The sequence below is a fragment of the Pongo abelii genome, chromosome 9 (genome assembly GCF_028885655.2).
Source record: "Pongo abelii isolate AG06213 chromosome 9, NHGRI_mPonAbe1-v2.0_pri, whole genome shotgun sequence".
Classification (NCBI taxonomy): Eukaryota; Metazoa; Chordata; class Mammalia; order Primates; family Hominidae; genus Pongo; species Pongo abelii.
The window spans coordinates 63,503,105-63,647,283 of NC_071994.2; the positions used below are offsets into that span (position 1 = coordinate 63,503,105).

The 144,179-nt window shown below is 38.1% G+C and overlaps 1 protein-coding gene and 1 long non-coding RNA gene across 6 annotated transcripts; one reads left to right on the forward strand and one right to left on the reverse strand.

Moving 5' to 3' along the window:
• Positions 1 to 10,122: 10,122 nt before the first annotated feature.
• FAR1 (fatty acyl-CoA reductase 1) lies at positions 10,123 to 73,459 on the reverse strand. 4 transcript variants are annotated; one of them, NM_001132738.1, is given in 12 exon segments: positions 10,123 to 12,999; positions 14,317 to 14,444; positions 20,328 to 20,457; positions 27,492 to 27,663; positions 29,135 to 29,202; positions 30,088 to 30,206; positions 30,323 to 30,367; positions 31,261 to 31,438; positions 34,028 to 34,207; positions 41,643 to 41,818; positions 47,184 to 47,379; positions 73,373 to 73,459. In NM_001132738.1, coding segments are annotated over 11 exon segments (1,548 nt in total). In that variant the 5' UTR covers positions 47,373 to 47,379; positions 73,373 to 73,459; the 3' UTR covers positions 10,123 to 12,836.
• Positions 32,743 to 56,172, forward strand: LOC129048925 (uncharacterized). 2 transcript variants are annotated; one of them, XR_008511624.1, is made up of 6 exons: positions 32,743 to 32,858; positions 47,085 to 49,290; positions 50,956 to 51,087; positions 53,144 to 53,397; positions 54,594 to 54,810; positions 55,115 to 55,356. It is a non-coding gene; the product is annotated as an uncharacterized LOC129048925 (long non-coding RNA). The 2 variants fall into 2 exon arrangements; XR_008511625.2 differs by having other exon boundaries at positions 54,594 to 56,172.
• Positions 73,460 to 144,179: the final 70,720 nt, after the last annotated feature.

Below are 144,179 nucleotides of genomic sequence, written 5' to 3' on the forward strand. Positions count from 1 at the left end.
AGTGTCCTTATGGTACATCAGGTATTGACAGGGAAAGTACTCGCCAATTTGAAAAACAGAAAAAGGCAGTGACAATTTTTGTCAAGACTGGTCAACAGGCTTTATTCCGTCATATTTGGTGTCTTGAACCAGCACTACCAAAATGTATATGAGGAGCTGTACCTGAGTCCAGCAGGAAGCAGCATCCTCAGAAAAGTAACAGAGTTTAAGGAAATGACTATTTACAAACATGTGAGCAGGGTCATGGCACCCAACAAGAGATGGTGAAACACAATGAGGAGAATGTCAGGGCAAAGGAAGGTGGCAGTTATTGAAACTCTGAGAAATGTGTAGCCTTGAGAGTAGGGCCACCCTATGGAAGCACTGGCATTTGGTAGAGGAAGGCAACCACTGCTAAGCCAGAGCCCATAGGGAGTGACAGGAATAACCCCTCAGTCCTCTCTCTGGTCCTCTACTTCTGCCAATGCTCCTCATTGGCTGAACCCCACCAGAAGCCAGAAGGCAAGGGAACCCAAATGTGTCATCCACAAAGGTCAGCTTGCCGTGGCAAAGAGCAGTGTGGAAAAGAGAGAAGAGGGCTCTGCAGGGGTGAAGGAGGAACACTGAGCATAGGAACCCCCATTTAGGGGAAGGAGGTTAGGGCGGGGATTGAATCAGAATTAGAAACTCACCTCAGTTGAAATAACTAGGAAGTTCTAGCCAAGGAAAAAAGATAAAAGATAACCAGGTTTATTTTGTGAATGTATTCATTTAAACTGTAATGGAAAAAAAGAGTAAATTAGCCTAGAAAAAAACCCTGGCAACTGACTGTGGAAACATCATACACACTCCTTTGAAAATGAGAATGGCTGAGAAAGCTGATGGAATGCCTGGAGCAACAAGACCCAAATCGTAACCACGCCAGGTGTGCTGGCTCACACCTGTAATCCCAGCACTTTGGGAGGCCAAGACAGGCGGATCACTTCAGGTCAGGAGTTAAAGACCAGCCTGGGCAACATGGCGAAACCCCCCCATCTCTACTAAAAATACAAAAATTAGCTGGGCATGGTGGCAGGCACCTATAGTCCCAGCTACTCAGGAGACTGAGGCACGAGAATTGCTTGAACCTGGAGGCCAAGGTTGCAGTGAGCCAAGATCATGCCATTGCACTCTAGCCTGGGCAACAAAGTGAGACTCTGTCTCAAAGAAAAAGAAAGACCCAAAACTAGAGCTAAGAACCTGTGATTTAACCATTTCTAAACACATGTGTTTTCCAATTTCTAGTTGTAAGTGAAATTATTCTGGCATAGATTTTTGTCCTGAGGAAGGAACCTAGCTCAATTTCAAGATTTTAAATGCATACGCAGCTAAGTGGATGATTTCCTTCCTGTTTCAGTTAACTGGGAGCTTGTTTCCAAGACAGTTTAAAGTTTTTATGAATTATAAGCCACTGCTCATCCTGTGCCTAGAATTTTTCAGCATGGAGGACTGTAAGGCTAGTGCAATGTGAAATGTTCTTGGGAGCCAAGTTACACAATTAGAAAAATCAAATTATTTTGTGTTTCAGGTTTATCTCTTTTAAATACATGCAAAAGGAGGGAAACTCCCAAAATGTTCTTGGGAAACAAATAGGGCCCAAGTTACATGCTGTAAATTTCTCAAACCCAGAAGGGAAGACAAACCCTTGTTTGCTTGAAAACTGGCTGCCTACAGACCACTGGAGGTGGGAAAGAGGGTGAGTTGTCTCGAGGTCTGGCTAACAAAAACAAAACCATGGGATGGATTATTTGGAAACTGCAACCTGAGGAATTCTTCTGCCTGTGGGAGAAGTAAGTAGGAATTGTGTCGTTGGGTGGGAAAGATTGGAAGGATCTTCTCTATCTCTGAGGCCAAGAACTGCTGCCTGCAGAAAAGCCACAGTAGGGGAGGTGCTCAAGGAAAGAGATATTATTACTAACACCACAAACAGAAAAGGGAACTAATGTTTTCTATTTTTTCTCAAAATTTTAGAATCTGTAATCCTTAAAAATAGTTTTAAAAAAGAAAACGTGATAGAAATAAAATGTTAGAAATCAGAAAACCATAGCGTAAAAGTGGAAAATATAAATTAGGTTGCATTAAATGTAATTCTAATATAATTCCTTTTATAGTTTGGGACTTTTTTTGGTGATTCTGAGGGAAGAGTTACTGAATACTTACTATGTACCACACACTTTCTATTCATTGTACCATTTAAATGCTTACAACCACCTTCCCAGGTAGGTATTTTACAGATGTGGAAACTGAAGCTGAGAGGCTAAATGACTCATTCATGACCACACAGCTGGTAAGTGGCAGTGAATTTATACCTAGTCAGTCTCTCTCTTTCCACAATACAGTTCTGCTTCTCTATCCTTATGGAAGAGTTTTGTTATCACAGTTTTTCATTTGTTCTTTTAGACAGGGTTTCTCTCTGTCACCCAGGCCAGAGTGCAGTGGTGTGATCACGCCTTGATTTCCTGTGTTCAGCTCCCCAGCCCTACCCACCCCCGCCTCTAGTAACTGGGACAACTGGCACATACCACCATGCCAGGCTAATTCTTTATTTTTTTGTAGAGACAGGGTCTCACTATATTGCCCAGGCTGGTATTATATTATTATTTTTTAAATTTTAGAAGTGACCAGGTACTTCTGCTCTGGAGTTACTATGGAATAGTATGTTAGAGATGCAGATAAGGTATATTTATTTACAAAAACAACAATGTTTATACCAAAATGGCAGTGGAATTTGCTGAAAAAATGCTAAAGAACTGAAATTGTGTACATTGTTGTCATCTACTTTTGTCTTATTTGGAAAAAATGCTGGAATTTTTTTCCCAAGAGTGGCAAAACATATTTCTTGAAAAGGTTTGGGTGGCTCTTAAATACCCTAAGTATGTCAAATCACCCACAAGGATTATTATAAATGTCTAGTCCGCGTCCCAGTTGTCTGGGATACGTGGCTCCTAGACACTCTATGTATATGGAGCTCTTCAGATGATCCTGCTGCATACCACTGGCTTAGGGCAGAGAAAATCAAATCTGGATCATCAGAGTCACTGCGAGAGAATTTTAAAATTCAGATCCCTGGGCTTTTCTCTAATCACAAACTCTAGGGGTCAGGCCGGGCATGGTGGCTCACACCTGTAATCCCAGCACTTTGGGAGGCCAAGGTGGGTGGATCACTTGAGGTAAGGCATTCGAGACCATCGTGGTCAAAGTGGTGAAACCCCGTCTCTAGAAAAAATACAATTGGCTAGGTGCAGGGGTGCTAGCCTGTAGTCTCAGCTACTTGGGAGGCAGAGGCAGGAGAATTGCTTGAACCCAGGAGGCAGAGGTTGCAGTGAGCTGAGATCGAGCCACTGCCCTCCAGCCTGGGCAATAGAGTGAGACTCTGTTTCCAAAAAAAAAAAAAAGAAAGAAAGAAACTCCAGGGGTCAGTCCAGGGAACCTCTATGTTTAAAAAGCCAGTAATTTTGACCTGGCCAGATATGAGATCCTTGTTTGGGGGTTAGCTAGAATGAACTCTGAGCTTGTGGATTGCAAAGTGATTGGCATCATCCAATGAGATGGCATTTTCAGTTTGGGGCTTTATAAAGTTATGATCTGATTCTTCAAGAACCCTAGCAATAATGTGAAGAGTGTGAGCTCAGAGAAATCATCTGAATTAAAGAAGAATTAAATAAGCATAATGTTTGACAAATCTTTTCTGCTTTTTAAAAACTATTATGTTTCAGAAAAGGTCTCCCCCCACAAACCAATATTCTCTGACAGCACCTTTTATTTGCTGAGTTATGTGACATAAAAGGAATAGGATATATATATTAACATTATATATATAATATATATATATTTGCTGAGTTATGTGACATAAAAGGAATAGGATATATATATTAACATTATATATATAATATATATATATTTGCTGAGTTATGTGACATAAAAGGAATAGGATATATATATTAACATTATATATATAATATATATATATTTATATATATTAACATTATATATATAATATATATATATTTATATATATTATATAAATTTTACCACTGACCCTTGGGTCAGTGGTAAAATTGGAGTCAGTTTAGCAAGTTAGCAATATTCAATGCTCTTTAAGAATCCCTTTCAACACTAATCTTTAACTGCTTGGTTATTTCCAAAAGTGTCATTCTTCTTGTATGTGGACCTTATAGGAGCCCAGTCCCCTGGAAGAAGAATGCCAGCTGATCCTGGGAGGCTCATTACAGCTGGCAAGGGAGCTTTCAAATGGGAGATGGGGAAGGCACGAGCAGACAGGATCAGTCAAGGAACTATGTGACAAAAAGAAGAATAGCAAATGAGACCAGGGTAGGCAAACAAGCATAAGTGGCTTTCAAAGAGATGAAGCTAGGTTTATACAATATACTCAGGCTTTGTAAAAAAGCCTGTGAACTGGAGTTTTAGAATGCCTTAAAGTCAACATTTTCCCCTTGCATTTTTCTCCACTAAGTGAAAAAAAGATTTCCTTTCTGCTCTAAGGGGCTCTTCCATTTTCCTCCTACAGGATGGTTTTTGTGTGTGTTTTTGATGCTAATATGTCTACCTAGTGCCAAGGAGGATTTCTGGGTACTCCAGGACCCAAGTACTGACATTTATTTAAGAACTATCCATTTACTCTGTGATAACCCAGAATCTAGTGGTCTAGTAAAACTAACAGAGTATGGATATATACAATGTACTTGTAGGTGAAGTATATCTGACAATACATGAGAGGCAGAAGGGTGTTTATAATGCGGTATGAGTTAGAACAATATTGAATACTGAGGGAACTAAGGCTTGAAGTCTGGTGAATCTCAGAGCAAGGTAGGCAGTTCTTACAGTGCACTGCGTACTATCTCTTGTACCACATGGAGGAAAAATAAAAAAATCAATGCAGGTCTATAAGATGCATTCTGGCATATTGCAGAAGGCAGATCACATAGGCAAGACAGTGTTCCATCTTCTGTGCTCTGTCAGGTGTCACATGCACAGCCCACCCTCCTAACCACTTCAGCACTACTGAGCTCAGTGGAGTCACCAAACCTACCCATAAACCAGAAATCAAGTTGCCCCTCAATCTAGACAACTAGATCTCTTTGGAAAAATGTCTTCAAAGAAAAACCCTGGAGGTGTAAAGGCATGTTAGTACTTTGATTATGATCTGTTAACAATTTAGAAAAGAGCACTTAGCATGATTTTACATTAATGGACCACAAACAGCTAATCAATGCTTATTGAATAAAAGACAGTAAAGTTTGTCAACTGTGGAGTTTCTAACATGGGGTATTTGCATTACATGTTGCGTTAACATCTCTAGGTGACCAACAACAAAAGAGTTAGTGGTGGTAACTTTTATACCCTTCTTGGCAAAGTCTTGATTGCAAAATCTTATATATAAGCAGGAAGCTTAAGAATCCTGTGACTGATGGAAGGAAGGACAAACTTCATTCTACAGTTAAGATGAAATATTCATTGAGTAACTTCTATGTGCCAGGTACCTTAAAAAATAGGCCCTGCCCTGTAAGAATGCTCATACATCAAACAGAGGAAACAATGTAAATTGGCGTTTTTAATGTAATGGGGTAGGTTAGGCCGTTTTCATAGAGGTTAAGGCAAAAGAATCTTGATTATTTCAGATTTCTTCTAATAAGACATTTGAAAATTAGCAATACTTTCAACGGTTGGTGCCATGCTATGGTAGTTAGATGTTCCTATAGTACAGGCTCTAGAACTCAGCTTTATGGACCAGAAATACCATCTCAGTCTACTATGAGTTGAGCAGTCTCTGTGAGAGCTGATTCTCTATAAACTCAGTTACTTGATTTATAAATGAGAATGCCAACATAGCATTATAATGGGAATCACAAAGGAAAACTAAGCTAGCTGGAGGAGTGATTACTTATTATATGGACAGGATGTATACTCGGGGGTTGGCAAGGTCATCAGAGAAAGACCAAGTTAGAAACTGGTAAGGGTGGAAGTATTTACCAAGTCAACCAAACACACAACAAAAAAAACCCTGGACAATTTCAAGGGCCATAGCAGCCTAGTAAATTGTTGTTCCCTACTCACAAGAAAAATTGTCTCAAGCTAAAAATTCAGAATGAATGAACCCTCACCTTTTATTGGAAATAAGACATTTTTTACACTTTTTGTTATTTTTCTAGATCCAAGCATCCTCATCCTTACATTACTTTAAAATAAAAACTTTGCTTTGGTTAAAAAATCATTCAGGGTCACTGCAGAAAACTAATATAAAAGAACAAGGGGCTCATAACCACCACATAGCGCTAACTTCTTTAATATTTTGGCCTTATTCTTGCCAGTTGACCTTTTTCTATGTACACACGTTTTGTTTTTTTTTTTTTTTTTTTTTTTGAGATGGAGTCTTGCTCTGTCACCCAGGCTAAAGTGCAGTTGTGCTGTCTCAGCTCACTGCAACCTCTGCCTCCCGGATTCAAGCAATTCTCCTGCCTCAGCCTCCTAAGTAGCTAGGATTCCAGGTGTGTGCCACTATACCTGGCTATCTTTTTTGTATTTTTAGTAGAGATGGGGTTTCAACATGTTGGCCAGGCTGGTCTAACTCCTGACCTCATGATTCGCCCACCTCGGCCTCCCAAAGTGCTGGGATTACAGGCTTGAGCCACCGCGCCTGGCATTAAACATTGATTTTTAAATGGTGCTTACTTCACCCTGTCCCAAAATCCCAGGAAAGCATTACACCTAGTTCGTGTTGGTATGGCATGAAGACTGACTCTTAGACCAGTGGTTCTCCAATCTTACTGTGCAACAGAAATACCTGGAGGACTTGTTAAAATAGATTGCTGAGCTCCACCCCAGTTTCTGACTCAATAGATCTGGGGTGGGGTCCAAAATTTGCATTTCCGGTGAATTCCCATGTGATGCCCACGCTGACTTCTCTGGTCTGGGGACTGTACTTTGAGAATCATAGAAAACTGAAAAACAAAGAGACTGGTTGTTTAAACACTGGTATGGTCTGTATTCTCAAAAAACAAGTGACACTATACCAGTATTTTTTTTCTCTTAAATTTTCATTTAGAAAATATATTTAAAAGTCTGTTCATTTAAAGTACAAAATCTACTCATATTTAAGAGAAATTGGATATGTCAGAGACATCTGAACCAGAGCAACTCCATCTTGAATAGGGACTGGGTAAAATAAGGCTGAGACCTGCTGGGCTGCATTCCCAAATTAGGCATTCTAAGTCACAGGATGAGACAGGAGGTCAGAACAAGATACAGGTCATAAAGACCTTGCTGATAAAACTGGTTGCAGTAAAGAAGTCAGCTAAAACCTACCAAAACCAAGACGGTGATGCGAGTGACCTCTGGTCATCCTCACTGCTACACTCCCACCAGGGCCATGACAGTTTACGAATGTCATGGCAAAATCAGGAAAGTTAACCTATATGGTCTAGAAAGGGAGGCATGGATAATCCATTCCCTGTTTAGCATATAATCAAGAAATAACCATAAAAATGGGTAACCAGCAGCCCTCGGGGCTGCTCTACCTATGGAGTAACCATTCTTCATTCCTTTCTTAATAAACTTGCTTTCACTTTATGGATTCACCAAGAATTCTTTCTTGTACGAGACTCAAGAACCCTCTCTTGGCGTCTGGATTGGGACCCCTTTTCCAGTAACACATGTGCTTTGGCTAGGAAAACCTTCTTAGTGTTTTTGTAATAGCCATTCCACAGCCTATAGTGCATTCTGAGCGTCTGAAGGCCCTCAGATGGCCCAGCAATCTCTACAGCCTCATCTTTCTTTAGCCATCCTCTCCTTTAGCACCAAAACATTTCCTCTCGGTTCCTTACACCTCCCAGCCTTTGCAAATGCTCTTCCTGAAACCTGGATGCTTCCCTACCCCAGCATTCCACCAACCTGACATAAAACCACAATTCAAAAGTACTGTTTGTATGAGCTTTCTTGAAATAAGCAAGAAATCGCTCCTCTGTGCTTAGTATTTTGTTCTTACCTGTCATTACATATTAAAATTATCTGCTTATTTATATCAAATCACAAAATCCTAAGGGAAGGCAGTGTGTCATATTCAGGACTGGGCCACTGAGCAGCTTAGTTTGGTATGTGATACAGATAACTGCAATATAAGACACAGTGCCTCAATCATAACAGGCACTCAAAATTTGTTGAAGGGATGAATGCTGGGTTTTTGAAATGAAGTCAACAAAGACATTTAGTACAAGTCAGGTAACCTCTGAATAGTCCAGAAATATCTGTATTCCTATGGTGAAAGACAGTACAGTATAATGGACTGGAGTGTGGGCTTTGGAACTAGTCTGAGTTCAAGTCTCGGCTCTGCTACTAGCAGTGTAACCTGGGGTACTTTATTAACATCATATACCTTAGTTATCACATGTACAAACACAGAAGGCATAAGTGGGTTATTACATGTAAAATGCTTATAGTAGTGCTTGGCACATTTTAAGAACTTAACAAATGTTATTAGTGTTGTTTTTATAACATAAAATGTGCAATGCTGGTTTCGCTCTCAAGAAACCAACAACCAACTTGGGAGAAGTTAGGGGAAATGACAAGAACCTGTTAAAGATGTGACATAAAGCAGAAAGTTAGGTATTAAATGTCAAACAACTAAATACTGATAAACAATCTGGATGACTACTTTAATAAAACTACACCCATCTGTTTAGGTTCAGGTGTGTTTGTTAGAAAACAAAAGAAAAAAAGGCAGCTATAATACTAGACTGAGCCATATGAAATTTCTTACAGGTCAAAGACATATTAGCATTTTTATATGGCTCAACCTAACACTTTCTAGTTACACCTTGCTCAAAACAAGTGAAAGGAAGCTCTCTAGATTTATATGAGAGAGAAAGAATTAGGTTTACTGTACAACAGCAGAAAATAAAGAATTCTGCCTCCAAAGCATCTTTGGAAGACACCTAATTCAACTTCATGGAACTTTAAAAATGAAAATCAAATGTCTAGAAAAGTATTTTGAAGACAATAACTAGGAATGTTAACTTTGTTTTAAATAAATGAATTCAGAAAAATCTTGATTGTCTCTCTTCCCCCTTGTATAAAATTACAGGTATCATAGCTATCATCTGTGATCTCTGGCCAAAAAACAATTATATCCTTATTTCTCTGAGTTCAGGCCCACGGTAAAGACATTAAACTTATGCTTACCATTTCATGTTTTTCTAAATAAATGAATTTTAGAGACATCAACTTGCAAAGGAGCACATCAAACTTAATGTTACTCAAATTTTTCTTTAATAAAGACAAAGGATTTAACAATTTTTGCGCAACTATACTTAACTGACAAAGATGATTTGTTTAGGATCTTAAGGATAGCAAAGATATATGCTAAGAGGGTACCACCAGGAAAAAGACAAATACATTCTATCACTAGAAAATGCTTCAAGACAAAAATATTAATTCAATAAGAAAATATTTCTTTTTTTTTTTATCACAGAGACTATTAACTCATTTCTGTAATCCAGTTACGTGGCATACATTCCTTTTTCTAGTTTCTCATGCAGAAGTTTGGAAAGTTTTTCTCAAAACAGAGCAAGTTAGCGCTAATGGTTTCAAGTCAGGGCTGGGAGTCAGCCTAGAAGAGCATGCTCAGAAGGCCATTTACACTTACCTGACCCCAGCCTGATGCTCTCCCCCGTCCAAAAGGGGTCAGTTAATTCCTATTACTAATGAATTAGCTCTTATACTTACTCAATAGACATATAAATTACTATAAATGTGCCTATAAATTAACAAGATATCATTCAACGTGGAGGAGAGCAGCTGGAACCTAATGATACCCTGGAGGTATCTTGCTTACTCTTTTTAGAAAACAGAAAAAAACCTGCCTCATTCCAGGTAATACATAAAAATAACACTTTAATACAAAGTGTTCATCCTGCCTGTATGCTTTCCCTAAAATGCTGTATGAGCAACTCAGAATTAAATAAAATTAGGACATAAGAATTAACAAGTACACCTGAAACAGACAGGAAGTGTAAGTAAGGACTGCTTCCTGTAATCCTAACCATACTGTTCCATGGGTAATTTTCAGAACATAAAAATACAATAAATACTATAATGGAAATATAGGGATTCATTTATTACTTTTTGGTTTACAAACAAAGGCACCCAATAATGCTTTTATTTACTTCTTATAAAAGATTCTCAATTTACATTTAAAACAAAAAACCCACAAAACAAAAAATCCCAAGTTAATTCCTACAGACAACACAAAAAAGGGGGAAAAGGAAATTCTTTTCCCTGCTTTCAAGCTTTATTACACAGGTTCAAAAATGATTATTTTATGCCATCCTTAAGTCAAAGAACATACTGCCAAGCTTCTCTGCACTAAGTCTTAGGACATGTTAATGTTGCCAAGTCAAATATAAATATAGTCTCAATGACATCACAATTTACAAATGCATATTCCAAGATTAAAACTGAATAGGGGAAAAAACCCCAAATGTTTTAGAATACAGTTTAATCAAATGAGTTAAATGAAATAAGAAACATTTAATTTAGTAGGCTATCCTGTTAAATAAGAAGTTTGTGTAGGAAATATCAAACAGAAGTAAAAATCACGTCTAGTAAATGACACAAATAATTTCTCAAATCTTTAAGTCTGACTTAAGTTCAAAGTCTAGTTGGTGGGGATTAACAATCTATATACTCTTTATACTAATCTTAGAACTTTAAATTCTAGAATGACAAACTAATTTATTCATTAGTTTTCTTTTGACAACAGAACTCTAAACACACAAAATTAATGCAGTGGCCTCAGCACCCTCCCAGTTAACATTTCTTTAAGCTAGATTACAAGAACAATAAAACCGTTCAGAAGACATACACTCCCTATGCACTTCATAGGCCTGCCCAAGTTGTCCCCAACTGTTTTGCAAGACACACAGACAATTCATCTGATTCTAAGTCTATTCGGCAGAAGTATAAAAATCATACAAATGTTAGCATGTTTTCAACACATTATGGAAATACATTTGGAGAGATGGAGTACTCAATGGATATTATGTGGGCCACTTTAAATAAAAGGCATCATTATCTATTCCATTTTCAGACATTGTCATGGTCTCTTATACCTTTATATAAGGTATAGTCCTAGACCACAGACTTTAGTATCACTCCGAAGAATATAGAGATATTTATATACATATTTCTTTTAAAATAATATTTAAAAGTTTTACTACAGAAAATCTGGCTTCAACATGGAAGCATTTTTCCTTTTCAAGATTATACACCTGCATGAAAGTAGGTGATTTCCTTTACATTTAGTTTTTCATAATAGCAAAATAAACTTTTTATACATTGCATTTAAATTGACAAAGTTAAGATGTAAAGCTCCATGTAACTTTTTGTATTGCGAACTGTTCTCTTTAAACATACTCCAGATACACTGCTGATTATTTAATACAGTACAACTTGATAAACTTAATTAGAAGTGTTATGCTGAACAATTTGTTAAATCAAATGTATGTTAAAACAGTAAGTAAACTATTATGATTAAAAGGGAATTTTAATGTATCATTAAACTATACATCAATTTTCTTGCTATTACTTGTTTCTATAATGCATTTCTTTCTAAAGCTAAAACCACATGCATAAAAAATAAATGATACCTTCAAACTCATTCAACAGTTTGCTACCTTATGTGGTATGTAAATAAAGTCCTTTATTTAATTTCATACACATTATCTTAAGCATTATTTTATTTTTCTTGAAGGAATTCATCTTTCAAGGTCAAAATTAGTATGTGTTTACACACGAGTACATTTTTTTAATGTTATTACTACCTGCAAATACATTCTTCCATAATAATGCACTTTCAGTTTTCATTGGAAAGATAGCACAAGCCTTTTAAAAGTCCTAGGAATAAAATTTATAAAGGGAGGAGAACACAAGTATGGTGAATCCCTCCCAACTCCCACTTCCATCAAAGTCTCAAGAAATCCTCCTGCTTCAAAACATAAACAATCTCACAAGATTTTTATCTGATCATAATGTGGACAAGAAAACTGTATTCCTATTCTTTTTGATACTAACAGTTTTACTGAATTTGTTTTCACTTTCTGTCAAAAAACACATATGTTGCTGATATGGATTCTCAAACCCATTTAGATTGAATAGGGTCATTAGAATAATATAGCCTTCTGATTTTAAAAGCAACTGATTGCTTATAGAAAAATGATATGCATCAGACATTTAATCAGAAAAAGAAAAATGAGAACATGTCTTTCATGTTTGATATAATTTAACTTACAGAATGAAGTGAAAATAGGTTGGTTATAATTTTAACAAAAATAAAACACACTTCAACTAATGAAAAAAACAAACGCTGAAGAATCAAATATCTACCAACTTAGCTAGTATTACTGTCCAAATAAATGTCTTCCATTGCACTGAACATTAGAATTAGAAATTCACCATATGTTAAGGCATATTTTAATTAATATGTTCCAGAATTGCACAGTTATACTGGTCAGTGTTCCTATTTCCCCACTGTTGTCCTTAGCACACCCCTTTCTTCTAGGGCTCAAAATATTAAGTCATGGTTTTGGTGGCTACTGTAGATTTGAGCTGGCATAACACAGTGTGTTCACTAAGTTTTATGAGCATAAACATTAAAATGTTACATAAAATATACCATAATTTACTTCACACTCCGATCTAAGATCGTTTAATGTCTTGACAAAAAGTGAGATGACTTAAGTGCATTTTACATTTTGTACATTTAGATCACCGTATGTATAGATGTTCTAATGCTGAATTCTTGGTCTTCAGTATCTCATAGTGCTGGATGCTCGGAAGTATGACAGAAACTTGTAACACAGACTAACCACAAAGTACCAGATATTTCTTGCCATTTGTGATCTTGCAATAAAAATGCGCCAGATGAGGATCACAAGGATAGTATTAAAACCATAACGTATATTCCGCAACCTGGAAAGCAAATCAAGAGATGTTAGACGGTACTTTCTAGAATAAAATATTGTTAGATGGCAGCTAATTAATACTGAGTTTTTAATCAAAGCTCAAATCCATATTAATTTGAAACTTATGATAGGCATTAAGTATACTGTAGGTAAAACAGATATGTACCTTGAATTACTAGAGCTTCCCATCTAATCTAAAAAGGTTCATTCATTACATACATCACAGTACAGAAAAAATACAGCAAACTTTTTTTTTGACATCTGTAGTTGCTTACAAGTTGTCAGACAAGTAACTTACTCTTTCAGTTACAGCTGACAGTCACAAGATCAAAGGCTAAGTGGACAAGCCCTCATCCAAGCATAAAACATGGCATTAACTTGATAAAGGAGGATCTTCCCTTTTCTCAAAGAGTAACAATATGTTACTCTCATGTTTCAGCTCATGTTTCAAAAAATTTTGATGTTTCTGATGGTGTTTGAAAGAAATACAAACCTTTAGATATGTAATAATTATACTGACTTCAGCAGGCAGTGCAAGATAGGACTGCAATGTAAGAAAAATGATGTAGAGAAAAGAGCTTCGAATATGGAGTCAAAGATCAATATTCTAGTTTGCTTTTCCACTCAATACAATATGGCTTAGGCAAATACAACTTTCCTAAGCCTCAATTTCCTCATCTATAGAACTGGCTGCCCTGCAAAATCTCATAGAGTTATGAGGCATGAGAGGGATAATAATGTGAAAGTCTTAAAAAGTGTCATAAAAATCATATTAAAAAGCACTACAAATATAAAAGATTACCATTAAAAATTATCTGCATCTTTGAATGATAGATTACCAGCGATTTTTCCTCTATTTTCTGAGTATTCAACCAGTGTGTTACTTGTATAAAGAGATAAAGATATAGCTCTATTTTATATAAGAAAAAATATTCTACGCCGAATAATGTATTCTCTTCTCTTCCTCCAAAGATTATTGAGGATTAAAATAAAAACACAAACCTTTAAAATAGATCATCTGAACTATCTTTCTTCTAATATCTTTATTTTAAGTAGCAATATAAAGAAAGATAATAGTAATTTCTGAAACTCAATTCCACCTGAACTTCATACTAAGAAAGATATAAACTGATGAAGACAGTTAAGTTTCAACAATCTTAGGCTAAAGTAATACTACCATAGTTCCAGTCCAAAGGTAAGTACTTTTCCTAAATATAACAGATTATTAGCAATATCTTTTATTCAATATACCAGTTTACCAAAAAAATTGTGGAGTATTTCATAAGGAAGACAAGAAGCAATCAAATCCATGCATCAAACTCACTTGTTCAGATGTTTTCTGGCTGCAGGGAGGCCAGACATTTCTTCGTTCAATACGTACTTCTTAGTTCCCAAGCAGTAGTTCTCTATATATTCTGCCCAATGTAACTGCCGTACATCAATATTGAAGGTCTACGTTAACAAAAAGATTACTGATTATTTTCTTGACTAATTTTTCTCACAACCAGTCAGAAATTCACACTTTTTCTAAAGGCCAGTTCCAAGTGACAAAATTACAAAATTCTTAAATACAGAATTAACTTCTGAAATCTTACTGCTAGTCACAGAAAAGTTTGTATTCCTAGTTCATACCATCCATTAAACATGGAAACATTTGAGAAGATAATCTGGAAACTAATGTCAGCATTTAAAGAGTAGGTTAAATATAAGAAGAAAAAAGCCTGTACCATTTTGCTAAACAAAGAAAAAAAAGACAAAATTATATTGTCCAAATAGATCTATGTATTCCTCACTACTTTATGCATGTACTGATACATTTCCAGTTCCTTTCTATCTGCAGTCTCTTCTCTCTTCCTGTACATCATGCCTACTGAACAGACTAATTTTCCTAGAGAATATTTCTGACATCAAGAGGCATTATGAAAACATCTCTGACATCAAGATATGTTATGAAAGCTGGCTAAGGAGTTTGGATAACAGTAATTGGATTATTTGATGAAAAGGATAGGTAAATCCAGAAAAGAAAGCCTTCAGAAATGTTATGGCAAAGTAAGAGGGCTATGCATTGCTCAGTGCTCCTTAGCATATAATAAGATAACTTTTTGGAGTTACAAAGATATTATTCAGTATATACCATCACTTATCTAAAAATAGCCAATTGTAGGAAGGGAAAGCTACTATAAAAAATTCAGTAAAATATAAAAATGCAGTAACTCTGCATTAAAATGAAGACTTATGAAACATTTTGAGAAGGTATATGTGTATGTTATTGGGAATCCCATAAGAACAGTTATTAAAAAAAAAAATGGAAGAGAAGCAGTATCTGAGAAGACAATGCCTGGAAATTTTCCAAAAATAAGAAACCAAGTCACGAATTCAAAACACAAATACAACTCCCACTCCCCCCATCCCTGCCCCCACACACATCTAGGCATATGAGAGTCAGAAAAAGGTCCTATAGATTACCTCCAAAAGAACAACTATTAGACTGTAAGTTGACTTCTCAACAGAAACAGTGAAAGCCAAAAGACAGAGATGTTTTCCAAGTACTCAATGAAAATAACTCTATGCCAGTGTAAATATCCTTGAAAAACAAAGGGTGAAATAAAGATATTTCCAGAGAATAAAACCTGAGACAATCTGACATCAGCAGAAAACCCATGTTAGAGAAAGTAAACTTAAGGATATTCTTTAGGCAGAAGGAGAATGATTCTAGATTTATGTCTGGGGATGGAGGAAGAAATAAAGAGCAATAAAAGGACAGTTTACGCTGGTAAATCTGTATGAATATTTATTGCATAAGCCGCAATAAAAATACTGGCTTGTGTGGCTTGATATATATATAGAATTAAAACATGCATTATGGCCAAAACCGCAATTACTTTTGCACCAACCTAATAACAATAACATAACAATAACATAACATAACAATAACATAATAACATAACAATAACAATAACATAATAACAATAACATAACATAACAACATAACAACATAATAACAATAACATAACATAATAACATAACATAACATAATAACAATAACATAATAATAACATAATAACATAATAACAATAACATCCTTTACTATCAGAGAAGGATAAAGTATCAATTTATATTAGACCTTGCTAAATTAAAGGACATTGTAATCTCTAGAGTAACCTACTAAACCAAAAAGGAACATAATTCTATGCAACACATATAGATGGGAAAATATTAAATTATTCAAAATATAATCTAAAGGGCGGCAAAAAAAAAAGAAAAAACTTAAAACCAGAGTGACAAATACAAAGCACTACTAGTCAGACTAAATCTAAAATGACAGGAATTACATAGGGGTTAAGTTCTCCAATTAAAGGTCAAAAATTGTCAGACTGAAAATAAAAACTAACAACTATATGCTGCTTAGAACTAACTATATGCTGCTTACAAAAGACATATCTAAAAGGTAAGATACAAAATGATTGAAAATAAAAGAATGGAGAAACATACACCATATAGTTCTACCAGCAATATGTAAGGATGCTGATTTGTCCAGGGACTCACCAGAGTACATTGTCCAAGTCTGCATTTTTGTAAATTTGATAAATAGTAAATAATATCCCAGTCTAACTTTAGTCTGCATTTCCACTGAGTAAAGCCAAGTATCTTTTCAAATACTTGGGAATCATTTTCTGTAAACTGTTCATCTCTCTAATCTACTTTCCAATAGGATTAATTACTTTTCTTTTTTACTATTTTAAAATAAGCATTTTATGTACTAGGGAATATATACTAAAATCATTTTGTTATACCACTATATATCACCTATGTGGCTAAAATTAAAAATCAAAATTAAAAGGCCAAGTGTTATGGAGGACGTGGATTAACAGGAACTCTCATACACTGTCCTTTGGAATGTAAACTGATACAACCACTTTCGAAAACTGCCATTACCTGCTAAACTGAACATATGAATGCCCTATGCTATCCTATTTCTAGGTATATACCCTACACAAATGTGTACATATAGACATAAAGAATGTTCATAGGATAATTATTCCTAATAGCCAGAAACTGGAAATAACTCAAATGTCTTATCAACGGAAGAATGAAAAAATACCGTATAATACATTTATGTAAAGTCAAAAACAGGTAAAACTAATATTTAGTGCTAGAATTCAAGAGTTGTTCCCTCTGGGAAGACAGAGGAGGTAGTGATTAGGTGCATTAGTCTATTCTCGCAACCCTACAAAGAACTACCTGAGAATGGGTAATTTGTAAAGATAAAAAGGTTTAATTGGCTCACGGTTCTGCAGGCAGTACAGGCTTCTGCTTCTGTACCCACCTGTGCCTCTTGGGCACTTTTAATATGGCTAGTCCAAACTGAGACATGCAGTGGAGTATAAAATACACTCTGGGTTTTGAAGGCTTAGTATGAAAAAATAGAAAGTAAAATATCCTTTAAATAATTTTTAGGTTTTTGATATGTTCAAACAATATTTTTTATTATATATTAGGTTAAATAAAACATTATGAAAATTAAAAAGTAAGTGGGAAGAGAAAGGAAGCTGGCACTGGATGAAAAAAGAAACTCTTGAGAAACTGTAATGAACCAAATCTACAGTCTTTTTTTTTTTATTGAGGCAGAGTCTCGTTCTGTTGCCCAGGCTGGAGTGCAGTGACACAATCTCGGCTCCCTGCAACCTCTGCCTCCTAGGCTCAATCCATCCTCCCACCTCAGCCTCCCAAGTAGTTGGGACTACAGGCATGCGCCACCACGCCTGGCTAATTTTTTTTTTTTTTTTCTTGTAGAGAGAGGGTCTCACTTTGTTGCCCAGCCTGGTCTTGAACTACTGAGCTCAAGTTATCCGCTGGCCTCCCAAAGTGCTGGGATTACAGGTGTGAGCCACCACGCCTGGCCCCTACTGTCTATTTAAGGCCTACATTAATCTGAGTTGTGCTAAAAACCTAATCAGATATTTTAAAGGGGCCCTGGCTTATAAATGCCAGCTAGCTAATTAACTAGGCTACTGGTAGAAGCAAAGGCAAATCCTTATCAGAAAACTGCAATTTCAATCCTGGCCTCAAATTCTCACAGAAATCCTCAAAGAATATAAATTTATAGTCAAACAAATTTTTTTTTTAAAATTAGGTGCCATGGGTGAGACCTAGCTCAAGCAACAGATGGCAGAATCAGATGCTGCAAATCATCTGGAAGTTTAAATTATCAGAAGCAGAATGTAAAACAATTATATTTAATATGTTTCAAGAAAAAATTCTAGAGACTGTTTAAGAAACATTTATAAGATCTGAAAAATAAATTATACTTTCTAAAACTGAAAATAAAACAACTAAAACTCTAAATTCAATTGCATAGTTTAGACACAGCTGGCAGACTGTCACAGAATCTTAAATTATCTAGAGTTTAGCCCAGAAACACAGAGATACAAAATATGAAATTAAGATTAAAAGATTTGGAGGACAGAATAATCTAACATACACTAGGAATTTTGGAAGACGATATAAGAATAGTGAAGAGGCAATATTTGAAGAAACACTGGCTAAGTATTTCTCTGAATTGCTTAGACACCAAACCTCAGATTCAGAAAGCCCAATCCACTCTAGGTAAATTTTTCAAAATTACACCCACTTTCATAGTGATACTGCCAAGCAGCAAACATAAAGAGAAAATGGAAGACGAGCCAGGAATAACAGATCACCTATAAAGCAAGAGCCAACTACCGACTTTTCAACAGCAAAAACGTAGACAGAATATAAATAAAAAAGTGGTTTTTTTTTTTTGAGAGACTCTCACTCTATTGTTCAAGCTGGAGTGCAATGACGTGATCACATCTCACTGCAGCCTTGACCTCCTGGGCTCAAGTGATCCTCCCACCTCAGCCTCCTGAGTAGCTGGGACTACAGGCACATACCACCATGCCTGTCTCATTTTTTTTTTAATTTTTGTGGAGATGGGTCTTGCTATGTTGCCCAGGCTGGTCTCGAACTCCTGGCCTCAAGCCATCCTTCCACCTCAGCCTCCAAAGTATTGGGATACAGGCATGAGCTACTATGCCCAGCAAAAAAGTTCTTTAACGTGCTGAAATCATGTTCCAAAACCAAGGGTGAAACAACACACATATCAGACAATCAAAAACTCAGAATTCACTACAGAACGGATTCCCTAGTAAAATATATTCTAGGTATGCTGAATATATTTCAGGCAGAAAGAAGATCATAAGGAGAAAATCTGAAAGCACAGACACTGGCATACATATATACATTTTATATACATATATACATATATGTGTGTGTGTGTGTGTGTGTGTGTGTGTGTGTATATATATAGAGAGAGAGAGAGAGAGGGAGAAATCTAAATAAAAACTAAATGAACAAAAGAGTATCTCAACATGGGGTTTAAATAGAGAACTGCGCCAGGTGTGGTGGCTCATGCCTGTAATCCCAGCACTTGGGGAGGCTGAGGAGAGCAGATCACCTGAGGTCAGGAGTTCCAGACCAGCCTGGCTAACATGGTGAAACCCCGTCTCTACTAAAAATACAAAAATTAGCTGGGTGTGGTGGCATGTGCCTGTAATCCCAGCCCTTGGGAGGCTGAGGCAGGAGAATCGCTTGAACCTGGGAGGCAGAGGTTGCAGTGAGCCAAGATTGTGCCATTGCACTCTAGCCTGGGCACAGAATGAAACTCCATCTCAAAAAAAAAAAAAAAAAAAAAAGGAAAAAGGAAAAAGAAAAAAAATTAGAGAACTGAAGTAATGTATTAATACAACCATTTTAAGTGAGTGGGAGTGGTAATCACAACTAAAACATTTTAAGGTTCTAAATATTATTAAGAAGGAGGCTATAAATATTGCTTAACTTAGTCTGTGTTAGATATACATGTTAAAACATCTAGAGTAAGCTCAAAAAGAACATACGCAAAGAATTTAAGTTCCAAATCAACAAAGGGCAAAATGTGGAATAACAAAAAGTAAAAGAGTTTATAAAAAACAATTTCTTAAAGAAGCTTTTTCTCAAAACTCAAGAGAAAACAAAGTGTTTGAAAGAAAAACACATAAAGATAAAATTCTCTCTGAAACCAACATTAAGGGAAAAAAAGAAATTTCAATCATGCTTTGAAAATACCTTTGCCACTCTAAAATACTTACACTAGAAATGTTAAGATACAGCAATTTTATTTCACCACTAACAATTATGACTAAAGCTTTATGAGAGACTATAAATAATGGCTTACTTGTTGCATAACAGCTGTGGAAAATATTTCTCAGGTTGCCAATAGTTCTGTAATTAGTATGCTACGTATTTTCTAATATGAAACAGAAAATACTTGCTTGCCTTTTTATCTTCAGGGTTTAGTTGATTCATTAACATATTGACATTGTCAGTATTCCAAACCCAAGAATTACTTGTGAAATATTCAAGAAACACCATAGCTTTGTGAAGACGAGTTATTGTTTTCATCATCCTGTATTGTAAGAAAAATTGACAGATTCATATTTTGTATAGATTAGGAAAAATCCTATCACCACCCAGGGTGCAAGTTTCCCCCTATAATATAGACATTAGTATTAAAATTATAACATTTAATCATTAAGTGTACCAAATCAGCAGAGAATAAGACTATTTCTGCATCTTGGATGAACAATTTATAAATCCAAAAGGAAAACAAATTTTTTTTGAAAGCAGCAGCAAATGCATTTAATACCACCTAAACAGAGTTCTGCTGATATACAGAACTAATTCTCAAAGGGTATACAATACTCTTAAATTTTCTACATAAAATACTAAACAAATGAATGGATTCAATTAATATTTCCTTGCTTTCTATTCCTTAAACTACATTTTAATTCACAGCTGCATTTACTAAGATTTCCTGTGAATTCATAACATACTGTTATATTTATATTCCAACTCTTCACTGCTGAAGCAAAGAATACACACATATTCGTTTGCCACATAGTCAACTCTATTCATTTAAAAAAACAAAACAACTTTTCTTTAACAATGATTGGCGCCACTCTTTATCATCTGGATGTGCTGTGAAATCAATGCCTCATGCTGAAAACTATCTGAAATAGATATCCACTCACCTCTCCATACCCCACCAATACTCATCCTTACAGAAATAAAGGAGTGTGACACTCTTTTTAATGTGTCTTTAAAGAAAGAGTGTGATTCTTTGCTTTTAAAAGTACAAGGAGCTTTAATCTTTAAATCTGTCATTTTATATATCATGGCTCACTGTAAGTCATTGATATCATACACTAACTTGAGCAGTAACATCTATACAATAATATTTATGATAAGTAGGGAAAGGGAAGAAAGAACTTTTTGAAACAAAACAAACACCAAAAAAATCCCAACTTCTGTGAACAGAAAAATAATTTGTGGAGAAGTACTTTTTAAAGATTTCATTTATATTATAATAATGATTAGGATTATATGTATCATATAGTTTAGACAGTCTCAAAATTAGGGGTTTTAGAAATGGGAGGGGCATGGAGGGAAATTACATTAGAAATAAGGAGAAAAAAATCAAAAAGTATCATTAGCTAAGCAATTCTGATAACACATTCAATACATTTAGAAATATACTCTGAATCCAGAATACTGGAAGAAAATGAAGCAATATAAACTATGTAAACAAAAACTATATTTCATCCAATAAAGTAATTTCAAAATAAAATCTCAAACACAAAACCAATTATCAAGCATCGAAGACAATTTCTGGACAGGGATAGTTCTGTAGATAAAAAGCATCTGAGGGGGAAAAACACATGCTGCTCTTAGAAAAGATTAGGTGATTAGTTTTTTCTAAACAAAAAGATACAACAAGTTTGTCACTAAATCAATACATACTATCACGCCATTTTAGCATACTTAAGTCTCTCACACATACACAGCTAACACGGTTTTCCTATATATATACCTTGTTAAAAAGTTTTTCTTAACTCTTGTTCACTGATAATTCTCTTACCTAATCTTATCTTCAGATTCATTCGAGTAACACAATCACCCTAACATCAATCAGTAATTCAGCCATTCAAAAAACAATTGCAATAAAAAATTGGGGAGGGGGAAGAAATTTGAAAGGCCATATATTTGTGTGTGAAATTTATAGAATATTTATCATGCAACAAAAATACTGGATTGAAAACTATTGGGGAATAAGAAATGTAAAACTTTTGCACCATCACTCCTTGGTTAAACACACCTTAGAACAGATGTTTATGACTACATTGCCAGGTATGTTCTGAATATGTTTTTATTCTTTATTATGGCAACTTAAAAAAAATAATCACAATCCTTTAGAGTAAGGCAAGATCTTAATGATTATCTAGTCCAGGGTTTCTCAACCTTGGCAATATAAATATTGTGGGTCTGATCATTCTCTCATGTGGAGGGTTATCTTGCATGCTATAAGATGCTTGTCACCATCCCTGGCCTCTAGGTGCTGGTAGCAGCCCTCCCCCAGTTGTGATAACTAAAAATACCTGCAAACGTTGTCAAATGTCTCCAGTTGAGAAGCACACAGATTAAAAATAGATATCTGGTTTAGAGAAGTTAAGCTAGATAAAGTTATGCTAGTTAACCAAAACATAGATCATGGAGCCATTTTTAAAAAAATGTCAGGTCAGATGCTTATCTAGCTCACATTCAGAATTATTACATAAACGAGTAAACTGGATGAAATGAATGACATCACTGACATCAGTTTAATGTAGAATTAGACATCATAGTAAGGCCCCAATATAAGGCGTAAAGTCTATTACTGTGCTCAATACATTTCTGAACAAATGAAATAATATAAATTATAAGACTTTGTATTTAACATTTATAAAATTGTCTAAGTAAAAAAACCTTTATATTCCTTGTTGCATTCAGATTATAAGCTCCCGGAGGTCAAGAATCTGTCCTGCTTTGATACTTAGAAAGCCTCACACGGCACAAACCTCAGGTAAGAAGACTGTTTCCTTAACGTTTCCTATTTAGGAAAGATATTAATTTCCAAAGGTGCCTATGATATTATCTCCCATCCTACGTGCCCACCTACAATACAATGTCACCTTGACTGTCTTCTCAATGAGAGTTGAAAATAACTTAGAAACAACAGAATAGGTGGAAGTGACACGATGTGACTTCCGAGGCTAGGTCAGAAAAGGTGTAGAGGTTTGTCTTGCTCACTGAATACTCACCCTTGAAGCCTTCAGTCACTGTGTACGCTGTCCAACTCCCCCTGAGGCTGCCATACTGCGAGGAAGCTCAAACTAGTCCATATGGAGAGGCCACATGGAGAGGGTCTGACACTACTGGAGAGAGAGAGATGCCCAGCCACCCCAGCTACTCTGTCCCCTTCCCCCCTTTACCACTCCCTCCACAGCAAAGCTGCTCCAGTCCCTGTCTGACTAAAATCATTTGAAAGATCCTGAGCCATTACCATCAAGCTAACCCTTCTAGAATTCCTGACCCACAGATATTGTGACACACAAATAAAATGATTGCTTTATGACACTAAGTTTGAGGTGACTTGTTATGTAAAACAGATTAACAAATCTCAACACAGATCTCAACACTGGGAGGGGCTGCTATAATAAAAACCTAAAACGTGGTATTGGCTTCAGGGTCAAGTGGCAAACAAAATCTGTAAGGCCTGTGAGGTGATCAGTAGTGAAATGTGAAAGGACCAGGAAAACATTATTAATGGAAGCCTTAAAGGGTTTTAAGAAAGCTGTTGGTGAGGGCTTGAAGTGAGGACAACAAACTGTCACCTCTGGTTATATGGAATATAGAAAGAGTACTAATGAACTCAATGATCTAGCTGAAATTTGCTGAAAGAGGGCAAAAGAGGACAAAGATGATCTTAAAAAAATGAACTATTTGAGTGGAATTTGGAGGAAATGTAAAATGTCAGCCAGGAATTCTTTAAGAAACAGTTTCTGAGCATAGCAGGGTAGGGGAAGATGAATCCTTTGCTAAGACTTTAGAAAGACCTAGGCAGTGCCTTCTAGAACTTTCAGACAGACAAAAGGCACTCTCCAGATCTTAAAGAAATGTGTAACAGAAACTCTTATTGTTCAAAAGGCAGGATCTAAGAGGCAAGCATCTAAGATCTAAAAGTGTTATCCCATAGCAACCTCACAGGGGACCCAAGATAGAGAAGGGCTTGTGTCAAAGAGACTTATGGGTATGGCTTTCATCTAATAGGCTGGATTCCTTGAAAACAGATACACCGGAAACTCACACAATTTTTAAGCAATCATGTCAGATTACATGTAAAGGGAGAGACAAAAAAAAAAAAAAGAAGAGACTGCTATATCAAGGGTCAGCAAACCAGGGCCTATATACCAAATCCAGCCCACTACCTGTTTTTGTAAATAAAGTTTTACTGGAACACAGTCATGTTCATTCATTTGCCTATTGTCTACGTGGCTGCTTTCATTTTTAACAGCAAAGATGAGTAGCTTCAACAAAAACCGCATGTCCTGCTAAACCTAAAATATTTACTATATCGCCCTAATTTATAAGAAAAGCTTGCCAGTTCCTGCCCCGATCCCCTAACCTTTCACGGGCACGAAGCAGGATAAGAAGGCTACTTGGTTGCACACAGAGCCCACAGGCCAGTTTTTACACATAAGGAAGGATGACTCAGAGGGCAGAGCCAAGAACCTCAGAGAACTCCCAGAGAATAAGACTGAGCTCCTAATCAAGAAATCATCAACACTATCTGACTGGAATTCAGAAATGTTATAGACCAGTGTTTGCTGGGTGCCTCCCAATTTCTCTCTTTTTGAATAAAACTGTCTAAAGCCATTATCCTATGCTTACCATCATTTATGATGGGCGTATGGGCAGTCAGTAACTCATTGCTTTAGTTCACAGATCAATTATTGAGGAACTATACTTGAGGAGCTATACTGACAAAATCACTCCTAAAGAGCCTCATCCGCCAATTGACCAGATTTAGATGACAAAACCCTGGCTTCCAGCTGATGCCACAGGGATCTGGGGCGGTGGCGGGGGTGGGGAGGCGTGAGGGGGAAGGCAGGATGAGGGGGGAAGAAGCAACTGTCCTTTCCATGTAGAAGAAATATGAATTGTTTTGGCCAGAAGGTTGACTATAGCAGATTGTCCTTTCCAAAAATGATGGCAACAATACCCTTCATTTTGACCACTTTCTAAATCCCCTTACTTGGACACAGGGTGGGGAATATCACACACTGGGGGCCTGTCGTGGGGTGGGAGGAGGGGGGAGGGATACCATTAGGAGAAATACCTAATGTAAATGACAAGTTAATGGGTGCAGCACACCAACATGGCACAAGTATACATATGTAACAAATCTGCACGTTGTGCACACGTACCCTAGAACTTAAAGTATTTAAAAAAAATTGTGCTATGTCAGGCACCAAAATAAAATTATGAACATATGAAAAAAAATTTAAGATTTGTGACTCGTGACTAGAAGAATGAGGCAAAAGTGATGCTGCATGACTTCTATGGGTAGCTCAGAAAAGGCAACGCAGCTTCCACCTTACTTGCTAAAAGACTTCCCCCTTGAAGCCATCAGCTGCTATATAAGAAGTCTAATTCCCCTAAGGCTATCATTAATCCTTGCAAAGAACTATATGAAGAGATCCTTATGACACGACAAAGAGTAACATCACTCCCCTTGCTGTTCCATTGCCTCTCTGCCCACCTGCCTCTTTCATCTGATCACAAACACATGAAAGACTCCAAGCCAAAACTGCCCAGTGGATTCTTTCTCAAATTCCTGATCCTGACAGAAATAATTGAAAGAAATAATAAAATGACTGTTGCTGTTTTAGCTTCTAAGTTTGAGATGATTTGTTATGCAGCAACATCTCCTCTGAAGCATTTAGTAAACCAGCTATTCACTTATTTTTTAAAAATTTTACTAAGTCCCCTTTCTTTGGGTAAGGCAATGTGATATATTTAACCTGTTTTTTTTTTTTGACCCAGTTTTTACTTTTCTGCCCTAAATTATAACAATCTTATTAATATAAAGAAAGCATGCACTGCCACCATTCATGAATTTACATCTGCTTTTTAGCCATGAAAGAATGCTTCCAATGACAAGTATTGCATTTTGCAAATCATTCTAGAAAAGCCTGAAAATATTTCTTTACCTGCTCTAAAGTTGTTCAACACCTCTCACATATTTCAATTAGCTAACATATAGGGTTAGAAACATCATGGAAAAGTGAATCCACAGACAATACCTACAAGGAACTCAGATCCTGATACACTGTAACTGGCAGATACCTCACTTTTATTTTTTGAGCAGTTGATGGAAGTTCTGGGATCAGCATCTTCTTTATACAAAAATACTCAAATCCTGAACTCTCCAATCAACGACTCCACTGTAATGCCAATGTAGTTTAAAAAAATTAAGTATTTTAATAGTATATTCCACTGTAATTGTGTGGTAAAGACAGTAGGAGATCTTTAAGTTTGTGGGATTTCACCAAAACCAAAAAGAAAGGCTATAACAACTATAAGAAAACAAAGTTTTCCATTTATTATTAACTTTTTTTTCATAACTATGCCATTCCCAACCTGGAAAATTAGTCAAAAACTGAAATAACCATATTATAAGCTGAATGGGCAGCTGAGATATTTCAAGTAATTTCCTAGAAGCATCCTATATTTTTCACATAAAACTGCACCATCCATTTAAAGCAAAACTTTTGCCCTTAATCCCCTATACAAACTCATCCCTAGGTTTTTAAGAGGGAGAGAAGGGCTCAATTTCAGCTTATAATAACAATGACAACCATGATGTAAGACATTTCCTATATTATGGAATTTTGGAGGATGAACGACCAATACGATGTGATCCATAGTTAGTGTCCCCAAAGATCTCCAACTTCTAAGAAATGTTCTAGCATTCTGATTGTGATTAATCAGGTGAGTAAATCTAAAGGTAAAGCTCATGCTAGTGATTTTTTCATCTCTCCAGCAAGCTTCCACCACCTTACCAATACATAGTGTATTTACTGCTATTCTTCTTACCGCGGTTTCTGACCTGTCAACATGAGTGCAATCGAGCAATAATGCAGACACTCTATGGCTGACACCCTTCCGATAATGATGCGATAGGCTGCTGGAATTAAACTTAAAACTGGGGCACCTGAATACTTGGTTTAAAGGATTCATCTTGAAGGAATGACTTACATAATATCCTGTAGGAAAAATAAGCGTCAAAGCAATTTAAATATTGTTATTCAGAAAGAAACCTAAAGTAAGACCTAGAATTCAATACATGACAATAACTTATCCAAACTTTAAACAAATTAGAGTGACTTACAACACTACCTTTGCTTTTCTGACAAAGTCTTAAATTCAAGAGTCTTCTCATTCACAAAAGGCTACTAAGCCTTATCATAAGCATAAACAAATACAGAGTTAATATGCATTTTAGTGTAAGCATGGGTTGTTTAACAGAGGAACAGATAAGACAGAGCTAGTCACCATTACCTTGGGCTTCTTCCAGTCATCCTGAGGTAGATATCATACAGGAATGCTGGGGCCTTATGGCTTACAGCAATCCAGTAATGATATAAAAGATGATTGGAGGTTAGATTTACATTGGGCCGTCTGAAGGCCTGTTCGAGAGGATTCCTCTTGAAAGTGGAAATTACATGGTACTCTGAAGAAGAAAAGTTGTGTAACAGCTTTGATAATAACCATGTAATGAAGTTTTGAAAAAAAAAATCATGTTTTTACAATGCAAAATATTTTACCAAAGATGTCAGAGTTCGTACATTTAAAAAACAAACTTTTCTACTCTCTAGTAGCTAACAGAATATGGTTATTAGACTGCTAAACTCAAGTGGTTTTAAAACTGCCGCTATTTATGAATTTTAGATGAATGAATTTTTGCTAAAATTTGCTCTTAAAATCCTTTTAATGGTTTACCTATGTCAGTTTACAGTGTCACTTTCTATATTTCACCTCTCATGATAGCTTCTTCCTTTCTGTTCCTCTTTCCAGACTCTTATTACTGTACTTACTTAAAAAAGAAAAGGAAAATAATCATCCTTTGCTTAAGATGCTCAAATTAACATACATTAACAGGCTTAAAACAACCCAAAATTAACTTCTGTTGTAATTTATATAGGCTATGTAATGTCAACACAATCAAACCTAGTATCATCTATATTAATACTTTACTGGAAATGTATATTGAGATAGTCACTAAAATATAATGCTCAATTTCAGCTTTTACTAAACTTTACAACACAATAAAAGATTACAAAAAAACCTAACTCATTAAAAATGTTCAAATATTCTTAAAAGAATACTGAAAATAATTATCATAAAGTTAAAATCACCTTAGATTTTATCTTTTTCTTATATGCTCTAATGGTCAATTTTACACTGAAATAAAAATGCCACAGAAAAATCCTAGGACAAATGTCATAAAAAATTTACATTGAAATCAAAATTGTTCTGCAGGGGTAATTAATCAATTAGAGGTTAAATAAGACCTATCACTAAATCAATGCCAAAAAAATTTTACTTTAAATTTGAACTCATCAACCAATAATTTAAAAATGATTCAATTTCAATGGGTTTTAACTATTCCTATTTAAGTTATACTATTCCTATAGAACTAGGAACATGTATATCTGCTGTGAATCTGTGAATTTAAATAGATTAAAGGTTAATAGAAAATATTTTGGCAAACTGTATCCTACTTCCTAACTCCTTCATTTATTACTCTGGGTACCACTTGATATACCACCTCTTGTAAGAAGTGATACTGCCTATGGATAGGCAACATCAAGACCGAGGGTGCTCACAAGGGAGAAAAAAAGCACTGTTCCCATGCCATAGGTATCTATGAGGGCTACTGCAGATGGCAGCAGAAAAACAGCAAGGCTTAGACAAGGGTAGGGTGGGTGGGTAAGAATAGACAGCAGGATATTTTTAAATTTGTGAAACATTATTAAGGACCACAAGGTAGTACTGGTAGATAATACTTCTAAGATGACAATTAAGAACAAATTGGTAACTCAGTGGCCTTAATGCCTCACAGGTATTCTAACATTAAAACTTCAGGGAACTTGGTTCTTTAAGATTTATTCTAACATTCAAAAACACAGGTAAAATCATACCAACTTCACCCCAGTGGAAAGGATTAGTGCTGCCTGTTGTACAATTATACACCATGATGTTTCTTGGTCTGCAAAGACAAAGATGAAACCAATTAATCATAATAAGAGGCCAAACATATCCAATATAAATCCTACAAAGTATTCAAGAAGACATGAGGATGATGGGCACCTTTTCTATACTAATTATTTTTTTTAAATTATCCTTAAAGGATTAGTTTTTACTTTAATGACTATTTACAACTACCCTTTCTTCTTCCACTACCAAAAATAATTACTTATTTTAAAAAATACAGACTTTTTTTTCTTTCACATTTTTCCTCCTTATATTAGCAGGAATGTCTATTTTTAAACACGAGGAGAACAACAACCTCATCTCTTCTTGTCTCATTTTCAGGGGTAGCTGAAAAAAAATTATGAACTAAGTTTCCTTTTGCCAGAAACAACATATTCATATAATCCTATCTCTCTTTTTTTTAGGACAGAAAATACTGATTATCAAAAATTAGGGTAGTTTACTACCTAGTAAAAAAAAGTTATTGGGAAGTTTAAAGTTTAACTGTTACCTGTAAATGCTACTATTATCTTTTAAAGGAAAGATGTTCACGAGCTGATTAAAGCTGCTCTGGTGTACCATGTTTAATATATGTAAACCATATTCTGTGAATTTCAGGTCTTTATATATACACCAAGTTTTTTTTTTTCATTTTTAACCTCTAGTGAACTTGTCTATCCTGTAAGTAATACATGAGCATTAACATTAATTCTTCATTACTACTGATGGGAGCACTTGCTATTATTGTCTGTGATAATACCAACTTGCAGTTGGCAGTGATATTGCCTAAATATTGGTTTGGCAATATCTGGATAGAGGGATTAATTAACATTACTCAATAGCTATGTCTTCCCTTTTCAGTTACTATATATTTAATAAGCGACATTGTCACCTCATATACCTATTAACTCCGGAATACCAGGCTGCCGCAAGACTCATGTTGACAACTACATCTACAGGAACAAGATCTGCAAGGGCATTGTTGGAGGCACGTATTGTTCGAAGAATTCCTTTCCCTGCCTTTGTTGAAATTAAAAACAACACCTTAAGATATATAAGCCATTGTGTATATATATTTAAAGATATACAAAAAGAAAAATGTATAGAATATTAAATAAATCAAAAGGTTTACTTACCGCAATAAAGAGACCACTTGGTCCATTAAAGTTATCAATCCATCCCTAATACCAAAAATTTTAAAAGGGGGAGAAGCTTAGAAACATTATGAAGCTAGAGATTTATTATTTGAACTCTACAACCCCAAATATATACTTGGTAGCTGTCTTCTAAAAACTAAAAAACAGACTAGATTCAGGCCAGACTATTTCTACCAGTCCCAAACAGAAACAGTCTTCCTCTGAGATCAGAAATGATTGAGTAAAATCATTTTCAAAGGGCTACCTACTACTCTTCCATTAACTCTCTGCAAAGAGAAATTTATAGAAGAGGGTTTATATTGTTGAATATTTTCGCAAAATTAAGCTTGTTCAAGTTTGATTTTATGCTATTTACTAATTCAGTATCCTGAGATTAGGGAAAATGGTAAATCCTCCTCAAAATTATGAATAAAACAGAGAAAAATAGAATAATTGTCAAAGCAACAAGAGATGCTATCACTTATTACCATTACACAGACCTAGGTTTTGCCTAAATCAATTGACCCAACTGGTTTATATTTCTGCTTTCTCTCATTCCAGGCATTCACAAATACCCTAACACCCTGTCCCTTTTTTACTTTGTGATCTACAGAGGAAGGGGTCTACCTCTTGGAAGGTCTGCCTCTTTTTGGTACTAAGAAACAAACCAAATCTCCTCTGACTTGAGAAAATGTCACAGCTTTTAATTTCCAATTAGGATTTTTAAAATGTTGATCTACATTTCTATATACCCAGCATCACATTATAGAAATGAAAGTAACAATAAAATTAACTCTATGAACACAAAACAGCTTTGCTATGGTAATTCACCTTTAGTAAATAATACCTGTTCTTAAAGAACTGCCAGCTCTTTTTATATAGACTTACAACTTAAAATTCTCAACTCCAGTTATTTATAAAGGTTTCTAACAACTTACCGGAAAAGGTTCTTTCCAACTGGCACCAACAATCGATGGCCTTACAATTGCCACATTTAGTTTTGCTCCTTCTTGTTGTACAACATATTCTGCCAATGCTTTTGTGTATATGTATGTATTAGGTCTGTCTCCTATCAATTTTGGCGTGATATCATTTACTAGGCCATCATCCATCCACCTGGTAAAGAAATTGCATACAAATATATTTCCAGATATTTTACTATAAAATAAAAAGCTACTTAATTGAACTTTGCACATTCAAACATATCTGTTGTTCTGACTCAAATCATTTGACAACTTTTACTGAAAAATGGAACTTCGTCTTATTTTTCTTAAACATCAACTACAGGTCCACAATCCCTTATCTGCAATTTCTGTATCCAAAAAGATCTGAAAACTAAGAGTTCTTTCATAAATCATACAGGGGATAGCAAAATCTGATCTACACTGACTTATGGTCTATTTTTGATACAACTTAGTTTAAACATTCATATATTTTATATGTATTTGATCAGGTATACTAACCCAGATCAAGTTGAAGTTTTTTCTTATTACACAGTACGTAAATTATATTCCCTCTCTAAAGTCCGAATAAATTCCAAAATATATCTGAAACCTTCTGGAAGTTTGAAGGTTAGGAAATACGGATCTGTATATAACCCAATGAAGTAACATGTTAATTATATACAGTTACAATTAACATACATTTATAATGAACATAAAAGGCATAAAAGGCCTAGTATTTAAGGTGCAGCACTGCAAATCATATGCTCTAATGAGATAAACAAATACTATGATGAACAATAAAAATAAATTGAAGCATGCTATAAAAATTCAATTAGCCACCTACTATGAAATAAAAAAATTACTCCCATCCTCTTTGAAGAAATGGTCTACTCTGTTCATCTGTAAAAGGAGGGCGATATACTAGGTGGTGTCCATGGTTTTTCCTAAACTTCTGATTCTAATACGTTATGTACTTGTTTTTCCCTCTTGTCGATAATGCTGTGTATGCAAGTAGACTCAGTATATTGTCATACTCTAATGATACCCATACTAATTGATAAGAAAGCATAAAACGGAGATTATCAAGATAAAATTTTCTTCTGTATATGGAAGTACTTTTTGTATATGAAAGGAAAAGAACATTAATTAAATTGAAGAGAAATTGCTACCCAACTTAGGAAAAATTCCACCATGGAGATGAGATTTGAAAAATGAAAGGGATAGTCGATACATGAGGAAAAAAAAAAACCTGCCTAAACTCAGGAGAAACTTTAGCCAGTATGCCTTATTACTAGAACGAGTTTACAGAACAAACCCATGAGTTATCTTAAAATTATCTGTTAGCTAGATCTCTTTGCAGCAAGGAAAGGGGATACAGCATTAGCTTACAAGTTCTTTTTCAGTTTCTCAAATGTTTGTATATATTGTTAGTAAAAGTAAAATGCTCCATTAACTTCCACACTCAACTTTTCCCACAGATATTAAAACACTTCTGTTTATTGACCTATGAAGAAAATGAAGTAGATATTTGGGACCATCTAAGAAAATGAGTGAGAAAATAGAAATTAGGGAATTACAATGAAAATGTCTTGGTAATTTCTCATACTTTTTTTTTTTTTTACAATCTATCTGTTTCCTCATATTAGCAGGAAAGCCTTAAAGAAAAGACTGCTTATTTTAGGAGAAAGCAGCAGATGTTAACTAAGTAGTCAAAGTGGATAGAATCTCTGGAAAGAAAGGAGACTAAAAGAGGGAAGAATAAAGGAGGAAAAAATTCAAAGATATTATATAAGGATTAACAAACATGAAAATATGGTGGATACTGGAATGTTTATATAAATTGTAAAAGTAAAAAAGATCTCTTTTTCTTGTCTGAACCTTGTCTGTTTGATGAGAAAGCCTGAGCTGCAGCAAATGAGAACAAGGTCATGGTATATACTCCCTCATTTAATCCCTATCTATCAATACTCACAAATAATTTTCATGTAACAATTGCTGACAGGATCTCAGTCCTCAGAAAGATGATAAAAAGTAAGGGTATGAATTAAAAGACTATGATTCCTCTGATTCTCTAATAATTAAAGGCCCCTCTATATATATACACTCCATGGGTGGGGGGTGGTGAGGGCAATCCTTTGATAAATTAGAGCCTTGCTATTAAACAGGCAGTCATGGGTCTCCATTGGTACTTCTTGGTTGCTAAGATTGATTCCCTGAAAAAGAGAGCCCCTAATATTACTAATAAGATGTTCAGGAGCCTTCCTCCAAATATTACCATTATACTTTGTCAAAAGTGAAAACTATACATTGACTTCATTAACATTTATTTAGATATTAATCTATACAATAAGAATATAGGAGATATGCAAAAATTTTTGAAGAGATAAATGTGTGTGTGTGTGTGTGTGTGTGTGCATGTGTGTATGGGGTGGGGTGAGGAGAAGCGGGAGGGACTTGAATTCAAAGGTTGTTTTTTTGTTTTTTTGAGACAGTTTCACTGTGTTGCCCAGGTTGGAGTGCAGTGGCACCATCTCGGCTCACTGCAACCTCCCGGATTCAAGCAACTCTCCTGCCTCAGCCTCCTAAGTAGCTGGGACTACAGGCGCCTGCCACCATGCCTGGCTAGTTTTTTTCATATTTTTAGTGAGATGGGGTTTCACTATGTTGGCCAGGCTGCTCTTGAACTCCTGACCTCATGATCCGCCCACCTTGGCCTCTTTTGGTATCAAAGTAAATGTATATAAATTTCAAACAAACATACTCTAAAGAATCAATCAGCTTCTTGGGATCCACAGGTGGTGGATAGACTACTTCATCAATATGCTTTCGATTACAGTAGGCATATGCTGTTGATACATGCATGAACACTTCCAGATTCTTCATTTGTTGTGCAAGGAGAATAAGCTGTCGCGTTGCAATCACATTTAACTGAACAGCATCTCTGTTTAAAAAGAAAAAGTGACAATAGAAAATTGGGAAGCTATGTTATTTTACCTGTTAAAAAATATTATTTTCATTAGAGAAGTAGAGAGATAGAGAAATTTTTGTTTCTTTACAACTTATCCTTTAGCTGTGATTTTGTGTATTTTATTTCCATACTATATGTTTATCAGCTGTGTTAAAAAAATTTGATTATAAAATAACCTGCATTGTAGCCCTTAAAAACTAAAGTAGAAATTTAAAAATTATATAATTGTCCTGGAACAAACAGATAATTTCAGTCTTTAGCTTCTATGCATACATTTTTAAGTCATGCTAGACTTATTTTGCATCTTGATTTTTTAAAGTATAATCTTGCATAATATGGATGTGCCACAGGGAGGAAAAAAATAGAATGGTTAAGTAATTTTAAAATGTTAAGGTAGAGTGTCACTAATAAGGGTGATACAGCCAGAGAAAACTCAGAAACATTAAATTATATTAACATACAATGAAGAAAGAATATGTTTATTTCCCTCTTTGTAGCAATCAATCCAAACACTTTTCTAAGGCTACCCTACAAAATTCAAAGGGATATTATAATAAAACTGGTACATTTGTTACAAGGCATATGCAAGACCCCAAAATAATCTATATATTCCCTTCTTGGAATTTACTTGAAGTAAATAATTCCACAAAAGCAGAAGTATATGTGCAGAAAAGTTATCAATGAAGCATCATGTAATTAATAAAAACCTAGACAGCCCAAATATTCACTATGGAATATGGAATGACTCAAAGTATTTTATCACAATGAAAGAATATAGCTACTAAAATAATTATGTGAAATCTATAAAAACATGAAACATTTGTATGAATAATACCAAAAAAATACACACAATTTTTTTGAAGCAGGATTAAAAACAAGGCTCTGGAATCAGACCCGTGTTCAAATCCTGACTTGGCCTACCTATCAGGACATAAACTGAAGCACTCAGGCCTCAGTTTTCTTACCTGGAAATGGGAACAATAATGAAACCTACCTACTAAGACTGGTATAAAATTAAACAAATAGCTTGCAAGCATTTAGCAGTATTTCTAACATAGTCACCAAACAGGCAGTCAACAAATATTCCTTAAGGTAATGAGATGGTGGATAGATTTGCTATTAAAACTTCTGTTTACAGCTTTTAAAAAACTGACCAAGAGATCTATTGTACAACATAGAGACTACCGTTAATATCAATATATTGTTATTTTTAAAAATTACAAAAAGAGTGGATTTTAGGTATTCTCACCACAAAAAGTATGTGAGATAATGAATATGCTAATTAGCTCATTTGACCATTACAATGTATACATATTTCAAAACATGTTGTAAATGAAAAATATATCTTTGTCAATTAAAAAAATAAAAACAAACAAACAAAAAGATTTAAATACTCAATACCAGTGACAAAAATGGCAAAGTAATACACTGTTGTTGATACTACAAACTGACACAAATGATTTGAAGGAAATTAGGACAAAGCACCAGGAATTACAGAAATGGTATATTTATTAATCTAGTTAACCTGTTGAAATTAACTCAGAGGAAAAACTTGTTCTAATCCTCATTTTTCAAATAAAAAGAAACTAAAATTCCTTAAAGTTTATTCTAAGTGAATAATAACATAAACTGTGGTATGTCAACATGATGGAATATCATCAAATCACTGAAATTATAACTATGGAAGAAATCAGAAATACAGAAATTTTCTATATTAAGTTTTAAAAGTAAAATTAGAAAGTCTATGTTTATAATAATGAAAAATAATGTTCAAAGGAAATTTTTTTAAAAAAACAGTTTTCAGTACTATCTAAAATTCTTATATTTTCAGTATTTAAGAAAAAAATCCAACTATTGTTTTAAAAGACCAGGAGATGTCATAGATAGAATCCAGTCTACTTCACTGTAAAGCAGTGCTTTGATGTCTATCACATTTGCAAAACAATGGGGATAGGGAGGGTACTGTTTGGGAGAGGAATACAGAGAATATTCTGTTACAGGTTCCTGAGGACAGGGCAAGTTCTGGGTCACCAGGAACAAGGAATAACTCCAGGAGAGAAAAAAAGTCCTGTGCCATAGTTTTTCTTTTAATAGTATCCAAGACCCTATGAAAACACATTAGAAATAATTTTTTTAATGAAATAATTGGGTTGAGTTCTTAAAATCATGGATGCATTTTTTTTTCTTCCTTATCTCAACTGAGGGAGAAAATCTGTTCAAGTGAAAATCCGACAAGAAAGACATTTCACATAGAGGATACTGTCCACTAGACTATAAGGGAATGCACTATTTTCTTTTGCATTTGCAAAACAATGGGGGCAGGAAGAGCCATGTTTTGGGAAAAGTATACAAAGGATATTCTGTTACATGTCCCTGAGGATGGTGACAGAGTTTCTAGGTCACCAAAAATAAGGGATAATTTGAGAGGAACACTTCTATGCCTTGCCTTTTTCCCTTTGCATCTGTACCTGAGAGCCCAAACCTGAAGCCATTCTGCGCCCACATGAGTAACGTCTAGTATCTCTCTGCCAGGCTAGTTAACCTAACTCTGTTTTACCTCAATCCAATTTCTACTCCACTGACCTTCAGACTGAGACTCTGACATGTTATATCAGAAGTCATTTTGTACTAAACAAAAATAATGTTCTCGTTGTTTTGGTTATATGGAGTCATAAATGTATCTTCAATAAGACAGGCTTTTGGGAGAGGGGTACAAAATGAGAAAGTCTTTGTAATTAAAATCCTTCACTAAATGAAGACATGGAAATCACTTCAAAGAAAAATTTAAAAAGAAAAAAAAGCTCAACGACCTGAAGTGCCAATACATTTTCTTGTTCGTCTTTCTTCTACAGGCATCTTAGGTTTTTCAAAGAAATCTATGTTGATAATACTTCTAAAGACCTTAAACCAGGGTTCTCATACCTGGCATAACATATACCTAGCAGTTTATTAAAAATGCAGACTCCTGGACCTCATCGTCAGATACTTTTAACACATGAAATGAGGTCTGGAAGACTATATTTTAAATAAGTTCTCCAGGCCATTTTGACACAAGTCTCTTTTCCACCCTACTGCCCCTGAGAAAATACTGTCTAGATGAGATCTCATCACTACTACCGCCATTTTTTTTTAAATCTTAATGAAAATATAGACACAGATATTTAGGGAACAATGAGTCAATCTAGGGTAGGGGGCTCAGTCATCTGTAATTTAAAAAATGTCTCCAAAGCTGATTCTGACAGCAATGGTTCTAAAGGGGCAAAACAAGGTCCAACAGTGACTAACACCTAAGGCTCTTGCTAAAAAGAACAACTCTGGAGTATGATTCCAAAATTAAAAAGTCAAAATTTGGCAAGTGCAGTCTAGGAATATGCATTTTTAACACACTTTCCAGTAATTCTTAAAATTCTTAATACATTCTAAAGTTTGATAATCAATGCCCAACAAACTCAACAGTTTCTTGATCTTTTCTAAGCATCAATCTTAACTTCCATTCCTCTCTGAAAATCTTTCATATTCATACCTTGGGTTTTATCACTGAGAATTGCTCTATTTCTAAAATTTTGTACTATGAATTTTCCGCAAACCACATCATTTGTCCATCCATCTCTCCCTTCAGCCTGGTTTTTGTTCTCACATTCTCCAGTTTCTTGCCTCTCCATCACTCTCAACTCTAGTGACCCTGTCTTATTTGCACTTTCTTTACTAGTACCTTCCCTTATACCAGCTAGTACCTTCCCTTATGCCAGACCCCATGATGAACTACTTAAGTTACTCCATTTATTATCTTCACTTCTCCTGTCACTTTTTTTTTTTTTTTTTTTGAGACGGAGTTTCGCTCTTGTCGCCCAGGCTGGAGTGCAATGGCATGATCTCGGCTCACTGCAACCTCCACGTCCCAGGTTCAAGTGATTCTTCTGTCTCAACCTCCCAAGTAGCTGAGATTATAGGCGTGAGCCACCATGCCTGGCTCATTTTTGTATTATTAGTAGAGATGAGGTTTCACCATGTTGGCCAGGCTGGTCTTGAACTCCTGACCTCAGGTGATCCACCTGTCTCAGCCTCCCAAAGTGCTAGGATTACAGGCGTGAGCCACCAGGCCCAGCCCTCCCCACACTTTTTGTCAGTATTTCCTTATGAATCCTAAGCCTATCTATTTTTCTCCCGTCTCAAGATTTAGGAACCACCACATCTGAAAACAAGTGAGCTCCATCTACCTTCTCTCAACTCTTAATAGCATTTCATGTGTGCTCCTTAATAAATTCTTATTTTCTATCCTACATTATGGTTATTTTGCATATCCTATCTCCTCTAGATGACATGCACTTTGCAAATAAGATCTGTGTGCAATTTGGTTTCTCTCCCAAGGTATTGGGCTTAATGTTGGTTTCTCTCCCAAGGTACTGGGCTTAATGTTGGTTTCTCTCCCAAGGTATTGGGCTTAATGTTGTAGTAACATCTGAAAACTTCCCCCCAACAGTAAAAGCTTCATGCCATTTTTTATTTGTGGGTTAACTTAACAAGTAGTTATAAAGAGTAACTGTTAGTGAAACCCTGTCTCTACAAAAAATACAAAAATTAGGCGTGTTGGCATATGCCTCTAGTACCAGCTACTAGGGAGGCTGAGGTGGGAGGATCACTTGAGCCCAGGAGGTCGAGGCTGCAGTGAGCCGTGATTGTGTCACTGCACTCTCAGCCTGGGCAATAAAGGTGAGACCCTATCTCAAACAAAAACAAAAACAAAAACCAACAGTAACTCTTTCATACGAAGTTGTTATATGCCTGCCTGGAGTATTAGAGTGTCTGACTCAAACCTAATGTCCTATCCCCACTTGGAAGTCAACATCCATTAAAATTGCTTCCCAGAAATAATTTCAATGTAATGACAAGGGCTAGGTCAGTGAACATACATGCTTTGACAAAGGAAAAGAAAAACAATGTAATACATGAGATGCCTTCTGCTATGGCATCTCTAGTAAAGGAAGAAAATAATAACGAGAAGATGTCCTTTTCATTAATGGTAGCCTTGCTTACCCTAGGGGAACAGAAAGAAAGTTCCCTGAAAGTGCTGTACTTTGGTCCTCCTTGTAAAGCTTCCCTTTATGAGTTTTACCCTAATCAATGTTTCCTGTTCACCTTTCAAAGCATATAACTTTCCCCGTTAAGTCAATGAGGACTATTAGCCAATATCTACATACGTTTTTCATGAAAACATGCTAAGCTTCATAAAGCTGTGTGAACTCTTTCTTTTGTCTATGAAGGAAATAATAAAAGCCAGAACTATGGGGGAAAAAATCTACTTTACTGACCGTTTCACACTAATGAATTTTAGGAAAAGATAAATCACTAAAAATTAGAGACCACATTCACAATCTTGGAAATGCTAGTTAAAAACAAATAGTTAGACCTATATGCAAAAATATACACACACAACGAAAATTTTAAATGTAAAAAATAAGGAGATTTGTTAGTTGATGAGGGTATCAGTCCCTTTAAGATTTCTTATAGGTGTTACTTTTAAAAATAATTTTTAAAAGTCATTTGTATACACCTTTATTTGAAGACTAATACATGTTCATAGTAGAAAAAATAATATACACGTAAGACTAAAAACCTACCTGTAACTGCAACATTCAAAGATAAATATATTATCAGCAAATATAGAAAGACGTGTACATAAATACATCTACATATATTTTATGAAAATAAGATCATATTATAATCCTAATAACATACTTTTGTCACCTTTGAATCATTAACACATAATGGCTGCACAATATTTTACCTGTCAGCTGCATAGAAAGAGCTAAAAAATAAATAAAGCAACTGCTACAGATTCAGATTTCCTGCCATGGACAGTCAAACTGAGACATCACTTAAATTTCCTGAAGGAAAAAAAAATAATCTTTTGAGAAATGTTACTTCAATTTTATAAATCAGGAAGCTGAGGCTTAAGGAGGTTAATAACTTACACAAACTCACCAGTAAATGAATGATATGGTCAAGATTAGAACTAATGTATGTAATTCCAAAGCTCATAGCCCTTCCATTACAATGCTGCCTCAGCTTCCTCAAGCGTACAATGGATTTGCCTATAATATTACAGTAGGTAAGGTGACCATGGAATAAAATAATTAATGAGAAAATACACTGAAAACCCATAAAGGACTACTGCAGAGATCTAAGGGACTATTACAGTGCCCTCACCTGGAATACAGGCAGAACACACTGTAATGCTTTGGCACTGAACTGTCACCTTATATAATGTTGACTGACGTTTATACTTCCATATCAGATAAAGACAATATGGGAATAATATCAAACCTTTTGTAATCAGAACTTAATTTTTAATTTCTTTAATTCTTAATTAAAATATTTTGTTTGTAGAGACAGGGTCTCATTATGTTGCTGACGCTGGCTTCAAGCGATCCTCCCACCTCAGCCTCAGAACTCAATTTTTTAAACTTTTAAAAATGTATTTTATTTTTTAAATTGACATATCATAACTGTACATATTTATGAGATACATAGCGGTGTTTTGATGCATACAATGTATAGTAATTAGATCAGGGTGACTGGCACATCTATCATCTTAAACACTTATCATTTCTTTGTTACAGCATTCAATATCCTCCTTTTAATTATTTATCTTTAAAACATTTTAAAGACAACATTTTACATTTCAAGTAGCTTTGAAACCTATACCAAGTCTACACCATTTTAATTGGCATGAGACTATACAATTAGATTAACACTATAAAAACTGTATTTTTAGCTACACTGTCAGAAAGAATGCTCTGAATTCAGAACCATTATTTGAAATGCATACTCATTAGATTTTTTAAGAATAGTGGACATTTAGAGTCTTTTTCTTGCAACAGGAATCTTGAAAGAAGTCTAAATTATTTTTTAAATTAAATTTATGTCCAACATACCTTGCCCCTAGCACTACCACAAAAGTTTGAAAATAAAAAGGTGTGATTTAAATTTATAAGCAATTTTTCCTTATCCTGTAAAACCTGAGTCTAATTTTGTTTATTTTCACATGGATATGATGTGGATTAGAAGAATAAAGCTGCTGGGGTATAGGCTTCTGAAGAAAGAGAAGACAAACACTATTAGTTGTTAAGACTAAGTTTTCTTCTACTCCACTTTTTGCCTCTTCCCTGTTGCATGTTTAAATTCATGGCAACTTCTTCCAATAAACATGTATTAGTTATCCAAGGTTTTTAAACTGAGAAGAAGAAGAAAATTCTTTTAACACTCTGTAAGACACTGAAAGCCACAGTTAACATATGGCAAATAGTTTCAAATCACATTCAAAACAACTTGAGTAAAAAGTAGAATTAAAATGAGATTTTTAATAACTATACTTAAGTTCAAATATTATATAACTACCTGTACTTACCTTAAATTTTCATTAAACCTTACTGTAGCTGCACAGTGGAATATAATATTGGTAGACTCTATGATCACCTCTTTATCTTCTTCACTGAGAGCCAATTTAGGTTGGGTGAGTTCGCTGTTGATTGCTATAATTTTCTCTCTAAAATCTGGATTTTCATCTCTCAATCTGTCAAAGAGCTATCAAGGGGGAAAAATATTTATTTTAGGGCAGTATTTTTCCACTTTCTAAAACTCATTATCACCATTTTTTCCCACCAAGGATGACTATTTTTTTTAGAAACTTAAACTATACAATTCCTAAAGTTGCTATTCTTAATTGCTATTATTCTGTATAGAAAACACCCTATGAGGCCCATGCTATTATCCTCATTTCACAGATAAGGAATCTGAGACTCAGAGCAGTTAAGGAGTTTGCTAAGCACACAAAGCTGGTAGTTCACAAAGTTGAATTTGAATTGTCCATGCCTTGGCTGATTAGATTGTATCACCCCTCAGAATAGACTTCAGCAATACAGACATTAGGACAATGTTTAAAATGATCATTCAGATTTCTAAAATCTAGATCTTAATTTTTCACTTCACTTAATTTTTATTTTATTCCCTTTCAGTAGATTAGAAAAAAACACGATTTACATTCTACCTAAAATCTTAGAACAAATTTTTAAAAAGGAAAACGAAGTCAATATGTTAAAGGAAAAAGTTGGTAAGCAAATGCAAACTAGAAACTGAACAAACTTCAGAAGTATTACATATATAGGATTTAAGCTGAAAATTCAACATTCTTTAAGTGTACCCAAAGGAATTTTGCTAGACAATCAGATCACAAAATGATTACAGTTTAAAGGCATATTCAATTGTGAGTCAAGTTTAACTTTTTATCCCCGATTGGACAGAGAAACGCTGATGCTACCTCTAGGTCACTGCTCTATCACACTTTGACTCTCCATTTGAAGTTCAAACTTGCAGTTTAAGCAGGGTTCTTAACCTAAGAAGAAAGTCTATATAACATATTAGTGCTCACTTCCACCTTCCTGGATGACTTTAGTATATAACAGTCTTCCCGCTCCTACTGATAGCTCCTACTGCTACTTCCATTCCTAGCACATGACTTGAATATTAATGTTTTCTTATATTAATAAAAACTTACTGAGTATTTCATATGAGCCAGGCAGGCACCTTCTAGATTCTAAAGACACAAGGAAACGGCCTTTGGTCCAAGTAAATGTACAATTAAAATATAGTGTTAGTACAACAGGTAAGTGTTATGGGCCTGCATAGGAGAAACAACCCAGCTTTGAAAGACCACACACAAGCTAGCTTCTCAGAGAAAATGACATTTAACAGAACGTGTGTGTGTGTGTGGTGTGTGTGTGTGTGTGTGTTAGGGACAAAAGTGAGGGAGGAAGGCCCTGAAATTACAAAGTAGAATAATAGTGTTTCCAGGCAGAGGAAGTAGCATGTATAACCCCTTAGAAATCAGAAGCCATTAATATGCTTGGGAAATTAAAAATAATTCAGTCAGCCTGGAACATAGAGTATGCAGGAAAAGCAGCTAGAGTTGTATGGAGATAAGAAAGGCCAGATAACTGCATCTTTTAAGCCACATTAAAAAGATGAATTTTATCTGGGAGTCATGGTGAACTACTGATAAAGATTTTTTTTTTTTTTTTGAGACAGAGTCTTGCTCTGTTGCCCAGGCTGGAGTGCAGTGGTGCGATCTCGGCTCACTGCAAGCTCCGCCTCACGGGTTCACACCATTCTCCTGCCTCTGCCTCCAGAGTAGCTGGGACTACAGGCGCCCGCCACCACGCCCGGCTAATTTTTCTGTATTTTTAGTAAAGACGGGGTTTCACCATGTTAGCCAGGATGGTGTCGATCTCCTGACCTCATGATCCCCCCGCCTTGGCCTCCCAAAGCGCTGGGATTACAGGCGTGAGCCACCACAGCCGGTCGCTGTTGACAGATTTTAAGCAGAGAGGTGATACAAGCATGTTCATAATTTTTAAAAAGTCCTTTGGCAGTAATGAGTTTTAGGACACTCCTGTGGTTGCCCATATCAAGATATTTACTGGTCTGAATCAAAAAAACGGCAATGAGATTCAGGATGTAACATTCAGGATGTAGTCATTTTGGCTTATGACTGAATTTGAGAGATAAGGAATGCAAACTTCATTAGGGTAGGGTCCATACCTATTTTGCTCAGCATACAAGTCCAAGAGAGCAGATCTTGCCTGGCAAGATAAAGACTTTAAACATTTGTTAAGTGAATAAATTCAGTAGACTAAGGAACACAGGGAGAGAAAGAAGTACTGTTTTGGAGATACAAATTCAGTCTTGTGAATGTCGAGTGTAAAGTGCCTACATGACACCCCAGAAGACAGGTCTAGTAGAGGTGACTGGCTTTGTGGGTCTAAGTTCAGGGAGAGAGCTAGACTATCAACATAGATTTTATTAACCACAAACGGGTAGTAACTGAAGCCCTGGGAGTAGAAAAGAGTTTATCCAGGTAAAAGCAATAATAAGTACCCAAGATCCTAACTATATGAAACTAAATCCAAATCTAATTTAAAGGACATCCATTCATCTCACATAAACAGAGGGAGGCTGAGTAACCATCTCACTGGACCTAGTAAGATATCAAGGCCTAAGCCTGAAACTTGAAGAATATCAATCCTTATGGGTCAAGCAGAGGAAAAGGAACCTAAGGAATGACTAAAAAAGTACTTTTTAACACCCTGAATTCATACTTCTTCATTCTCCTAATTGCTGATGACCTTTAATTCCCTTTAATATCAGTTATCTATACCACTACCACCAGGACATGATCATGCTGCTCTTAAATTTGCTATATCTTAAATGTGACACTCTTCCCTTCTCTAGCCAACATCTCTTTACTCAATACCATCTTTTCTGGTGCTTTTAACCCACTAGTACCCAATTAGTTCCTACTTTACTACGTTTACTAATGCCTTTTTAATATCCTTGATTCTCTTTCCTGAATTTACTTCAAGATCAACTACTTCATTTTATTTTTTTTTTGAGACAGGGTCTTACTCATCACCCATGCTGGAGTGCAGTGGCGCAATCTCAGCTCACTGCAACCTCCGCCTCCCAGGTTCCAGCGATCCTCCCACCTCAGCCTCCTGAGTAGCTGGGACCACAGCATGCACCACCACGCCCGGCCAACTTTTGTATTTTTCAGTAGAGATGGGGTTTCTCCATTATTGGTCAGGCTGGTCTCGAACTCCTGGCCTCAAGTGACCCACCAGCCTTGGCCTCCCAAAGTGCTGGGATTATAGGCATGAGCCACCGTGACAGGCCATGATCAATTATTTTAATTCAATCTTCATCACCCAATGGAGTTTCTGTTACCTGAGACATTCCCGTAAGTCATGGTACTTGACCAGGGGTGATTTTGGTCCCCAACAGACATTTGGTGATGTCTAAAAACATTTTTGGTTGTCACAAGAGTGAGTGAGGCCAGGAATGCTGCTGATAACCCTACCATGCATAGAACAGGCCTCCAGAATAAAGAACTAGCCAGCCCAAAATGTCAATGGTGCTGAAGCTGAGAAACCCTGCTATAAGTCCATGTCCCATATGGTGGTATGTGCTTTTGGCCTTATGTTCTTTATACCTATTTCAAAATCAGAGTAGACCATACCTAAAATTTCTTACTAACTTTAAGTGTACACTCACTGCTATTTGACACAAAAAGGACTCATTTTTATGGACTCACCAGCAATGCTATACATAATGGAGAATACATGGCTTTAGGATTAAGTGGTAGGATGTGCCAGGAGGTAACTGAAGGCATAAGATAAAATTACATAATTTTATGGAGTATCAAGTTTAGTCAAATATTTGGGGAAAAAACTTTTTTTAATTGAAAATAATAGCTGTATGTTCAGGCTAAACCACGGAAGTTCAATGAAACCTCAGGCTCTAAGTAGAAAATACTCCTTCTCTTAGGCTTAGTGTGGAAGAAATTTTAGAAGCACTGCTCTGAAGACCCCGAAGAAGACGCCCAAGTCTTCTTCATGTTTTACTCAGACCCCCAATTCTGGCCAGCACATCAACTTAAATATCTGTTCCTATCTCCTCCTGACATGTCTATCACTCCCTCTTCCTTCCCTCTTAAAAACTGTCTAAAAGGCCAGGAACGTATCTTACTTATCCCTGAATTCAACCCCCTACAACAAGTCAAGTGCCCAGGACTAAGCAGGCACAATAAATATTATCTAAAAAATAAAAAGCGAGTAAGAACAAATAACCCCTCACTGTGGGGAGAGGAGTATCAGGAGAAAAATTAAAACATACCAATTACAAGTGGTTCATAATAAAAATGCAAAGATGAGTAAACAAAGGGCAGAGACGGCAACAAAACACACATGTAGACATTTTACTTAGAACAAGCCTTGTGGTTTTATAGCCCCATTGATGACTCCTTCCTTGTAGGTTTTAAGGGAAGCAAAGGATTCCAGAAGGGTTCAGCAAAGAATCAGAGAGAAAAAATGATTAAGGGAGACTAATGTAGACTAATTTGAATAATTTAAAAGTATAATAGTAATTTTTAAACTTCTAAGAAAGAATCTTACATCCCATCATTAAAAAATAAAACCAACATAATGAGGAATATCTGTTGCATGGTGTCAAACAAATGCTAATGTGATGTGACAATTAATTCCAAAGAACTATCATAAAGGTATATGAAGTTCATTCAAAGTCAAAAGTCTGGTTGGTTGCTATGAAGAGGCTTGCTACAATTTCAGGATTTTTTAAGAGGCCTATAAGAATGTAGATATTCAAATGAGTGTTATTCTAATTATAAAATAAATGTTCTACTTGAAATTCCTTTTTGAGATATGCCTGCAGTCAGATTCCTTATGTGTACCAAAATTGAGCTTATAGCCTTCCGATTCCACTTACTATTTGTTAGTAAATGTCAGATAAATTCATTCATTTTGAGAGAATTCACAAACTTATGATCGTGAAATAATTTTATTCTAGCTCATTTCCATTTTTTCTTAGTAATATTTTTCCAAAGGCTCAAAATATATGACATATTATATTCTATATGGCCCCTCTGTCATCTGTCAAATGGGAATATGTGACTTCTCTACTTCCTAATACTGTTGTGGGGGAGTAAGTGGTGTTTATAAATTTTATCAAAACATAGTGTCTTACAGAATAGTAGGTAGTCTCACTACCTAATTACTATTATTATCAAAAGACTATTTAAATGATTTAGTAGTTACAAACAACCTGCCTCAAATGTTCTAAAAACATACTTTAAATACCTACCATAAAGATAATTTAGAGCTTGTTATACAATTTTGCCAGTCACAGAGGAAAATTTTTTCTCCTTGTGATTCACAAGTCATATCCAGTTTCTTGCATCCTGTAGGAACTCACTAAGTTTTTTTTTTACTAATTTTTTCAGAATACTGAAGAAATATACCAAGCTATTGACGACTACAATAATTATATACACAAGCACACGCTTTTTTCTCCGTTCTGAGTGCTCATTTTCCATACTTACCTTGCCACTAAGGACTTCTTCCACTCGCTCTTGTGGTGTCTGTCCAGCTTTCTGCCTCACCAAAACATATACTGAATTCACCTTAGGACAAGACCTCAGCAACTTTTCCAGAAGCACCTTCCCTAGAAAACCGGTAGCTCCTGTGAGGAGGACATTCTTGCCTTCATAGTATTCTGGGATTGAAACCATTTTGATCCTAAGAAAAACACGGCAAATAAGCATTAGTTTAAGGATTCACCATCATCCTTACATACTAAAAATCTCTTGGTATTCAAATAAGTATTTTAAAAAGCAGGCAAAAGTCAAAATAGAACATTAACAAGAGAGGACTCTAACCTCAAGTTCATTATAGTAAAGTGGAAAGAAGAATGAGAACTATAGCTTATTTTTAACCCTGTGTTTTTCCCTTGGATCACCTCAGACAAGTCACTCACCTTCTCTGGACCTGAGTTTCTTTGGTACAATTTGTACTAAAGGATGTCTAAAAATTCCTTCTAGCAATAAGAACGCAAATCTTCATTCAACCTCAGTTATACCCTAAACACAAATGAATGGTGTTTCTCTGACTCCAAAGGGATTTATAACACCAAATACAGGTCAGCAGCAAGACTCAACTACCTAGCTTGTGTAACACTGGAGGTGTCATATTCGCCTATCAACACCAATTGAAACAAGAAGAGGTAACACCAAGCCCTTTCTACTACGTGTCTCTTAGTGACAGTATATCCAAAAGGTGCTTAAATCTCCCCTTTTAAAAAGTTAGAGTAAGAAATACATGAGCTGACTTATCCTCTCTACCCAAATTCCTCTGAAACAGCAGAAAAGATATATTAAGAAAACAACCATAATGAAAGGAAAAATAAAAACAAGGTGCAGAAGAATTCATGTATTATGTCACTACAAAAAGCTCTAACACATTCAAAACAATGCTCTGTATTGTTTAGAAATGCATACAGATGGAAAAATATTAATAGATGCATGAGAGGGAGTGCAATACAACCAAAGAGAGAATAAGGAGCTTGAATTTTATTTATGTCTTATTTAAGCTGGGGAGTAGATACATGTGATTTATGTCCAAATTTTTCATAATAAAAAAAATATGTTCATAACAACCTGGAAAAAATAGCTCCATTAAACCAAGTCAAACAAAAAGGAAGAAAGAAAAGAAACAGAAGAATTTCTAGAAGAAACATATAAGACTGAATTGGTAGAATAGCCATACCAGAAGAAACAGCAACCCAAGCAAAACAAGGACAGGAAAGGACTATAATGAGGCAAGAGCTCTTTTTACCAATCCCCTAAATGGAACCTGGGAGAAAACATCAAGGTCAGGATCCAGAAGCTGAACTAAAGCATAAGGAAATCAAGATAATTAAACGATTGCTCACAGAACAGCAGAGCTACTCATGACAGTCTTACTTTCTGCATAAACGTTGGCTCCCAGGCTTAGTATCTAGATCTGATTGAGAAGAGCATCCAGCATGGGTACTAGGGACAAAAGAGAACTGGAATTGAGCCTAATGGTTGCTCCAAACATCCACAAACGAAGGTGGGGGAGGCAGTGGATCAGGAGAGAGCAAACAAAAACAAACAAAAGAAAAAAGCATTTATAGTGCTCAGAATACATTTTAGGTCCTCAGCATCTGCTGCTGGCCTTAATGCAAGCTTGTCCAACCCATGGCCCAGGATGGCTTTGAACGCAGCCTAACACAAATTCATGAACTTTCTTAAAACATCATTAGTTTTTTTGTGATTTTTTTTTTTTTTTTTTTTTTTTTAGCTCATTAGCTGTCGTTAGTGTCAGTGTATTTTATGTGTGGCCCAAGACAATTCTTTTTCCAATGTGGCCCAGGGAAGCCAAAAGCTTGGATATCCCCACCTTAAAGGAAACTCATGCAGAGTTCTCAATCATACCATCTGTGGAAAAGTTCTTTTGAGAAAACAGACCTCAAAAAACTAGACGAAGCCAGTATCAGCTACCAAAACCAACCACCCTATTCCATTATAAATACAAATAGATAACCACAGATCACCAGATATTTGAAAAATACCTACAAAATAAAGAAAGACCAAAATGAAAAGCAATAGAACTACAAAGGAAACTAAGGTAAGGAAAAATTTTAAGAAAACTTAAATTCTTATATTCTCTAAGTTGTTCACAAGACTGCTGCATCCATAATATAATTACTAAAAAAGGAAACAAATAATATGAAAGCATTTAGAAATTGGAAATTCAGGTGTAAGTACAAAATCCAATAAATAAGTAGACTATTAAAATTAATAGCCCCCAAGTGAATTTAATGTCACCTGATTACAAGGTTTATATGGAGAAAAAATGTATTTCTATGTACCAACAACAAATAGTGAAAAATTTTAAACTCAAAATTATACCACTTAAAACACTATAAAACACCAAAATTACCAAAAAAAAAAAAAAAAGTGTTGGTGAAGACATACAAAAATCAGAACAATCATACACTGTTGGTGGGACTGTAAAATGGCTCAGCTGCTGTGGAAAAACGTTTGGCAGTTCCTTAAAAAGTTAAACAGAATTATCATATGACCCAGCAATTCCACTCCTAGGTAAACATACCAAAAAACTGAAAACAGGTTCTCAAACAAGTTGACACAGGTTTGTAAGGTTAAGTATCCCCTATCCAAAATGCTTTGGACCAGAAGCATTTCATCGTTCAGATTTTTTTCAAATTTGGAATATTTGCATTACGCTTACTGGTTGAACATCCCCAATCTGAACATCTGAAATCTGGAAGCATTTCCTTTGAGCATCATGTTGGTGCTTAAAAGTTTTTCCTTCTGGAGAAAGTCTCACTCTGTCACCCAGGCTGGAGTGCAGTGACGCGATCTCGGCTCACTGCATCCTTTACCTCCTGGGTTCAAGTAAGTCTCCTGCCTCAGCCTTCAAGTAGCTGGGACTACAGGTGCCCGCCACCATGCCCAGCTAATTTTTGTATTTTTAGTAGAGATGGGGTTTCTCCATGTTGGCCAGGCTGGTCTTGAACTCCTGACCTCAAGTGACCCACCCACTTTGGCCTCCCAAAGTGCTAGGATTACTGGCATGAGCCACCACACCCAGCCAAAAGTTTTGAATTTTGGAGCATTCTGAATTTCAGATTTTTTGGATTAGGGATACTCAATCTATAGCAGCACTGCTCACGACAGCCAAATGGCACAAACAGCCCACATGTCAATCAGCAAATGAATAAACAAATTGTGGTTTATATATACAATGGAATACTACTGAGCCATAAAAAAGAACAAAGTTCTGATACTTACTACAACATGGATGAACCTCAGAAACATATCAAGTGAAAGAAGTGAGGCACAAAAGGTCACATACTGTATGATTCCTTTCATATGAAATATCCAAAACAGATACATATACAGAGACAGAATGCAAATTGGTAGTCGCCTGTGCCTGTGGCACAGGGGAATAGTGAGTATACAGAAACTGCTTAAGGAGTTTTACTTCGGAATGATGAAATGTTTTGGAACTAGATAGAGGTGGCAGTTGCACAACACTGAATGTACTAAATGCCACTGAATTGCTCACTTTAATGGTGCTATGATTTGAATGTGTCTCCTCCAAAACTCAGGTTTTGCCAATGTGATACTATTAAGAGGAGGGTTCTTTAAGAGGAGATAAGGGCAGGAGGACTCCTTCCTCATCAATGGGATTAAGGGCCTCATAAAAGTGGCTTCACTCAACATTGTGCTAGTTTGCTCTCTTGCTTTTCTTTCTGCCTTCTACCAGGTGAGGACACAACATTCTCTCCCCCTGGAGGGTTCAACAACAATGTGCCATCTTAGAAGCAGGGAGCAGCTCTCACCAGACAACCGAAACAATCAGTACATTTTGATCTTGAACTTCCCAGCCTCCCAAATGGTGAGAAATAAATTTCTGTTCTTGATAGATTACCCAGCCTAAGATATTTTGTTATAGCAGCACAAAACAGACAGACACAAATGGTTATTTTATATTATGTGAATCTCATCTCAACAAATTATTTTTTAAAAAACCATCAAGAATTGGAAAAGGATAGAAAAGATATATAAGACCTCTATTCTAAAACCTACTAAATACTGACAGAAATTAAACAACACCTAAATAAGTGGAGACATATACTATATTCCTAGATTGGAAGACTGAAGATGTCAATTTACCATCCTTAGAGTCAATATAATCCCAATCAAAATCTACGCTGTTTTTTTAATATGGAAACTGAGATTTTAAAATGTTTATGGAAATACAAAGGGCCAAGATTAGCCAAGACAAACATAAATAACAAAGATGGAGAACTTACATTACCATATATTGAGATGTATTATAAAGCTACAGGAATGTGGTATTGGGACAAGAAGAGAATGGTGCAAAGTCAATCATCCATATAGAAAAAATGAAATTTTGAACTCTATCTCACACTATACACAGAAATTCAGATAAACTGGAGATCTAAATGTGAAAGGTAAAACAATTATGTTTCCACAAGATTACAGAGGAGGACCATTTCCATGACTTTCATGCAGTCATTTCTTAAATAGAACATAAAAAGGAAAATATTGCTAAACTGGACAAAACTAAAATTAAGCTTATCCCAAGACATTAACAATAAAGAGAAAAGGCAAACCAGAGTAAAAGATATTTGTAATATATATATAATGAAAACATTAATATCTAGAATACATAAATATGTAAATTCCAAATCAATAAGAGAGAAACCAATAGAAAAATGAGAAGGGCTTGAACAAACAAGAAAGTATACAAATGGGCATTACAAAAGAGGATTGGGCCAGGCGCGGTGATTCACACCTGTAATTCCAGCACTTTGGGAGGCTGAGGTGGGCGGATTACCTGAGGTCAGGAGCCTGGCCAACATGGTGAAACCCCGTCTCTACTAAAAATATAAAAATTAGTCGGGCGTGGTGGCACATGCCTTTAATCCCAGCTACTTGGGAGGCTGAAGCAGGAGAATTGCTTGAGCCTGGGAGACGGAGGTTGCAGTGAGCCAAGATCGTGCCACTGCACTCCAGCCTGGCCGACAGAGCAAGACTCTGCCTCAAAAAAAAAAAAAAAAAAAAAAAAAAAGATCGAAATGACAGCACATGAAAAGGGGGTCAATTTCATTAGTTATCAAGTTACAACCCCTATGTGATCTCACTACACTGACCCTCAGAAGAAGGATGCACAATAACTGGAACTCTCATCTTACTGCTGGAGGAAGTACAGGTTGATATGATACTTAGGAAAGATGGTACTACCTGCTAAAGCTGAACATTCACATATGTTATTCCACTCTTAATTATATACCCAATAGAAATGAGTACATATGTTCATCAAAAGAACAAGCAAGTATGGTTATAACAGCACCATTTTTGTTGGCCCAAAATAAAACCCAAGTGTTCATCAACAATATAACATATATAGTGTGGTATACGCATATGATGAAATATTTAAAAACAATAAAAATGAAGGAACGATTGCTAAAACACAATGTGGAGGGATCTCACAAAGGGAGCATTGAGCTAGTAAGGCCAGGTAAAAAAGTGTGTACTACTATATGATACCATTTATATAAAGTTCAAACTAGGCAAAACTTATCTATGGCCAAAAGTCTTGCAGGGAAGGAGAGGGAGTGACCAGAAGGTAACATGAAGGAGACTTCTGGGATACTGGCGATGTTCTATTTCTTGATCTGGGAGGCTCATTTTTTAAAAATTCATCAAGCTGTCCACTTACAATATATGGACTTTCTGAATTTATTATATTTCCATAAAACATTTACTTTGAAAAATAAAAACAAACAGGGTGATCATATGTCCTAGTTTGCCTGGAACAAGCCTGGTCTATACATGCTGCTCCCACTTAATTTTGATTAATTTCTCAGAACTGTCTCAGTTTGCACAATAAATTATATGGTTACCTTCATTATAATCTACTTCAGGTTTGAGACTACTTCAAGATTTCAGTGACAAAAAGCCTAATTAAAACTACAGAGCATTGAAGTTCAAATGAATGGTCCCAGCTACTCTGAAGGCTGAGGCAGAGGGATCACTTGAGCCCAGGAGTTCAAGGTCAGCCTGGGCAACACAGAAGACCCCATCTCTTAAAAAAAATAAATAAATAAAACGGTTTGATGTCAATAACCTCATATGGGAGATATGAAGAATAATTCTGCATCAATATACTTCCTAACAAGTAGGTATTAATGACAATTACATACTCAATATATATTAAATAGTATACTGAGAACATACCTAGAACAGCTAATTCTTTGAGCTTTATTTTTTTCTTATGCAAAAATGTATTCAACAAATATTTATTAAGGACCTACTAGGTACCAGGCACCAGAAAGTTTTCCATAGGTGTACATATGCATGTAAGACAGGGAAAGATATTAAGCAGTTTTCCCTCTAACAATTGAAAAATTAGAGCCTGTGATTAGTTCAACCCTAAAAAAAACCCAGAATGATGTATTTCCTTCAGTTATCAACACATCTGCCCTACCAAAGCCTAAACAGCTAATCTGTCACCACCAAATAGCAGAAAATTTTTACCAAACTTAATTCTCCTCAAGCCTAACAGAATAAAGATTGCTTGCTAAGAGAGTTGTAGAATGAAGCGGCTTCTTTCAAAGCTATTAACAAGTGATTTTATACTACTATAATGACTTACGCAGTTTTCCTCCTAGGGAAAAAAAAACAATTCCCACAACTTAGCATAATGCCACCAAAAATTTTAGAAGCACTAAAATTTTTTTTTTTTTTTTGCTGCCAACAAGAGACTCATTTTATTTTATTTTTTTATTGTGCATTTTGATATTTATTTTCAAAATTTTTTTTAATTTTATTATTATTGTACTTTAAGTTTTAGGGTACATGTGAACAACGTGCAGGTTTGTTACATATGTATACATGTGCCATGTTGGTGTGCTGCACCCATTAATTCATCATTTAGCATTAGGTATATCTCCTAATGCTATCCCTCTCCCCTTCCCCCACCCCACAACAGTCCCCGGTGTGTGATGTTCCCCTTCCTGTGTCCATGTGTTCTCATTGTTCAATTCCCACCTATGAGTGAGAACATGGGGTGTTCGGTTTTTTGCCCTTGAGATAGTTTGCTGAGAATGATGGTTTCCAGCTTCATCCATGTCCCTACAAAGGACATGAACTCATCATTTTTTATGGCTGCATAGTATTCCATGGTGTACATGACAAGCACTAAATATTTTTAAACTCTGCCTCTGGCTCAAAGGAAAGCCGCACTAATTTGAAAGAAATGTATTCTTGGCTTCCCCATCCAACCAATACACTTCACCCTACAAACTTATCGGCAAAGCCAATAAAAATGAGAGTTCTTTTAAGGGAAGTTCAGACTTGTCCTATCTTCCACAGTCCTGCCAGAGTGGCCAGAAGCAACTAGAAAAGCAAAAGCCATGAAAGGAATGCTGACAATGCTTCCAGAGCATGCTGTTCAGATTCCTGCTACACAGCAAGATATCTACAAGCGCCTATCATCTGTTGAGAAGTAGCTGCACCACTGCAATATGAGAAAAGCTGCAGCATTAGCATTCCCACACACTTGGGGAAGGGGACGACAGGACTGTGAAAGGTGATTTACATTTATTTTCACTGTTCTTGAGCTGCTTTAGGAAATATCACCTAGCAGTCGTAGGTGATATTTTGTTCAAAACACACCTTATCTTCTGACTCAAGTTAAAAAAGCAGAAATCTTTCTGAAGATCAGCAAAATGCTGAGTACCATATATCACCATTATTTTCAAGGAATTCACTTAGGCTTACTTTAAAAGTGGGTTTTCCCAGTGGCTGTAAAAAAATATTATCACATATTTGCATTTATAAGTGCATTAAGAGAAACATACTACAAAGCTACTTGAGATATATTTACTTGCTAGGAGTTCAAGTCCAAACTCTGCCATTTAGCAGCTATGAGATCCTAAGATGAAGCTACTACTCTGAACCTGTTTCCTCATTTGCAAAAGAACACGCGGGTCTCATGGGCCAAAAGAGCCTGAAATGGCCACAAATGGAGAATCACAGAGAACTTCTAAGGTAACACCCCACTGAGTATAAATCTGCACTTTCGTAACACGATTGTATTCTGTTAATAAATGCCCTAAGATTAATGGAAAGCTAATCATGTTGTTTCATTAATTTTAGAAACTTCTGGGTAAAGACAAGATCCTCTCATTTTCAACTTTTTAAAAGAGTTTTTTTAAATAGATAAAGCAATTAAAAGGAGAGATTGCAGTATTCCAATAATCAGAAAAGTGTAAAGCTGGTCTGAAGATAGTGAGTTATCACAACTGATTGTTCACAGTTATAGACTGAACTCTTTGTTCTACTTGCTCCCTTCTTCTCACTATTGCACTTGACTAGTCATTTTTTAAAAAGCACAAAAAATTACCATTTTTTAAAAAAAGGCAACTTTTTGGTGCCAAGAAATGAGAATTCCTTTTTCTGTATTAGAATTTAAAACAACTCAAATTAATTAAAACTTTTAACATAATATTGGCTGATTATTTCAGATACTTGCTAAGCAGTAAGACAAATATGAACAAATACATAAGAAGTGGGGTATGCGGAAAGGAAATGAGAGGAAATTCCATGGGCCAGCCAGGTAGAATAACAATGAAGTTTTAAAGAAGACTCACCAGTGATGAGAAAAATACATAGTTAAGAGAAGAAAGGGAAAGAAAAATTTATTTAGCACAAACTGTCTCTCTCTCATGCCTTCAGATACTATTTTCCAAAAGTCTCCTTAATAACTTTTCTTGCCTAAGGTCCCTCAGCACGTCTGTTATGGGTAGGGTGAAATTGGAACCAAATCTTCTAACTAAATCCCACTTTCAGAGAAGGCACATAAAGTTTCTACTTGTCCTTCAGTGAGGTCAAGGCATCACATCATGAATGAGAATTGAGTGCACAGCACTAGAAGAGAAGTTCAGAGAAAGTGAAAGGGTTAAAATAGATCGTCTGGAAGGTCCTACCCAGTTCTAAAGTTGTATGACTCACGACAGGAGGAAACAACAGCAGTCTTCACTACAAGGCCTCAGCTTTTACTAACTGCATACAATGGACAAAAATCTGCTCCACAGAAAATTTTAACGTATGAAATAAGACAAACTCTTCTTGAGAATCCTTAAAAATTCCACATCATTGCATTAAAAGTTGATGGGCCAAACTAGCAACTCAGTATAGAAATTTTACTGTTAAGAAATTCAGGCTCTCTCTTCCTTTCTCCACCATCATTGTGTGTGCTGGACTTGGCTTCTCACCATGTCTTCTCACAAGAGTTTCCGGATTAAGCGTTTCCTGGCCAAGAAACAAAAGCAAAAAACTGTCCTATTCCCAGTGGATTTAGATGAAAACTGGTAATAAAATCAGGTACAACTCCAAAAGGAGACACTGAAGAAGAACCAGACTGGGTCTATAAAGAATTGCACATGAGATGGCACACATAGTTATGCTATGTCAAGGTCACGACCATGTTACCATATCAAGCTGAAAATGTCACCACTATCTGGACAGTTGGACACGTCTTATTGGGAATATACTTTTTCTCTCTGTATGTGCTATGAAGGTGCCAGTTGGCTGGGTTCAATAATAAATATGTGAGACCTTGCATTTCAAAAAAAAAAAAAAAAAATCAGGTAGTTAAAATCTAAAGGCAATTAGACTTTACCAGGATTTCCCTGAGGGCCATTTCCAGAGGCAGCCAAAACGAGAGGGAGAAAAGACAAGTGGTCTATTGTCAACCTTAGAACACTACTCAGAAGACCATCTTCTAGGTGGATTTAATTATTGACACTATCAATTTGAATAAAAAGACATCATTTTCAGTTAAGATGCACATATCAAAGATCAGTGGCTTTATTTCCAACCCCACCCTACCTGACCCACAGAGAGATCTTACCTAGATAGAATCTTTTATTGAAATATTAGAAACAAAAATCCCCCAAGGCAGTAGAGTTAATAAGGTAAGGTAGAAAACAAGAAGATTTGGGGTCTTGCTTAAGACTAATAATACATTCAAACATGTTTCTACAAATACCTATACCAAGGTAATCCTATGGATCACTTCAGTTTGAAAATATACATTGTAACTGTCACCATGTTCACAAAGCAATAAAGTACACAGACTAGTGAGCTATTAGGAAACTAAATGTTTAGTGAAAACATTTTCAATACTGAATGAAATGAGGCCCAGCTTATAAACTGCTCCTTCCTAAATAAGGTAGGCCCTTTATAGAAACAAGCCTTTCAGATAACCCGGTGCCAAGACACAGTAGAAATCCCTGGGACTCCGAGTCTAGCAGGTTTAGGTTAGAATCTAAACTCACCTGTTTACCTTGCTGTTGAGCTTGCTTACCTGTTTGGGTCTGCAGTTTCTTTAATACAGATAAAACACCCAACCCACCCAACTCCACTTTATAGCATTTTTGTGAAGATAAACACAAAAGACTGGGCACACAATTACATTTCCTTATGCATCTTCCCTTTACTTCTAAGGTAATGATTCTCAGTATGGTCCTTCAGCTGTCAGTCTGATCTGTAATATTTCAGAAATAGTCTAAAAATTTTTAATGTGATGCTCAACCTATATTTTCCTTCTTTTACTAATCTTTATTACTTAAATTCATTCCATTTCTTTATTAGATGGAAAATGTATTAAAAACATTAGATGGTTACTTATGTATGAAACAAATAATTAACAGGACACTAACAGGATGGATTTCCTGAATGGAATGTGAAAAATTATTTTCCCTCTCGAGATAATGTTGATCTTGGAAATGGATGTACCTTCTTCCATCTCCTGCGAGATTCACCTCATTCACAATGTTCACCATGTTCACAAAGCAATAAAGTACATAGAATATACAAATACAGTACAATACCCAATACAGTACTGCAGTCAAGTCTAGACTGGCTCTACTTGTATGCATCTTTCTGTATCATCATTTATTGTACAAACCCAGTAACTCACAACAGGTATATTTGTAAGGACTCTTAGTTCCATGTTTTAGCTGCTACACATTTATTTAGGGAAACTAAGTACTGCAATGGAAAGTCTCAAACTGAATATCTAACCATTAAATCCAGCTACCTAAAAATTTCTACCACCTATAGCTATACCTGGAAGCCCGGCCCATTTATGTGTTTTTTCTATTAAAATTGGCTCTTCTATGCCTTCTGCAAGTAAACAAATTCAAGTCAAAACCTACCAATGAAGCTAAGCACAGTTGTTCACGCCTGTGATCCCAGCACTTTGGGAGCCCAGGCAGGAGGATCACTTGAGGCCAGGAGTTCGAGACCAGCCTGGGCAACATCACTAGACCCCATCTCTATGAAAAATTGTTTAAAAAAAACAAAACACTTACCAATGGAGATAGGGTTTTCAGCAAATGGACAAATAACAAAATATTAGTATTTCATCTATGTTTTTATTTTTTTACTCCCAATCAGGTGCAATTCCTGTGTTTAACACACCCATATCCAATGCTGCTTTGTCTTTTTTTTTTTTTTTTTGAGACGGAGTCTTGTTCTGTCGGCCAGGCTGGAGGGCAGTGGCGTGATCTCGGCTCACTGCAACCTCCACCTCCCAGGTTCAAGCAATTCTCCTGCCTCAACCACCCAAGTAGCTGGGATTACAGGCACCCACCACCATGTCCAGCTAATTTTTGTATTTTTAGTAGAGACGGGGTTTCACCGTGTTGGCCAGGCTGGTCTCGAACTCCTGACCTCAAAAAATCCACCTGCCTTAGCCTCCCAAAGTGCTGGGATTACAGGCGTGAGCCACCACTCCTGGCTGTCATTATTTAATTAATTCTGCTTATCTCATTATCTTATCCCTTTCAGATGGAAGACCACATGGAAGGAGTACTGAAAGAAATTCAAGCAGCAGATAGAAAGTTACGTTAAATAATCTTTGAATATTCATTAGATTGCATGACTTTAAAAGTAAAAGAAAAAATAACTTCAAATATATGTCCTTTAAAAGGGGGAAAAGGCCGAGTGCAGTGGCTCATGCCTATAATCCCAGCACTGTGGGAGGCCAAGGTGGGCAGATTGCTTGAGCCCGTGAGTTTGAGACCAGCCTTGGCAAGAAGGCAAAACCCCACCTTGAAAAAAAAAAATACAAAAATAAGCCAGGTGTAGTGGTGCACACCTGTGATTCTAGCTACTTGGGAGGCTGAGGTGGAAGGATCACTTGAGCCCAGGAGGTTGAGACTACAGTTAGCCATAATTGCGCCACTGCACTCCAGCCTGGGTGACAGAGTGAGACCCTGCCTCAAAAGTAAAAAACTAAAAAAGTAAAAAGGATAATCAACTAAGAAATAGTCTAAACCAAGAGCTGGCAAAGGTTTCTGTAAAGGGCCAAGTAACAAGTATTTTCCACTTTGCAAACCATACAATCTCAGCAACAACTTCTCAGCTCTGCCACTGTACCAGAAAAGCAGCCATGGATAATAAATAAATGAATGGGTGTGGCTGTGTTCCAATAAAACTTTAAAAAAACAGGAAGACAGTTTGCAGGTCATAGTTTGCCAACCTCTGTTTTAAACAATGATTTCCAATATTCCACAAACAGTCAGAAAAATGAAGTATAAATGAGAAAGACATCAATGGGAAAGCAGTACAGTCTAAATATTCGTTGTCTATGATTTCACTACTACTATTGTTACTCACACACTGTAAAATGGGCAATAAATGCTTGTTTGATACAATAATATCTCCATAAACAAAACAACACATTAATGCCAGGCTTCAGAAATACAGATATACCAGAGGCTGAATGCAAAAGGATGACATGACCTATAGCCTTTTTCAAGATATACATTTTTTAAAATCTGTATTTCTAAAAGGAAAGCCCATTAAGATATGCAGGGATGAGGCTTGGGCTGTATTATTTTGCAGAAAAGACTTCAAGTGAAGAAGAGCACATAACATAATCCTGTCACAGACTCAGAGAAACTCTTGCCCACTACTTTGTTCAAAAACTTCATACAATAATAAAAAAAAAAAAAGCACAGAATTTAAAAGTATGGATGGAAAAGTAGTATGGAATGCAGTATTCTGGCTACCTATCACTACCTAACAAAATCACTCTAAAACTTAGTGTTTTAAAACAACCATCATTTTATTTTCTTCCACAATTTTTATGAGTTAGGAATTTGTAGAGGGCTCAGCTAAGCAATTCTGGCTGAGCAGTTCTAGCTCCGGACTTTAGCCTCTTCGATTTTCCCCATGAGATAGTTTGGGCTTCCTTATAGCATGGGGACCTCAGAACAGTCAGATGCTTACAAAGCTGCTAATGGCTTAAAGACCAGTATTCTTGTGAGCTAGGCAAAAGCACTCTCGCCTTTTCTGACCTAGCCTTGGAAGTCATACAGTGTAATTTTCTGCCACATTCTATTGGCTACAAGTGATTTACAAGACTGCCCAAATTCAAGGGACTTAAATCCCACCTCAGAATGAGAGAACAGTTAGGGTCTGTACAAGCTCACACATGTGCGATGGAAAATATTGTTGCAACAATCCTTACAAAATACAGCCTGTCACAAACAGCATCAAGTAAAGTAACCGCCTGTTACTCCTGAGACTGTCAACCACCAACCCATGTTGGACCTATTTCACAGGACTACGGTACAACGAAGAGTTGTTTCTCACTACCTATTTTTTTAGTCACTCAAAACCCATTTTAAAAATATGGACTCATGGACCTCACACTTTGAAATATTCTGTCTACCCAATAACCTCATCTACTGAACAAGAATTTCACATTCTCATGTTCAATTAACTTTCCCATGTTCAACTAACTATGAACTCCTGAGCCTGGTTTTAGCTGAACTAAGGAGCAAAGTTCTGCAGCATTACCATCTGGAGTTGACACACCTCTAGTCAAAAGCAAGACAACTTGTTTTACAGAAGTTAGACTATGAAGAAGCCTCGAGCTAAGAATATCCATTAAGATTTTCTGATAGATTCCCATCCTGAAGCATTGAAAACCAATGATCCAGTGTTTTTTTACTATATTTTGGTAACTGCAATCATCACTTAATATTTTGATTAAGACTGCTATGGTTTAGATATGGTTTGTTTGGTCCCACCAAGTCTCATGTTGAAATTTGATTCCCAATGTTGGAGGTGGGGCCTGGTGGGAGGTGTTTGGGTCATGCAGGCAGAGTCCTCATTAATGGCTTGGTGCCACTAAGCGTTCTCACTCATAGTGAGAACTGGCTCAGTTCTCAGCCACAAGAACTGGCTGTTGAAAAGAGCCTGGCAGCTCTTCCTCTTTCTCTCTTGCTTCCTCTCTCACTGTGTGATGCCTGCTCCCCTTCACCTTACACCAGGAGTGGAAGCCTCCTGAGGCTCTCACCAGAAGCAGATTCTGATGCCGTGCTTCTTGTACAGCCTGCAAAACTGTGAGCCATATAAACCTCTTTTCTTTATAAATTACACAGTTTCAGGTATTCCTTTATATCAATACAAATGGACTAAGACAGACTCAACATCAAAGAAAACATCCTCTGAGCCAGGCACAGTGGTACACAACTGTGTGCCCAGCTACTTGGGAGGCTGAGGCAGAAGAATAGCATGATGCGAAGAGTTTGAGTCCAGCCTATGCAACAGGGTGAGAACCTATCTCAAAAAAGAAAACCTCACCTGAAAGAAATCTATAAGCAACAAAAAAAGAGCCAGAATGCAAACCCAAAGTGTACAAACTATTTAGTGTAGTCAAGCTCATAATAACAGTGGGTTCCTTTTTCCTTTTTCAAAAATTAAGGCTTATTGAGCATTTTCCACAAATAAAGATCAGCTGTAGCATCCTGGTTAACATTTCTTTTTTCAATAAAAGATGCTAGTGTCCAACCCTGTGGTAAGTACCCATTGAAGCAGACATAATGGCCACTCTGTTTGCCTACACAAGCACTGATTTACCAATATTTAACTGTCTATATCCTATTTTCCCCAATACTTCCCCCCCAAGGTACTTCTCGGTAGTAAGGAATCTAAAGACGTTCATTAATTCTTAGGCCACTATGCAACTGTTTCATATAATGATGCTGTTCCATAAGCATGGCACTTTGACAAGAGTTAAAATGCTTCTAGGATCTTACTATCCTGGGAAATGTTACACATTGAGAAAAATAAGATTCAGAATTCCTCTGATGTAAAAATCAAACATAAAGACATCTTTAAAAAGTCAAATTCTACTCTATCAGAGAGGAAATGTCAGTTTTGCAGCACTAAAACTATCTGCTGATCAGAAAACAAATTTTTCAATAATATACATTTTCCTTTGTTTCTGTTCCTGTCCTTAAGGCCAGAACCAGTAGGGTAACTTCTCCACTATAAAGCCTACAGAAGGTGGGCTGTGTTCTTGTTAACACACAGCTTGATAACACTGAATAATAAACAGGAAGAAGCACCCAAAATAACAAAAAAGTAAATAGTTCTAACAATTAGTTAAGTTAGTGAAATTGGAGGGGGAAAAAACAGTCTGCTGCTTGCAAAAACATGTATTCAATTTCCTTCTAGGGGAAGAAAACAGTTTTTTTAAATAAAGTAATTCCCGTAAGTCATACATGACTCTTTTTTTAGGTAAACTATTGTGCTTGATCACTTTTTACCTTAATAATAATGTTTTCATATTAAGACATGAAATTTTAATCCTAATACTTTCAGACTCAGAGAAGTGAAACACAGTATTCCAATATACAAAGATATACTAATATTTTAAAAGTGTACTACCAAAGACAGAGCTTTTCAAACTTTTATAACAGAATTGCAATATCTTTTTTGCTAAAAAAATTTATAAAATTTGACTTCACAATATACCTAAAGATTTATATAAAATATTTCAAATTACTGAGTAAAACTGATGTTATAGGAAAACATACCATATTTACCCTGAACACTACATATACACTACATACAGCTTTACCCAAAATTAACAAAGGTAAATTATATATGCTTCATATATATGCTGTATTTTCTCTCTATTTTTCTTGTGTCACTTTCTTATTGCTGCCTTCTGAATCTGTTCTCAAGGCTGAACCTAAAAACAGGACTCAGTCCTCCAAAGCAGCATTTGTGGTAAATGGCGCTAGGAAACTATATGCTTTATCCCAAACAGATTAAAAATGTATATTAGCATATCAAAGATTACAAATGTCCTGAGGTTAAAAAAAAAAAAAAAAAAACCCCACTAAATTCTATCTAAGCCCTGCTCTTCATAAATTTCCCAACACAGCTAGGGAAACAATGCTAATGAGAAGCTCAAGGATTACTAAACCAGCCTTCAAAAGTAATGATTTCCAAGAAAGGGCCAAGCCTCCTGATGGACTATAAGTGATTTAGAAAGCATGACCTTCGTGGCCATGCCTGTAACCCCAGCACTTTGGGAGGCCGAGGTGGGTGGATCACAAGGTCAGGAGATGGAGACCATCCTGGCTAACACGGTGAAACCCCGTCTCTACTAAAAGTACAAAAAATTAGCTGGGCATGGTGGCGGGCGCCGGTAGTCCCAGTTACTCAGGAGGCTAAGGCAGGAGAACGGCATGAACCCAGGAAGCGGAGCTTGCAGTGAGCGGAAATCGCACCACTGCACTCCAGCCTGGGTGACAGAGAGACTCAGTCTCAAAAAAAAAAAAAAACAAAGAAAACATGACCTTCCTTTAATCCATAAAGCTACTTATGAATAAACTATTAAGCTAGTTATCAAGAGTTGCAGAAATGAAGACTTTACTAGAATGTACCAAAAACTTCAATTTGTATTCCACTAGTATATCCAGTTGCTGCAACTGGCAATGCTGCAAGCTCCTACCACATATGCATACTCAAAACGTGGAAGTCCGTAACTTTCAAGAGGGGCACTTGCCATCAGTGAAACTGTGTTGTCTTTAGTTGATCTTCGTTTTCAATTGTTATTATTCTTGCCTTTTAATTAAATTACCATTAGGTTTGGCTCATCATTATCAATTTAGTTTTTGGTTATTTTATTATAACTGTAGAGAATATATTGATACAATTCCATCACTAGGATTTGAGGCCTGCAGTTTTCTAATTAGTCTAGACTTTATGACAAGTATATTTTTTGTGATTCAATTAGGAACCATCCATATAGCTCTTCCCAAAAAATGCTTATACCTTCACAATTGTTATTATTTCATTAGAAAGTAGAAATTATTGAGCTAAAGAATGACTCAGCTAAAAGGCTAGGACTAAAAAAGCTTGACAGGCACTGTTGTAAGGGTCCTCACTCTGGCTATGATGCCACTAATGTACGGGCAAGTCTTAGCCCCAGCCAACCTTTCCACATGAACCAAATACGGCAAAAGAACTCAGAATTGGGATCAGTCATGTAAGTAGTAACTTCTTTGAACCTGGATGAATGACACTTCCAGTGTCTAGTTTTGAGCGGGGAAAAAACAGCTTTTAGGAATGTATTTAAATGACTAAATCCCATAACAAACTCTCTTCTCAAAAATCTTTTCCTAGTTTATTTTTAAAACTTTGCCAGGTTCATAGACACAGCTTGCAACTAAATGCTGTTAGGCAAAGATCGTCCCAGAAAGGTATAAAAAAGCATGAGGAAAATGTTTTAAGAATTGTGGATTCTTAATTTCTGTTTCCAACTGTGGAATGGAATTAAGCTCCTAAAACACGCCTACCCTAATAAATCTTGTAACTATGGGTTATTATGTTAAAGATGGAAGGAGTATATGATGGCAAAGTAAAAACATTATGGTATAACAGTTCAGGGAATTCTTAGCCAATTTACCAATAATTTAGTTACCACGCTAAAAATCCTAATGTTAATATACTTCCTTCTCCAAATACTGAGATCCAGAATTAAAAGAAATAAATAAGCACAACAGACTTACCAAAAATCAGATAATGAGAAACAACGCTGTCGGGATTGCCATAACCAACAGATCTTAGGCAAGTCAACCTCTCTGATCGCTCTTTAAATTCATTGAAGGAGAGGCCAGATCACTGATTGTTAAAATCTCTTCTGGCTTTCACAGTCTGTATTTTTATTACTATGTATTGGAATAAGTTGCTTCCTACTAGTAGATTAGGTACTTGAAAAATTATTAACTCCAACAGGTCACAAGGGTATCACTTTAAAGCAATTCACCTAATATTCACTGAACTTCGAACAGTCTGTGCACAGTTCTGCGGGGTCAAATGTCCCATTACCAGCTAATTCACCTGTTCCTATCTCCTGAGAATTCTGCTTAGGCTAATAATCATTATCATAATTACATTTTAATTACAATCCACAAGTTTTTAAAACCACCTATTTCTAAGAAACTCATTTAGGACCATTCCTCAAACTAAGTGAACGATGAGCACTTGCATCTCAGGGCTCCACTGAGAATCAATCCTTTGTCAGCCAAAAACAGTTTCTAAGCTCCTGCATTACTTCCGGTTGTTTCAACACAGATGTCAACCTCAAAATACTTTAGCAGATCCTTTCCTCCACAGATCTTAACTGCCTAAGGACACAGTAAGTCAAAGTTTTTACTTCTGGGGGAAAAAAAGGTATTTATGCATTTATTCATTCGTATGTCATATATTCTACTTCTTGTTAATCCAGGATAGACAGGAGCCATAAATAAAGTACCACACACTTATTCCAAAATCTTCAGTGAAATAATTCCTATTTATTAAACTGGCTACAGCTTGTTTTTCCCCAAGAATTCAATTAAGAATTAGTCTAATTTTTTAATTAGGCATTTGCAATAATAAGCTTTATCATTTTATCACTCTTAATAATTAAAAACACTTGTTTGTAAAAGGCAAGCATAACACACAGAAAGATAATTGAGTTGAATTTTAGCAGTATGCTTTCTGCCTACACATTAAAGAATAAATTATTAAGCCAGAATCCACAGACATCCCCCAAGGATATTTGAATGTACATTTTTCTGATGAGATAGCACAACACTTTGAGGAGATGCTCAGAGAAGCTCATGACCTTTGACAAGCAATTTCTGCATTAGGGAATATACTTTAAGATTTTATTCTCAGAATACTTCAAAATAAGCTATAATGGCAACAATTCCCTAAATTCAAGGATTTCTCATGAATTATGCCAACATTTCTGGAAAAAATTTCATGCAAGACAAGAATGATCTAAACTAGATATTTCAAAATAATCTTAAAATTGTCAAATAGTTAACATTTAAGTTAAACACACACACACACAACTGCACACCAAAGCTGATGGCACAAACCCACAAACATTCTAACAAGAATGGATCCATTAATACATGTGGTATTAAGATATTTAGAAGGCTTTTTAACAGAATGTGCCAAAAAATTAACCACGAACAGTGATATATTCACAAAGTAGTGTGTCCTAATTTCTACTACAGCAATTGGCTTTGTTCAAGTTCTGATATAACATCTACACTATGCCAATTACATGTTGTAGTAGTCTAAAAGATAAAGACAGAGAGATACAGATTTAGATATAACTTATTCTATGAAGTCAAAATTAGATTTTCTAACTGCATGCTTTATCCATGTGATTACCCTCACCTTATCCCTGAATGTTCTTTCTCTCTATTGCCACTTGTTTAAGTTCTACTTTCATTCTAAAATAATGTCAGTTCCCACTTAAGAGTCTCTACCACCAATTTTGGCACATGATTCAGTGTTGCTACATTCTGTTTCACATATGTACATAGTCTCTTCAATTATATTATCCCTGCCCTACAGTAGCTTACTATATCTAATTTCTCGTGCCCAGAACAGTATAATGCTCAAGTCTCAAAATATATTTATATGAACAAATTTGCACCTCACTTGGATTAACATGTCTATTATTATACTTATCACACTGCATGGTAACAAGTGGTAAAAAAAAAAAAGTCTAGGGATTTGCTTCAAAATAAAGAAGGAAGTGGATGGAGGTATGGATGAAGCAAGACTGACCACAAGTTGGTAACTTTTAAAGTTGGTGATGTGTGTATTATTGCTGTCAATTTTCCATAATACAAAGTTTAGAAGTTTGCCTCTCCTACTAGTAAGAGGGCTTCTTAAAGACAAGTTCAAGAGTTTTCTTCTTTGTACATCTATCCAATACAGAGCAGACGAATTGAACTTTACTAAACACGTTTCATTCTTCAGGTAGAACTACTTTTCAATGAAACTTCAACATCTTTTTGATGGTACTTTATTTAAAAAATTTTTCATTAGCTCAAATAAAACATATATTCACTCATTCATTATTTTCTGGCTCCCTACTTCCTAAGATATGCTGTCCTGGTAAATGTAGGATACCAAAAATAATTTATCCTCTCTAATAAATTAAGAAGGGAAAGAAGAAAGATGAAAAGAAAATATTGTAAAATGCAGTAATACAGTTTTTAAGAAAGGCATCTAAGGCATCTATGTCTTTAATTAGAAAGAAGGCATACAACCTATTCAAGGAAGACGGGTTTAAAATTTCTCCTCCCCCTCCATTTTACAGATGAGGAAACTAAAGCCCATAGAGGGGAAGTGACTTGCCTAGCAAGTTACACATCAAGTAGCTGACAAAACCAAAATTAAAGCTCAGATCTGCTGATTCACAGTTCAATTTGAATTTTCTTTCTTTCTTTTTTTTTTTTCTTTGAGACAGAGTCTTGCTCTGTTGTCCAGGCTGGAGTGCAGTGGCGCTATCTTGGCTCACTGCAACCTCTGCCTCCCGCGTTCAAGCAATTCTTCTGCCTTAGCCTCCCAAGTAGCTGGGACTATAGGTGGGCGCCACCACACCCGGCTAATTTTTGTAGTTTTACTAGATGGGGTTTTCACCATATTGCCAGGCTGGTATCGAACTCCTGACCTCATGATCCACCCACCTTGGCCTCCCAAAGTGCTGGGATTACAGGCGTGAGCCACCACACCCGGCCCAGTTTGAATTTACTACATCATAATGCTTTTCTCTACACTGTAGTGTTAACTAATGAAACACAATGAGTTATTTTATTGGTAGTATATATTTCAATTATTTATTAAATCATATTTTAAAAAATAATAGGATAAAATGGGGAAGGCTGGGAAGAAAAAGTGCACAACAAATTGGTAAGATACTTATGTGTGAAAACTACAGGCATATGCCATGCTTCATCAATTTTGAGATACATTTAAGACACAGTAACCATTTCACAAACATTTTGAAGTAAATATAGACAATACACATCTTCAAAAAATTCTAAAATATGAAAACATACATCTCTAAAGCAAGAAAATATAAGGTATCCTATAAGACACTAAAAAATCACTGTCATTTATTTAGAGGTAGTGTCACAGAGCACAAACACTCAGACCAAGAGTCTCATCTTCTAAGGTAACAAATAGTTACTAAATACCTAAGGCTTGTGGCATTTTTTTTCAATTGAAGGTATAAATCAGTCCTCCTTGCTATTAGTTTCACAAGCATGAGTTTTGGAGTTAGACAAAGAAAGGTTTGAATCCCAGCTCTGTCACTTAGCTCTCCAACCTTGGAAAGTTACTAACTTCTCTGAGTCTCACTCTTCTCATCTATAATATGGTATGCACATTTTAGAGAATTATATGAGAATCAAATGTGGTAATTTACTGAAGGATTATGGTACAGTGCCTAGATGAAATAGGAATCACATTAATATTGTTTCCTCTCAGAACCCCTATGGGCTAAGTGAAATTAAACTAAAAGCTAGATGAATTTCCTCTCTGTTTAGGAGACTGTAATAAGTCTGTACTGATCCTAGGGCAAATCCTACTAGTTTGGGAATCATTCTTTGAATAAGAAAAGCTTATTTTCTTGACGTCTGTCTCCACTCTTCAAAGTGGGAACCGAAAACAATGGTGAATTTATAAGTGTTTAAGTTGATCAGCTATACCTAAATCCAGCACTTCCATTTTGTCTTACTGAACTGAAACTCTAAGCCTGTTACAAACCCATTAATGAGAGGAACTATAGAACCAATGTGTAGGAAAAAGAAGGATATAAAGCCAAAAGAAGCAGTTAAAATGACACAATTCTATCAGTGGTTTGTTGGGCTCTTTTAAACCTTAAATTCATGTATTAAACTCTAAGAAAACAAACGTTCAGGAAAACAAAGACTGTATCTCCACCATTCAGGGTGGGTTAGTAACTGGATCCTTCAGGTTAAGCAAATACCACCTTTCAGTACATACAGTTTCAGTTTCCATCAGTGACAATCCAGTCATTTCCAAGATGGGAACACACCTACCAAGGTGGCTCTTACGGAGTAGGGACTGAAATAAGACTATCTTCTTTCCCACCCCAAGTTCAGACTAGCCTACCCACATTTTCCTGAGTATTAGCTCAATTCAGTTGGATGCTTGTCCCCACTAATTATAAAAATAATGCTCACTTTTTTTTTTTTTTGAGACAGGGTCTCACTTTGTCACTTAGGCTGGAATACAGTGGCGTGATCAAGGTTCACTGCAGCCTCAACCTCCCGGGCTCCCACCTCAGCCCCCCAAGTAGCTGGGATTACAGGTGCGCACACCACCTTGCCCAACGATTTTTTTTTTTTTTTTTTTGGGTAGAAAAGGGGTTTTGCCATGTTGCCCAGGCTGCTCTTGACCTCTTGAGCTCAGGCAGTCTGCCTGCTCATTTTTTTAAATTTGAAAAAACACTAAAAAGTGCAAGCATTTTAAAGCATCCATGATCTTTCCAGCCAAAGATTAAAATATTACAAGGGGCCACACCATCATCTTTCCTATGAATCTGACCATAACTGTGAAAATATTTAAATTTGTATAGAGTACCTGCCAGTAAACACAATTAACTACCAGCCCAAACATTAATATCTTCATTCCAGCTTTCTTGTGACTAAATTCACATTACTTTTTTACTTACTTAACTCAATGGTTTCTTCTCAATCATTCTGAGTCTCTTAGCTATATATTTTGTTGCTAACCACCACCTCTTTAAAACTCTATCCCAGGTTTCTCTAAATAGTGTATTCCTCAGCATCTACAGAAATCTCTCCAACTAATCTTTTTCTTTCTTCACTGGCTCTTCTTCCATAAACTGACAATCTCTAGAAAGTAGATGAGGTCTGACTTGAATTTTCTTGTCAATGTTGAACACCCAGCACTTAGTACAGTGCCTGGCATCAAGCAGATGCTCAATTAACATTTACTGACTGATTCTGCCAATCCTGACCTGTCCCCTCCTAGCTGTGTGACCTTGGGCAAGTTATATTTCTCTGAGTCTCATCTCCCTCATCTATAAAATACAGATAATCAGAAGATGAGATAATATTTGGAAGGTTCAAAACAGTGTCTGCCACAAAGTAGCACCCAATAAATTTTGCTATTATTATCAATATACTCTACCACAGGACTCAAAAATGTTTCCGACTTATGATATATGGTTGGCTGTTAAACCTATCTCTCAATAACCCTACTTTCACTTCATTCTCCTATAACTATCAAATAATATTTTTATGCTCTTTCCTTTATTACCTATCTCCAATCCATTATCAACTGTTAATTTTCTCTCCTAATCAACATAAAAAATTATTTATCAGCTAAGCTGCAACATAGACTTGGTTGATTTCCAAACCCCTAAATCTTCATTCGAATCTTCAATTATCCTTAAAAACCATTTTTAATTTGTCACTCTTGTCCACAGTTGCTTATACCAAGTACAAACTACTGGAATGTCATCTTCATGTCTTGTAATAACCCATATCCCAACCTCTAGTTCACATGACGGCTCAAAACTCACCTCTTTCAGGAAAACTTCCCTGATTCACTCCACACCACTCAGATTACTCCTCTACTGCAAGTCGCCTCAGCACTTAGGTATTGTTATACTAAGGGCAAATGTGATCACAGTAAATAGCATCACTAAGAAATCGCTTTCACAAAATTGTTTCTAGATCATAAATAATGGTCCATTAGTTAAAATGCTTTGCTGATCTGGTTAACAAGCAAACATGTTACACAGCAAATGCTCTCTTTGGCTTCTGTCCTTGACTCTGTAACTCTTCATAAACCTTTTGTCCCATCCTCAAACAGAAACTCTATCTCCCATTTAAATACACTGGAAATACGGTAGTGGGCCACCTTCTTTTCTACTACCTCTTCTCTGACCTCAGTCTCTGCCTCCAGCCTCTATCCACACCCCATAAATAAAAATTCCAAAAGCTTCACATAGAATAGCAGTGATGCATACATACCATGTCTTTCCTGAGTGAAAGAAAAAAAAAAAACTGAATCTACTTAGCTACAAAATTCTTCACAAGTGTGATAAATTTCCCAACAAGCCTAATACATAATCAAACTCCAGAAAATTTATGTGGAATTTTTATGGATAAATTTATGGAATAATTTTGGCCGGCACGGTGGCTAACGCCTGTAATCCCAGCACTTTGGGAGGCCGAGGCGAATGGATCACTTGAAGTCAGGGGTTCGAGACCAGCCTGGCCAATATGGTGAAACCCCGCCTCTACTAAAAATACAAAAATTAGCCGGTGCGGTGGCATGTGTCTGTGGTCCCAACTACTTGAGAGGCTGAGGCAAGAGCTGATCACTTGAACCTGGGAGGTGGAGGTTGCAGTGAGCCAAGATCGCGTCACTGCACTCCAGCCTGGGCAACAAAGCGAGACTCTGTCACACACACACACAAATTTATAAAATGAAAAAAAATAAAAAACAAAAATCATAAAATAATTTTATGGAAAATGTATGGAATAACAGGGCCTGGGTGGGGTGGCTCACCCCTGTAATCTCAAGCCTTTGAGAGGCCACGGTGGGAAGATCTCTTGGGCCGAGGAGATTGAGGCTGGAACGAGCTATGGTCTCGCCACTGCACTCCAGCCTGGGCGACAGCAAACCCTGTCTCTGTTTACTTTTTTAATTAATTTGAAAAAAAGACATCAGGATTGTACTTATACGTTAATTCTCACTTGTGTTACTGTAAGAGATCTTGCATCATTTTTATGCTATATTACACATGCCCAACATGACAGCTGAGAAACTTCCCTGGAGGGCAGATTTTCTGAGAGTATCTTCTGATGTTGTCTTTAAACCAACACTTTTTTTTTTTAACATAAAGAATTAAGGGATTCCTGACTGCCATTCAGTCAAAAGCAAACAATATGTATGCCATTACTTCGGAGGGAGTGAGTTTTTGTGCTGCTGAGGCAAAACGAGATGAACTGTCACAGGCATGGCAAGAGGGGTGGAGTGTAGGAGGAGGATCAGCCCCAGTAGTGAGAATTAAAAACGCTTGAGTATTTGGCCCTCCACTAGCAGTAAATTAACCTTCAAACCTGACCAAGACACTACCTGAGACCCTCCACTCTCCGACACTGCAGAATCAGACAACTGTTCTTGCTCAACTACTCATAAAAGATTCACAACCTTCACCTACCACACATAAATCTACCGCGTTTGCTGCTTGTATACTTTGTCCTAACAGACCAACTAATGCCTTCTAGTCCAACAGCCTCCCGTCCACACCTCACACAAAACCTCCTCTCAGCCACCTTCCGGTTTCAGTAGGTGCCTCTTACTCCAGATCCACGTGTCCCCAGTTCTCCAGAGACCTTCACCTTCAAACCCCAAGCCCGTCCTCCCTTCACTCCCAGCTGATCTCCCCCCAAGCCCTATCAGTCCTTACTTCTAAGAGGCCAACCACACTCTCCGGCCCCGAGCCTTCTCCCTGAGCACCCTTTTCTGAGCATCACCTATTTCCCACCACTTTCTTCCTCCCCAGACCCAGAATCCTGCAATCACTAGGCCTTCCTTTGCCGCTACCCTCCCGCGAGCATGCGGAGCCCGCTGCTCGGTTAACCACCCCGCCCCGGACCTTCGCCACCTCTACGCGGCCTCCCACCCCAGGCGGCCCCCCGGGCTCCGCGGCTGCAAACCAGGCCCCACCGTACGTCCCCCTCGCGGTCCTGGCCCTGTGAAGGGCGGCGGAGGGGCCAAGAGGCGCAGAGACCACCCGGGGTGAGGCGGGCGCCCTCACTTCTGGGCGTACCCGGGCGGGGGCGGGGGCGGGACGGCTGGTCGGCGCCCCAGCCTCGGCCAGGCCTGCAACCCGGGCTCCCGCAACCGCTGCCCGAGCCAGGCGAGGAGGAGCCGGCAGCACGGCCGCTCCCCCTGGCGCACCCACATCTCACCTAGACGCAGAGGCTCAGGCCTCGCTCTCCCACTGGCCGTCCAGCAATAGCTGCGCCGCCACCGCCGCCGTCGCGCTCTCTTCACTCGCTTTTTCACCGCCCCCGACCGGCTGCTGAAGAGCGGACGGGCAGTGGCACGCCCATTGGCTGAGGCCCGCACTCGCGTCAGCCGGCCCCGACCGCACCTCGCGACGTGACTGGCTGGCGCGGCGCCTCTTTTCGATATCCGCTTCTGATTGGCTCTCGCGCACACCCTTACCCGAAGGACCGCTCATCCTCCTCCCTGCTTTAGCCTCCCACCCCCAACCCGGTTCCCCTCCGGGCGGGAGTGGGGCGGGAGCGGACGCCAGCGGAACGCGAACGGCCAATGGGGGCGCGGAGAGAGGGCCGGGAGGTGGGCCCTGCGGCCGGGAGGCTCGCGGGGGAATGCTCAGCCAATGGGCCTGCGCCCCACATCCGGAGTCCTGGAGCGCCCCCACCGGCTGCTGGCGTCCTGTCGGGTCGCGCCCAGGGCCACGCCCGGCTGTCCGTCGCGCGGGAGGGGCGCTAACTCCCAAGGTTAGGAGCACTCAGCGAGGCCCGCGCGGGAGACGGCGGGGCTGCCATTGTGGCGTGCTAAACGCTATTATGGTGGGGCCCGGGGGCCCTCTGGCCATTGCTGGGCGTGAGGGATCCATTCGGAGAACTACCAGCTTGGCGGGTGTGGCCCAGGTCGGTGAGAGCGGAGAGCTCTATGGACCCCTGTTGCCTCCACGGGTCTCGCCCAGCCCCAAGGGGCTGTGGGCCCATTCATTCCACCTTCCACTTCCTCCAAAATAATTCCGTACAAAACTTATCGGTAGTGACAGGAGTTAGAATAACGTTTACTTCTGAGGGGTGGGGCACGAGGGAACCTATGGAAAGCTGGAAACATTGCGTCTTGATCCTGGTGGTCGTTCCGGGCTGTGTACACACGGAAAAATTCATCGAGCGGGACACTTAATAGTATTACAGCACTCATACGGCTCATTTTTAAAAAATAATAAAAGGATCATGAGAATTCTGTAATAATATTGCCACAACCTTTGGGCTCCGTGGGACTCCATTGTATAAACAGTCCGCATTAGGATTTAGCTGTCATTCAAAACATGCAAGCCATAGGAAGAAAAAAAAGGATTTGTGAGAAGCAAAAATGAGTGAAGCTCTTGGCACGGTGAATAGCATGCACAGGTTGGTATTTAGGGATGGGCCAGGATGGCTCAGAGTGATTTTTCTGTGGGGATTTAGAGCTTGTTTCAGTGCCTGGCCCTGTTAGTAGCTAAAAGCAGTCATAGTGTTGCATCCAGTTGGAAACTACAAAAGCTCACTGAACTGCCTACTTTGTGGCAGATGTTAAGTTCTAGCTCAGGAAACTAATTTGAATGCCATGGCTTCTGCCTCGATGAGCTCACAGTCTTGCAGCAAGTACTGTCATTTCTGGAGGAGGGCACAGAACACAAAGCTAACACACTTGCTTACCCTCAGGGATGTCGCATTCTGCTACTTTAGGCAAGACAGTGTATGCCTGGAACCCATCCAGTCCAATAGCCATTTTCATAAATAGCCAGGATCAGGTGAAACACTTCTTAGAAGTAGGTCAAAATATTCTCCCAAAACAAACGCAAGAACTATGGACCAAATTCTAATCTGTAAAAGAACACAAGCAACAAAACAAAGATTACAGTATTCATATTTATTAATTTAGTCATTAAGTTGTTTAAATCAGGTAAATGCCTTTATTTAAAGTGCTTGTCACTACACTAGGCATATAAACTTGGATATGACAGTATTCCACAGAACATAGGGTTTAATGGAGAGACAAACATAAACAATGCCAGTGTAATACAGGATGAGGGAATACGTAGAAAGAGGATGTAACCCAGCATGGGGGATTCAGGAGCATCTTAAAACGTGTAGCTAAGTTAACCACTGCTAAGGTTTATCAGTATACTGATAGGGTAATATCACTATAGGAAATAGACACTATTTCCAGAAAATACTTAATAAACTTTTTGTTGTTTGTGCATATGTCTTAATTTAAAAAACTGATATAAGTACAAAAGCAAAGTAGTGCTTAGTTCTGAGGGAAACATGATGTCATTATTAAGTAATCACTTAATAAATGATTCTCAAAAATAGCCGTACACTTGAGAGCATAAAGGGATCTCATTTGATTCAAGTCAATGTGTATGAAATGTGTGCCTCCGGCAGACCCCCACAAATGGACAGAGTGCTTTCTGGAGGAAGACTTTAAAAAACAATAGATCACTCTCCAAAACGGTACAATTTCATGGGTAGAACATGTTGTATGACTCAAATCTTCTGTAATATACTATCATTCTTAAATGAATTAGGAGAATTAATAAATCTACAAAAAGTTAGTAATTAAATAAAAGGCAGTGAAAGATTTTGCACCAGAGTTTAAACTAGAAAAATGTAATGACATCAATCATTCATTCATCTGCCTTTCCCATCTTTATTCAGCAAGATCCCTGAAAATTGGGCTGCCATATATTGGTATCAACTGCATTATAATTTTATTCAAACATGAAACAACTCTACATCCTTTTGATCCATGCTATAGAAACAATATTTTGTAAATGAAGGTAAATTACACCAAGCCAAAAATGTACTATTATAGTTTCTAGCCTAAAGGGAGATACTATATATCGAGAAAATATATAGGAATAAAGACCAAAACGAATATGCTACCCTTAACGTGGTTAGCATATTGGCCATAATGTGGCTATTATGACTCTCAGAATTTCATAACATTTTTAGAAACAAAAAACAAGTTCAAGCATTTTTATGCAAATACTGCTCTGAGGAAACAGTTTTCTTCTGGCATGTGTCATTTTCTAACACTTTTTTTTTGTGGGAATGTCTTATTCAGTATAGTTCTGATGAAGTCTTCATTTTATCCTCACAGCAACCCTATGCAAGTATTCATCTATTCATCTAAATTCTGTAGAAGACGAACTTGAGGCTCAGTGAGGCAAGTAACTTGTCTAAAGACACATAGCTGTTAGGTGGCAGAAGTAGGATTAAAATCTAGATAGATTTGATGGCAAGCCCCATTATCTTCCTACTCATGCTACATTGTGCCTCTTCCAAAACCAGACCAAGTCATTATGTCTTGTCATTATACATCTTTGTATTCCTCACAATAAGTAGTACAGAGTCTTTTTTTTGAGACGGAGTCTCGCTCTGTCACCCAGGCTGGAGTGCAGTGGTGCAATCTTGGCTCACTGCAAGCTCTGCCTCTTGGGTTCACGCCATTCTCCTGCCTCAGCCTCCCGAGTAGCTGGGACTACAGGTGTGCACCACCACGCCCAGCTAAGTTTTTTTTTGTACTTTTAGTAGAGATGGGGTTTCACCATGTTGGCCAGGGTGGTCTCAATCTCTTGGCCCTGTGATCTGCCCGCCTTGGACTCCCAAAGTGCTAGGATTACAGGTGTGAGCCACCGTGTCCAGCCTTCAGCATTTTTTTTTTTTTTTTTTTTTGAGACGGAGTCTTGTTCTGTTGCTCAGGCTGGAGTGCAGTGACACAATCTTGGCTCACTGTAACCTCTGCCTTCCTGGGTTCAAGCGATTCTCCTGCCTCAGCCTCCCGAGTAGCTGGAATTAGAGGCACCTGCCACCATGCCCGGCTAATTTTTGTATTTTTAGTAGAGACAGGGTTTTCACCATGCTGGCCAAGCTGGTCTCGAACTTCTGACCTCATGATCCACCCACCTTGGCCTCCCAAAGTGCTGGTATTACAGGCGTAAGCCACTATGCCTGGCCCAGCATCTTATATACACACCCCTCATGGAACTCACCGAATTAATCCTTTTCACCATGCTTTACTTTACAGATTGCATGACAATAGAAAGTATAAACTATTTAAAAGTAACTGTAGCACATTAAAAATATTTGTTTTGATAAAACTAATGAGAATACAACTTTCTTTGTAGATGCTGTGGAAAACCCATCATAGCTGTCTAGAATGCACCAGAGATGTTCACTCAGCATAGAAAGAGTTACAGGCAACTTTTCCCAAGTGAACTAAATTTTAATGAGAGCAGTATTCTGTGTAGTTCATTTTATGATATCTGCCTTGCCCTGCACCCAATCATGACTTCCAGAATAGGTCTGCTTTAAAAATATTTTTAAAGCCCGTTAGTAAAAACAAAAACAAAAAAATCCTATTAAGGTTTTAACATTTCCACCAGTACATTGATTGCCTGTCTAGGCAAGTACACACAGGTTCCTGTGGCTTCATTTCCTCAGTATCTGTTCTGGGTGTTTCAGAGATCTGTGAAATAAGTTTGGTTTTCATCTGGAGGGGAATGCTCTGACCCTCAGATATTCCACAAGTTTAATCTAAGTGGAACAAAAATGGAGCTGCTATGTCCCTTGATCTTCTAAATTATTCTTTATGTCTTGACTATTGACTTTCTGGTTGTCGACTGTCTCCTCTAGACGTTGTTTATTGATAAAAGTGCCCTGGTATTACTGAGCTCCCAGGTCTTGGAAAGAAGAGGCACAGTATTTGTAACATGTTTTAGATACCATCTGTTGTCAATTTCCCAAGCATCATTGTGAAAAGAAAGCATCTTGTTGACCAATTTATTTCCACATCTCATTAGATGGTCATTGTTCTGCCTGTCTTTTGTGGGTAGCATTGCCATGGTTTGGAGCTCATTTGGGAGCAATAGTAACTGTATAGAACTCTGGAAATTATTCTTCTTTTTCCTGTCTTCTTTTTCTTTCTTTCTTAGGGATTTACTCCCTTTGCACATGAGTCAGAACAGAGCTGCCACAGATGCCCAGAAATGAGAATGACTAATTCGACATCTTTTATCTAAGGTCATAGCATGTCCAAGGTGTAAGCCCCAGACTCTGACTTGCCCTGTTCTTTGGGTGGTGCTTCTTGAGAACAGTACCTAAAGTCTCTAAAGTCACTACCAGCACACTCTTGGGCTTCTAAGGTAAGGCCTCCTCCTGGATATATTTGCAAACAAAGGCCTAAACTGGGAGAACTTCACACAGCCAACCACACCTATGTGTAAAAAAGCTTGTCAGTGTCTACAAACGTATGACTCTTAAGGAAATAAAACATTTGACTCATTTGCTAATCTCCAGTTATCCAAAGTAGAGAACAGTGCACAGATTACAGTTTCTCCATAAACAAAGCCATTCAATCATTCTGTTACGGTATTTCTTAGAGCAGCCAGTTATTTATAGATTTAAAATTATTTTCATCTGTTCCTTTTTTTACGTTTTTTTTAATGTGGCTACTAGAAAAGTTAAAAATATGTGGCCGTTAGCCAGGAATGGTAGCATATGCCTATAATCCCAGCTACTTGGGAGGCTGAGGCAGGAGGATCACTTGAGCCCAGGAGTTTGAGCTTACAGTGAGCTATGATCACACTACTGCATTCCAACCTGGGGAACAGAGGTTTTCTAAAAAACAATAAAAATAAATTATATGTGGCTTGTATTATCTTCCTGTTGGACAGCATTTGTCAAGACAGCAAAAAAGGCCGGGTGTGGTGGCTCACTCCTGTAATCCCAGCACTCTGGGAGACCAAGGCGGGTGGATCACTTGAGGTCAAGAGTTCAAGACCAGCCTGGCCAACATAGTGAAACCTTGTCTCTACTAAAAATACAAAAATTAGCCGGGTATGGTGGCAGGCACCTGTAATCCCAGCTACTCTGGAGGCTACGGCACAAGAATCACCTGAATCCAGGAGACGGAGGTTGCACTGAGCCAAGATAGTGCTGGTGCACTCCAGCCTGGACAATAGAGCAAGATTCAGTCTCAAAAAAAAAAAAAAAGGCAAAAAAGATAAACATAATAAAATATAACTGCTATAGGAAAAGTCAATAGAAAGTATTGTGGGCACACAGAGGAACAGCTGTGTAGGAGATTCTAGGAAGGCATCACAGAGGAGGTAATGTATGACTTGAATCCCAATGAGTGAGTAAGGATATTGATAAGTATTTCCCAGGCAGAAGATGAGCATGTAGAATGTTACATAAACATGAAAGAGTGACTAGTAAGTTGAAATGTTAAAAATAGCTTGCTGTTTCTCAAGTTTGGCATAGAGGGCAGGGTGCTCGCTGAAAAGTAGTAAGAAATGAAGTTGGAAAAATAGATTAAAGCAAGATATGAAAAGTCATGAAAGCAACACACCATTGATATTTTTAATAAAAAGGATTGATGTTTCTTGAGCTTTAGAAAGATAACTCCAGTGGACACATGGAAGTTGAACTAAAGAGGGGAAAAGACTTGGGGTGGGAGAATAGGAAACAAAGATAGGAAGTTTAAATGGCTATAATTTTGGGCAATGGTAGTGAGAATGCAGAGGACAGGGCCACAAAAGGTACCTCAGAAGTAGAATTGACGAAAACTGGTAACTCATGTAGGAGAAGTAAAGGAAAGAGAAGAATTAAGAGAGATGCCCAGAAGTGTTCCCACTAGGTCATAGGCTAGGCTGGAGTGACAATTTCCTTCTGTTCATTCAACAAATATTTACTGAAGGCCCATATGGGTGCCAGGTAGTAGGGTATTGGTGCTTAATGGGCTGCCGGTGACAATGTCATAACGTTGTGTGATTCAGTTTAAAACATTTACTAGAGATCAGGCATGAGGCACAGTGCCTGTAATCCTAGCACTTTGGGAGGCTAAGGTGGGTGGATCACTTGAGGTCAGGAGTTCAAGACCAGCCTGGCCAATATGGTGAAACCCATCTCTACTAAAATTACAAAAAAAAAAAAAAAAATTAGCCGGGCCTGGTGGCACATGCCTGTAATCCCAATTACTTGGGAAGCTGTGGCGGAAGAATTGCTTAAACCCAGGAGGTGGACATCACAGTGAACTGAGATCGTGCCATCGCACTCCAGCCTGGGCAACAGAGAGAGACTCTGTCTGAAAAAAAAAAAAAAAAAAAAAGAAGATTTCTATTTTATGTACTGTTCCTTGTGTAAGAGCATGTACCTACCTTAAATCCTGTCCTTAGGTCAAAACAACCTTGACCATAAATCAGGCCCTAGGTATATTCACGTAACATTTTTGGCTTTTCCTACAATTGCCCTACACATTCCCTCCCTATGGTGTATAAGCCCTGTGTCCAGGAGGTAATGTTATGGGGGATCCACCTTCTTGTCTTGCTGCTGCCCAAAACACAGACATGGCTTCCATTTGTAAGTCCCTATTAAATGGTTTTTTGTTTTGTTTTTGAGAAACTTAGTTTTTCGGCCTCTTTCTTCAGCCTCTCAGCTCCCTTGGACTTCTGGGGGTAGATTTGCATAGACCTGCCCACCGCAGAAATGTGGCAAGCCAGGCAGGAGCTAAGAGACCAAGGAATGGGCAAAGGAAATAAAGCATCCATGGGGGAAATCCGAAGCTGGCCAGCCACTTCAATGTGTAGTGGTGTGGCTTACCTGTTAGACATTGGTGGGCCACAAAGCAAATCCAGAAATACCCTGAAAATGCTGATGGGTTTAGAGCAATCGTTAACTGTGAGCCGTCTGTCACACATCACACTGCTGTAAGGAAGGGTGCTGAGTAGCTGATGCAGTCAGATGGTGCTTCTGTGGGTTGTCCATTTGACAATGGAAGCCCAGCTACCAGCTGAAGCAAAGTAAGATGGCTTGAGGAAACACTTTTAAAAAGTGTTTTTTAAAGAGCTCTATAGTCAAAAGTACATATATACTGTTTTAAGACCTTTGTTCTCTCTGTAAAACTTCTCAGTTAACTGAATTCTGTTTTTCTATCTGTCTGTCCCTCCTTTCTCTTGACGCCCTTGATATCACATGAGGGACCTGAAAAAGAGAATTTCAAATAGCTTGGTGTGTTAGTCCATTCTAACACTGCTATAAAAAAAATACCTGGGACTGGGTAATTTATAAGAAAATAGGTTGAATTGGCTCAAGTTCTGCAGGCTGTACAGGAAGCATATCAGCTTCTGCCTCTAGCGAGGCCTCAGGCAATTTACAATCATGGCAGGAGACAAAGTGGGAGCCAGCACTTTGCATGGCTGGAGCATAAGTAGGGCAGAAAGTGCCACACACTTTTAAGCAACCACATCTCATGAGAACTCTATCTTGAGAACAGCACTAGGGGGAAGGTGCTAAACCATTCATGAGAAACTACCCCCATGATCCAATCACCTCCCACGGGGCCCCACCTACAGCATTGGGGATTACAATTCAACATGAAATTGGGTGGGGACACAGATCCAAATTATATCATTCTGCTCCTCATCCCTCCCAAATCTCATGTCCTTCTCACATTGCAACATACAATCATGCCTTCCCAACAGTCCCCCCAAATCTTAACTCATTTCAGCATTAACTCAGATGTCCAAAGTGTCATCTGAGATAAGGCAAATTCCTTACGCCTATGATCCTGTAAAATAAAAAACAAGTTATTTACTTCTAAGATACAATGAGGGTATAGGCATTGGGTAAGTACTCCTGTTCCAAAAGGGAGACATCAGCCAAAAGAAAGGGGCCACAGCCACCATGCAAGACTGAAACACAGCAGGGCAGCCATTCAATCTTAAAGCTCCAAAATAATCTTTGACTTCATGTCTCACATCCAGGACACACTGGTGCAAGGGGTGGGCACCCAAGCCCTCGGGCAACTCTGCCCCCAAGGCTGCTCTCATGGGCTGATATTGAGTGCTTATGGCTTTCCAAGTGCATGTTGTAAGCTGTTGGTGGCTCTACCATTCTGGGGTCTGGAGGATAGTGGCCCTCTTCCCACAAATCCACTAGTCAGTGCTGCAGTGGGGACTCTGTATGGGGGCTCCAACCCCACATTTCCCTTCCACACTACCCTTATAGAAGTTCTCCATGAGGGCTCTGCCCCTGCAGCAGGCTTCTGCCTGGACATCCAGGCTTTTCCATACATTCTCTAAAATCTAGACAGAGGCTCTCAAACCCCAAATCTTGAATTCTGCACACTCCTAGCCTTAACACCATGTGGAGGCCACCAAGGTTTATGGCTGCACACCATCTGAAGCAGTGTCCCAAGCTGTACCTGGGCTCCTTTTAGCCACAGCTGGAGCTGGAGTGACTGGTATGCAGGGATCAGTGTCTTGAGGCTGCACAGTGCTGCAGGGCCCTGGGCATGGTTCACAAAACTATTGTTTTCCTAGGGCTCTGGGCCTGTGATGGGAAGGGCTGCCATGAGGGTCTCTGAAGTGCCTTCGAAGCATTTTCCCCATTTTCTTGGCTATCAGTACTTGCCTTCCTTTTAGTTATGCAAATTTCTGCAGCTGGTTTGAATTCCTCCCCAGAAAATGGGCTTTTCTTTTCTAACACATAGTCAGGCTGCAAGTTTTCCAAACTTTTATACTCTGCTTCCCTTTTAAATATAAGTTTGAGTTTTACATCATTTCTTTGCTCACACATATGAGCATAGGTTGTTAGAAGCAGCCAGGCCACATCTTGAACACTTGGCTGCTTAGAAATTTCTTCCATCAGATACCCTATATTATCACTCTAAAGTTCTTTCACAGATCCATAGGGCCAGAGGCAATAGTGCAGCCAGCTTCTTTGCCAAGAGGTAACAAAAGTGACCTATGCTCCAGTTCCCAATAAGTTCCTTATCTCCATCTGAGACCTCATCAGCCTGGACTTCACTGTCCATATCACAATCTGTGCTTTGGTCACAACTATTCAACAAGTCCCTAGGAAGCTCCAAACTTTTCCTCATCTTTCTATCTTCTTCTGAGCCCTCCAAACTCTTCCAACCTCTGCCTGTTACTTGGTTCCAAAACTACTTCCACATTTCCAGGTACTTCCACATTTCCAAAACTACTTCCACATTTCTTTGTAGCACTGCATCACTCCTCAGTACCAATTTTCTGTATTAGTTCATTCTCACACTGCTATAAAGTAATATTTGAGACTGGGTAATTTATAAGAAAAAAAGGTGGAACTGGTTCATGATTTTGCTGGCTGTACAGGAAGCCTATACAGGAAGCCTATACAGTGGCTTCTGCTTCTAGGGATGCCTCAGGAAACTTACAATCATGGCAGAAGGTGAAGGAGGAGCCAGCACTTCCCATGGCTGGAGTAGAAGGAGAGAGATGGAGTGAAGTGCCACACATTTTAAAATAATCAGATCTTGTGAGAACTCTATCATGAGAACAGCACTAGGTGGATGGTACTAAACCATTCATGAGAAACCACTCCCATGATCCAGTCACCTCCCACCAGGCCCCACCTCCAGCATTGGGAATTAAATTTCAACATGACATTTAGGCAGGGACACAGATCCAAACCATGTCACCTGAGATCCCTGGGAAAAACAGGGAAAGGTGACAAAGACTCCTTTTTTGGAAAGGAATCTCTGTTTTTCCTCATGGAACCCTAAAAGTTGTAAATGGATAGATTCCACTCAGGTTTAAAATTGCTCTCTTTTGTATCGTTTTATCTGATCTCTTTGGGTATGGGGGGACACCAGAGGTTACTTTGTACTATGAGAGGACTTAACATCAGTGTGTATAATGACTGGCAGTCATGGGCAAGAGCTACAGTGTTAGAGGTGACTGATGACAGTTGCTTACACTAGTTATTTCCACAAGGAGCTACCTGTTTTTCTTTGGTTTATGTACCTAGAGGACACAGAAACTCTTGACACTGAGAGGTAAAACTCCATGGGGGATGGGCTGATCACTGAATTGGCTGATTGGCATTGGGTTGCCCACCAGCCTCAGGGAAATGGTCTTACAGGAGGTGCACTGTGGTAGCATTGCATTAACCAGTTCATGGTTTTTCTTTTTGAGGATCCAGGATTCAGTGTAAAATGGAATCCTTGATTTTGTGGGATCTAAGTCTTCTGCCTTTCAGTAAACATTAGGCCCTAAAAACTGCATGCTTTCTGTCCTCTGTTCGTTGAAGGGTCATATGGTTTGGCTCTGTGTCCCCACCCAAATCTCATCTTGTAGCTCCCATAATTCCCATGTGTTGTGGGAGGGATCCAGTGAGAGATAAGTGAATCAAGGGTGGGTCTTTCCTGTTCTGTTCTCGTGATAGTGAATAAGTCTCATGAGATCTGGTGGTTTTAAAAACGGGTTTCTCTGCACAAATTCTCTCTTTGCCTCCCACCATCCTCCTTGCCTTCCCTTATGATTGTGATGCCTCCTCGGCGACATGGAACTGTAAGTCTATTAAAGCATTTTCCTGTAAAAATTATCCAGTCTCAGGTATGTCTCTATTGGCAGCATGAAAACAGGTTAATACAAAGGGCTTCACCCTGAAGCTGGTAATCTAATTAAGAAGCTAAGTTAAAAAGAAGACACTTTCTATCAATCTTATCTTCAGATAATGATGTTAGGTCTAAGTTCTGCACCTTCGAAATTAAACTTTTCTTTTCTTTTTTTTAATACTTAAAGTTCCAGGGTACGTGTGCATAATGTGCATGTTTGTTACATAGGTATACATGTGGCATGTTGGTTTGCTGCACCCATCAACTCGTCATTTACATTAGGTATTTCTCCTAATGCTATCCCTCTGCGAGCCCCCCACTCCCCAACAGGTCCCAGTTTGTGATGTTCCCTTCCCTGTGTCCATGTGTTCTCATTGTTCAACTCCCACTTATGAGTGAGAATATGTGGTGTTTGGTTGTCTGTCCTTGTGATATTTTGCTGAGAATGATGGTTTCCAGCTTCATCCATGTCCCTGCAAAGGACATGAACTCATCTATTTTTATGGCTGCATAGTATTCCATGGTGTATATGTGCCACATTTTCTTTATCCAGTCTATTATTGATAGACATTTGGGTTGGTTCCACATCTTCCCATTGTGAATAGTGCTGCAAAATACATGCATGTGCATGTGTCTTTATAGTAGCATGATTTCTAATCCTTTGGGTATATACCCAGTAATGGGATTGCTGGGTCAAATGGTATTTCTAGTTCTAGATCCTTGAGGAATTGCCACACTGTATTCCACAATGGTTGAACTAATTTACACTCCCACCAACAGTGTAAAAGCATACCTATTTCTCCACATCCTCTTCAGCATCTGTTGTTTCCTGACTTTTTAATGATTGCCATTCTAACTGCCAATCTAACTGGTATCTCATTGTGGTTTTGATTTGCATTTCTCTGATAACCAGTGATCATGAGCATTTTGTCATATGTCTGTTGGCTGCATAAATGTCTTCCTTTGAGAAGTGTCTATTCATATGCTTTGCCCACTTTGTGATGGGGCTGTCTGTTTTTCTCTTGTAAATTTGTTTAAGTTCTTTGTAGATGCTGGATATTAGCCCTTTGTCAGATGGATAAATTACAAAAATATTCCCCCATTCTGTAGGTTGCCTGTTCACTCTGATGATAGTTTCTTTTGCTGTGCAGAAGTTCTTTAGTTTAATTAGATCCCATTTGTTTATTTTTGGCTTTTGTTGCCATTGCTTTTGGTGTTTTAGTCATGAAGTCTTTGCCCATGCCTATGTCCTGAATGGTATTGCCTAGGTTTTCTTCTAGGGTTTTTATGGTTTTAGGTCTTACATTTAAGTCTTTAAACCATCTTGAGTTAATTTTTGTATAAAGTGTGAGGAAGTGATCTAGTTTGAGCTCTCTACATATGGCTAGCCAGTTTTCCCAGCACCATTTATTAAATAGGGAATCCTTTCCCCACTTCTTGTTTTTGTCAGGTTTGTCAAAGATTAGATGGTTGTAGATGTGTGGTGTTATTTATGAGGGCTCTGTTCTGTTCCATTGGTTTATATGTTTGTTTTGGCACCAGTACCACGCGTTTTGGTTACTGTAGACTTGTAGTATAGTTTGAAGTCAGGTACTGTAATGCCTCCAGCTTTGTTCTTTTTGCTTAGGATTGTCTTGGCTATGTGGGCTCTTTTTTGGTGCCATATGAACTTTAAAGTAGTTTTTTCCAATTCTGTGAAGAAAGTCAGTGGTAGCTTGATGGGGATAGCATTGAATCTATAAATTACCTTGGGCAGTATGGCCATTTTCACGATATTGATTCTTCCTATCATGAGCATGGAATGTTCTTCCATTTGTTTGTGTCCTCTTTTATTTTGATGAGCAGTGGTTTGTAGTTCTCCTTGAAGAGGTCCTTCACATCCCTTGTAAGTTGGATTCCTAGGTATTTTATTCTCTTTGTAGTAATTGTGAATGGGAGTTCAGTCATTTGGCTCTCTGTTTGTCTGTTCTTGGTGTATAGGAATACTTGTGATTTTTGCACATTGATTTTGTATCCTGAGACTTTGCTGAAGTTGCTTATCAGTTTAAGGAGATTTGGGGCTGAGACGATGGGGTTTGCTAAATATACGATCATGTCATCTGCAAACAGAGACAATTTGACTTCCTCTTTTCCTAATTGAATACCCTTTATTTCTTTCTCTTTCCTGATTGCCCTGGCCAGAACTTCCAACACTATATTGAATAGGAGTGGTGAAAGAGGGCATCCTTGTCTTGTGCCAGTTTTCAAAGGGAATGCTTCCAGTTTTTGCCCATTCAGTATGATATTGGCTGTGGGTTTGTCATAAATAGCTCTTACTATTTTGAGATATGTTCCAACAATACCTAGTTTATTGAGAGTTTTTAGCATAAAAGGCTGTTGAATTTTGTCGAAGGCCTTTTCTGCATGTATTGAGATAATCATGTGGTTTTTGTTGTTGGTTCTGTTTATGTTATGGATTACGTTTATTGATTTGCATATGTTGAACCAGCCTTGCATCCCAGGATAAAGCTGACTTGATCATGGTGGATAAGCTTTTTGATGTGCTGCTGGATTCAGTTTGCCAGTATTTTATTGAGGATTTTTGCACTGATGTTCATCAGGGATATTGGCCTAAAATTCTCTTTTTTTGTTTTGTCTCTGCCAGGCTTTGGTATCAGGATGATGCTGCATAAAATGAGTTAGGGAGGATTCCCTCTTTTTCTATTGATTGGAATAGTTTCAGAAGGAAAGGTACCAGCTCCTCTTTGTACCTCTGGTAGAATTCAGCTGTGAATTCGTCTGGTCCTGGACTTTTTCTGGTTGGTAGGCTATTAATTATTGCCTCAATTTCAGAACCTGTTATTGGTCTATTCAGAGATTCAACTTCTTCTTGGTTTAGTCTTGGGAGGGTGTATGTGTCCAGGAATTTATCCATTTCTTCTAGATTTTCTAGGTTATTTGCCTAGAGGTGTCTATAGTATTCTCTGATGGTAGTTTGTATTTCTGTGGGATCAGTGATGATATCCCCTTTATCATTTTTTATTGCATCAATTTGATTCTTCTCTCTTTTCTTTTTTATTAGTCTTGCTAGCAGTCTATTTTGGTGATCTTTTCAAAACACCAGCTCCTGGATTCATTTATTTTTTTAAGGGATTTTTGTGTCTCTATCTCCTTCAGTTCTGCTCTGATCTTAGTTATCTATTGTCTTCTGCTAGCTTTTGAATTTGCTTGCTCTTGCTTCTCTAGTTCTTTTAATTGTGATGTTAGGATGTCGATTTTAGTCCACTCCTGCTTTCTCTTGTGGGCATTTAGTGCTATAAATTTCCCTCTACACACTGCTTTAAATGTGTCCCAGAGATGCTGGTACATCGTGTCTTTGTTCTCATTGGTTTCAAAGAACATCTTTATCTCTGCCCTCATTTCATTAGTTATACAGTAGTCATTCAGGAGCAGGTTGTTCAGTTTTCATGTAGTTGTGTGGTTTCGAGTGAGTTTGTTAATCCTGAGTTCTAATTTGATTGTACTGTGGTCTGAGAGGCTGTTTGTTGAGATTTTTCTTCTTTTACATTTGCTGAGGAGTGTTTTACTGCCAATTATGTGGTCAATTTTAGAATAAGTGTGATGTGGTGCTGAGAAGAATATCTATTCTGTTGATTTGGGGTAGAGAGTTCTGTAGATGTCTATTAGGTCTGCTTGTTCCAGAGCTGAGTTCAAGTCCTTGATATCCTTGTTAAGTTTCTGTCTTGTGGGTCTTTCTGTTTTGCTGATAATATTGACAGTGGGGTGTTAAATTCTCCCATTATTTTTGTGTGGGAGTCTAAGTCTCTTTGTAGTCTCTAAGAACTTGCTTTATGAATCTGGCTGCTCCTGTATTGGGTGCATATGTATTTAGGATAGTTAGCTCTTCTCATTGAATTGATCCCTTTATCATTATGTAATGGCCTTCTTTGTCTCTTTTGATCTTTGTTGGTTTAAAGTCTGTTTAAAGACCAGGATTGTAACCCCTCCTCTTTTTTTGCTTTCCATTTGCTTGGTAGATCTTCCTCCATCCCTTTAGTTTGAGCCTATGTGTGGCTCTGCAAGTGAGATGGGTCTCCTGAAAACCGCACACCAATGGGTCTTGACTCTTTATCCAATTTGCCAGTCTGTGTCTTTTAATTGGGGCATTTAGCCCATTTACATTTAAGGTTAATATTGTTATGTGTGAATTTGATCCTGTCATCATTATGTTACCTGGGTATTTCACCTGTTAATTGATGCAGTTTTTCCTAGCATTGATGGTCTTTACAATTTGGCATGTTTTTGCAGTGGCTGGTACCAGTTGTTCCTTTCCATGTTTCCTGCTTCCTTCAGGAGCTCTTGTAAGACAGGCCTAGTGGTGACAAAATCTCTTAGCATTTGCTTATCTGTAAAGGATTTTATTTCTCCTTCGCTTATGAATCTTAGTTTGGCTGGATATGAAATTCTGGGTTGAAAATTCTTTTCTTTAAGAATGTTCAATATTTGTCCCCACTCTCTTCTGGCTTTTAGGGTTTCTGCTGAGAGATCCGCTGTTAGTCTAATGGGCTTCCCTTTGTGGGTAACCCGACCTTTCTCTCTGGCTGCCCTTAACATTTTTTCCTTCATTTCAACCTTGGTGAATCTGACAATCATGTGTCTTGGGGTTGCTCTTCTGGAGGAATATCTTTGTGATGTTCTCGATATTTCCTGAATTTGAATGTTGGTCTGTCTTGCTAGGTTGGGGAAGTTCTCCTGGATAGTATCCTGAAGAGTGTTTTCTAACTTGGTTCCATTCTCCCTGTCACTTTCAAGTACACCAATCAAATGTAGATTTGGTCTTTTCACATAGTCCCATATTTCTTGGAGGCTTTGTTTGTTTCTTTTCACTCTTTTTTCTCTAATATTGTCTTCTCACTTTATTTCATTAATTTTATCTTCAATCACTGATATCCTTTCTTCTGCTTGATCAAATTGGCTATTGAAGCTTGTGTATGCTTCATGAAGTTCTTGTACTATAGTTTTCAGCTCCATCAGGTCATTTAAGCTCTTCTGTACACTGGTTATTCTAGATAGCCATTTATCTAACATTTTTTCAAGGTTTTTAGCTTCCTTGCAAATGGTTAGAACATGCTCCTTTAGCTCAGAGAAGTTTGTTATTACTGCCCTTCTGAAGCCTTCTTCTGTTATCTCGTCAAACTCATTCTCCGTCCAGTTTTGTTCCCTTGCTGGCAAGGTATTCTGTTCCTTTGAAGGAGAAGAGGCATTCTGGTTTTTGGAATTTTCAGCCTTTCTGCTATGGGTTCTCCCCATCTTTCTTGTTTTATCTACCTTTGGCCTTTGATGTTGTTGACCTACAGATGGGGTTTTGGTGTGGATGTTCTTTTTGTTGATGTTGATGCTATTCCTTTCTGTTTGTTAGTTTTCCTTCTAACAGACCCCTCAGCTGCAGGTCTGTTGAAGTTTGCTGGAGGTCCACTCCAGACCCTGTTTGCCTGGGTATCACCAGTGGAGGCTGCAGAACAGCAAATATTGCTGCCTGATCCTTCCTCTGGAAGCTTCATCCCAGAGGGGCAACTGCTTGTATGAGGTGTTTGTCAGTGCCTACTGGGAGGTGTCTCCCAGTCAGGCTACACGGGGGTCAGGGACCCACTTGAGGAGGCAGTCTGTCCATTATCGGAGCTTGAAGGCCGTGCTGGGAGAACCACCACTCTCTTCAGAGCTGTCAGGCAGGGACGTTTAAGTCTGCAGAAGCTGTCTGCTGCCTTTTGTTCACATATGCCCTGCCCCTAGAGGTGGCATCTAGAAAGGCAGTAGGCCTTGCTGAGCTGTGGTGGGCTCTGCCCAGTTCGAGGTTCCCTGCTGCTTTGTTTACACTGTGAGCATAGAACCACTTACTCAAGCCTCAGCAATGGCAGACGCCCCTCCCCCAGCCAAGCCCCACCATTCCAGGTCAATCTCAGACTGCGATGCTAGCAGCGAGCAAGCCTCCATGGGCGTGAGACTTGCTGAGCCAGGCACGGGAGGGAATCTCCTGGTCTGCCAGTTGCAAATACCATGGGAAAAACTGCAGTATTTTGGCAGAAATGTACCATTCCTCCAGGTACATTCACTCACAGCTTCCCTTGGCTAAGAAAGGGAAATCCCCCAACCCCTTGCACTTCCCATGTGAGGCGACTCCCTGCCCTGCTTCGGCTAACCCTCCATGGGCTGCACCCACTGTCCAACCAGTCCCAGTGAGATGAACCAGGTAACTCAGTTGGAAATGCAGAAAATACCCGTCTTGTGCGTTGATCTTGCTGGGAGCTATAGACTGGAGCTGTTCCTATTCAGCCATCTTGGAAGCAACCTGAAATGTAACTTTTCTACCTTGTTTTACCTAAAAGTCATGTCTCTGGAAATGACTGATAGTCTCTAACAGGGGTAGAGAAACTATTTGAAAACTGGCAAATGAAGAATGTTATAAATCTATAAGATCAACTTCTGTCTATGTCTCTGTATGTCTCATATGTGTCATGTGTATTTGATATTTACTACCAAGTTATATTAAGGAACTCTAATTAATTGGCTTAAAGAAAAAGTAGCACTTATACAAAAATAAAAACCAACTCAAATGCCTTTTAGTTCACATGACTTTAGTGGTCTTTGATAAATAAAACTTGTTTCAACATTTTCTTCAGTAATTTAAAATTTTAAAGTCATGTTACGTTAAATTAAGCAATCCTAGATTTTTCACTGGAAATTAGGGTTACTAGGAGTTTAAATAGTAGTTAGTATGTGTAATTAAAACTACTATATATAAGAGAAACAATTCTATATAGAGAGTATGTAAAGAAAGATGTGTTTTTGGTAGAGAAGTTTATAAAAAAGACATAAAGATGTGGTTTTTGCTAAAGAAGAAGTGATTTTTGTCTAGTTTAGATGTTAGTTAAAGGTTGTTTCAAAATGAAGGAAAAGACTGGGTGTGGTGGCTCACACTTGTAATCTCAGCTTTTGGGGAGGTCAAGGCGGGAGGATTGCTTAAGGCCCGAGTTTGAGACTACTCTAGGTAACAAAGCAAGACCCCATCTCTAACAAAACAAACAAACACATAAGCAAAATTAGTCAGGCATGGTGACACATGTCTGTAGTCCTTGCTACTCAGAAGCCTGAGATGGGAGCAGTGCTTGAGCCCAGGAGTTTCAGGTTACAGTGAGATATGATGGCTCCACTGCACTCCAGCCTGGGCTCAGAGCAAGACAGAAGGAGGAGGAGGAGGAGGAGGAGGAAGAGAAGGATAGTATAGGTAAAATTAAACTGACAGAAAATAAAGGATAGGCCAGGTGTGGCGGCAAATATCTGTAATCCCAAAACATTGGGAAGCCAAGGCAGAAGAGTCACTTGAAACCAGGAATCTGAGACCAGCCCTGTAGTCTCAGCTACTCAGGTGGCTGAGGCAGGAGGCTGAGGTGGGAGGATCACTTGATCCCAGTAGGTCAAGGCTACAGTGAGCTGTGGTCATGCCACTGCACTCCAGCTTGGGTGACAGAGTGAGACCCTGTCTTGAGTTAATGTATATATGAATATATATTATATATATAATGAACACATTATGAATATATGTTCATTTATGAATACATATACATTCAAATATTACATACATATACATATTACACATACATATATACACATGTATACATATATACACATGTGTATACATATATACACACATGTGTATACATATATACACATATGTATATACACATATGTGTGTATATGTGTGTGTGTTTATATAAAGAGAGAGAGAGAGAGAAAGGATAAAAGGGTGGGGATGAGGAACTTTTCATTCCCAGGTGGCCATGTGGTCACCATCCATGGTATAGAACTGCAGCTATGCTGCACTCAGTTACTGAAGGTAAAAGTTACCAGTGGAATTCAGAGATGGATTCAACTCCTGGGGGAATGTTCACTGGATGCATAAGGAAATGCAAACTAATAGGGAAAAAGCAAAATATTCAATCCCTTGGTTATTGTTATCTATAATAGCTAAAATGAAAGTAAAAGAGAGTGCTGGATTAGCCCTTGAGGCTGGACCAAGCTCAGATGTGGTCTGTCTGAGCTCAGGTCACTAGCCTCAAAACTACCCATGAGGAGCAAAATTATGCCAGGGCAACAGAAAGTAACTTTAAGACCTGTGGTCACCAAGAAGATAGTCAATGTGGGTGAAAGGAAAAACCAAGTTAATTATTGAAACCAGAGGATACAGTGTGAATAAAGCGCTCCATTTTGTAGACAGGTATCATCAGCTCCCTGAGTAGCCTTTAATAAAGTGGATTGTGAGAGTAACTAATTTAGGGGCAGTATCTTTGGTTTTAAATGCTGCAGAGTGAGAGAGCATGTTTGGGCTGATGCAGGACCCAAAGCTCAGTATTGAACAATGTATAGCAGATAGCTATACATGATCCAGATACACAATAGGTTATACCTGAAGGAACAGCCAGTCTGGTGGACTAGATAAAAGCCACTGTAAGATATGTTTACCCGGAGGAGGGGGCCTGCCCAACGCCCCCTATAAATGCCAAGTGAAGTACCCCAGCTGCATTAGTTTGTTCTTACATTGCTATAAAGAACTACTTGAGACTGGGTAATTTATAAAGAAAAGAGGTTTAATTGGCTTATGGTTCCACAGGCTGTACAGAAAGCACTGCTAAGGAGGCCTCAGGAAACATTAAATCACGGCAGAAGGCACAGGGGAAGCAGGCACATCTTACATGGCCACAGCAGGAGGAAGAGGGTGAAGAGAGAGGTGCTACACACTTAAACAACCAGATCTTGTGAGAACTCACTCACTATCACAAGAACAGCAAGGGGGAAGTCTGCCTGCATGACCCAATCACCTCACCAGGCCCCTCCTCCAACACTGGGGATTACAATTCTATATGAGATTTGGGTGGGGACACAAATTCAAACCATATCACCAGATGAAGAAGCTGATATGTTTCATATGCAAACCATGTGGGACTGGCTTTGTGAGCACAGGGCCATTCAAATGGCCATTCAAAATGTCCATTACCCAGGTCATGATAAATGCTGTGGCTTAGGAGACCCCTTCTACATGGGCATCCCATGGGATGCCATTACTTCTGCAAATCCAACAATGGTTTGGTTCCAGGAACCTTATCAAATGTGCTATCACGGCTTTCTCTCATGGGTCTTACAGATGGTAATAAAAACATTCAATTAACAAGAAAATGGTGAAGAGTAGAGGGAAGAGTCAAAAGAATTATCTCATGAAGGTGAGAATTTTTGAAAAGTAACTAAGCAATAAGGTGAATAAAGAAAACACTGGATTGGATGCAGTGGCCCACGCCTGTAATATCAGCACTTTGGGAGGCCAAGGCAGGAGGATCACTTGAGCCCAAGAGTTCAAGACCAGCTTGGCCAACATGGTGAAACCCCATCTCTACTAAAAATGTAACAATTAGCCAGGCATGGTGGCATGTGCCTGTAGTCCCAGCTACTTGGGAGGCTGAGGCACGAGAATCGCTCGAACCTGGGAGGCGGAGGTTGTAGTCAGCCAAGATCACACCACTGCACTCCAGTCTGAGCAACAGAGTGAGACTCTGTCTTAAAAAAAAAAAAAGAAAGAAAAAAGGAAAAAAAGGAAAGAAAACATTGATGGGGTGAAACTAAAAGAAAAAAGTCACGGGACTCATTCCAACAGGGTGGAAATCTGTAGATGGTTATTAAGAAATGAAATGAGTAAAATAGAAATTGATGACGTTAGAGCAAAGATTTTAATACAACACTATCAAAAGGTGAGTGAACCAAAGAGAGCCCCAAATGAGTTTTCTGTATCTACTCCAGATTGAAAAAAAATATTGGAAGGCAAAGGTTACAATGAGAAAGCTGACCAATTGCCTGGGGCAATGTTGAGGTGAGTTACTTGGAGCAAATATGGGCCAAAAGGCTCCACCCTGTGCTGGGAACTCAAATCGTTTTTCACAAGAGAGGGTAAAATGTCATGAAGGTGGAAATATGAAGTTTCTGGGACCAGAACAGAAAATGTAAAGGTTGACATCATTATGAAAGTTGAAAAGTTTAAAAAAGCTTTATGTAAAGTAGTGGTGTATCTTTTACCTAAATGTTTTATGAAAATGAATCTTATGTTTAAATGGGGAATGTTTTCCCTACCTAGTACTTCAAAAGAGAAGCATGTAATTCTGCTCTTTGAGCAATATTAATTGGGCATGCTAAATGTGAACTGGTAAGGTTGCCCAAGCCCACACAGTGTAGAGTAGAAGCTGGAGTGCTGGTAAGGACAAATTCTCCACTCGATGGCCCTTAGTGGAACATTTATTGGGAATCATGGGGTGATATCAGGGAACCACTTTCATGGGGATAGCAGTGCCCAAAAGAGTTCCATGATGAAGTTGAAATGGTTTATATAGTGTTTTGCTACCTACAGCATGCAGAGATACTCATGAGCAGGGAACCTCTTTTTCCCATAGGACTAACTCTGCAACTGTGTGAGGAGCTGCTGGATTCTAGGGAGACTGATAAACAGCTCTCACCTGACTGACAAAGAGCTGCTTGGTTTGTGGATGGCAGTTCTAAGTGAAAAAACAACATCTTGTTTGGAAGTCTGCTACTCTGATTGAAGAAGAGTCAAGAAAACCTTTTTCGGCCAGGCAAGGTGGCTTACGCTTGTTATCCCAGCACATTGGGAGGCCAAGGTGGGCAGATCACCTGAGGTCAGGAGTCTGAGACAAGCCTGGCCAACATGGTGAAACCCCATCTTTACTAAAAATACAAAAATTAGCCAAGCATGGTGGCAGGCGCCTGTAATCCCAACTACTCTGGAGGCTGAGGCAGGAGAATCACTTGAACCCAGGAGGCAGAGGTTGCAGTGAGTGGAGATTACGCCATTACACTTCAGCCTGGGTGACAAGAGCAACACTGCATCTCAAAAACAAACAAACAAACAAAAACAAAAACAAAAAAAAAGAAAGAAAACCTTTTTGTTTTAAGCTATTTATAGCTTGAAATTATTTTGTACCCAAATTATTTCCTGGCTGCAAGAAGTCTCTAAAGGAGAATAGGGTTTTAATTTTCTTCCTGTGGTGGCTTTCTAATGGAATAGGTTCTTTTTGTTATTGTTCTGACATACAAATTCTCTTTTGACGTAATCATTGTGTGCATCATATTTTTACTATTCCAATTATTAATGTTTTGTATCTCATTGTTTTACTTTTTCAAAGAAAACTGAAGCCATGGTATTTCAAAGACAAGAGATGATTCAACAGAGCCTGTTAATCTCCCTCATTTGGAATCCCACTGGGCCTGATCTGTTTTCCGTTGCCCGTGCACTGCTGCTAAAGCTGTACCATATTAACCACTCTCTCTAAAAGCTCAGGGACCATCACAGAAGAGGGAGGTGCATGAGATGATAAGAGCCAGGTTAGCGAGGTGGAGTGTGGAGGCCAAAGCAACTCCATCTTAAATACTAATCTGCCATTTTGATTTTGGATTAACTGTAGTTCCAGGAATAGCTCTAAGATTTCTATTTTATGGATGGTTCCTTCTGTAAGAACACGTACTTACTTTAAATCCTGTTCTTAGGTCAGAACAACCTTGACCATACATCGTGCCCTTATGCTACTCCTATAGCATTCTTGCCTTTCCCTATAGTTGTCCCACACATTCCTTCTCTGTGGTATATAAGCCCTGGGTCTGGGCAGTGATGGAGCCACCATCTTGCCTCACAACTACCTGAGATATAGACACGGTTTCTTTCTGAGAAGCTGAATACGTCAGCCTCTTTCTTCAGCTTCTCTGCTTCCTTGAATTCTTAGGGATAGGTTTGCATAGGCCTGTCTACTGTGGAATGAGGAATCATCAAAATAAGTTATGTGCAATAAGATTTGAACAATGAAGAGGAAACAAATATTCAGTAACTTTGGTTTTCATTCTGGCTTACCTAAGAAGATATCCTGCATGCCTTATGCTTGACTCACTGACACATTCTAGTTGACAATACAGCATAGCATTTGGTGATCTTTGAGTGGGAAAGAAAAGCTCTCAGTTACAGTAAGTACTAAAAATTATTGACAACCACGTTACAGTCATGTTGGCCAGAAGAACTTGAAGTTCAAGGCAAAGTCTTAGAAGCTATAAAAAATAAAGTGATAAAGAGGAAGGACCTAATATTTGAAATACAAATGAAATGTGTATTTTTCTCTTTATCTCTGAAAAGAAAAGTGGCAATTCAGGTTACACGGGCCTTCGAACACATAATGATTAAAAGCACAAGGAAAGTACACAGAGATTAAAGAAAAATTCATTACACAAGAGGGAGTGAATCAAGTATTTTTCTTTTAACACGGTAAAAACCTAGTTGAGACTGGATTCTAGGGCCATTGATTATTATTCTGTATTTTCCACAACACAGCCAAAGCTTTTAATTAATAAAAATGGCAAGAGAGAGAGGGATGACACCTAGTGTTCTTATTATTTAAGAAAGTAAAAGAAATGCCAAAGTATCAGAAATAGGCTTGATTGCATGTAGCAGCTTTGGTGTTGCTGGGGCTATTCCTGAGAGAGCTGGCTACCAGGACAAATGGGCTAGAACAGCAACAAGGATAAAAGAGTGAAGGCGTAAGAGAGTAGGGAGGTGACTAGGGGTGTGTGTGTAGGGGAAGCCCATGACAGGGTTTGGATTTGTGTCCCCATCCAAATCTCATGTCGAATTGTAATCCCCAACGTTGGAGGAGGGGCCTGGTGGGAGCTGATTGGATCACGAGGGCGGATGACCCCCTTGCTGTTCCTTTGATGGTGAGTTCTCATGAGATCTGGTTGTTTAAAAGTGTGTAGCACCTCCCCCTTTCCCCTCTTCCTCCTGCTCCAGCCATGAAAGACCTGCCTCCTTCATTTTTGCCTTCTGCCATGATTGTAAGTTTCCTGAGCCCTCCACAGTCATGCTTCCTGTACAGCCTGTGAAACTGTGAGCCAATTAAACCTTTTTTCTTTTTAAATTACCCAGTCTCAGGTAGTTCTTTATAGCAATGTGAGATCGGACTAATGTAGCCCAACAGTTTGCAGGGCCTCATTTTGAGCCTTGGTGGTCCAGAAAGCAGACTTTAGATCCTAGGATGAGAGAGACTCAGTAATTAGATTTTCTGAGGTTGATGCAGTTGTCTTGAATGCCAGTTAATTGATTTACAATTTGAGGATATGTGATGGTTAATACTGAGTGTCAACTTGATTGGATTGAAGGATGCAAAGTATTGATTCTGAGTGTGTCTGTGAGGGTGTTGCCAAAGGAGATTAACATTTGAGTCAGTGGACTGGGAAAGGCAGATCCACCCTTAATCTGGGTGGGCACAATCTAATCAGCTGCCAGAAAAGCTAGAATATAAAGCAGGCAGAAAAATGTGAAAAGAGAGACTGGCCTAGCCTCCCAGCCTACATCTTTGTCTTATTCTGGATGCTTCCTGCCCTTGAACATCAGACTCCAAGTTCTTCAGTTTTGGGACTCAGGCTGGCTCTCCTTACTCCTCAGCTTGCAGACCACCTGTTGTGGGATCCTATGATCATGTGAGTTAATAGTTAATAAACTCCCCTTTATAGGTATCTACCCTATTATTCTGTCTCTCTAGAGAACCCTGACTAATACAGGATATATCTTCCTAGTGACAGGATGCTCATGTTTGATGCATTCCTTTTCTCAGGACCACAGTCCCGTGTTTGCTGAATTCCAAAATTTGCTGGTTAAGCAAGGAATTCTAGCCAAAGGAGATAGCTAGACTTGAGGCATTTTTCAGACAACTCATGCAGAGGCCTGCGGAAATATTCCTGACCTACAAAATAATACTTTTCTTATACTAGACACTGCCAGAATTTGCTTTTCTGAACTTGCTTAAACATTTTTATATTACTTTTGAAATAATTTTAGATTTACTAAACAGTTGTAAAGATAGTCTATAAAGTTTCCATATACCTTTCACCCAGCTTCCCCTAATGTCCACATCTTATACAATCATGGTGCAGTTGTTAAAACTAAGAAATTAACATTGCTGCAATACAAGTAACTATGGACTTTATTCAGATTTTGTCAGTTGTTTCACTAATGTCCTTTTTCTGTTTGAGGATCCTATTCAAAATCCTACATTGCATTTAGTCGATATGTTTCCTTAATCTCTTCTAATCTTTGATGGTTTCTCAATCTCTCCTGTTTTTCATGGCTTTGACAGTTTTGAGGGGTTCTCTGGTCAGATATTTTGTAGAGTATCTTTCAGTTTTGTTTGTTCTGATGTTTTTCTCATGATTATATTAGAGTTATGAGTATTGGAGAAAATTACCACAAAGGTGAAGTGCCTTTTTCATAACATCATACCATATCAGGGAGTACATGCTATCAACATGAATTATCACTGATGATGTTAACCTTATCTACTTGTTTTGAGTAATATCTGCCAGTTTTTGTCACTGAAAAGTTACTATTTTTTTTCTCCCATATTCTATTCTTTAGAAGGAAGTCACTCAGTTCAGTCCACAATTAAGGTGGGGGAAATTAAGCACTACCTCCCGGAGGAACAAATATCTACAAATACATTTAAAATTCTTCTGTACAGAAAATTTTCTGCTTTTCCTGCACTTACCTATATATTTATCATTTATTTATATCAATACAGGCTCTTGTATATATTTTTTATTCTTTGGTTTATAATAGAATACCATCATTATTTTGTTGTTCTAATTGTTCTGGCTTTGGCCATTGAGAACTCTTTCAGGCTATCTCCTGTGTCTTTTTACAGTAGAATTGTATTTAGAAACAATTCCCCAAAACTCATGAGGATTTTGGTTTATGAGGGGAGTCTTGGAACCAACCCACTGTGTATACCAAGGGACAACTACATGTGCACACACACACACAATCTCCTATTGGTTCTGTTTAGAGATCTCTGGGAACTCTGGCTAATGCATACATCAAACTGTAACAAAAACACAGTGAATTCCCACAGAAATGTCTAGTTCCCATCTCACTATGAAAAATGGTGAAAACTCTTAGCGCTTATTTTAGTCCATTTGATCTGCTATAACAAAATATCTAAGAATGGATAATTTATAAATAATAGAAATTTATTTCTCACATTTCTGGAGGCTGAGAAGTTCCAGATCAATCTGTCAGTAGATTTGGTGTCTGCTGAGGGCTCTCTGCCTCTAAGAGATGCCCTCTTAGAAGGTGCCTTCTTGCTGTGTTTTTGAAGAAGGGCAAAAAAAAAATAGTGGGGAACCTCACTGGTTTCCCCCTACCCTTTCATAAGGCACTTATATAGGGAAGGGCATATGATCCAGTTCTGGATGATGAAAGAGAAAATCTGTTTAGGGGCTGGGGGAGGAAGGAAAAGAATTCTGAGGAAGATGTTCCTTTCTGGAAAAAAAAAAACAAAAAAAACAACAAACTAAAAAAAAGACAAAGTCCTTTTAGTCTCTTCTTCTTTCTTGCTGCCGTGGAGGCTGATGGACTGAATTATTAGAGCTGTGGCCACTATCTTCTGATTCTGAGGTATGGCAGAGCAGAAAGATAAGAACAGCCCAGGTCCTTAATGACATACATAGTTAGATTGCTGAATCAACCTTGGAACTGACTACCTTTAGATATTAGATATATGAGAATGTCTTTATTGTTTAAACTGTTAGATAGAGATTCTGTCATTTGCAGCCCAAAGCACTGTAACAGATAGGATTAAAACATAATATGACTAGGGATCTATATTAAGAATTCTGCCACTCTCTGAAAAATACCCAAATGGTACAAGTGTAGAGAGGTGTGAGGTGTTTAAAAAGAAACAAAACTGGGTGTGGTGGTGAATGCCTATAGCTGTAGTCCTCGCTACTCAGGATGCTGAGGTGGACGATCTCTTGAGCCCAGGAGTTAGAGGCCATCCTGGGCAAAGTATTAAAATTCTGTCTTTGAAAAAAAAGTATTAATCTGTAATGGGATTAGAGTAAACATAAACAAAGAAAATAAAAAGAAACATAACTTCAAATACTGTGCATATTCAGTACTAAGGAACAGGAGAAAATGTAAATGAGTGCTTTACCTAGGAAAATTTAATAAGAATAGCAATTCAATAAAGCAAGAACTCAAATATCAGATAAAACAACAACAGAAGATGGAAAGGGGAATAGCAGATTTAAGAAAACAATTCAAGGATCAAAGTAACAACTGTCAGTTAATAAAGTAACATGAAATGGAATGGACACAACTGAAATGAGATTTCTAACACAAAAGCAAGCCTGCTTACTCACTACAATGGTGAAGGAAAAGCAAATCAAGGTTAAATCAATTGGAGATAAGTTAGTCAATGTAAAAGACAAACATACAGCATAAAACTAATAACTGTTCCTGAAAGAGCAAGCCTAAAACATGCAGCAGAACAAAAAGGTGTTAAAAAAACCCAAAATCTGAAAATTAAAGGGGCCATCTTGTTCCAGAAAAAAAAAAAAGTGATTGAGCTGAGATGACACATCAAATTAAGTTAAATTTTGAGGATTAAAGAATGTTCTTCAGGCATCCATACAGAAAAATAAGAGGGGAAAATCAGATTATCCTCTAATCCTCCTCAGCAATATTCAATGCCAGAAGATAACAGAGCAAAATCTGGAAGGTTAAAATGTGATATGAGAATATTTCATAGCCAAGTTGTTGCATGTAAAAGAAGCCTATTTACATTCCTAAGCATCCAAGAACTCGGAAACTACAGTACCCAGAAGTTCTAGAACAAAACTACTTTCAATAAAATCCATATATCCATGTGATTTGAGTGTAGACAAAGTAAGAAAAAAGATTGGTGGTAAATAATGAATACATTTAAATATAGAATTAAACAGCTGTGATACAAAGCATGGTCGGAAATGGTATTTACCAAATACTTTCAATGATTGTTGCTAGGTAGTAGGACTTTGACTTTTTTTTATGTTCTCATTAATATGTCATTCTGTTGATTGAATGCTTATCCAAGAATATGCTATATTTCTATTTTCATAGATACAATCATTATAAAAATACATTTATGATATAGCTTAAATTATTGTATCTTGTTCAAAAGAGTATCTTTGTAATACTTTTGTATCCTTTTAACCCAGAAGAGTAGACAAAGCAGAATCTATCATTTTCTTGGTCTTAAGTTGTGAAACTATAGGTCTTCTCAGACTCTTTGAAAAATAAAAGGAGGGAACACATTTTAACTCACTCTATGAGGCCAGTACTACTCTGATACCAAAACCAGACAAAGACATCACAAATAAAGAAAAAAAACTACAGACCAATATTCCTTATGAAGATAGTCACAAAAATCCTCAGCAAAATACGAGAGCATAGTTTTATATATGCAAACCAAATTCAGCTGAATATACAAAGGAATATATTATGACCAAGTGAGATTTATCCCAAGAATGCAAGGTTGGTTTAATATCAACCATATTGATAGAATAAAATTTGTAAAAAGCTATATGATCATCTCAATATTTCTGATAAAAACATTCAACAAACTAGGAATTGAAGGAAACTTCCTCAATCTTATACAGGGCACATATGAAAAACCACAGCTAATATCATACTTAATGATGAAAGACTTAAAGCGTTCTCCATAAGATCAGGAATAAGACAAGGATGCTTGCTTCTGCCACTCGACTTCTATTCCACATTGTACTGGACAGTATAGTCAGGGCAATTAGGCAAGAAACAGACATTTAAAAAGCATCTGTATTAGAAAAGAAGAAGTAAAACTACTTCTACTTGCAAATGCCATACTCTTGTACATAGAATATCCTAAGGAATCCATTAAAACCACTAAAATTAACAAATGAATTAATTTGCCAAGGTTTTGCAGGATACTAGATCAATATACAAATACCATTGTATTCATATACGGCAGCAATAAACAGCCAGAAAATAAAATTAAGAAAATTCCATTTATAATGGCATCAAAAAAGTTAAACACTTAGAAAGAAATTTAACAAAACTTATTTAAAAATTTGAAGGAAATTAAAGATCTAAGTAAATGCAAAGACATCTTATGTTCATGGATTGGAAGACATATTATTAAGATGGTAGTACTCCCAAATTAATCCACAGATTCAGTGTAATCCTTATCAAAATCCCAGCTGCTTAGCTTTTGCAGAAATTGAACAAGCTAATCCTAAAATTCACATGGAATAGCAAGAGACTCAGAATAGCAAAAATAATCGTGAAAAAGATTCAAGGTTGAGGACACAAATTTTTTGATTTTAAAACTAGTTGCAAAGCCTGGTAATCAAGACAGCATGGTACTAGTATAAGGATAGAAATATGAATTAATAGAATTGAATTGAGAGTCCAGAAATAAATGCTTACATTTATAGTCATTTGATTTTAAACAAGGGTGCCAAGCAATTAATTCATGGGAAAAATAAAAATCTCTTCAACACATGATGCTGAGACAATGGAATATCTAGAAGCGAAAGGGTGAATTTGGATCCCCTACCTCACACCACACACAAAAATAAACTAAAAATGGACAAAAGACCTAAATATAAGCACTAAAACTATAAAACTTTCAGAAGAAAACAGGTGTGAGTTTTTGTTATCTTGGATCAGGCAATGGTTTCTTAGATATGCCACCAAAAGCACAAGTAACCAAAGAAAAAATAGATAGATTGAACTTCATTATAATTAGAAATGTTTGTACTTCAATGTCAGAAAAGTAAGATAACAAACCAGAGAATAGAAGTCCAAGTGTGGTGGCATGTGACTGTAGTCCTAGCTGCTTAGGAGGCTGAGGTGAGAAGATTGCTTCAGCCCAGGAGGTCAAGGCTGCAATGAGCCATGATTGCACCATTGCCCTCCAGGTTGGGCAACACAGAGAGACTCTGTCTCAAAAATGAAAAAAAAAATTAACAAACCACAGAATAGGAGAAAATATTTGCAAATCATTTATCAGATAAGACTAATATTCAGAATATGTAAAAGATACTTTCATCCTTTCAACTAAACCATGAAAAGACAATCCAATTAAAATATGGGTAAAAAATTTGAATAGACATTTCTACAAAGAAGTTACACACATGGCCAATAAGCACATGAGAAAAATGCTCAACATCATTAGCCATTAGGGAAATGCAAATCAAAACACAATGAGATACAATTTCACACCCCCTAGGATGGTTAACATTCAGACAAGCATCTGTAAAATTTAGACACACAAGTGTTGATGATGTGGAGTGGAACCCCCAATGTATTGCTTTCGAGAATGTAAAATGGCACAGCCACTACGGAAAACAGTTTGGCAATTCCTCAAAATGTTCAACATAGAATTACGATAATTCCACTCCTAGGTATATACCCAAAAATAATTGAAAACATGTCTACACAAAAACTTGTACATGATGTTCATAGCATCATTGTTTACAGTAGCCAAAAGTGGGAATAACCCAAATATCAATGAATGGCTAAATATATTGTGGTATAATGATACAACAGAATATTGTTTAGCCATTAAAAGAAATAAAGTGCTGACACACACTATAATATGGATGAGCCTTAAAAACATTATGCTAAGTAGAAGAAGACAGGCACAAAAAGCTGCATATTATGTGATTCAATTTATGTGAAATGTTCAGAATAAGAAAATACATAGAGACAGAAAGTAGATTAGTAGTTGCCAAGAGTAGAGTGAGGGGAGAATAGGAAGTAACTGATGGAAACATTCTGGAATTATACAGTGGTGATGTTTGCACAAGTTTATGAATATATTAACAACTACTGAAATTTATTCCTTAAAAGGGTAAATTTTATGGCATGTGAATTATATCTCAGTTAAAAAAAAGAATGAGGGAGTGTGAGAGTCATGGTATTGCCCTTGTTTGGGCTGGTCTTCTGAGCCATACTAGCCTAAAGCATTAACTGGGAAAGGAAATAACTATAATATTATGACCCCTTCCTTTCCCACATGAAAAATGCCCCAAGAGAAAGCTGACAGAAAAGACAAGTTAAGAGAATCCAGCAGAACCAAATACTCCCAGAAGAAAGTTGGAGTCTTTTTTGAGAGGCCATAATCATTGCTGTCGAAAATATACAAAGAAAAACAGAGCAGCACCCTTTTCCTCAGTGGTCTGACTCAGCTGTTTTGGTTGCAAGACATTGAGAATCGTCAAGTAACAGTTATGGGATAGCTGGTGTAAGATACTCATAGGAACAAAGACAGAAATGTCAATCATGTGAGAAGGCCTATGGCAAATCAGGAAAGGACAATAAGCCATGTTGCTTGGCAGTGGACAGTTCTAGCTTTAGCTTTCCAATATTCATCTTTTTCTCTTTTTCCCCTTCTCAGCACCCCAATTTCCATTTTTTTCCATTGCCTTGTCCACTTTAATTAGTAAAACTATTGTTTGGGACTTGACTTGTTATTGTTTGGGACTTGACTTGTTATTGTTTGGGAGCAGGTCTGTGACCCAAGCTAGGGCAACTATGTAAGTTCTCCCTAGAATTTGAATCTCTGGCACAGGGATAAAGAAACTAAAGGTTCCCCTCAGTCTGCATAGCAGCACCCTGACCAAACCGTTCCTGCCATGAGATGGCTATTGTCTCCAGAGCTGTCTTGGTTCTCACCAGTTCCTAAGCCTGATTCTCCTGGCTCTTGTCAATTTGGTTCTATTCCTAATTCCTTTACATAAATCCTCCTCTGCCTAAGTTAGAGCCATTTTCTGTGGTTTGCCACAAAAGGATTCACTCATGAATGGCAGGAACTCTGGTAGGGCTGGGTCTGGTGAGACTGGATGATCATGCAGAATCCAAAGCAGCCCCCAGGTCCTCAGCAGGAGAAATTCAGAACCATTTCTCCAGTGTGACATGGTCAGCTACTCTTTGCCTAATTGCTGCTCTCCGAATCTGTGTCTCTATCACCAATCAATTTCTTCACCTTTTATCTTTTCTCTAGCTCACTGTTTCTGTACACTCAAACTTTCAGTTATTCTCTTCAACACACTCATGATGCCTTAGGGAAGGAAAACCTTTCTTCTACCCTCTTAGGTTCTGTGGCTGGACCTGAGAATTAAACTGGTATACAATAGATTACCAGGAGAAAAATGTGCATATTTTATTTAATAAGAGCCTTCATAGGAAAAAATGAAGACCTGAAGAAGCAATTAGGACTGAGAGCTTATATACTTGTTTAAAAATAAAGAACAATAAATTTGCAGAGAAGTGGCAAGACAGAACAGGATTTCTACTATTAATAGGAAATTTACCACTTCTAGGAGTGGCAAATTGTGAAGAAATTTCTAGAAAGTGACTAGAAAATATAGAGAAGCTAAAGGAAGATAAAGGTTATTTTGGTAGGTTTATTTGTATAGATCCATTGCAGCATTGACTTCCATTCTCTGGTGATAAAAATGTTATCTTCCTGGTCCATGGAGGGCATTGTTCTCATGGAAAAGTTTATGATCTGCTTGTAGGTAGAAAAAGGGAAGTCAGAGAGCCCTTCCTGCATCTGCTGTTTCTCAAACATCTGCAGCTCAAAGTAATGAATTTGCCAAAAGAGCCTATTTTGGGTGGCATGTTCTAAATGCCATCACACCTGAGAGCCTCTTCTTTGGATTTCTGAGCTTCTACTGTCATCTCTCACTTACTGGAACTTTCAGTATTCTGAAATTCAGACTTTGCCAAGCTCATTCCCCTAAAATCCAGAATACCACACCAGGCCACCGCTAGGGTAAAGGAAGCAAGGCACCAGGGCTCAACATTTCCAAAGTCACTCAGTCTGCGGTGCTTACCCTATAACTGAACAGCCCTGAGAGAAAGCACCTCCTTAAAGGTCCCACCCTGGACACCTCACTTGCTTCACCCTGCTGGCCCTGGCTGCCTCAGCCCGGTGTTTGGGAAGCTATCCCTTATTCTATCCACATGCTAAGGGCCAGCCAAATTCTTGCTAGAGTACCCTTCCACAAATTTCTCCTTATGCTAAGGGCCAGCCGAATTCTTGTCAAAGTACCTTTCCACAAATTTCTCCTTCCTAAGGTGCATTCCTCAAATTCCAAGGCTCAATGGGAGGGAAATTACTTTTATATTTTCCTCCAGAGTCCTCACTTTAATGCTTGAAAATTTGTCTTATCCTACCATGACTGAAGGTAGGAGCCACAAATTCTCTTCATTTCCACCCTCAAGTCTGTCATTTCTTACCTTAAGCTCTCACCAGAAGGTTCCTCTGAAAATAATAAGTGGTGCATTTTCTAAAATATGAATAATTTGATTTTTAATAATATCACATATAGGCTCCCAACTTAAGTTCATTTTGAACTATTATGGTTTATCTCCAGGTCTAATATTCTATTTTTAATTATTTGGACAAATTCACATCCATTTCTTCAAAACAGTGATTTTGAGATATAGGCTATTCTAGTTTCAGATTAGGGGAAAATGTTTTTCATATCATTTTTCAGAAATATGGGTCTGCTAAAAGACCAGTTTATTTTTCTAAATTTTTAAAATTTTTCAACTTAAACCCACCCAATTTGGGTATTTTCATTATTTTCCCAAAGAAAAATTGCCAGATGTTTAACTTGTATCCGTGTAACTAAAAAGCCATGTGAAAATGATACTTCCCAACACACAAAGAAGGTTCTTCTTGTAAAGCAAGCTGTTTTTCCATCCTGGATGGCAGAAAGTGCTTGCAACATATAAAATGAAACTTTTCCTTTATCTACCTTTTTTTTTTTTTTTCAAGTTTAGTCTTTAGCATCCAAACCCCTACCTCAGTTAATGCAAAGCATTTCATGCCATCCTACTGTACAGACATGGACCAGGTCATGTGCTGGTTGTTCTGCAGTCAGAGCCCTCTCTGGCTCCAATTAGGGTGAGGTGATCACATAATGTAAAACAAGGTTACTGGTCAGCATGAGCATGGATAGGGCTGAGAACATGTCAAGTATTTCAATGGCTCTCTCTGGTATCTAATATTATGTCACAACCATAACATTAAGCTTAGTATTGCAGACACAGAGAAAAACACTGTATTCTTTTTATTTTATTTTATTTTATTATTATTATACTTTAAGTTTTAGGGTACATGTGCATAATGTGCAGGTTAGTTACATATGTATACATGTGCCATGCTGGTGTGCTGCATCCATTAACTCGTCATTTACCATTAGGTATATCTCCTAATGCTATCCCTCCCACCTCCCCCCCACCCCACAACAGTCCCCGGAGTGTGATGTTCCCCTTCCTGTGTCAATGTGTTTTCATTGTTCAATTCCCATCTATGAGTGAGAATATGCGGTGTTTGGTTTTCTGTTCTTGCGATAGTTTACTGAGAATGATGATTTCCAATTTCATCCATGTCCCTACAAAGGACATGAACTCATCATTTTTTATGGCTGCATAGTATTCCATGGTGTATACGTGCCACATTTTCTTAATCCAGTCTATCATTGTTGGACATTTGGGTTGGTTCCAAGTCTTTGCTATTGTGAATAGTGCAGTAATAAACATACGTGTGCATGTGTCTTTATAGCAGCATGATTTATGGTCCTTTGGGTATACACTCAGTAATGGAATGGCTGGGTCAAATGGTATTTCTAGTTCTAGATCCCTGAGGAATCGCCACACTGACTTCCACAATGGTTGAACTAGTTTACAGTCCCACCAACAGTGTAAAAGTGTTCCTATTTCTCCACATCCTCTCCAGCACCTGTTGTTTCCTGACTTTTTAATGATTGCCATTCTAACTGGTGCGAGAAAAACACTGTATTCTAAGAGTTAGCATGGGTCCCTATTCTTCCATAAACAGTGATGCAAGAAGCAAGCCAAATTCTTCCTTGGAGTTTCTGCTTCTAATTAGTATACTGTGTATTTACTGCAGAATATAGCAGAGAAAGGACCACTGTCTGGAGATTAGAGCAGAGTAAGTGAAAGAAGGGAATTCACAAAATGGTAATGGGGCTTTACAAGCATCAAGTCGTTTGACAGGACTGAGGTGATTGGTTTTCTAGCACTAGGAATGTAGCCCTCCATTTGGTCCTTCGGGTTTTCTTTGTGCAGGCAGGAAGAAAAAAGCAAGTGGGATGAATTGTTAAATGGACACCTCTGGTTTAGAACCACTTTCAACAGGACAGTAGTTTGCAGTTTGTTTTCTTTTACTTTGCTTTGTGTTTAAGTTTAAACAAATGACAAGTTAACAGACAAAAGCCAAAGGATGGAAAAGGTTTCACAATTCCTTTCCTTTTACCTCCCCTCTAACAAGATTTTTGCTTTTGTGGGTTGATTTGGTTTGATCTACATTTCTGCCCAAATCTCATGTTGAATTGTAATCCCCGATGTTGGAGGTGGGTCTGGTGGGATGTGATTGGATCATGGGGGTGGATCCTTCATGAACGGTCCCCTTAGTGCTGTTCTCATGATAGAGTTCTCATGAGATGTGGTTGTTTAAAAGTGTGTAGCATCTCCCCACTCTTGCTCTTTCTCCTGCTCTGGCCATGTAAGACATGCCTGCTTCTCCTTCACCTTCTACCGTGATTGTACATTCCTTGAGGCCTCCCCAGAAGCTATGCCACCATGCTTCCTGTACAGCCTGCAGAACCGTGAGACAATTAAACCTCTTTTCTTTATAAATTATCCAGTCTCAAGTATTTCTTTATGGCAATGTGAGAACAGACTAACACATGGGTTTTTAAAAAATTTGTTTGTTTTGTTTTTAATCTTTGCTTAATCATAACTATATGTCTGAAGAGCCTTTCTCCATGACCTGAAATAATACCTCCTTAGCCAACTCCAACTCTGCTTTTGAGAAAAATTGATCACTTTTTAAAATGTTTTTGACTTTCTTCTTTAAGAGATGACACTTTCTTAGATGACTCCACTATGCCATTATTTTTTACATATTAAAAGTTTAAGTGGCATATTTAACTCAATTTCTACTGCACTATAACACATTTGTGTGATAAACACAAAGCTTTCTGTCCAGCTGTCTTCCATGTTAACTCAAATAGGTTTAAGGCTGTTATCTAATTCCCTGAACTGGGAGGCTATGAGGCAAGAGATGGAGTATCCTTTGCATGCTGTCAAAGATCCTAGAGCCAAATAGTGAATATTAAAGTTGTACCTGAAGTTGACCTAGGCTTTTCCATAGTTAAAAGTGCCAGAGGCAGGTATTAGGAAGGAATCTAGGTTCAGAACAGAAGAAGCAAGGAGAACCAGCAATGAGGAAGAGTAAGAAGGAGCAGTTTTCAAACTCATGTAGTCTTGAAGAGATTCTGATCCATAGGCCTGAGTTGAGGCAAGATATCTCCATCATTAAGACCAGAAGTGATTCTACTTTGAGAATCCCTGGGAAGGATGTCAGTGAAACCAGAGTATCTGTTGATGAGTTCACCATGAAGGAGAAGAATCAGGGGTTTGGATTTGACCTGCTCTACTCTCAGCCCAACTTGGTGTACATGGGTTTGATTCACATAAATGGGAAAAAGTTCAGCGAACAGGTTGAGTATCTTGCTTAAGACATCCAAAGAGTGTATTAGGGAGGTTGTGGAGTGATATAATATTGGGTCAACTAAATAGAAGATTCTCAGAGCCATGCCATTTAGTGCATCCCATCTTAACAACAACAAAAAATGCTTCTTTACCTCACTTCTCCCTACAAATGTTGCTTTTTTCACAGTCCCACTTTATTGCAACGTTTCTCAAAAGAGCCATCTATTCTATTTTATTTCCAATCCTTCAATTCCCTTAAAATCCACTCAATCAGGCTTTTGTTCCAACAACTTTGGCAAAGTTATCAACGTTCATGTTTCCAAATTCAATGGTTATTCCTCAGTTTCATTTTATTAATCTTTCAGCTGTGTTCGACACAGTTGACCACTTACTTTTCATTGAAATATTTCTTCACTTGGCTTCCATGACATTACATGCTTTTGATTTTTTCCTTCTACCTCATAGTCTGCTCCTTCAAAGGTTCCATTGTTGATTTGTCCTCAACATTTGTTGGAGTCCACCAGGGCTCAATGCCCAGCCTCTTTCTCTATATATCTTCCCTCCCTAGATCATCTCACTATAGATCTTATATAAATAAAAAGGTTTATAAGAGAATAGTATGAACAGTTATACACCAACAAATTAGATAACTTCAATGAAATGAATAAATTTCTAGATATACACAAGCTGCCAAAACTGATGGAAGAAGAAATAAAAAACCTGAATAGGATTATACCAAGTAAAGAGATTGAATCAGTTATTTTAAAACCTTCAAAAAAGAAAAGCCTAGGATCAGATGACTCAGTAAGAATTTTATCAAACATTTAAAGAATTATCACCAGTTCTTCTCAAACTCTTCCAAAAAGTGGAAGAGAAAATGAAAACTCCCTAACTCATTCTATGATCTGGTATCACCCAATACCAAAGCCAGACAAAAAAAATCACAATAAGGCTGGGCGAGGTGGCTCATGTCTATTATCCCAGCATTTTCGGAGGCTGAGGTGGGTGGATCAACTGAGGTCAGGAGTTCGAGACCAGCCTGGACAACATGGCGAAACCCCGTCTCTACCAAAAATACAAAAATTAGCCAGGCATGGTGGTGCATGCCTGTAGTACCAGCTAGTTGGGAGGCTGTGGCAGAAAACAATTCTGTTTATATTATCATCAACAATAATAAAATAGGAGTAAATTTAACTCAGGGCATGCAGAATTGGTACACTAAAGACTACAAACTGCTGTTTGTAATACTGTCTTTAAAGAAGACCTTATGAATAAGTGAACCTTCCTCTAGTCATGTGGAAGACTTACTATTATTAAGATGGCAATCTTCCCCAAATTTATCTACAGATTTAATGCAATCCCTATCAAAATTCCAACTTCCCATTTTGTGGAAATGGACAAGCTGGTCCTAAAATTCATATAGAAGAACAAGGGACCCACAATAGCCAAAATGATCTTGAAAAAAATTAAAAAGTTGGAGGATTCACAATTCCAGACTTCAAAACTTACTACCATAAGACCCAACAATTCTACTTCTAAGTATACACACAAGAGAATTGTAAACAAATTGTTCAGACAAAAACTTGTATAGGAATATTCATAGCAGCATTATTCATGATAGCCAAGAGGTAGAAACAATTTAATGCTCATGACTGATGAATGAATTAAACAAAATGTGGTATATCCATATAATAAAATATTATTCAGCAATAAAAAGAAATGAAGTACTGATACATACTACAATATGGATGAGCCTTGAAAACATTACGCTAGTGAAAGAACCCAGACACAAAAAGCCACATATTGTTTGACTCCATTTGTATGACATGTCCAGTACAGGAAAATCCACAGAGACACAAGCTGGTTACTGGTTGTCAGAGGCTGAGGACGAGGTTTAGGGTGGAATGTGGAACGAAACCCTAATGGCTAGGGGCTTTCTCATTTGGGTGATGAAAATGTTCTGGAATTAGTGATAATGGTTGCACAACATTGTGAACATATTAAAATCACTGAATTGTATATTTTTTAAATGGGTCCAAAGGTAGATTTTTTAATGTAAATTTTACCTCAATTTTTAAAAATTGGCTTAGTGTGGTGGTGCACACCTGTAATTCCAGCACTTTGGGAGGTCAAGGTGGGAGAATGGTTTGAGCCCAGGAGTTTGAGACCAGCCTGGGCAATATGGCAAAACCCTGTTTCTACAAAAAATACAAAAATTAGCAAGGCATGGTGGCTCACCTGTAGTCCCAGCTTCTGGGGAGGCTGAGGCAGGAGGATTACTTGAGCCCAGGAGGTGGAGGCTGCAGTGAGCCAAGATCATGCCACTGCATTCCAGCCTGGGAGAGAGAGAAGGACCCTGTCTCAAAAAAAAAAAAAAATCAAAAGTCATAAATTGCTTCATCAATCTGTAAAACTTTTTTTCAGTTACAAGACAATAACAGTGTGAAAAAGATGGCCTGTCTAGAAAAAGGGTAGGTGATATAAAGACAACTCAGTAGCCCAGAAAGATATGAAAAGAGACTGAATCTCACTAGAAAACAGGAAGATGCAAATTATCAATTAGATAGTAGTAGATTTGCAAAATTGAAAGAGTTTAAAAATATCAAGGGTAGCTAAGGGTGGGAAAAAGATGATCTCATACACTGCCAATAGTAAATTGCAGTCATTTTGGAGGGCAATTTGGCAGTAAACTAATAAAACTTTAAAACATATACACCCTGTGATTCAGCAATTCTACTTCTCCATATTTGCTCAAAAGAAATATCAATATAAGTGAACAAAGATGCACATGCAAAGATGTTCGTTGTAGCATTGTGTAGGCAAAAATAAGAAGTAGACTAAGGAGTGTGGGGAAATAAATTGTGGTAGAGCCACACCATAAAATACTATGTAATCTTAAAATAAACAATGTTAATATGGAAACATCTCTAACATATAATATTGAATGAGAAAAAGCATGTTTCAGAACATTCTTCATTTATATAAAATTTAAACTAACCTACAAAATTATTTATTCCCCATGGAAATGTATGGATGAATGTATATAAATGCAGAGAAAGAAGTCTAGAAGGTCAAAAGTTTAAGTAATATCAGTAGTTACTTATGGTGAAAGCAGAAGAATCCAGATTATTGATGGTAATCGAAGAGAATTTTAGCCTTATCTAAAATATATTTTACATGGAGGGATGATGATAATAATAAAACAAGAAAAATTAGATTCAAAAACCAAGATTTAAATGGTGAACATATGGCTGGGCCAAGTGGCTCATGCCCATAATCCCAACACGTTGGGAGGCTGAGGCAGGCAGATCACTTGAGGTCAGGAGATTGAGACCAGCCTGGCCAAGATGGTGAAACCCCATCTCTACCAAAAAAAATACAAAAATTAGCTGGTTATGGTGGCATGCACCTGTGGTCCCAGCTACTCAGGAGGCTGAGGTGTCAGAATGACTTGAACCCAGAAGGCAGAGGTTGCAAGATGGCCAAACAGGAACAGCTCCGGTCTATAGCTCCCAGCGTGAGTGATGCAGAAGATGGGTGATTTCTGCATTTCCATCTGAGGTACTGGGTTCATCTCACTAGGGAGTGCCATACGGTGGGTGCAGGACAGTGGGTGCAGCGCACTGGGTGCAAGCCGAAGCAGGGCCAGGCATTGCCTCACTTGGGAAGCACAAGGGGTCAGGGAGTTCCCTTTCCTAGTCAAAGAAAGGGGTGACAGACGGCAGCTGGAAAATCGGGTCACTCCCACCCTAATACTGCGCTTTTCCGACGGGCTTAAAAAAACGGCACACCAGGAGAGCACCTGGCTCGGAGAGTCCTACGCCCATGGAATCTCACTGATTGCTAGCACAGCAGTCTGAGATCAAACTGCAAGGCAGCAGCCAGGCTGAGGGAGGGGCACCTGCCATTGCCCAGGCTTGATTAGGTAAGCAAAGCAGCCGGGAAGCTTGAACTGGGTGGAGCCCACCACAGCTCAAGGAGGCCTGCCTGCCTCTGTAGGCTCCACCTCTGGGGGCAGGGCACAGACAAACAAAAAGACAGCAGTAATCTCTGCAGACTTAAATGTCCTTGCCTGACAGCTTTGAAGAGAGTAGTGGTTCTCCCAGCACGCAGCTGGAGATCTGAGATTGGGCAGACTGCCTCCTCAAGTGGGTCCTTGACCCCCGAGCAGCCTAACTGGGAGGCAACCCCCAGTAGGGGCAGACTGACACTTCACACGGCCGGGTACTCCTCTGAGACAAAACTTCCAGAGGAATGATCAGGCAGCAGCATTTGCGGATCACCAATATGCGCTGTTCTACAGCCACCGCTGTTCTGCAGCCACCGCTGCTGATACCCAGGCAAACAGGGTCTGGAGTGGACCTCTAGCAAACTCCAACAGACCTGCAGCTGAGGGTCCTGTGTGTTAAAAGGAAAACTAACAAACAGAAAGGACATCCACACCAAAAACCCATCTGTACATCACCATCATCAAAGATCAAAAGATAAAACCTCAAAGATGGGGAAAAAACAGAGCAGAAAAACTGGAAACTCTAAAAAGCAGAGCTCCTCTCCTCCTCCAAAGGAACGCAGCTCCTCACCAGCAATGGAAGAAAGCTGGAAGGAGAATGACTTTGACGAGTTGAGAGAAGAAGGCTTCAGATGATCAAACTACTCCGAGCTACAGGAGGAAATTCAAACCAATGGCAAAGTAGTTAAAAACTTTGAAAAAAAATTAGACGAATGGATAACTAGAATAACCAATACAGAGAAGTCCTTAAAGGAGCCGATGGAGCTGAAAGCCAAGGATTGAGAACTACGTGAAGAATGCAGAAGCCTCAGGAGCCGATGCAATCAACTGGAAGAAAGGGTATCAGTGATGGAAGATGAAATGAATGAAATGAAGTGAGAAGGGAAGTTTAAAGAAAAAAGAATAAAAAGAAATGAACAAAGCCTCCAAGAAATATGGGACTATGTGAAAAGACCAAATCTACGTCTGATTGGTGTACCTGAAAGTGATGGGGAGAATGGAACCAAGCTGGAAAACACTCTGCAGCATATTATCCAGGAGAAATTCCCCAATCTAGCAAGGCAGGCCAACATTCAGATTCAGAAAATACAGAGAACACCACAAAGATATTCCTGGAGAAGAGCAACTCCAAGACACATAATTGTCAGATTCACCAAAGTTGAAATGAAGGAAAAAATGTTAAGGGAAGCCAGAAAGAAAGGTCGGGTTTCCCACAAAGGGAAGCCCATCAGACTAACAGCGGATCTCTCGGCAGAAACTCTACAAGCCAGAAGAGAGTGGGGGCCAATATTCAACATTCTTAAAGAAAATAATTTTCAAACCAGAATTTCATATCCAGCCAAACTAAGCTTCATAAGTGAAGGAGAAATAAAATACTTTACAGACAAACAAATGCTGAGAGATTTTGTCACCACCAGGCCTGTCCTAAAAGAGCTGCAGAAGGAAGCACTAAACATGGAAAGGAACAACTGGTACCAGCCACTGCAAAAACATGCCAAATTGTAAAGACCATCGAGGCTAGGAAGAAACTGCAACAACTAACGAGCAAAATAACCAGCTAACATCATAATGACAGGATCAAATTCACACATAACAATATTAACTTTAAATGTAAATGGGCTAGATGCTCCAATTAAAAGACACAGACTGGCAAATTGGATAAAGAGTCAAGACCCATCAGTGTGCTGTATTCAGGAAACCCATCTCACAGGCAGAGACACACATAGGCTCAAAATAAAGGGATGGAGGAAGATCTACCAAGCAAACGGAAAACAAAAATAGGCAGGGGTTGCAATCCTAGTCTCTGATAAAACAGACTTTAAACCAACAAAGATCAAAACAGACAAAGAAGGCCATTACATAATGGTAAAGGGATCAATTCAACAAGAAGAGCTAACTACCCTGAATATATATGTACCCAATACAGGAGCACCCAGATTCATAAAGCAAGTCCTTAGTGACCTACAAAGAGACTTAGACTCCCACACAATAATAATGGGAGACTTTAACACCCCACTGTCAACATTAGACAGATCAATGAGACAGAAAGTTAACAAGGATTCCCAGGAATTGAACTCAGCTCTGCACCAAGCAGACCTAATAGACATCTACAGAACTCTCCACCCCAAATCAACAGAATATACATTTTTTTCAGCACCACACCACACCTATTCCAAAATTGACCACATAGTTGGAAGTAAAGCACTCCTCAGCAAATGTAAAAAACAGAAATTATAACCAACTGTCTCTCAGACCACAGTGCAATCCAACTAGAACTCAGGATTAAGAAACTCACTCAAAACCGCTCAACTACATGGAAACTGAACAACCTGCTCCTGAATGACTACTGGGTACAGAACGAAATGAAGGCAGAAATAAAGATGTTCTTTGAAACCAATGAGAACAAAGGCACAAGATACCAGAATCTCTGGAACACATTCAAAGCAGTGTGTAGAGGGAAATTTATAGCACTAAATGCCCACAAGAGAAAGCAGGAAAGATCCAAAATTCACACCCTAACATCACAATTAAAAGAACTAGAAAAGCAAGAGCAAACACATTCAAAAGCTAGCAGAAGGCAAGAAATAACTAAAATCAGAGCAGAACTGAAGGACATAGAGACACAAAAAACCCTTCAAAAAATTAATGAATCCAGGAGCTGGTTTTTTGAAAAGATCAACAAAATTGACAGACTGCTAGCAAGACGAATAAAGAAGAAAAGAGAGAAGAATCAAATAGACACAATAAAAAATGATAAAGGGGATATCACCACCGATCCCACAGAAATACAAAGTACCATCAGAGAATACTACAAACACCTCTACGCAAATAAACTAGAAAATCTAGAAGAAATGGAGAAATTCCTCGACACATACACTCTCCCAAGACTAAACCAGGAAGAAGTTGAATCTCTGAATAGACCAATAACAGGCTCTGAAATTGTGGCAATAATCAATAGCTTACCAACCAGAAAAAGTCCAGGACCAGTTGGACTCACAGTCGGATTCTACCAGAGGTACAAGAAGGAGCTGGAACCATTCCTTCTGAAACTATTCCAATCAATAGAAAAAGAGGGAATCATCCCTAACTCATTTTATGAGGCCAGCATCATCCTGATACCAAAGCCGGGCAGAGACACAACAAAAAAAGAGAATTTTAGACCAATATCCTTGATGAACATTGATGCAATAATCCTCAGTAAAATACTAGCAAACCAAATCCAGCAGCAGATCAAAATGCTTATCCACCATGATGAAGGGGGCTTCATCCCTGGGATGCAAGGCTGGTTCAACATATGCAAATCAATAAATGTAATCCAGCATATAAACAGAACCAAAGACAAAAACCACATGATTATCTCAATACATGCAGAAAAGGCCTTTGACAAAGACAAAATTCAACAGTGCTTCATGCTAAAAACTCTCAATAAGTTAGGTATTGATGGGACGTATCTCAAAATAATAAGAGCTATTTATGACAAACCCACAGCCAATATCATACTGAATGGGCAAAAACTGGAAGCATTCCCTTTGAAAACTGGCACAAGACAGGGATGCCCCCTCTCACCACTCCTATTCAACATAGTGTTGGAAGTTCTGGCCAGGGCAATTAGGCAGGAGAAGGAAATAAAGGGTATTCAATTAGGAAAAGAGGAAGTCAAATTGTCCCTGATTGCAGATGACATGATTGTATATCTAGAAAACCCCACTGTCTCAGCCCAAAATCTCCTTAAGCTGATAAGCAACTACAGCAAAGTCTCAGGATACAAAATCAATGTGCAAAAATCACAAGCATTCTTATACACCAATAACAGACAAACAGAGAGCCAAATCATCAGTGAACTCCCATTCACAATTGCTTCAAAGAGAATAAAATACCTAGGAATCCAACTTACAAGGGATGTGAAGGACCTCTTCAAGGAGAACTACAAACCACTGCTCAATGAAAAAAAAGAGGATACAAAAAAATGGAAGAACATTCCATGCTCATGGGTAGGAAGAATCAATATCATGAAAATGGCCATACTGCCCAAGGTAATTTATAGATTCAATGCCATCCCCATCAAGCTACAAATGACTTTCTTCACAGAATTGGAAAAAACGACTTTAAAGTTCATATGGAACCAAAAAAGAGCCCGCATCGCCAAGTCAATCCTAAGCCAAAAGAACAAAGCTGGAGGCATCATGCTACCTGACTTCAAACTATACTACAAGGCTAAGTAACCAAAACAGCATGGTACTGGTACCAAAACAGAGATATAGATCAATGGAACAGAACAGAGCCCTCAGAAATAATGCCGCATATCTACAACCATCTGATCTTTGACAAACCTGAGAAAAACAAGCAATGGGGAAAGGATTCCCTATTTAATAAATGGTGCTGGGATAACTGGCTAGCCATATGTAGAAAGCTGAAACTGGATCCCTTCCTTACACCTTATACAAAAATTAATTCAAGATGGATTAAAGACTTGAATGTTAGACCTAAAACCATAAAAACCCTAGAAGAAAACCTAGGCAATACCATTCAGGACATAGGCATGGGCAAGGACTTCATGTCTAAAACACCAAAAGCAATGGCAACAAAAGCCAAAATTGACAAGTGGGATCTAATTAAACCAAAGAGCTTCTGCACAGCAAAAGAAACTCCCATCAGAGTGAACAGGGAACTGACAAAATGGGAGAAAATTTTCGCAACCTACTCATCTGACAAAGGGCTAATATCTAGAATCTACAATGAACTCAAACAAATTTACAAGAAAAAAACAAACAACCCCATCAAAAAGTGGGCGAAGGAGATGAACAGACACTTCTCAAAAGAAGACATTTATGCAGCCAAAAAACACATGAAAAAATGCTCATCATCACTGGCCATCAGAGAAATGCAAATCAAAACCACAATGAGACACCATCTCACACCAGTTAGAATGGTGATCATTAAAAAGTCAGGAAACAACAGGTGCTGGAGAGGATGTGGAGAAATAGGAACACTTTTACACTGTTGGTGGGACTGTAAACTAGTTCAACCATTGTGGAAGACAGTGTGGCAATTCCTCAGGGATCTAGAACTAGAAATACCATTTGACTCAGCCATCCCATTACTGGGTATATACCCAAAGGATTATAAATCATGCTGCTGTAAAGACACATGCACACGTATGTTTATTGCGGCAGTATTCACAATAGCAAAGACTTGGAACCAACCCAAATGTCCAACAACGACAGACTGGATTAAGAAAATGTGGCGCATATATACCATGGAATACTATGCAACCATAAAAAATGATGAGTTCATGTCCTTTGTAGGGACATGGATGAAACTGGAAACCATCATTCTCAGCAAACTCTCGCAAGGACAAAAAACCAAATACGGCATGCTGTCACTCATAGGTGGGAATTGAACAATGAGAACACTTGGACACAGGAAGGGGAACATCACACTCCAGGGACTGTTGTGGGGTGGGGGCGGGGGAGGGATAGTATTAGGAGGTATACCTAATGCTAAATGATGAGTTAATGGGTGCAACACACCAACATGGCACATGTATACACATATAAGAAACCTGCACATTGTGTACATGTACCCTAAAACTTAAAGTTTAATAATAATAAAATAAAAAAAAAAGAAAAAAAAAAGAAGGCAGAGGTTGCAGTGAGCTGAGACCATGTCATTGTACTCCAGCCTGGGTGACAGTGAGACTGTCTCAAAAAAAAAAAGAAAAAAAGAAAAAAAACACTTGAATTAATTATTTAGTTATACTGAAAATTCATTAGAAAAGTTTTTCCAAACATCTAAAACCTGAAAAATTATCAGGGAGGAATACTCTTGCAAAAATCCTTGAACTGGGCCTGGTGCAGTGGCTCATGCCTGTAATCCCAGCACCTTGGGAGGCTGAGGCGAGTGGATCACCTGAGGTCAGGAGTTTGAGACAGGCCTGGCCAACATGGTGAAACCCTCTCTACTAAAAATATAAAAATTAGCTGGGCATGTTGGCGGGTGCCTGTAATCCCAGCAAGTAGGGAGGCTGAGGCAGGACAATCACTTGAACCCGGGTAGCGGAGGCTGCAGTGAGCCGAGATCACGCCATTGCACACTAGCCTGGGCAACAACAGCAAAACTCCATCTCAAAAAAAAAAAAAAAAATCCTTGAATTGGGTCATCAAAGTTTCTAATAATATAGACACAGATGCTATATATGGAAGGGCTGTTGTTGCTGCATATAATTATTTAGTATAATAAACTATGGGTAGGGGGCAAGGAGAACAAATTAAAAAGCAAAAAGGGTAATTGCAAAAAAGAGAGGTAGCAGTGGTGTTTTAGAATGCTAATTATGACACAATGGGAAAAAGTACAGGATCTGGAGTCAATAACATAGGCTAAGTTTGACTCTGCCACTTTCTAGTTGTGTGACCTAGGCAAAACACTTAACTGATTTGTAAAATAAGAATAAGGATACTTGCCTTGCCTACCTCACTGGGTTGCTGAGAAAAGCATTATAAACCGAAAAGTACTAACAAGATCAAAACAATTCAAAAGAGAAAAGTGTGAAAGAGATCAACTCAATAACATAAAATCCTCAGGAGAAGAGCTGCCAAAAGACTTGGGACAGATTTGTCCCAGAGAAACTAATTTTAAACCAGTACAGCTTTATTCTTTATATTTTGCCTATTAGAGTAATCTGCCAAGGATTATGCCCATGTTTTGCAGATCATGGCAGAAAAACTGCTCTGCAATCACCAGCTGAATCATTTCTATCAATACAGCCATTCCTATCTCACAGGTTCATTGACATAACTAAAATATATCAGTCTCTCTCATATACCCAAAACATGTTTTTGAGAATTATGTGTTCAAGTGATGCAGTAGCAGAATGTAAATAAGATGGGGATTGTTGGGTGAGATTGCGTTGATTCAAAGGTGAGTTCCACACCTTAACAAATATGTAGGCTTGGAAAAATTACTTAACTTCTCCTTGCCTCAGTAAAATGGCTTAAGAAAAGTGCCCAATTACAAAAAAACCAAACACCGCATGTTCTCACTCATAGGTGGTAACTGAACAATGAGAACACATGGACACAGGAAGGGGAACATCACACTCTGGGGACTGTTGTGGGGTGGGGGGAGGGGGGAGGGATAGCTTTAGGAGATATACCTAATGGTAAATGATGAGTTAATGGGTGCAGCACACCAGCACGGCACATGTATACATCTGTAACTAACCTGCACATTGTGCACATGTACCCTAAAACTTAAAGTATAATAATAATAAAATTTAAAAAATGTGCCCAATATTTAGAAATGTTAGGCAGTGAAAGAAGGAAACAAATGTTTCTTAGAACAGCATCTAGCACATATTAAGCCCTCAATAAATGTTAGCTCTTTATTAATATATTAGTGTCTTTATTTTAATATATTAAAGCATATAATACATCAGTATATTTTCTTAAAGACACTACTATGTTATATATCTCACATAGAAAGTAAATGTGAGAAATATATATATAAAAAACATATATATATCGCTGCACTGTATGTTAATAAGCAAAAGACCATGAGATTGTTTTCTCCCTTTTTAAGGCCCCTTTCTTCTTCAAGGTGAAAATATCATTACATTTAAAATTAACACCATTAAAGAAGGGTTTGCACTTTCTGATTCCAGAGGCAAGAGTGAGAAAAAGAAAAAAATTCCACTTACTTAAATCTAAGACTTACATTTAATTATTTTAAAATTATGGGCAAGTTGAGCCAAGATGGCTAACTAGATGCAGCCAGGAAGTGTCTCCAACTGAGAGACCAGACCATGAAGAAGACTGGCACAATCTGAACAGATCTTCAGAAGGAAGGCTTTGAGAGTGGATGCAGACCCTAGGATGAAGGGGTAGGAAGCTGGGAACCCTGTATGGAGCTGCCAAGCACCAGGACTTGTTCCTGGCCCCTACTGGCTCCTGAAAAAGGTGTGAATTAAATAGGCAAAGAGTGGCCCACTCTTACCACGAACCTCCAGAATCCTAACTGCAGGAGACCCCATGACCCCCCATAGACATTTGAGCTGGAAGGGAGAGCTGCTTGGAGAAGTGGCAGGGACAGGACTCCAGCCTGTGTGGGGCCCAGAGGGTTTGGTGTGGAAACAACTGAAGTGAAGGATGGCCAGGGACACCCATTCCCCATGGTTCACCATGCTTATTTAGATGGCTTTGGCCTTTGTTGACTGTTAGACCTGGTCAGAACAGGGCTATCTTGTCCATGGGATGGGGCCAGTCTGATCTGAGCATCGCCCTGTCTACCAGTCTCTCCTGGGGTCCCTCCACAGCCATGCCTGCTTGCAGCTCAGCCTTGGAGGCCCAACCAGGGTACTTCCTGGTGGCTGCCACCACAGCTCCTTCATCAGCAAACCCTGTATAACATTGGAGAGCTTCAGCAGATGGATCCCTGCCAATGTGCACCCACCAGCAGCTTCCCCCTACCACTGTGCCTGCACGTACCTGGCCACAGCCTATCCCTATTGGTTTCCATGTGTGTGTATGTGTTATGTGTATGGACTTCACTGCCCTGCTGCTGCTGACACGTGTGTGGACCTCACTGTGTTGCCACTCTGTTGCTACTGGTGTACAGGGACCCTGCTGCACTGCCACCATTGGCACATGTGCATGCAGACCCTGCCATGCCACTGCCAGCACATGAACATAGACCTCGTTGCCACCATCCTGATGAAGCACTTTAGCTGGCACCCACCATCAGAGTTTTGTTGCCAGCAGACTGGAAACATCTTGACCTCTCTAGCACAGCAGGTGCTTAACTTTGGGGGCCAGAGAACAAAGCTGTGGCCTGGTCCCAGGCCCCTGTGGTCACAGCACATAGCCCAGGAGTGCTGAGATGAGGTTAGGCACCCTAAAATCATTCAGAAATGAAGCCAGTCAACTGAACCCAAATTACACCATAGTCAAACCCTCGAGGGCATCAAAGAATATTAAAGCAAAAACCCCTCCCCAAAGGACAGCAACTTCAAAGATTAAAGGAACATCAGCCCACACAGATGAGAAAAAGCAGTGCAAGAACTGGCAGCTCAAAAACCAAGAGTGTATTTCTACCTCCAAATCTCCAAATGATCGACCTAGCTCCCCAGCAATGGTTTTTTTTTTTTTGAGACGGAGTCTCACTCTGTTGCCCAGGCTGGAGTGCAATGGCACGATCTTGGCTCACTGCAACTTCTGGTTCCCAGGTTCAAGTGATTCTCCTGCCCCAGCCTCCTGAGTAGCTGGGATTACAGGTGGCGCCACCACACTTGGCTACTTTTTGTAGTTTTAGTAGAGATGGGGTTTCACCATGTTGGTCAGGCTGGTCTCGAACTCCTGACCTGGTAATCCACCTACCTTGGCCTCCCAAAGTGCTGGGATTACAGGCGTGAGCCACCGCGCCCAGCCGGCAACGGTTCTTAATCAGGCCGAAATGTGTGAAATGACAGACTTAGAATTCTGAATCTGGATGGAAATGGAGATTATCAAGATTTCGGAGAAAATTGAAACTTTCCAATCCAAGGAATCTAAGGAATACAGTAAAATGATACAAGAGATGAAAGATGAAATAACCATTTTAAGAAAGAACCAAACTGCCGAACTGATTTGATAGAGCTGGAAAACTCACTACAGGAATTTCATAATATAATTGAAAGTATTAATAGGAGAAAAGACCAAACTGAGGAAAGAATAGCAGAGCACAAAGACTAGTTCTTTGAATCAACTCAGAAAAAAATAATTTAAAAAGAATGAAAAAGAATGGACAAAACCTCTGAGAGATACGGGATTAGATGGAAAGACCAAATTTACAACTCATTGGTGTCCCTGAAAGAGAGGGAGAGCAAGCAACTTGGAAAATATATTTGGAGATACTGTCCACAAAAATTTCTCCAACCTTGCTAGTGAGGTCATATTCAAATTCAGGAAATTCAGAGAACCCCAGTGGCATACTATACAAGATGACCATCCCCAAAAGACCTACTCACCAGATTCTCTAAAGTCAATGTGAAGGAGAGCATATTAAAGGCAACTAGAGAGAAGGGGCAGGTCACCTACAAAGGGAACCCCATCAGACTAACAGTGGAACTTTCAGCAGAAACTCTACAAGCCAGAAGTGATTGGGGGTGTATATTCAACATTCTTAAAGAAAAGAAATTCCAATTGAGAATTTCATATCTAGCCAAACAAAGTTCACAAGCAAAGGAGAAATAAAATCCATTTCAGACAAGCAAATGCTAAAGGAATTTATTACCACCAGACATGCCTTATAAGAGGTTCTTAAGGAAGTGCTAAATATGGAAATGAAAAACCGTTACCAGCCCCAACAAAAACACACTTAGGTACATAGACCATTGACACTATAAAGTACCTATACAATCAAGTCTACATAACAACTAGCTAACAACACAATGACAGGATGAAATTACAGATGTTGATATTAACCTTGAATGTAAATGGGCTAAATGCTCCATTTAAAAGTCCCAGAGTGGCAAGTTGGATAAAGAAGGAAGACCCAACTGTATGGTATCTTAAAGAGACCCATTTCACATGCAGTGACACCCATAGGCTGAAAGTAAAGGGATGGAGAAAGATCTACCAAGCAAAGGGAAAATAAAAAAAGGCCAAGAGTTAATATTCTAATTTCAGACAAAATAGAGTTTGTCTCATCCAAGTAGTAACAGGCCCAACCCTACTTAGCTTCCAAGATCAGACAAGATAGGGAGCATTCAGGGTGGTATGTCTGTAGACTGGACAAAATAGGCTTTAAACCAACAAGGATCAAAAAGAACAAAGAAGGATACTACATAACGATAAAGGGTTCAATTCAACAAGAAGACTTAACTATCCTAAATATATATGCACTCAACACTGGAGCACCCAGATTCATAAAACAAGTTCTTAGAGACCTGAGAAGAGACTTAGATAACCACACAATAAAAATGATAGATGTTAACACCCCCACTGGCAGTATTAGACAGATCATTGAGGCAGAAAACAAACAAACATATTCAGGACCTAATTCAACACTTGATCAAATGGACCTAACAGATATCTACAGAACGCTCCATCCAACAATAACAGAATATACATTCTTTTCATTTGCAAATGGCAGATACTCTAAAATCCACCACATACACAGCTGTAAAGCAATTCTCAACAAATTCAAAAAACCCCAAATCATACCAACCACATTCTCAGACCAAGCACAATAAAAATAGAAATCAATACTAAGATCTTGCAAAACCATACAATTACATGGATATTAAACAACATGCTCCTGAATGACTTTTGGGTAAATAATGAAATTAAGGCAGAAATGAAGAAATTCCTTGAAAGTAATGAAAACAAAGATACAACATGCCAGAATCTCTGGGGCACAGTTAACACAGTGTTAAGAGGAAATTTTATAGCACTAAATACCCAAATCAAAAAGTTGGAAAGATATTAAATTAACAACCTAACATCACATCTAGAGGAACTAGAAAATCAAGAGGAAACTAACCTCAAAACTAGCATAAGAAAATAAATAACCAAAATCAGAACTGAACTGAATGAAATTGAGACATGAAAAACCACACAAAAGACCAATGAAACAAAAATTTGGTTGTTTGAGGGAATAAATAAGATTGATAGATCCATAGCTAGACTAATAAAGAAAAAAAGAGGATCCAAATAAACCCAATTGGAATTGAGAAAGGGGGACATTACCACAAACCCCATAGAAATACATAAAACCTTCAGAGGATATTTTAAACACCTCTATACACACAAACTAGAAAATCTAGAAAAGTGGACAAATTTCTGGAAATATATAGTCTCCCAAGATTGAATCAGGAAGAAAATGAAACCCGACTAAGCCAATAACAAGGTTCAAATTTGAATAAATAATGAAAAATCTACCAACCAGAAAAAGTACTGACCAGATTTATTCACAGCCAAATTCTACTAGACATATACAGAAGAGCTGGTACTAATCCTACTGAAACTATTCCAAAAAATTGAGGAGGAGAGACTCCTTAACTCATTCTATAACACCAGCATCACTGTGATATCAAAACCTGGCAAAGATACAATGAAAAAAGAAAACTTCAGGCTAATATCCCTGATGAACATAGATGTAAAAATGCTCAACAAAATACAAGCAAACTGATTTCAGCAGCACATCAAAAAGCTAATCCACCATGATCAAGTAGGCTTTATCACTGGGATGTGAAGTTGGTTTAACATATGCAAATTAATAAATGTGATTCATTGTTTCAACAGAACAAAAAGCAAAAATTACATGATTATCTCAATAGATGCAGAAAAGGCTTACAATAAAATTTAACATCCCTTCCTGTTAAAGCTCTTCAACAAACTAGGCATTGAAGGAACATATCACAAAATAATAAGAGCCATTTATGACAAACCTACAGCCAACATCATACTGAACAGGTGAAAGCTGGAAGCATTCCTCTTGAGAACTTGAACAAGATAAGGATGTCCACTCTCACTTCTATTCAACATAATACTGGAAATCCTAGCCAGAGCAATCAGGCAAGAGAAAGAGATAAAAGGCATCCAAATAGGAAGAAAGGAAGTCAAACTGTCTCTCTCCACAAACAGTATGATCCCATACCTAGAAAACTCCATAGTCTCTGCCCAAAGGCTCCTAGAGCTGATAAACAACTTCGGCAAAATTTCAGAATACAAAATCAATTACAAATATTAATATAAAATTTCTATACACCAATAACTTCCAAGCTTAGAGCTAAATCAGGAATGCAATCCCATTCACAGTAGCCACACACAGAAAAATAAAACACCTAGGAATACAATTAACTAGGGAGGTGAAATATCTCTGCAAAAAGAATTACAAAACACTGCAGAAAGAAATAACAGACTACACAAACAAATGGAAAAACATTCCAGGCTCATGAATTAGAAGAATCAATATTGTTAAAATGGCCATACCGCCCAAGGCAATGTACAAATTCAATGCTATTTCTATCAAACTGCCAGACATTTTTCATAGAATTAGGAAAAAACTATTCTAAAATTCATGTAGAACCAAAAAAACAGCTTGAATAGCCAAAGAAATCCTGAGCAAAAAGAGCAAAGCTGGGAGCATAACACTACCTGACCAGACTTATACTACAAGGCTACAGTAACCAAAATAGGATGGTACTGGTACAAAAACACATAGAACAATGAAACAAATTAGAGAACCCAGAAATAAAACTGCACACCTACAACCATCTGATCTCTGACAAAGTCAATAAAAACAAGTAATAGAGAAAGGATTGTCTATTCAATAAATGGTCCTGGGATAACTGACTAGGCATATGAAGAAGATTGAAACTGGACTCCTTCCTTTCACCACATATAAAAATTAACTCAGGATTGATTAAAGACTTAAATGTAAAACCTAAAACTATAAAAGCCCAGGAAGAAAAACTAGAAAAGATCATCCTGGACATAAGACCTGGCAAAGATTTCATGATGAAGACTCCAGAAGAAATTGCAACAAAAACAAAAGTTGACCAATGGGACTTAGTTAAATAAAGAGCTTCTGGCCATCAGAGAAATGAAAATCAAAACCACATGAGATACCATCTCACACCAGTTAGAATGGCAATCATTAAAAAGTCAGGAAACAACAGGTGCTGGAGAGGATGTGGAGAAATAGGAACACTTTTACACTGTTGGTGGGACTGTAAACTAGTTCAACCATTGTGGAAGTTGGTGTGGTGATTCCTCAGGGATCTAGAACTAGAAATACCATTTGACCCAGCCATCCCATTACTGGGTATATACCCAAAGGACTATAAATCATGCTGCTATAAAGACACATGCACACGTATGTTTATTGTGGCACTATTCACAATAGCAAAGACTTGGAACCAACCCAAATGTCCAACAGTGATAGACTGGATTAAGAAAATGTGGCACATATACACCATGTAATACTATGCAGCCATAAAAAATGATGAGTTCATGTCCTTTGTAGGGACATGGATGAAATTGGAAATCATCATTCTCAGTAAACTATCGCAAGGACAAAAAACCAAACACCGCATGTTCTCACTCATAGATGGCAATTGAACAATGAGAACACATGGACACAGGAAGGGGAACATCATACTCTGGGGATTGTTGTGGGGTGGGGGCAGGGGGGAGGGATAGCATTAGGAGATATACCTAATGCTAAATGGTGAGTTAATGGGTGCAGCACACCAGCATGGCACATGTATACATATGTAACTAACCTGCACATTGTGCACATGTACCCTAAAACTTAAAGTATAATAATAATAAAAAAAATAAAGAGCTTCTGCATAGCAAAAGAAACTATCAACAGAGTAAACAGACAACCTATAGTATCAGATAAAATATTTGCCAACTATGCATCTGACAAAGGTCTAATATCCAGAATCTATATGGAACTTAAACAAATTAACAAGCAAAAAACAAGCAACCCTACTAAAAAATGGGCAAAGGACATGAACAGACACTTCTCAAAAGAAGACATATGCACAGCCAACAAGCCTATAAAACAAGCTTATAAAAAATGCTCTACATCACTAATCATAAGAGAAATGCAAATCAAAACCACAATGAGAGTCTATCTCACATTAGTCAGAATGGCTATTACTAAAAAGTCAAGAAAAAAAACCAAAAAAAAAAAAAAGCAGATGTTCATGAGGGTACAGAGAAAAGGGAATTTTTATACACTGCTGCTGGGAATCTAAATTAATTCAGCTATTGTGGAAAGTAGTTTGGATATTTCTCAAAGAACTAAAAATAGAACAACCACATGTCCCAGCAATCCCATTACTGGATATATATCCAAAGGAAAATAAATTGTTCTACCAAAAAGACACCTTCACTCATATGTTTATTGCAATGCTATTCACAATAGCAAAACATGGAAACAACCTAGGTGCCCATCAATAGTGGATTGTATTTTTAAAATGTGGTGTATATATATATATATATAATGGAATACTACACAGTCATAAAAAAGAAAGAAATTATGTCCTTTTCAGGAACATAGATATAGCTGGAGGCCATTATCCTAAGCAAATTAATGCAGGAACAGAAGGTCAAACATTGCATGTTCTCACTTATAAGTGGGAGCTAAACACTGAGTACATATAGATGCAAAGAAGGAAACCATAGAAACCAGGGCCTGCTTGAGGTTGGAGGGTAGAAGGAGGGTGAAAATCAAAAAACTACCTCTCAGCTACTATGCTCATTAACTGGGTGATGAAATAATCTGTATACCAAACCCCTGTAACATGCAATTTACCCATGTAACAAAACTGCACATGTACTCCCTGACCCTAAAATAAAAGTTGGAAAGAAAAAAATTATGGGTTATAACGTCATCATTTGTTAAGTTCTCCATGTAAATGCGTTAATCACAGAGAATCAACCAAAGTACAAATTAAGTTATCTCTGAAAATATAAAACCTAAAAATATTATAATTTATCATACAATTTACCAATGAAGACCATCCTCAAAAATTACTTGGCCTGTCTGTATTTCCTGCAAAGGGATCTGTTAAACATGTTGAATAAGGATAGATACTATGAGACAGCCCAAATAGAACTTGTTATGGACTATATATTCCAGGCAACTTATCCTCATCCACTGAACATGTTTCCTGTTTGTCTTTGGCTGTATTTGGTAAAAACCCTAAAACTGATACTGAGCTTCATGTCCTCACAGTTGGATGTGGAAGAGTCTCTTCCACTGCAATTACAGCTGTATTATTAGAACCTGAATTCCTATATACAGCATGAAGGAAAAAACTGTATTGGTTTTTGTTACAGTTTAAGTGTGTCCCCTACAAGATTATGTGTTGGAAAGTTAATCCCTCTGCTCTCATGAATAATAAGAGTTCTCTCATGAATGGATTAATGGCACTATCACCAAAGTGGGTTCATCATCACAGGAATGGCTTTATAATAAATGTGAGCTCTCTCTGGCTCTCTTGCTCTTGCCCTCTCACCATGTGATGCCTTCTGCCATGTTTTGAAGAAGCAAGAAGGTCCTTGTCAGATGTCAAGCAGACGCTCTTGGACTTCCCAACCTCCAGAACTGTGGGCCAAATATGTGTCTTTTCTTTATAAATTACTCAGGCTGTGGTATTGTGTTACAGCAAAATGAAATGGATGAAGACAGTCTTGACCACTCCAATCTTCTCAGTGGCTAGCATGTAGCAGATGTTTACAAAATTTTGGTTAATGTGTAAATAAATAAAATAAAACATTCCTACTTACAGCCAGAGGTTCATTTCCTCTGGGACATTATAAACATAAATGTATATAGGCATTTATTAGGTTCTTAATTATGCCCACAAAGAGTACTGTCGTCTTTAGAAAAATTAAACATTGTAAGCAACAGTTCTTCTAAGACTGTCAGTCCTTAATGTGGTGATAAAATGACCCAATGCCAACTCCCACATATTTCCAATTTAGCAAACCAACTCAGAGGGGCTCATGTTTTCACAAAGACAGGCCTTCAGGTTAGAAAAAAAATTATATCCAACTGTAGGAGACCACCAATAGAAGATGACTTTCCCAATATACATATTTAGGTCCTTCAGTCCATGCAACACTAGCAGTTTTAAACAATTTATGATAATAATTTTTCAAGGTGGGGGTAAGAAGGGATGTAGAATGAATAATCATAATATAATTATTAAATGAAATCTGATTTCCTCCCCAGAACTAGCCTTATAGGAACTCCTGATGCTTACATTCCTGGGCTATCCATTGCATAGTCACCACAGAGCAGTTTATGTTTTCCAAGGTGTGGGTCATATCTTGTGCCTCTAGATAATGCACACAATAGCTAACAAGACATTCATCATCTATGAGGGGAGAACACTAGGATAACAAAATTTTGTAAATTATACTCTTTGGGGATAAGAAACAGCCTCGGTTTAACTCAAATAATAGAGGATATGCTGGTCTTTTGCTGTTTGCACTGCAATCTATTCCTTACTTTGTATTGTAGGGAGCTCTATGTCCCAAGTTTCCTTGCCAGCTGCCTTCCAGGTAGGTTCAGCCAATGGGAGGCCTTAGGAGAAATTGGAGTTCAGAAGATGAGGGGGGAAACTTAGATTTTTCTCCATGTCTTGCTCTATCTCAGGCAGTGTCTCTGGTTCCAGTTCCTGATAGATAGCTCCTCTCTCTATGGTCCCAGCTCCCTCTGGGCAACATTTTTGGGCTCTTGCAATTCCACTTCTTTCCTTTGTCCTCTGGCCCTAGACATGGTAGTAGATCCCTGCTATCGTTAATCTCTGATTTTACTTATCATACCCTATTTGGCTTCTCAGTGCTTCCATAACCCATTTAATTAATTAGCTGGATCATGACTGACAAAGCACATTTATACTAAGCCTTCATGTGCTTTGGGAACCCAGGAAGAGTCAATCAGACTATGAGAAGAGCAGGAGCTGTAGTACAGCCAAGCTTCCCAGGAGCAGAAATTGGAGCCAAGGCAGTCCTTCAGACCTCAGCACAGGAGTTTATTGATCCTCACTTTAATACTCTGTCATCAATAAAAGTCAGCTATTTTCTTCATATGCCCATTTCTTTACTGATGACTTCCTCCTCTTCTACTCTCATTTTGCCGTTTGTGTGCCTCATGACTTTGGCTTATTCATAGTTTTTAAATTTCTCGTCTTTACTTTACACATGGCCTAGCATGGTTTTGACAGATTCTGTCTGTATCGAAAACTTTCTCCTTTAGCTCCCACTAATAATATGCTTCTGTTTCTTACTATTTGTTGATTCAAAGATGTGAGAGTGGAAATCTGATTATCCAAGCTCATATTTTCACAGCATCACAGCAAACAATGTCATAGGTTATAGTCAGTCTGTGGATTGGGATTGCCCACGACTAGGGTTCAGATTCAAAGAGAGAGAGAAAGAGAGAGAGAGCACACATCTGGTTAAAATTATAGGTTGTGGAATCAGACTGCAAAGGCTGAAATCTTGTCCTGCCATGACCATGTGTCTATGGTATTCTCTCTGAACTTCCATTTATTCACCTGTAAAATGGAGATAATAAATGTGCCCATATCATAAGCTTGTTATGAGTTAGTATGTGTTTTAAAAGCATCTACCACAGTGCCTGGAACATGGTAAGCACTCAATAAATGTTAGTTATTATAATATTACTACTAGTAGCAGTATTTTAGGACAACTCCTCAGATGGGATAGTTTCTCTTAGAATTAAAAAAAATTTAAACCCATAAATACTTAGGAATAAATCTAGCAAACGATGCACAAGACCTCTACATAGAAAATCACATATGGCTGGGTGCAGTGGCTCACACCTATAATCCCAGCACTTTGGGAGGCCGAGGCAGGCAGATCACCTGAGGCCAAGAGTTCCAGACCAGCTTGGCCAACATGGTGAAACCTTGTCTATACTAAAAATACACACAAAAATTAGCTGGGCATAGTGGCACATGCCTGTAGTCCAAGCTACTCAGGGAGGCTGAGGCAGGAGAATCGCATGAACCCAGGAGGCAGAGGTTGCAGTGAGCCAAGATCGTGCCACTGCACTCTAACTTGGGCAACAAAGTGAGACTCTATCTCATAAAAAACAAAGAAAGAAAAAAAAAAGAAAATCACAAAACATTATTGAAAGAAGTTAAAGAGATACAATTACGCATGTTATAAAACTGAGTATTATAAAAATATCAGTTCTTACCCAAATTTTTCCTAGATTTAGTGTCATTTTAATCAATATGCCAGTAGGTACTTTTGTATATGTGGAAACTGACAAACTGACTTAAAAATTTATTTGGAAAAACAAAGAGCTAGGAGTAGCACCATACTTTTATAAAAGAACAAAGTTCTTACTCTGTAAAACAGCAAAACTTCTTATAAAGTTACAGTAATTTAGACAGTGTGGAATTGTCAAAAGGTAGACGAATAGACCAAAGAACAGAATAGAAGATCCAGATAGACCCAAGGAATGTAGATACTTGATTTATGATGAAGGTTTTACTGAAGATCAATAAATGGTGCTAAGTTAATTAAATATCAATAAATAATATGTAGATATAGCTTGATCTCTACCATACATTGAGCACAAAATAAACTCCAAATAGATTGTAGGTATAATGTGGAAACTAGTAACCTATAAAGCCTCGACAGTATTACAGAGAATATTATCATGATTTTAGAATATACAAAAATATTTGATAAATTGAATTAGGTTAAAACTAAGAAATATAGTTCATGAAAAGACATCATTAGGAGGAAAAGCTTTAGAGTGAAGAAGAGGTGAGAATGGCTCCTGGACCAACCACAGCCACTGCATCCTGCGGCCACTGCATCCCACGCCCAGCACCTACCACCCGCCACGATCTCCGACACCATGCCCTAGAAGAAAGGCTAAAGGGGATGCTAAAAGAGTTAAAGCCAAGGTGAAGGACAAACCACAGAGAAGATCTGTGAGGTTGACTGCTAAACCTGCTCCTCCAAAGCCAGGATCCAAGCCTAAAAAGGGCCCTGCAAAGAATGGAGAGAAGGTACTCAAAGGGAAAAAGGGAAAAGCTGATGCTGGCAAGGAGGGGAATAACCCTGCAGAAAATGGAGAGGCCAAAACAGACCAGGCACAGAAAGTTGAAGGCGCTGGAGATGCCAAGTGAAGTATGTGCATTTTTGATAACTGTGCACTCCTGGTGACTATACAGTTTGAAATATTATTTTTATCATGTTTTACAAAAATGCAGAATTCTGTTTTACTTTTAAGTTATGCTGTTAGCACACAGAACACTTGTTTTGGGGGGAAGGGACATATGTCACTAATAGAATGTCTCCAAAGTTGGATTGATGTGGAGGAAACACCTTTCCCTTCTAGTTTTGAGAGACTTCCTCTTGGCTCCCAGGAGGAGGGATTCCATGACTTTGAGACACATGGCCACCTTGGCACAAAAACTTTGTGGTATGAAAAAACAAATTCATTTTTTATGTAATCTTCTCCCTTTCCACCTTTCAACATAGAATTAACTCCCTTAAATCCAGACACCTGTTGGGACTGACCCCCAGTCATTGGTTACCAGTGTGTGAGGCAATCTGGACTTCCCAGTGATGCTACTGAGATGGTGCCCTTCAAAACAGCAGTGGTTCTGTTTCTAGATTGTGGATCTTCAGATAAATTCTGCCATTTTTTTTTCAGTTCCTGAGAGTCAGGGCCAGCTCGTGAAAAGTTGTTAAACAACATGCTAAATATGAAATGTCAACGCTCATTCTAAACTTCCCCTGTTCAGAGCATCAGATGAAGACTTTATTCAGTTTCATAGTGGCTTTCTAATTTTTGGTAGTCCATTGAAGAAAGGAGTTTGAAAGTTGCTGTACACTGTTAACAATTTCTGCCCATGTCCTGCCTGAAACACCATGATTGTTTTTGGAAAGTATCTTTAATAAAGCTGGATACAGTTTGGCTTGAGAAAAAAAGAGAGAGAAAAAGCTTTGAGAAGATATTACTATATGTGTCTTTCTATGCATAAATTACTAAATCTAATCAAAGCCTTATGCCTAGAATCCATAAAGAATGCCTATAAATCAAGAAGAAAAAAACTGAAAACCCAGTTTAAGAAATGGGCAAGAGAGTTGATCAGGCATTTCTCAAGAGGATATCAAGTGGCCAATGAACATTTGAAAAGGTGCACAGTTATTAGAGAAATACAAAGTAAAATCACACTGCAATACCACTTTACACTCACCAGAACAACTAAAACTAAAAAACAGTGAAAATGCCATTACTGGGAAATTGCAAAGCAACTGTATCTCTCAAAACACTGCTAGTGGAAATGCATAATGGTGCAACTAATTTCAGTTCTTTATATAGGAAATGAATGAATACGCATATCAGAAGACATGTAACAGAATGTTCACAGAGCATTATTCATTATAGCTCAAACCAACTATTACTCAAAAGCTATTGTAGTAGAATGGATAAATGAATTTCAGTATTTCCAGATCAAAGTCATAATGACATACCATTTCATATCCACTAGCATGGCTATAATCAAAAAGCAAATATAAACAAGTGTTGGTAAGGATGTAAAGAATTTGGAACCCTCATGCATTACTAGAGAGAATGTAAAGTGGTGCAGCTGCTTTGGAAAACAGTTTGGCAATTTTTCAAAGCTTAAACAGAGTTAGCATATGGCCAGCTAGTACATGATGTTCACAAAAGTATTTTTCATAGTAGCCAAAAAGTGGAAAAAACTCAAATGTTCATCAGCTGATGCATGGGTAAACAAAATGTGATATAGTTATACAATGGCATATTATTTATTCACCCATGAAAAAAGAATGGACTGTTGATACATGCTACAACACGGATGAACATTGAAAACATTACACTAAGTGAAATAAGCCAGAGACAAAAGGGCACATACTGTGTGATTCCATTTATATGAAATGTCCAGAATAGGCAAGTAGGTAAGTGGCTGCCAGGGGCTTGTGGGTGGGAACAGGAATGAGGAATGGCTGCTAATGGTTACAGGGTTTCTTTCTGGAGTGAGAAAAATGTTCTGAAATAGATAATAGTGATTCTTGAACACAACTTTGTGAAAATACTAAAAAGCCACTGAACTGTAGACTTTAATATAGTAAATTTTTAATAGTATAAATATATATCAATAAAAATAAAATAAGAATTATACGGCCTAAAATGTCAATAGTATTGAAAATTAAGAAGCCTTGTCTAGGCCAGGCTCAGTGGCTCATGCCTATAAACCTAGCATTTTGGGAGGTTAAGGTGGGGAGATCACTTGAGCTCAGGAGTTCAAGACTAGACTGGGCAACATGGCAAAACCCTGTCTCTACAAAAAATACAAAAATTAGTTATGGGTACTGGCATGTGACTGTAGTCCCAGCTACTTGGGAGGCCAAGGTGGGAGAATCACTTGAGCCCAGGAGGTTGACGCTGCAGTGAGATTGCACCACCACACTCTAGCCTGGGCGACAGAGTGAGACTCAGTCTTAAACAAAAAAAAAAAAAAAGAAAGAAACTGATTCAAAAAGAAAGAAACTCTGATTTCAAAGGCTGTAAAACATAGCCTTTAGCTAGGCAGCCATGTACTCAGCTAAAAATTTTACTGTTATCTATAACAAGGGTTGCCATACTATGGCTAGAGACCAACTTCCACTAGCACCTATTTTTGTAAATGAAGTTATTGGAACAGAGCCTGCCCATTTGTTTATGTATTACATGGCCCTCAAAGCCAAAAATAACTACTATCTGGCCCTTTACAGAAAAAGTTTGCTGAACTTGCTTTAGAAAAAAGAAAGAAGGGCTACTGGGGACAAGTAACAATCTCTGACACAATCTCCCATGACAGAAACAGCCTTAGTTCCACATGGTACATTTCTTGAGTGGTACAGCTCTTTCAATTCACACATAAAAACAATTTTTCACCTAACAACCCACAGCTTCAGTGTGGGAAGGTAGAAACAGTCTCTGTAAGGAATGCTCCCCTCTAGCCTCAAAGTGAAAGCTGACCCTCTGATCCATACAACTTTGGTTCTCATGGGGAGTATATTTTTACAGGCATTGTCCCCCTATCCTTTATTTAGACCTCAGTCAGGCCTACTCTGGTCCATCAGCCATCTTTCAATATCTTTATGCCTCTCTTAAATTGCAGATACAACTAGACATATGTGGGAAGATGACGATCCTAATTCATCTGGCCACACACCTCTTGCAAATGGGCTGGAGGGTAACGCCACTCATGAACAGAATCTGAACTCTCCAAGATTACATTTCTATCAATACATCCTATTATATTTCTTAAAAATGCAAACTACCTTGTTGATTCCTTTTATTAAATTATTTACCCATAACTTAACAAATATTATGTTCCTGGCATTGGCTATAGAAGTGAACAAATTAAATCCCTTTTCTCATTGCACTTATGTTCTAGGGTCAGGAAGGTGGGGGTAAGGGTGCAGAAAATAAATGAATAAACAAAAACACAGATAGAGCTGAGTGAGCGATTACAGAATGAAGAGGGGCAAGAGGTTATTTAGATAAGATGGACAGGGAAGGCCATTCTAAGGAGGTGATCAATGAAGACTGGGCTGAAGTGAGATAGCAGGTCATGTGACCCGACTGGAAGCATTTCTGGGAGAGGAAACCCAGCAGGCACAAATACTATGAGATGGGAACAAGCTTGATGTATTGAAGACCAGCAGGAATGCTGTGGCTGGAGTGGAGTAAGAAGAGAAAGAGGTGGAGGAGGCAAGGCTGGAGAGGCAATCAGAGGGCAGATAATGTAGGGAGATGGCAAGTCATTTGAGCTCTAAGATAAAGGCAGTTATATGATCTGATTTATATTATGAAATACTTTGGCCACTATATAGAAGGTAAGGGTGAAAGCAGAAAGATTAGGTAGGTGGTTATTACAACAGTCAGATGTGGAATGAGGGTGGCTAGGGCTGAGATGACAGTGGGGGAGAAGGTGAGGAATGCCTGGATTTGGAATATATTCTGATGTTAGAGGCAGCAGAAATTGCACATAGATTAGATGTAGGACATGAGAGCATAAAAGAATCAAAAAATACCAATGACATTCTTCACAGAAACAGAGAAGAAAACAATCCTACAATTTATATGGAACAACAAAAGACCCAGAATAGCCAAAGCTATCCTAAGCAAAACAACAAAACTGGAAGAATCACATTACCTGACTTCAAGTTATACTACAGAGCTTTAGTAACAAAACAGCATGGTACTGGCATGAAAACAGACACATAGACCAGTGGAACAGAATACAGAATCCAGAAACAAATCCACACACCTACTCATTTTCCATAAAGGTGCCAAGAACATACATTGGGGAAAAGACTGTCTCTTCAACAAATGGTGCTGGGAAAACTGGATATCCATATGCAGAAGAATAAAATTAGACCCCGGTCTTTTGCCATATACAAAAGTCACATCAAAATGAATTAAACACTTTAAAACCCCAAATTATGAAACTCTGGGGAAAATCTAATATCTAGGACATTGTTCTGGGCAAAGACTTCTTGAACAACATCCCATAAGCATAGGCAACCAAAGCAAACAGACAAATAGGATCACATCAAGTTAAAAAGTTTCTGCACAACAAAGGAGGCAATCAACAAAGTGAAGACACAAGTGACAGCATGGGAGAACATATTTGCAAACTACCCCTCTGACAAGGGATTAATAGCCAGAATATATAAGGAGCTCAAATAACTCTACAGGAATAATCTAATAATCTAATTGATCTAATAATCTGATCAAAAAATGGGCAAAAGATTTGAATAGACATTTCTCAAAAGAAGACATACAGATGACAAACAGGCATCTGTATGAAAAGGTGCACAACATCACTGATCATCAGAGAAGTGCAAATCAAAACTACAATGAGATATCATCTTATTCCAGTTAAAACAGCTTTTATCCAAAAGACAGGCAATAAGAAACGCTGGCAAGGATATGGAGAAAAGGGAGCCCTCATACACTGTTGGTGGGCATGTTAATTAGTACAACCACTATGGAGAATAGTTCAGAGTTTCCTCAGAAAAACTAAAAATTGAGCTACCACATGATCCAGAAATCCCACTACTGGGTATATACCCAAAGGAAAGGAAATCAGTATATCAAAGAGATAATCTGCACTTCTGTGTTTATTGCAGCACTGTTTATAATAGCTAAGATTTGGAAGCAACCTAAGTGTCCCTCGACAGATGAATGGATGAAGAAAATATGGTACATATACACAATGGAGTACTATTCAGCCATAAAAGAGTGAGATCCAGTCATTTGCAACAAAACGGATAGAACTGGAGATCATTATGTTAAGTGGAATAAGCCAGGCACAAAAAGACAAGCAGCATGTTCTCACTTATTTTTGTAATAAAAAATAAAATCAATTGAACTCATGGAGATAGAAAGTAAAAGGATGGTTACCAGAGGCTGAGAAGGTTGGTGGAGAGTTGAGGGAAAGGTGGGAATGGTTAATGGTTACAAAAAAATAAAATAAATATGACCTACTATTTGATAGCACAATAGAGTGACTATAGTCAATAATAACTGAATTGTATATTTTTAAATAACTTAAAGAATACAATTGGATTATTTATAACTTAAAAGATAAGTGTTTGAGGGGATGGATACCGCATTCTCCATGACATGCTTATTTCACATTGCATGCCTGCACCAAAACATCTCATGTACCCCATAAATATATACATCTACTCTGTACCCACAAATATTTTTTAAAAAATTTAAAAAGAAAGGATCAAGGATAACTTCAAGTCTGGGGTCTGAACAACTGAATAAATGACTGTGGCATTATCTGAGATGAGGAAGGCTGGAGGAGAAGCAGATTTGGGAGATGGAGGAAAGAGAGTCTTGCTCTGGATATGCTACATTTGAAATGCCTGTCAGACATGCAAGTGGAGAAATTAAAAAATAAGTTAGATATATTAAGTAAAGCTTTAAGCTCAGGGGAGACCTGCAAGCTCACTAAAGTCATGAGACATTCAGAAAAGAGAGGGGAGCAGAGTTCTGAGCAGAGGAGAAGAGAAGGATGCACAAGTAAGGATTTGTCCATAGATAAGAGAATGGCAATTCCATTCATTGTAATCCAAGGGACAATAGAGTTAAACGAATGTAAATGCTAGAGGCTTGGTAGATTTGGCTGGGTAGATTTGTGATGGGCAGTTACATGATGATCAGTTGAGAGTAAGAAAAGGGAATGGGATGTTGAGGATTTGAAGATGGAGAAGGGTGAACATGATTTTCAGAGAACATAGGGTAACAGCATAAATATACAGGGCATAACAATGCTGGCAGGTCTGTGTATATTATGTACAGTGATGGGCTTGGTGAAAGCAATTTGGAAGTTAAAAAGATTAAAAGTAATGAGGACAATCAATAATAATTTTCTTTGACTCAATCTTATTCTGGGAATTGGCCCAAGGCAGTAATTGAAAATAAAATAGTAATGCTTGTCAAATGTGGATATTAACTTTTATTAGTGTCATAAAAAAGTTTTCTCTATATGTTGGGTAATCTAAATGATTGTTTATGTAGTAGCCACTGGGCAATCACTAAGAGATCCCTATTCCTAAAGCATGAGAGAGGGAGGGAACTTAGCTTCCTATTCCCTACAAGGCTCTTGGCAAGTCCTGTGGCCCATCCCTGGCCTGGCTCCTGTGGATCTCTCTGGCCTCATCTAGCACCAGGGCTCTCTGGCACTTTATGCCCTAGAGATACTGGATGGCTTGTAGTTGGCTTACACATGGCATTTGGTTCACTTCTAGGGCAGCTCAAAGAACTGTGCTCTTATGTGTTCATTACTGGTACTACATTCTTATCAAAAGATAAATCCAAGGGACAGAGTAAGATTGTCTAGAAGACAATAGTCTTCTAGGTAATTGTATCTAGATGTTCTTTTCTTTATTCATCCCAAGTCAACCAATTGGAATAGGAACAATGATTCTTTTTGGCCTCAGATATGTCTGTTCCTCATTCTGATGACTAAGTTAAAGCGGAATTTCAAACAAAAAGGGCGATTCTTGCAAGAGACCTGCAATGGTGAAGAGAATGCTAGCGATTTGCATCTTCAGCACATAACACACCTCAGCTTCCTCAAGAGGACAGTATAGTCAGTTGTTAAATCACAGACTGGCTGACAACAGGCTAAATGGGTTTGCATCCTAGTTCTCCATTCATTCATAGGGCCTGGAACAACTTCCTTAACCTCTCTGTACCTTCATGTCCTCCTTGTCAGAATGAGGATATAGTAGTACATGCCTCAGAGAGTTGTTCTGAAAATTAAAGGAGTTTATCTATCCAAGGTATTTAGAATGGTTCCTAGCTGTCTCAGTTATACTTATAGGATGTTAAGTTATGGAAGTGATTGAGTAAACACAAACAAAAGATAATCTCACTGAAGGAGGATTTTATTTACTTGCTAGAGGAGGGAGCATGCCCTACCATGCAGGACCACATGGGGAAGCATCAGTGTCAATGAAGAGTCAGAAAGGAGCAACGGGAAAGCCTGGCCCAGAGCCTTTCCTGGGTTTTCAATGGGAAAACAAGGCAAGGCAGAGGATACAAGTTAGAATGGGTTACTTTGAATAATGCTTGTGGGCTGTGGGTTATAGGATGATCTCTGGTTGTCTAGTACCTGGCTCTGGGTGATTTGGGGCGGGAAATATTGGCTTCGTGTATCAGTTAGATGAAGGAGGAGGTTGGGGATATGGACTTGGTATTGGTGGTCTGAAAATGAGACATATGTGTGCAGGCCAGTTGTTTATTATCTCTAAAAGTTAGCTGACCCTGGGAGGGGCAGTCTCTTTCTGCCAAGCTAGCCTCCCCACAAGAAGTCAAAACATCATAAAATAGAAAATCTGTGATAAATACACTAGCCCATGGAAAGTGCTATATAAGTGATAGCTACTCATATGCAGGGAATACTGAGTCCTGTTAGACGTCAAAGACAAGGAAAGTTCAGATAGGACTGACTCAGTGTAAAGAATTGTTTTATAGCTGCCAGAAAGTTTAGAAAAACTCCTGCCAAAGTTTGTCTGTTGGCTTTCGTCCCCTGTATTTCTGGAAAACTCCATGTCAACTCCAGTTTCTGAAACAATCTTGTTGAGTCTGTGGTCTTAAGAATTATAACTTTTTGTGCCTGTCCACCTGCTGGTTCACATGGAAACCAACCTAGGGATGTGCTTGACCACATTCTTGCTTTGACCATGACACCAAAGCTTTCCATTAATTAGCACTTTTAAGTGTGATAATCCTAAACTAGTACCACTAAGCCAGACTAACCAAATAAATAAAAGTACAGAAGTGTGTGTGAGCCAAACATGGTAGTATCATAGGCTATCAGGGGGACATGTTGGGGACTTGTAGAAAAACAATCATGAGGTAACAGTTGCATCAGTTCTTCCTGATATCATCTGAAAATGACCCTCAACATTGATCAACAGCTTATTTTATCTGACCCAGTTTTTAGGGTCCAACTTGCCTTCTAGGTTGGTGCATGTCTGTTAGATTAGAGCTCTTACCATGCTACCCTTGACCTCACGCACAAGAAGCTTCATAAACAAGTGAAGAAGTGGTAGAAGTGAAATGAAGATGAATAAATTGGTTTGAGAATTCTGTCAAAAAATATCTGTGGGACTTTATTTATTTATTTACTTATTTATTTAGAGACAAAGTCTTCCTCTGTTGCCCAGGCTGGAGTGCAGTGGCGCGCTGTCAGCTCACTGCAACTTCCGCCTCCTGGGCTCAGGTGATCTTCCTGCCTCAGCTTCCTGAGTAGCTGAGACTATAGGTGTCTGCCATCATGCCTGACTACTTTTTGTATTTTTAATAGAGATGGGGTTTCACCATGTTGGCCAGGCTGGTCTCGAACTCCTGACCTCAAATGATCCACCGGCCTTGGTCTCCCAAAGTGCTGACATTATAGGCATGAGCCACTGCACCTGGCCAGGACTTTATGGCAACTGATTGAATACAGGGCATAAGCAGGGGGCAGATGCTGAAATCTAATGACCTTGGGAAATGGGTGTTACCACTAAGAAATGAAGTTAAAAGAAAATTGGTTTGGAGTGTCAAGAGAGTCCATACTGGACATACTGTATTTGAGGTGAAGTGATGTCCAAATAGATTTGTCCTGTAGGAAGGAGGAGGTGTGAGCCTGGGTGAGAAGATAAGGTCAGGGTAGGAATGGTTGTGAAACCTGTGAGCAAGGACTAGGGTAGCTTAGGGCATGTGCCTGGAGTGTGGTGGAGGGAGAGAAGAGAGTACTGGAGAAAACAGAGACCAGGTGGTCAGAAGTAGAAGATCCAGGTGGCGTGATCCCAGAGAAGCTGTGGAGGGGAGTTCACAAAGTAGGGAGCAGGCAATTGTGTCTAATAAAGTGCAAAGGTTACATGGGTCAAAGGAAAACTGATCATTGGATGTGGCAACACAGGAGTCCTTGGCAAGAACTGTCTGCATAGTGAGGTAAGGAAGCCACCTTCAACAATTAAAGAAACACTTTATCTGGGTCAGAAAGAAGTGACCAGTGTAGATAACTTAAGTTTCACAATGAAGAGATGGGCGGACATACTACAGGGGCTCAGTTTATCATTCTACTTTAAAAGTGTTATATTTGATGGATTCACAGGTATTCTCTTTTTCTTTTTGGAAAAAAAGGATTATGAACATATGTGAGAGTTTTCTAACTGAAAATTGAACTTTAAGATTAATGCCAAAGTGGCCAAGCACTGTGGCTCATGCCTGTAATTCCAGCACTTTGGGAGGCCAAGGAGTTCGAGATCAGCCTGGGTAGCATGGGAAAACCCTGTGTCTACCACAAAAAATTAGCCTGTCATGGTGGTGCACACCTGTAGTCCCAGCTACTCAGGAGGCTGAGGCGGGGGGATCACTTGAGCCTAGGAGACAGAGGTTGCAGTGACCTGAGGTTGTGCTACTGCAGGCCAGCCTCAGCAACAAAGCAAGACTCTGTCTCAAAAGGAGAGAAGAAGAAAATGAAGAGGAAGAAGAAGAAGAAGAGGAGGAGGAGGAAGAGGAGGAAGAGGAAGAAGGAAAAGAAAGATTAATTCTATTATTATTATTCAGCACTGTGTTATTAACAAAAAGAAGGAAAATCTCTCTGCCCTATGGTAATATCCATCCTCCACAACAAAATTATTACATGGTACATCTGAAAATAATAACAACAAATCTTATGTTGTGCTACTCTTCTGTGTATATTATTATGCATCATAAAGGTAATATTTTTAAAATAATGTAGATTTTCATAAACAAACAGAAGTGTCCGTTAGGCTTTCAAATGCCACCCTCTAAGAGCAACTTCATAGAATTTCATAGTGTAGATTAACAATGATAATAAATATAATTATAACTCACAAGATTCATGTTCAAATGTTATGGTCATATATGAGACATGTTCCAATTGACTTCTTTGCAGAAATTGACAAGCTAATTCAAAAATTTGTATGGAAATTCAGGGGACCCAGAATAGCCAATCAAAAACAATCTCTAAGTAGAGGAATACATTTGGAGGGCTCAAGCT

Excerpts from the sequence above, each read along its gene's own strand:
- FAR1 (XM_009246561.4), bottom strand. The coding sequence starts at position 47,372 with ATGGTTTCAATCCCAGAATACTATGAAGGCAAGAATGTCCTCCTCACA. Across the intron at positions 41,819-47,183 it reads AAGAAGTCCTTAGTGGCAAG|CTCTTTGACAGATTGAGAGA; the intron begins GTAAGTATGGAA and ends CCCCCTTGATAG. Across the intron at positions 14,445-20,327 it reads TAAACCCTGAAGATAAAAAG|ACCTTCAATATTGATGTACG; the intron begins GCAAGCAAGTAT and ends TTGTTAACGTAG.